Below are 142224 nucleotides of genomic sequence, written 5' to 3' on the forward strand. Positions count from 1 at the left end.
ATTGGAATAGGTATGGGCAAGAACAAGGTAAAAGAAAATTGTCTGTCAGAAGGATGGAGATATCTCCAGTGAAATGCTATTCACAAAAATGCAGTTTGTTAAATGTATGAGAAACAGAAATGAAGAGAGGCATCTAACAAAGACCTCTGGGGGACAGCCAGAGAAAGCCATTAGTTGTAGATGTATTTTACAAGTAAACATGAAATGAAACTACACTAAACACTGCTCAGCTTCATAATGCTTAGCTTGAGTAATGCACCTTATAGCTGTGAATCTGTAGATCGGCATGCTCTACATCCAAACACTCCACACTGAACACATCCAGAAGCATAGCTTAAGTGCTTGATTTGTGTCATGAAGGGGAGATACCAATACTCCTCAATTATCTAGCAGTAAAAGTTAGAAAGCTATTTTCGCTGTTAAAAAACAAAAGGATCAATAGGATATTCCTGTTCAAACTAAATATTTTTTCTTTTTCCCTTAAATTCAAGGTTACTATTTGGAAAAAGTAAATTTCCGGGGGGGGGTGGAGGGAGTGAGTTGGGGGAGGAGAAAAAAAAAGCATATCTCCTACCCAGCAAGCTGAAGAGTGAAAGACTTCGGTAAATTGTACCTCCTATGGGTAAAGGAGGAAGCAGAACAGTTGTTACAAGGGTTGAAAAGATCAAAAAGGGACCTCAGTTACGGCTTGATAAAAAAAATTGTTTTGTGAGCAGCTATGTACTATGGCAGCTTTGTACTCTGTCACACTTGTGCTATGTGATATTGTGATAAAAGGTCATATACTCTGTGTTCAGCAACATACAAATCTGAAAGGAGAGAATTGACTGTGCCATTGCCTGTAACAACACTGAACATTTTAAAAGCTATCAAAGTGCCTCCTTCTTACTTTTATTAATGCAAATACTTATTCCCGAATCAGAAATCACCTGAAATAAATTATTTCCTTCTAACCACATAACTCTTCACCTTCTTTTCAGTCTGGACAGGCTTACAATTGGTGTTAGTTTCTGGTGCCAAAAAACAGGACAGCCTAAGGACCTCCAGTTCAGTGCCTTGTTCCCAAAAGCAGCTGCTTAAAACACCTTTCTGATGGAGGCAATACGAAAAATCTTCCTCTGCAGAAAACTATCTGCTGCAGGCTGTTCCAAAAGCAGAGTGTTTTCAGTACTTCCCCACAGCAGCTTTGCTGGTCATGACATAGACGTTAAACATTTCTGCGCCCACCAATTTCTATGCAACAAGAAATATGGGGACTTCTGTCAATGTGAACACACTTATAAGATGAATTTATAGATTAAGCTGTCTCAAGACATTGTGGAATCGCATTATATCGCAAAAAGCATTCCTTTCCTTTCTTCTACCTCATCAGAAAAATCTTTGTTTTCCTGATTGCATCAACAAGTTGCATTAAGAGCAATGCAGATGTCATCTGTAGGATTACAAGCTGAACCACAAAAATCATAAAAGGTTATAGAAACAACTTTCTACTTAAATCCCTGCTGCCATTTACTGTGGGGCTTGAAAAGCTAAGCTATTTGTTTGGAATCTTATGTATGTGAAGTGGTACTATTGTTCTGTGCTCGATATTAAAAATGGACACAAAGAACCACGTGGATCAGATTATAACATAGCTAAAGAATGTAGAGAAAACTTTGAAGAAAAGTCACACAGATTCGCAGTGATTGGATTCCATTAGATCAGTGGGTCAGTTTGGAGCAGGAGGAAAAGAGCCAAGACAGTCAAATGAAAAGAGGTTCACCCTCAAACTGGCTTGAAAAAAAGTCACAGAAAGGAAAATATACATTTGAATGTTTTTCCATCTATGCACTTAGGATAGATTCTTATGCTTTTTGATAACTTTTTTCAAGAATGCACTGAAGCACTGCTTTCTAGCTAAAGTAGGCTTATATGCAATCTGTCATATATTGCTTAAGTTGCAGATCTTCCAAAAATAAGGAAAACATTATTAAAAGCTGAAAGAAAATATTTTAGGATTATATTTCAATAAGCTAAGAAAAGATACAAAGAGCCAAATTAGTCTCTGTTGCCATCACACTAACAACAACAGAACTGTGTTTGGGAAGGTCTGCATCGGTATTGCCAGACATACATCTGCAACTTACAAAACGAGAAACACAGTGAGCCGAATTGCTGCTGCTATCTGCATCCCTGCAGACTCATTTGCTTTCACAGCCACTCAGAGGGAGACTTAGTGAATAGGTCCAGTCAACCAGTCCTTACGGATAGAGACCTCATCTCTCTGCTTTGTTAGTGTGAAGATACGAGTTGAGACGTGTAACATTGCCAGTACTGTTATAAATTGCCCTGGTGAGTCAGACCCACGGTCTGTTTAGCTCAGTACTAATGTAGATCTAGCAGTGGTAAAGTGAACACTCTTTAGAGTATGACTTTGCAAGTCCTACTGTTTTAAGCCCTGTCTTTTGCCACCATCCAGAAAGATAGATGTCATTGAGTACAGCCCTATTTTTTCAGTACCCCTTTCTGCACATGCCTCTGTGACAGCTTTTTTCCAGCCTACCTTTACCACTCCTGAGGCAGAAGGCTCTAGATGTGCTTTTCTTTTTCTGTTTCAAACCTTTCCCTAATGCATATCACTAGTTTTTCCATGTCATCTACTACTCATGTTGTAGGACACAGATCAGAAATTGTTCATTTCAGTTATGCATTGCCTTCTAGATTTTCTTAATCAATCACAAACCTCCCCAGCCACTCCCCCACAGACTGGGGAGTTTCAGCTTTTTCTGGGGTATCACAAAGGTACAGTAACACCATGGATCAGTCTAATGCTGGCCTGTACTTCATAGCAAATTCCTTGTTTGTGGCCAAAAGAGCAGGAATTTCAATTCATTACAGTTAATAACAGTTCGGAATGAAATCAAGATGAAGAATAGTTAAGCATAAAAGTGAACTTTACTCATTACTTTGCTTTTTTATTATTTTTTTTTAATAATAGGACAAAAGCTCTTGGAATTATGGGTCTGTACTAAACACAACTTAAACACATGATTTCACTAAGTTTCACAGAAAGGGCAACAAAACTGGTGAGGGGTCTGGAGCACAAACTTTATGAGGAGCGGCTGAGGGAGCTGGGATTGTTCAGCCTGGAGAAGAGGAGGCTCAGGGGAGACCTCATTGCATTCTACAACTTCCTGAAGGGAGGCTGTGATGAGGAGGGGTTTGGCCTCTTCTCCCAGGCAATGAGCAGGACATGGGGCAATGGCCACAAGCTGTATCAGAGGAGGTTTAGGTTGGACATGAGGAAAAACTTTTTCTCTCAGAGAGTGGTCAGGAACTGCAATGGCTGCCCAGGGAGGTGGTGGAGTCGCCGTCCCTGGCAGTGCTCAAGAGGCGTCTGGATGACGTGCTGCGTGATGTGGTTTAGTGCTTGTGGGTTGGTGGCAATGGTGATGAGGAGAAGTTGGACTAGATGATCTTATATGTCATTTCCAACCTTGTGATTCTATGATTCTACGATTCTATGATTCTGGAAAACTTGTGATTACAAGCAGCTTGTGGGAATATCCACTCTGCTCAGATCTGCTGGGATTAGACTGTCCACTTGAAGCTGAGCTGTTCTGTCAAAAATCATAGAATTGTTAAAGTTGGAACAGACATCTAAGATCATCTTGTCCAACATCAGCCTGTCCTCACCATGCCAGCTAATTATGCCCCTTAGTGCCACATCTACAAATTTCTTAAACTAAAAGATCATAGAATCATAGAGTCATAAAATGGCCTGCGTTGAAAAGGACCACAATGATCTTCTAGTTACAAACCCCCTGCTATGTGCAGGGTCACCAACCACCAGACCAGGCTGTCCAGAGCTACAACCAGCCCGGCCTTGAATGCCTCCAGGGATGGGGCATCCACAGCCTCCTTGGGCAACCTGTTCCAATGCCTCACCACCCACTGTGTGAAGAACTTCTTCCTAATATCTAACCTAAACCTCCGCTGTCTCAGTTTAAAACCATTCCTACCCCTTGCCCTATCACTATTCACCCTTGTAGACAATCATTCCTCCTCTGGTTTACACACTCCCTTCAAGTACTGGAAGGCCACAGTGAGGTCTCCCTGGAGCCTTCTCTTCTCCAAGCTAAACAAGCCCAGTTCCCTCAATCTTTCCTCACAGGAGAGGTGCATTCAGCCCTCTGATCATCCTAGTGGTCCTCCTTTGGACCCACTCCAAGAGCTCCACGTCCTTCCTGCACTGGGGGCCCCAGGCCTGGATGCAGTCCTCCAGATGGGGCCTCACAAGAGCCGAGCAGAGGGGGACAATCATCTTCCTCTCCCTGCTGGCCACCCCTTTTTTAATGCAGCCCAGAACACAGTTGGCCTTCCGGGCTGCAAGCGCACACTGCTGGCTCATGCCCAGCTTCTCGTCCACCAGGACCCCCAAGTCCTTCTCTGCAGGGTTGCTCTCAAGGAGATCTTCCCCCAGTTTGTATAAATACCTGGGATTGCCCCATCTCAAGTGCAGCACCCTGTACTTGACCTTATTGAACCTTACTAGGTTTTCATGGGCCCACTTCACTGGGCTGTCCAGGTCCCTCTGGATGGCTTCTCTTCCCTCCAATGTATCAACTGCACCACTCAGCTTGGTGTCATCTGCAACTTGCTGAGGATTAACTTGATGCCATTGTCTGTCATTGATGAAGATGTTGAAGAGCACCGGTCCCAAGACCGACCCCTGAGGGACACCTCTTGTGGCCGGCCTTCACGTGACACAGAACCATTGATCACAACACTTTAGAGAGAAGGATGTGGTGAGGGACCACGTCAAAGACTCTGGGAAGTCCAGATAGATGACATCCACTCTCCTTCCCCCATCCACTGAAGCCATCATTCCATCATAGAAGGCCACCAGATTGGTCAGGCATGATCTGCTCTTGGTGAAGCCATGCTGGCAGTCTCAAATCACCTCTTCATCTCGTATGTACCTTAACAAAGCTTCTAGGAGGATTGCTCCATGATCTTCCTAGGCACAGAAGTGAGACTCACCGGCCTGTAGTTCCCCTGGTCTTCCTTTCTCCCTTTCTTAAAAATGGGGGTAACGTTTCCCTTTTTCCAGTCACCAGGGAATTCACCAGACAGCCATGATTTTTCAAACATGGTGGGGAGTGACTTGGCAACCACATCAGCCATCTCTTTCAGAACGCTAGGATGGATATCATTTGATCCCATGGACTTATATATGTTCAATTTCATGTGAAGGATTCATACTTGTTCAAACCATTACAGTGGGACAGAAACCACACCCCACTCCTCCTGCCTGTGTACCTGTAGAATCCCTTTTTGTTATCTTTCATAGAATCACAAGGTTGGAAATGACGTATAAGATCATCTAGTCCAACCATCCTCCCATTACCATTGCTACCACAAACTAAACCATATCTTGTAGCTCCTCATCAAGATGCCTCTTGAACACTGCCAGGGATGGTGACTCTACCACCTCCCTGGGCAGCCATTGCAGTGCCTGACCACTCTCTGAGAGAAAAAGTTTTTCCTCATGTGCAACCTAAACCTCCTCTGATACAACTTGTGGCCATTACCCCGTGTCCTGCTCATTGCCTGGGAGAAGAGGCCAGATCCCTCTTCACCACAACCTCCCTTCAGGAAGTTGTAGAATGCAATGAGGTCTCCCCTGAGCCTCCTCTTCTCCAGACTGAACAATCCCAGCTCTCTCAGCTGCTCCTCATAAGCCCTGTGCTCCAGACCCCTCACCAGTTTGGTGCCCTTCTCTGGACACGCTCCAGGATTTCAATGTCTTTCTTGTAGTGAGGAGCCCAAAACTGAACACAGTACTCAAAGTGCGGCCTCACCAGAGCTGAGTAGAGGGGGATGATCACCTCCCTGCTCCTGCTGGCCACACTATTTCTAATGCAGGCCAGGATGCTGTTGGCCCTCTTGGCCACCTGGGCACGCTGTCAGCTCATGTTCGGCCGAGCATCAACCAACACCCCCAGGTCCTTCTCTTCTTCACGCTCATCCAGCCACTCATCCCCAAGCCTGTAACGCTGTATGGGGTTATTGTGGCCAAATTGCAGGACCCGACACTTGGCCTTGTTGAACCTCATCCCATTCACCTCAGCCCAGCGATCCAGCTTATCTAGATCCCTCTGCAGGGCCTCCCTACCCTCAGGCAGATCAACACAGTTCTTGCCAAGTTCAGCTCCATCTGCTCTCAGTTTAAGCTGCAGGTCCTTGCACAGCCATGACAGACACCTACCTCCCCTGCTCAACTTCTGCTGGGATATGGAGAGCCTTTGCGCTGTCTGAAGGGTGTCCTTAAAGAGCTGCCAGCTCTGATCTGTGCCTATGCCTTTAAGGACAGTTTCCCAGGGGATCCCACTCAGCAGTTCCTTGAACAGCTGGAAATTTGCTTTCCTAAAGCACAAGGTCCTAGCTCTGCTTTTTGCCAGGTCTGCATTCTTCAAGATCACGAACTCCACCAAGGCATGGTCACTACAGCCCAGGCCGCTTCCAGTCTTAACCTCTCTAATGCTCTCCTCTGCATTAGTGAGCACCAGGTCCAGTAAGGCTTCACCTCATGTTGCTCCATCTATTACCTGGACCATGAAGTCAACTTGACAGACTCCAGAAATCTCCCAGATTGTCTACCACCTGCCATGCCACTATCCCAGCAGATATCCAGGTGATTGAAATCCCCCATCAGGACAAGGGCCCATAAGTGTGATACCTCCTGCAGCTGAAGCAAGAAGGCCTCATCAACAGCCTCCTACTGATCAGGCTGCCTGTGGCAGACCCCAACCACTAGATGCCCTTTACTGGACTAATCACTGATTTTTACCTACAAGCTCTCAATCTGATCGTGGCTGTTGCTGAGACACAACTCTTCGCAATCAATCCACTTCCTAACATAGAGGGCAACTCTGCCACCCCTCCTACACTGTCTATCCCTTCTGAAAAGCCTGTAGTCCTCAATCAAGGTATTCCAATCATGGGATTCATCCCACCATGTTTCCATGATAGCAATTAGGTCATACTTTCCCAATTGTGCCACGGTTTCTAGCTCCTCCTGTTTATTTCCCATGCTGCGTGCACTGGTATAGAGGCACTTCAGCTTAGCTATTGGTCTTGTTGCCTTCTCAGAGGACCCCTCCCTAGTACCTCCAGGATAAGTCTGGGGTTTTCCCTTACCATCTCCCAGGTGACAGTGTTCTCATGTGCTACTCTGTCACCTAGTACACTCCCTTTCCCATCATATCTGGTTTAAAGACCTGCTAACCAGCCCAGTCAGCTTTTTCCCAAGAATATTTGTGGCCCTTCTAGTCAGTAAGCTCCTGTCCGCTGTCATCATTCCCCCTTTCTCAAGGCTGGGTCCCAAGCCATAGTACCCAAAGCCCTGAGGATGACACTATTCTCAAAGCCATTCATTCAGTCTGCCCACCCTCCTCCTTTTGTGCAGATCCTCAGTGAGGAAAGAGGAGAACACAACTTGCACTCCGGATGCCTTCAGAAGTCCTGAAGTCCCTTTTGTTTGCCTGAGAATTTCTTTTGCCTCCCCCTTCATTTCCATGGAAATGAACTGGTGGAAAACCAATAGTGGATAATAATCAGAGGGCTTAACTAGGTGAGTAATGCTCTTAGCAACATCTCTCACTCGGAGAGTGGGTGATGGGAGATTTAGATTAGATGTCTGGGGGAAGTTTTTTACTTGGAAAGTGGTGAGGTGCAGGAACAGGCTGCCCAGAGAATCTATGGATGCCTCATCCTTGCAGGTATTTAAGGCCAAGTTGAAAGGGGCCATGGGCAATCTAATGTAGAATTTGATCTAGCAGTTGACAACCCTGCCAGTGGCAGGGGAATTGGAATGTGATGATCCTTGAGGTGCCTTCCAACCCAATTCATTCTATGATTCTTAAGCACTGCCAAGGGACACATTAGAAGGAAGGGACGCCATCCATGGGGATCTCAGCAAACTCAAAAGTTGGATCCATGTGAACTTACTGAGGTTGAACATATCCAAGTGCAAAGTTTTGCACTTGGGTCAGAAGAATCCCAGATACATATACCAGCTGGGAAAAAAAATTCCTTGAGAGTAGCCCTGCAGAGAAGGATCTGGGTTCTGGTGGATGAAAAACTGAACATGAGCCAGCAGTGTGTACTTGTAGCTCAGAAGGCAAATGGTACCCTGGGCTCCATCAGAAGAGGGGTGGCCAGCAGGGACAGGGAGGTGATTGTTCCTCTCTACTCTGCTCTCATGAGACCCCAGCAGAAGTACTGCATTCAGGTCTGCAGTCCCCGGAACAGAAAAGATGTAGAGCTGTTGGAGAGGGTCCAGAGGACAGCCACTAAGACAATCAAAGGACTGGAGCATCTCCTCTATGAAAACAGGCTGAGGAAGTTGGGTTTGTTCAGCCTGGAGAAGAAAAAGCTGTGAGAAGACCTCATTACAGCCTTTCAGTATTTAAAGGGAATTATAAAAAGAAGAGGAATCTACTTTTTACTCAGATAAATAGTGATAGGACAAAGGGGAATGGTTTTAAGGTCACCAAGGGAAGGTTTAGGTTGGAGGTCAGGAGGAAGTTCTTTACAGAGAGAGTGGTGAGGTGCTAGAACAGGCTGCCCAGAGAGGCTGTGGTGCTCCTTCCCTGGAGGCGTTCAGCCCAGGTTGGATGGGGCCCTGGGCATCCTGATCTAGTACCAGGTCTGGAGTTTGGTGGCCCTACCTGTGGCAGGGGGTTGGAGCTTGATGTTCGTTGGAGTCTCTTCCAATCCAAGCCATTCCATGATTCTATGACAGGCCCCAGTACTGACTCCATAGGATCACCACTCATGACTGGTTGCCAGCTGCATTTAATTCAATTCACCATCACCTTCAGACAGTTCTTTATCCAGCCAAAAGTGTACCTGTCCAAGCCATGAGCTGCCAGCTTCTCCAGGAGAATACTTTGGGAGACAGCGTCAAAGGCTTTACTGAAGTCTTAGCAAGTTATATCCATAGCCTTTCTTTCATCCACCAGGCAGGTCACTTGATCATAGAAGATCATGTTGGTCAAGCAGCGCCTGTCATGAACCCACGGTGGCTGGACCTGATCCACATGCACTGTGTGATCACACTCAAGATGATGCTCCATAACTTGCCCAGTTACCCACATACTCCTTGCCTTTAAGGATAACTGTCCTTACTGTTAACGACAGAAGCAAATCAGGCACTGAGTACCTCAGCCTTTTTTCTCATTCTTACTGGAAATCATAGTACTGCTGTGTCTCGAACCCTAGCCCTGACCTGTGAGCACTCAAATTTTAATTTCATCTCTTGGACTTCATGCTATCACTTTAACCCTTTGCAAGTGGGGCATAACGAGACAATCAGAACAGCCAATCTCTGCTGGGTGAAGCAATCATAATAAGACATAATGTATAAAGGTCATTAAAAGAAATTACCTGGTTGGAAATTTTCAAACACTCAAATACTCAAATATAAAGCAAGGTGGTTGCAAAGCAATTGGGTCAAAAACATTTCTAAAATACACTGCAAATATCTTGGCAGGATTCATGGCAAGGAATAAAATTTTAGCTAAGGTTAATTACAAAACTTCATGGTATTCTCCACAACAACCAGCTTTTCAAATATAAAATATTATTCTGTAAAACAAATGGGAAACCAAGTGATACTGTCTTTCCTTCCAGACTCCCTGCAAAGTTGTGTGTCTAAACCAATTGTGCTCACATTTCAGAAAACATCAGCCTCCCAGGCTGAACATTCATCTGCCAAATTGTAGTCTGAAAGGTATTTGGGACTAGGGGACGCAATACCGAATGTTTAATTCCACCAGGGGTTTTTAATGGAAGCACTGACAGCACAACATCGTAACTGCAACTCTATCTTCCTGGATGCTCTCTCTCTCAACTGCTGGTTTGCTTCTGATTCAAAACCACAAACTGCTGAGATGTATCATTTCCAGTTATTTCTTACATTACTTATACTAGGTGTAAACTCTTCCTGAGAACTCAGAGTCCCCCTTCCTGCAAGATGATGCATACAACCTTGCACAAACTCCCATTGTCTACAGCAAGGCTTTGTGTGAGTGTAAAAGTTTGATCAAATCAGTTTACAAATAAAAGCCTAAGAGACTACATTTGTGAGCATTTTTTTCTCTGACTCCTCTCCTCACTGCATCTGGGCCATAGTTATCTCTCCCCCTGAGACATACTTCCTTTTCAGCTCAGTGAGTCAAGGCTCTCATCCCATACTTCACAGCATTGTACTTCAGATTTCCATTCCATCCATTCCGATGCTCCTCATTTCTTACACAGCAGACAGAAATTTTTATTCATTTTTTTAGATTTTACCCCTGCAAAAACTCCAAACTCTCAGGCTCAGCTCCTCATAACCTTCACTTATGAACGAAGTTGAAGAATAGCCTACGTTTTCATGAAATAGAACATAGCCTCAGCACAGAAGAGACGTGGGAGTGCATTCAGAGAAGGATCACAGAAATGATCAGGATGGAGCAGCTCTCTACAAGGACAGGCTGAGAGAGCTGGGGCTGTGCAGCCTGGACAAGAGAAGGCTGAGGGAGACCTGAAGGAGGCCTGTCTCTGTCTAATGGGGGCTGTAAGAAAGACAGGGATAGACTATTCAGCAGTATCTGTAATGATAGGACAGGAAGTGGCTTCAAACTAACAGAGGGGAGATTTAAGATGTAGGGAAGAAATTTTTTACAATCAAAATGGTGAAGCACCAGAACAGGTTGCGCAGTGATGCGGTGGATGCCAGTACCAGGAGACATTCAAGGTCAGACTGGACTGATCTCTGAACAACTGATAAAGCTGTGGGTGTCCCTGTTCATTTCAGGGGAGTTGGACCAGATGACATTTAAGGGTCCTCTCCAACTCAAATGATTCTATGATTATACTTGATTCCCCAAGCAAGAATTTGGCTATTAGTGGTTTGTTGTTTTTTTTTTTTTACTTAAAGAGCTTCTTTGCACTAAGTTATTTAAAACGCATTTCTAAATAAAAATCTTTGCAGCAAACCAACAAAATAAGCATGGTGTAGCAGTTTTCATTTTGAAGCTCGGAAAACAACTGAATATATACTGAGGATCCTTGACTCTCCATGGTGCTTGAGCCTAGACAGCTTTGTTGTCCCAAAACCGTTGTTGGATTCTAAATATTTAGTAGAAATTAAGATCTGTTACATCTTCTGTAAAGGGTCTGTCTTGTCTCAGATTTCTGATCTACTACGCCCATATTTCACAGAGAAGATGAGGTTGAAAGGGACCTTTGAGATTATCTAGTTCAAACCTCCTCCTCAAAGGGGGCAATTACAGCAAGTGATCCGGGGCTGTGCCCTTGTGAGTTTTGAATATCTCCAAGGTTGGACACTCCACCAGCTCTCATGAGAATATATTGTAACTTTGGATCATCCTCAGAACAGAAAAAAATAGTTTTCTTACATTTAAATGGAGTTTTATATATTTCAAACTTGCAGCCACTGCCTCTAGTACTCTCATTGGTTTTGTTGTTTTTACTGCTCACCTCACCGGGCATAATAACACGTTGATAACTCCAACCAAATCTCTCCGTTTTCTAGGTGAAACAAACAGGTTCTCAATCTTTTCCCACAGGATGGATGTTCCAGTCCCTTTGCCATCTTCATTGAACACACTCCAGTATGCCCACATCACCGGCAAGACCAGTACTGAACCCAGCACTTCAGTGTCAACTAGAGGCGAAAGATGGCCTCCTTCAAAAATTTGCTATCAAAAATAGCCTCTTTTCAATCCAAGCAAAGCTATGCAACTGATCATCTCTTCTTACTTCAGCTTCCCACGATCCTAAAAACATAGGGCCACAACTAGTTCTGCTCTACAGATTTATTTGCTAACATATTTCTTAGACTGGGATACATGAGGCATTTATAATTTACCAGTTAATCCCAGATCTTGGTTCAATCCAGGGAAACTATACTGGCATGATGTAACACACAAGTGTGTGCAACATAAGTGTACACACCAAATCCAGAACAGGAAGTTAAGCACATTTCCACTCTGTTTTCCTCAGGTCTATTCACACTGCTTCCATTGCTGGACTTGCAGCTTTTTGTTTTCACAGACATCAGTAGCATTTCCTTTAGGATAAGGCTTAACTTCGTGTTAGGTTTTTTTTTAAAATAGGGACTTTTTTTTCAGAATAGTCATTCTGGAAGATATTCTTGGTTTAGAAATCTATAAAGACAGATCCAGTATTCCTTGATAATTCATACTGGATGCACTGTCTCTCTGAACTCTACAAGCTGGAAAGCACTACAGTCTTGCATTTTTATCATGAAGATAGACTGCTTTGGTTTTCACATTTCACTGTAGCTAGACAGTCACCTTTTCTCAGCCTAAAATCTCTGCTGATCGGTAAAGCCTTTAGCCCAGGTATCTTCTGCAATTTCTACTGCTGAAATTCTTAACTACATAGAACACTTGCTTGCTGAAATGCATTAAGTGTATCTTGGACATAATTCTGAGTAACTTAATGAGTGGTTAGATCTTGTTTCTAGATTTCCCTCTCACAGTAAAGAGCTTTTGCAACAGATTAATTGCAGAAGTACTTCTATTGTAGGGAATAGTTGTCTGACTTCCCCATAGTGTTTTACAATCAGTCTGTTTCCTGAAGATTTATGTAAATATAAAAGAGGTACATTCATTTAGATGGACTCTTTCAAGAAATCCAAACAAAATAATCTTTTGGTTTTCTTTTTGAACTGCCTTACATCCTGCAGAACTGAAGAATCACTGCAACTTCATTAAAAGAGTTATCAGAAACAAAATAGTAGTACTTCAATGCCCTACAGAGAGCATCTCCTGACTACAGCCCACCTGGAGAAAGGCCTCACCTAGGACACCCCAACAATCTTCTGTCTATCTACTCCTGCCAGACACCCTGTCCATGCACACCTATCACAAAAAATGGATCTGCCGCCTTACTCTGTACCTTAGGCCTTCAACATCTTCTTGCAACCCAGAAAGAGGTAATGGCATTATAAATTGTGATGCATATCTACTAGAAGGTATGGCACATTCAGTAGACAAAGGTGCTTTCAAATCATTGTGGTGTAAATTTCAGAGTAGTGTGGAGATTTTCAGCATGCACAATCCTCCCACCTTTTGAAAAAAGCTGAAGGGCTTCTACCCACAGGTCCACAAGTGTAGGAATTACACACATCCTATCTTCTGACATTTTTCCATCGTTTAACTGGTCAAAGTAGAACAAATTATAACACACACTTTGCCAGTGCTAATTTTTTGCTCTCCCTTCTTCTCCCAAAGCAACAACACATTTTTGGGGGGTTGGGGAGGAGGGAATCTATTTATTTTTTGTAATTACTTCTGGTCTCAGACCAAGTTTCCAAGTGAAAGCAAATTTCTATATCCAAGTTATAACCTCTGAAAACAGCATATAATGAGAATGCTGACACAATATTAAGTGGAGTGACATGAACGGCGCCAACATAATGTAGTCAAAACATGTGGGAAAGAGTATTTTGTTCCAGAAGGATATGAAATTCCCAACTCAAAATAAAGTATATGTCTGGTATTTACTGGATTCTACCAAACATAACAATTTTGAAAAACATATAAGGGCTTTGGGGAGTATAGAATTCAATAACACTTCAAAACCTCTTAATCTCAGATACACTTGAGACAAAGGGATCCAAAAGCCTCAGTAAGGGGTAACCTCTTTCCTTCCTCTGGAATAGCAAGAGGGGATTCACTCCAAGTGATTAATGCTGATAGACAAAATAGGAGTTCAGCAAAAGATTTGCGTAGGACAGGCATTCAAAAGCCCACATAAAATACAAAACATTATAAACCATTTAAAGTAGCATCTATGCTGCATAAGAGCTATAACACAACACCAGAAATTAATCCTTTGCAAACAGCAGAGGTAGTTTCAACACTGACACAAAGCTGAACGTTAGATGAACTATTATCGCATTGTTTTTTATTAGTTATTAAACACTGATGTTATATTTACTTCTTCACCAGAGGCCCTCGTCCTTAGGGAATTACAGTTGCAGGCCCTCTGTCACTTGCTCAAGCCAGTTTATAAAGCCTCTCAAACTCCAAATATCAAGATGAATAAAGAGATCCACCACCACAAGCCACATGGATCCTCACCACATCCTTCTCTCTAAATTGGAGATTTGAAGGATGGACCGTTCTGTGGATTAAGAATTGGTTGGATGCAGCTGAAGTGTTGCGATCAGTGGTTCTGTGTCACGTGAAGGCCGGCCACAAGCAGTGTCCCTCAGGGGTCGGTCTTGGGACCGGTGCTCTTCAACATCTTCATCAGTGACAGACAATGGCATCGAGTGCATCCTCAGCAAGTTGCAGATGACACCAAGCTGAGTGGTGCAGTTCATAGAATCATAGAATCATAGAATCACCAAGGTTGGAAAAGACCTAAAAGATCATCCAGACCAACCATTCACCTATTACCAATTGCTCCCAATAAACCATGTTCCTCATCACAACATCCAGTCTTTCCTTGAACACCCCCAGGGTTGGTGACTCCACCACCTCCCTGGGCAGTCCATTCAGTGCTGACCACCCTTTCTGAAAAGTAGTACTTCCTAATGTCCAGTTGATACATTGGAGGGAAGAGAAGCCATCCAGAGGGACCTGGACAGCCCAGTGAAGTGGGCCCATGAAAACCTAGTAAGGTTCAATAAGGTCAAGTACAGGGTGCTGCACTTGAGATGGGGCAATCCCAGGTATTTATACAAACTGGGGGAAGATCTCCTTGAGAGCAACCCTGCAGAGAAGGACTTGGGGGTCCCGGTGGACGAGAAGCTGGGCATGAGCCAGCAGTGTACGCTTGCAGCCCGGAAGGCCAACTGTGTTCTGGGCTGCATTAAAAAAGGGGTGGCCAGCAGGGAGAGGAAGACGATTGTCCCCCTCTGCTCGGCTCTTGTGAGGCCCCATCTGGAGGACTGCATCCAGGCCTGGGGCCCCCAGTGCAGGAAGGACGTGGAGCTCTTGGAGTGGGTCCAAAGGAGGACCACTAGGATGATCAGAGGGCTGAATGCACCTCTCTTGTGAGGAAAGGTTGAGGGAACTGGGCTTGTTTAGCTTGGAGAAGAGAAGGCTCCAGGGAGACCTCACTGTGGCCTTCCAGTACTTGAAGGGAGTGTGTAAACCAGAGGAGGAATGATTGTCTACAAGGGTGAATAGTGATAGGGCAAGGGGGAATGGTTTTAAACTGAGACAGCGGAGGTTTAGGTTAGATATTAGGAAGAAGTTCTTCACACAGTGGGTGGTGAGGCATTGGAACAGGTTGCCCAAGGAGGCTGTGGATGCCCCATCCCTGGAGGCATTCAAGGCCGGGCTGGTTGTAGCTCTGGACAGCCTGGTCTGGTGGTTGGTGACCCTGCACATAGCAGGGGGTTTGTAACTAGAAGATCATTGTGGTCCTTTTCAACGCAGGCCATTTTATGACTCTGTGAAACCTTGTGACTGCACCAAAAGCATAATAAAGAAACAGCATGAAGCACTAGGAAATACAGAAGGAGGTAATGACATTTTTATAAATCACTTACTGTGAGAAATACAAAAAAAAAGGAAATTGTTAAGAGTGATGAGAATGGTACGAGGTGGATTAGTGAAACAATGGAAGCAACAGAACTGACACAGAGCTGAAAGCTGCAGAAGACACTTTAAGAGCTCTACTCAGCATCTTTGATAAGGCATACATAGAAAGGAAGTAGAAACAGGAAAAGAGGTTCAAAATTAAGGCTTGTACAGGACAGGCTGATGTTGCATTGCTCAAGCAGGAATCATAGAAAAATGAGGAATCGCAGAGTTGTGGAGGTTGGAAGGGTTGCGTGAAGATCATCTAGTTCACTCCCTGCTAAAGCAGGTTCCCTAGTACAGGTTATGCGGGAAAACATAGGGGCAGGTCTTGAATATTGCCAGAGGAGACTCTGCTACCTCCCTGGGCAGCCTGTTCCAACAGTCCAACACCCTCAAAGGGTGAACATAACAACAAAGAATATAATTACATCTGTCAAAAAGAATTTCCCCTCTGCCTTCCTTCCCTTGCGCTCTGACTGCACACTTTCTCTTGGTGCTGGTTTGGACACTTGTCTGATCAGAGAGCTGTTGTCTCTCCAGAATAAAACTCCTCACTTGTTCCTGCTCTGTTACTTGATCTACCAAATAAGCAATGCTGAGAGCACCATCTTTTTGGTATCAGTGAGCTATTACATCTGTTTAGCCAACACTCTCCCTAAGATGCAACCCTTAGCTGTGCACAGCAAAGCTGAAGAGCTATGTGGTACAGAAGCATTTTGTGAGCATTTCACAAATACAACAGCCACTAGCCTACTGCACTAGTTATCAAGTGTCATATTAGGCATTACGAACCCACAAACATCTACTGACTCTAACCTTGAACGTACAGCATGACTCCTACTACTCACAGTCAAAAATGAACTTCACTCCAGCACAGCTTGAATAGGAATGAACAAGTGGCTCTGCAGTTGATACTTAAAATAATGCTGACATCTAGTGGCTGGATCGACTCACACACACCTTCTTCAAGTTGCTGCGTACATCTAGATTCATTTCTTAACCTTCAGTGACGAAAGGTTCCACCTGGCAGGGTAACACCTCTCCTTGTAATATACTGTTCAGTTCAGATGCATCTCAGTTGTGCAGAGGTCATAAATTTTTAATCATATAAAAAGGAGAGGGGAAAAAATGCTATGCATCCCCTCTTGGAAACTGAAATAATCACTAGTCCATAGGATAAAATAGATTTGAAAACAAAACCTGCTAGTTTTTGCAGTCATTGCAGGGAATTTGGACTAGATACCTTTAAAGGTTCCTTCCAACACTAAGGATTCTGTGATGGGGTTAAGTCTTCAGCCAGATAGAGCTGAATATATCTGAAGTAGAGTCCATCCTTACCTAAAATGAGGGACATGGTTTAGTGGGAGCTATTGGGAATAGGTGAATGGTTGGACTGGATGATCTTTTAGGTCTTTTCCAACCCTGGTGATTCTATGATTCTATGAAAATGTTAGGAGCCTGAAAATTGTCATATTGGATGAGCCGGAGCCAGGCACCCACTGACATTCATCAACACCTGCTGAATGTTTATGAAGACCAACTGGTGGATGTGAGCACAGTGAGGCAGCAGGAGGTGCCTTCCAGCAGTGGCAGTAGCAGGTCACCCTCTGCTAGGGCAAGTTTTTACAAGCACAGCACGAACGCTCTTGTTCATTGCTTGTGAAAATCACTGAATCACAGAATCATTCAGATTGGAATAGATCTAAGATATCTAGCCCAACCGTCAACCCATCCCCACCATGCCCACTAATCATGTTCCTTGAACACCTCCAGGGATGATGACTTCACCACTTCCCTGGGCAGCTGGTTTCAATACATCACCACTTTCCAAGATTAAATTTTTCCTTATAACCAGCCTGAACTTTTACATCACAACTTGAGGCCATCATCTTGCATCCTATCACTGTTAACCGGGAAAAGAGGCCAACCCCACCTCACCACTAACACCTTTCAGGTAATTGTAGAGAGCAATAAAGTCTTCCCTGAGCCTCCTCTTCTCCAGACTAAACAATCCTAGTTCTCCCAGCTGCTCCCCACAAGACCTGTGCTCCAGACTCTTCACAGCTTTGTTGCCCTTTTCTGGGCACTCTTAAGGGCTTCCCTGTAGTGAGGGGCCCAAAGCTGAACATTGTTCTGGAGGAGCAACCTCACCAGTATTGAGTAGATAATGCATAGCTAATGGTGGTGATTACGTTGAAGAATAGTGTTTTGTAGCTGAGAATTGGCTCTACCAAATAACATCATTGTGCTTGCCATAGCTATTTCCATTGAAATAAATAGGAGGCATTATTTTCAGTGACCTATGTGCGTTTTCCAGTGTAAACTAAACATGAGGCCTTCAAAGATCAGAAAAGCTATGCATATATTCATGTAATCACTGAAGTGCAAGATGGTTCTATTTCAGAGTTAAGCATGCTAATCTGAAATTCCCTCAGAACGGCATTAAAAGGGAATTCATTAACAGAAGACAAGCATATCCTGCATCATATCTATTGCGAGTATAAAATGCTCCAGAAGTCAGTAGCTGAACCTTACTTATGCCAGAAACGGAGCTTGTCCATTTTCAAGACAAAAAAGGCAAACCCTTCCTGGAAACGATTTAGTGAATTAGATACACATTTCCCATGTTTTTTTCTCCCTACCAAAAAGAGTCCAAAGAGGCTGTAGCTGTGCTTTGCCACAGTACCTTATCCCATTTCAGAGCAAGCTTTGGAGGAAGAAAGCTGTTCTTCCTCCAGGTGTACAGAGTGCTGGAGATAACAAGTTAATAGGTACTAAAGCAGACAGCAGGTAGAATGCCAATACTCCAGGATGAATGTCCATCCACAGAGAAGCTGCTTAAGGGAGAATTACATAAGTAGGGCCATAATAAGATTGCCAACCACAAAGGAAAGAGTTGTTTGTACTAAAGAGGTGAATTAATGCTTCATGTCATAAAGAAAACCAGCCTATTACAGCATCAGAAGAACAGTTAAGAGTAGAACTCATACACTGCGAAAGTACAAGCCAAGCTCACTTACAACAACCCATCCTTACACATTTTCCCAAGGAGCCTTCAAATTTATATTCACAGCAGTGAAAGCTCAGCAGTGCCTAAAACAATGAATCTGCTAAGGCAATAGACAATACTATTGTGGCCTGCATGATCTGTGGTTTTTCATATTGCTCGGTCAGCATTCCTGAAACACAATTCTTAGCAACTGAAAACACCTTATTGTAAGTATGCTACACAATGAACGCTGTCTTGTTTGAACATATTGCTCAAAGTACTTACATCAAGACAAAAATGTACGTGTAAAACATTGGTCAATTAAGTCATCGAATGGAACTGACACAGGAATGTCTTTCCTGAGGGCTGAAGACAACCGCTCCTAATATTCTCAATCCCATCATTAACATACTAACAGGAAGCTTCTTAAGACAGTGCTTCTAACTTCAACTCACGTTACTTAGAAAATGACTCAAATCCTTGTTCCATCAAAGACAAAGCATTGTGCACAGCTTTGTGTCGAGTAGTAAAAAGGACTCCCGCAAATGTTCAATTTCCAAACGCTGCAGCTGCCTGCACAGTTGGCAGCCAGCAGTACAGAACATACAAACAAGATTTATTCAAAATTCATCACAACCGCCAAGCTAGCCTCAGACCTCACTGTTTCCACAACAGAGCCCTCCATAAAGCAGGGGAGGATTTAACCCTTAAAGTCCAAGTAAGGGACAGAAAGTATTTTCATTCAGAAATACTTCAAGAGTTAATGGCTACTGTTTGGCACTACCTTAACACAGACTCCCATTCCAAATACCGTATAGATTATGCCTACAGTTCCACACCAGCAGTCTGACTCAAGCAGAAATGCAGCTAGATACAAACCAGAATTGGGAAGTTACTTAAGCCACATGCAAACTACAGAATTATAGATTTCTAGATTATGTGCTAGTCCCAACCCATTTGAGGACAACACAACACAAAGTTCAATGCTTTATTTAAAAAATAATAATAATAAATGTCCATCAAAATTTTTAGTAAATGCATCAAAAACTCTTAAAAAAAAAATAATCAGTGATGCCTTTCATTAACAAAGCAGACTGCTCATAGCACAGAGGCAATACTGATCTGAAATTAATCACTCTGGTCAAAACACCCAGCAGTGTTTCAGCACGTTTTAGCTGCATAATTCTCTCTTCTCCTTTTTGTAGGGGAAATCAAAGTGGTAACTTTTCAGTTCTGACAGATACTTGCACCTCTTTTCAGCAGGTGCTCAGATTGCACGGCAAATGGTCTTCATTAAGAAAACGACCTACGAATCTGAACCTGACATAAACTACTAGAAATGAAATGCATCCAAGCCTAAGTTTAATAAGTCTATTTTCAAAAGCTGTAACCAGAGCATGTTCAACAATAATATAAAGGAGTTGCAGAACTGTGGGGATCACTGAAAAAAAAAAAAAAAAAACCAACAAAACAACACACATTTATTTCCTGCAGAGCAGCAACACAAAGTTAAAATGCCATGAACAAATTCACAGCTATATAACTTATCTACAAAATTCTGCCCTAAAGCGTTATTCCCAAAAATTCTTAACAGATAAACCATTTTCCACAGCTCACTGCAAATTCTTATTATAGGTAAAATGCTGCTATTACCATGGAGCAGTAATGTCACAGATGTGCCAAAATCAGAAAAGACACCCGTGCATTCTCCCTCTAGCAGTTTCAGAGAGTGACACAATACACCAGGAGGAACAGCTCTATGCAACCAGGGCTACACAACATAAAAATCACAGACAAAACCAACATGCATTAAATAGAAAAAAAAATAAGAAAAAAAAAAAGAATGAAGGTGTAGGCATGCATTCCTATTTAGGGACAAGAGGGTAAGTCTTTATACTTTTGTTTTTTTTCCACTTGGCAGTTTAAGAATGTCTTTCAGGCTACAAAAGCAACTGTTTGCCTTCCATCAACCATTTGCAATTACAAATGCCCTTGTTTTGGCAACAGGCGAACGTCCAGGTAATAATTCATTTTTACTCAGGAACTGTCTCCTCATAGCATTTTTTCAAGTTGTTAGTATCTGCCTGCAGGGAAAAGCATAAGATAGAATGAAGAAAGTCTCCTTTGGGACACGTCAGCTGACTCAATTTTTCATACAGTCACCAGAGCTAGGATCAAAGATGGATCCTATCAATAAGGAGAAGACAGTAACAGGTAACAGATAGACACCCTTCTACCAACTCCAAATTGTGTTTCTTCCCTATGAACTACACTCTTTACTACTTCTGCAGCCATGAAATGCTGAAGTAATCAAAATTACTTTAAGAAATGTTTGGTTCAATCACAGAATCAGATAATCCCACCACAGTGAGTGCATGAAGAGACGTTTTTCCACACCAACCTAATTAGTGATTTAAAACAGTGGGTGAATAGCTACCAAGTCTACGGTGACATTTATTGTCAGATAAAAAAATTCCACTGGAAAGACAATTGCCTGATTTCTTAACAAAAGTGACTTTTCAAGCCCTTCCGCTCAGGGTTTGAAAACGTTTTCCTATCTGCTGCTTCCATATTTGCAAGATAATTGTTCTATTCAAAAAGAAAAAACTTCTATCCTTTTGGGCTACACAGCCAAACCACCTCCCACAAACACAGACCCAACACAACATTAAGTATTCTAAATCCCAAATTACAATAGATGCAAGAAACAATCAGCAATTTTCACAAGAAAAAAACAGTGCAGTTAAAAAATAACAGTATTTCAACAGAAGTCTTCATTTATTTCCAGGCGTTCAAATTCGTATTACACATTTGCCATTCAACTTTTTTATTTGAACATTAAAATTACAATTGGAGGGCTCGTATTTCCAGTGGTCTCTCTGCAGTAGAGATCACAGAACAAAACATAAAACATTCTACATGGTTAACAATATGACATTTAAGTCACCAGAATTACAGTTCCCAATTTTTTTTTTCCAACAGATCACATAAGAATCACATAACTGGGGCATTTCCTGTAACAGAAATATCAAACTTAGTGCTGCATTTTTAAATTTCAATATGAATATTTCTACATAAGAGCAACATCATAGATGACAGTTTGATTTAGCAAATGCACGGTACTTTGGCTGGTCTAACTGATGTATTTTTCCTCCTCTGATTAATTGTAATTAAATTCATAAAACACATTGCTAATATGCTAATATGCCCTGCATCAGTATCATGTAACAAATGCATCTTTCTTTAACAACTTCAGTGGGAAAAGGAGTAGTGTTTATTTTTACCTCACATTAGCCTTTTCATACATGCACAATTTTCTTCTACTTGTACCCTAAGTACTATTTCATCTGCAAGAAAATAATCTGTACTCAAAAATTGGAGTTTTCAAGTAAGAAGTGGTACAGCTGAAGACAACACACGACAAATCACAACCATTAATTTCAAAGTAACACTGAGTGTTTAAAATACAAGTCAACTAATTAGCCATCAGTCATTTGAGGTGGAAGGAATTTCCTCACAATTCATCTGAAAAACTGACAATTTAATTTAGCTACCCTTTTTGGTAGAACATCATGCAGATGTTAACATCAGCTCAAGTAAAATATATATATTTTAATCCATATTACAGGCAGAAATATAACTGTCAGATTGGAAAGCTATTTTTCAGTACACAAGCCAAGTAAAATCAAAGTGCCTCAAATTTTATCTACAAAATGGGCTAAGCAGCTCTGGTAGTTATCCCCACAAATACAGTAAGTGTTGTCTTGTAAGAACTGGGAGTAATTTATTTGAACATTTGCATCACAAGTTTCCACAAGAGAACTAATCACAATACTTTTTCACTTACTCTCTCCAAATGAATGAATTTAATTCTTCACCTTCCTGAACATAATTGTCTCATACTCTGATATACAACTGCCATCCAATTACTTACTACCACAGTAATCTAACTGAAGACAATGTTCCTTCCATTGTGATAATCATGCATGTCAAGGTACCCATACGAAGGTTTTAAGGTTACAAGATACAATCTAGTCACAGAACTTTTGTATTTAAAGGAAAAAAAAACTGCAAATACATACTGCAAATCAAAAAAAAAAAAAAAAAAAAAAAAAAAAAAAAAAAACCTAGAACTTCTCAGAGACCTAAAGCAATTTATTTCATGCACTGATGTTAACAGGTATTTCATTTTTGTCTATTTTGGTCCACATGTCCCTGCATGTCATTAGCAGTTGAAGAAAGTTGTGCCCAGAAACAGTGCAGCTACAGTAAGACACCTCTTCACTTTTTATTCACCCTCACTGTAGTTCCTAAATTCGTATTTCAGTAAGTTATAAAGCAGAATGACATACCTTACATAATATTCAAATTAAACAACACATATTTAATATCATTAAGTCACTTTCTCTCACCCTTCATAAAGCATGTGTATTGAATCATAAATTCTGCAGCACAAGAACAGTCTGCATATGGCACTTAGCAGAACAGGATGTCCATGCATGTCTTCAGTATAAACAACTGCATTTCGTTACTCCAGAATTAAGTACCAAATCTTGTTTACCTATATAAAATTTAAAAACACTTCTAAGTTTTCCATCAAGTGGAAAAATCATGGGAAGCAAAAAATTGTACATTCATTACATATTCTTGAAATGTCAATTCTCATGAAGTTGGTTCACCTTCTTTCTGTTAACTGCAGTCAAACAATGAATTCTTTTCCATTTCTGCTAATGTAAAGGTTCTTCTTCACTGTAGTTTTTCTGTCAGCTTTGATTCTTCAATGTGAATTTCTCTACTGGAGCGCCCATTATCTCTTCAGGTTTTATACAAACATCATATTCTCCCTTTTTCATTCTATAACCACAACACCTACAAAGATCTCCTTAGTTTGAGGCAACACCTAGTCTAACAGAATCCCCACTGGATAGAAGCTTCTCTTATCAGAATAGTACACTGGTGAATGATTGAAGTCAGCTAGAGTCATGGATTCACTATGTACCAGCGCTCCATTGTAAGCACTGTCTCTAAAAAGATAAAAGTTATGCACATGTAAGCTGCTCAAGGCAAGCCAAGTCAAATGATCTGGTCAGGCAGTGAGGGCAGGGCAAGGGCATGATAACCTGATCTTTTGGCTGTGTGACTGTTTAACCTGTGTTACAGCCTGGTTTAAGCAGTGTTGTTTACACAATACTCTCAAACAAACAGAACCAGATGTCTACAAAGACATATTAAATCTTGTTTTCTATAGAGTAAGTAATCAGTATGAGTTCAAGAATAAATTTAATGCAAAGTTTGAAAAGGGTACCTAAACTAATAACCAAGTCTGGAAGCATTTTAAATACTGTCTTACTCTGAGGTATATGTCTATTACTGTAAAAGTTTATGCATCGCATTCTAAGACCGAGAGGCCTTGAATAAAGTCTAATTGTATTTCTTAAGTCACGCAAGCTATACAAAAACTAGAACAGATGATGTGTGGATGGTGTTCCAGTGTTACTGTTCAGCATAACACTTCATGCAAATATGCAAGAAAGTCTACATACTCAGGACTGTTTACATCTGAATAAATAGGGTAAATTAGCAAATACAGTATTTAAAATTATCTACAAAAGTGTGTTTTACCAGGTATTCACTGTTTGTATCAAGTTTTAAAGCTGAAAGCTGAGGGAAACAGCAAAGGATATGAAACAAAACAAAAAAATTAAACAGACATTTTTCAAATCCCCTTAGAAAACAAAATCAGTAATTATTAACTAAATTTAAAAAGCCTACAATTAGTTGGTGGCCTTGTCAGCAAACATCTTTAAACAAAAGGCCACAAACAAACACAAAGAGCTTTACATATTACTTGACTTGTTTATTTTACACCATGAGGTGAAAGCAACACATTTCCTTTCAGTAAAGTATACACAATTAGCTTCACTCAGAATACATGTTTAATGCACATAAAAAAATTATTCATTTTACAAATTGTTTCGCAATCCAAATATACAATAGCTTGGAAAACAATATTTTAGAAAACAAAAGCCAATGTAAAAAGACTGCTTGAAACAACTAATGTGATAAAGATTTCTGTATGGCTCTGTCTTTACAATTTTCTTACTGCATCATCAATATCAGAAATCTGTTCCTTCAGCTGGTTCCACTGCTCTGGATTTAAAGAAATACCTGAAATGCATTAAAAACAAATATTTAGTACAAAAAAGAAAACCGTAGTTCAGTATCTTGTATACTTACAATCCAGACTGATTTCATACACAAAGCCTACATCACAATTATTAATGCTCCAGATACATCAAATTTAGTAACAGACTGAAACCACTTACTTGGAATACTTTAGAAATTGCCTATTTCTAGAGAAGTTTACCTTACAAAGAAAACAGGCAACAACATAAATTCATTCACACATGTTTCATAAATACAGGAAGAGAAACAGAGCTCTGGATCTGAAAGGAGGCAGCACAAAAGCCCTGCTGCCTGTAGGAAACCAACTGTATTTCTATTTGCTCCTAAAAGCCAACCTCTGTGGATGGAACTTCATATATTTATGATGTAACATGATTCTGGTTGGTTATTGTTTCTCCTTTTTTCTTAATGTACCATGAAGAATGAATCCTAGCACTCACAACTCAACATAGAACATCTTGCTTAGCTGCCTTTGTTCTTGATGTTCAATTTAAGATCACTACAAATGCTCATGACATTCAACTAATTAGCCCCCCTCAATCCATCTCCTCAGTTCTGAACATTTACTTGTTTGAGCTACAGACCACATTTCCATTGTGCTTTACCCTTCTCACTCTTTCCCTACAATCTCTATGCCAACTCTACCCAAGTAGAGACTCACATGCCTACCTCACTCTCTGCAGTGAGGCTCTTCTAATATTTACCCCCTCTCTATCCCTCAGTCAATTCATTGCCTTCTCCCTGTACATAGAGCAGGACCTGAAAACAGGTGAAACTGTTAATTCCACTTCTGGGGAGCATCTCTTTTTTTTTTTTTTTTAATTATTTTTTTATTATTTTCCCCCTTTCTTATTACCACCAGAGTTCCATCATAGAATCACAATTATTTTAAGCAGAAAATCATCTGCATGTCTCTGCTTTAAGCAGTTGTTCCAACAGTTCTTAGGGGAAAGGTTCTGAAAAGTTGGCCAGGCATTGCTAGGATAAAAAATACCATCAAGTTGGCCCAAAACAACATATCCTAAGGACTGTATGCAGGCATGTATTTCAAACCTGCTGGCTGAAACAGTCTGACATAAATTTCTAACAATCAGATTTCTTCTATTTTTATTACAAATTTACAATTGTATCCTTTTTTTAGGATTCCTACATAAGCAGCCTTTAAGTGTACCACTAGAATATCACTCAGATGCTATATCTGGTTAGCAATTTTATCCTAATTAAATCCAGACTTGTTTGATGCCACTACAAACATTTTCACCTGTATCACATAATTTTTGTGAATTTGCCTGTCCATTAAGAAACACTTTGGTTTCCCACTCAAGCTTTCAATTGATGTATCTTGAGGTAGAAATGAAAAGAACAATTTAGCCCTTCAAGCTTGGAGCAACCACTTTTGCTACCACTTTTGCAGTAAACCACAAACCACTTTTGCAGTAACACATTCAACAAAGACCTCCTTGTACAACCTGTTCACATAAACCTACAGTGGTTATTTAAGACACGCTGAAAACAATTCACAAGCTTTCCAAGTGTTTGTTCACTCTCTTGCTCCTGGACACACCAGGAAAATACAATAACCCTTATTCTGATTCTAGATTAAATGACTTCCATCTTCAGAACAGAACAATTCGTGCTAACCTGTTTCATTGGTACAATATGAAAAATAATATGTTTCTAAAGAAGCAACAAGACATTAAGAAAAGCACTACTACTGCAATGGTCAACCTATCCTTACTTCACAGATAGCAAAAGTCCTGAAAATGGTCCATTAAAATGATGCCATAAAAATCAGAGGGCAGTGGTAACTAAAGACTTATGTGCTGTGCTGCAGGTTAAACAGACACAGAAAGTGTTATATGAAATGTTTCTGTTATTTTAATCTGAAATTAAATAAAAACTGAAAAACACAATTGTTTTAAAAGACTTAATACATTATTCCAAATAAAATTAAACCTTTTCAGTCTATTTAGAAATAGAGATCGTATTGGAAAAAAGGTAAGAAATTGATTTAAGGAACAGAGGGGAAAAAAATTATGGTTGCTACAATAGATTTTAATTGATGCTGTATTTCCATAAATTGTGCAAGATCCACTTAGAAAAATGGACTCAGGCCAACTCTGCTTTTGTTGCTTTTATCTCCAGGTAAAACTAATCATTTTTTATAATTAAAAATATTATCCTAAAAATATCATGCAGTAACAAACTATATAGATCTGACACAGAATTTCCCAGTAAATTGAAAGCAATGTTTTGATACACAACAATGTAAAACAGAACAGTACCTTTTCTGCCAGGCTTCATTTCACCTTCTTGATCCATCCAATATTCTCTAATATCAATTAAAACTTTCCCTTTAAAGTCACGAACACTGACATACCTCATTTTGCCAATCTGTTAAAACACAGAAGACATTTTATGCATTTTACATATTACAGTATTCACTTTCCCAAACAGTATTAGGCTCAGATGTGTGACACGATCCACTGCAGCTTATTTTAGATACCTGAGAAACAACCAGCTCAAGAGCTTAATCCAGAGTAGTCAGTAGGTTAATAAGTAATGACAGTATAAATGGATGAAGGACTTAAAACCAGTTGAGCATTCAACACTTTTTTTTTTTTTTTTTTTTTGGCAAATCTCACTCTGTTGAAGTAAAAAGCCTACATCCTTAGCAAGTGGCATTCTTACAAGAGTATTCGGATTTTCTGATTTTTTTTTTTGTCTCTATTATAAACATCTTTGTTAACAGCAGTTGTAAACACAGAGGAAGAGAGAGAGCTCTACTCCAAAATACATATTTCAGTACTATCCCTATTGACAAAAAAAAAGCAAGTTAGATATACACACTAGTTGAGTACAATTTCTAGATAGGCCTTAATGTTATTGGTTGTTTTTTTGTTGTTGTGGTTTTCTTGGTTGTTTTTTTTTTTTTTTATAAACACAGCAGAAGAGATGAAAATGAAAGGAAGACATTAACTGTCCCACACTTGCTCCTCTTCCTCCAGGTATACTTAATTGAAACAGTGAGTAAAAAACTTTAAAAAACTTTGAACGTTTACCAACACATACCACAGCATGAAACTGGTTTTGTTAAAGTGATGCTTTTGGAATTTCATCATTTCAGTGTGTTTCTTTAATTTTTTCTTTTGAGAGGGTGGGGAACTACAGGAGGAACAACAGCAAACTGCATCACACTTTGGATCGCATTATATGTTTAGACTTTCTAAAGGTTTTCACACATTTAATGGAAGTATTAGTTCACACCAAATCAAACTACAATGGAAATTTGAAAATCAGAAATTAGATAATCAAAACACACAAAGACCATTACTTTAAGAAATGCATTTTGTATGCATTGCCTGGATAGACTTTACGAAGAAAGAACTCATTCCTAAATAAACAAATTTAAAATAGAATATTTGACCTGGATTGCTGAGCTGAGCCAATGGGATTAAGTTTAACAAGACCAAGTGCTGAATTCTGCACTTTGGCCACAACTACCTCAGGTAACTCTACAAGCTTGGGACACAAAAGCTTTTAGACAGTGCGGAAGAAACAGACCTGGGAATGTTGGTCAACACACTGCTGAACATGAGCTAGCAATGTGCCCAGGTGGCCAAGACCAATGGCATCCTGCATTCTATCAGAAATAGTGCTGACAGCAGGAGCAAGGAAGTGACCCTCAGCTTTGGTGAGGCCACACCTTGAGTACTGCATTCAATTTTAAGCTCCTCACTACAAGAAAGACATTGAGGCCCTGGAGTGTGTTCAGAGAAGGGCAACAAAGCTGGTGAGGGGTCTGGAGCACAGGCCTTACACAAGGAGCAGGTGAGGGAGCTGGGACTGTTCAGTCTGGAGAAGAGATGGGTCAGGGAGACCTTGCTGCTCTCTGGAACTCTCTGAAAGAAGTTGTGGTGGGGTGGGGGTCAGCTTCCTCTCCTGTAACTAGCAATGGGATTTGAGGAAATGGCCTCAAGTTGCACTATGGGAGATTCATGTTCCATGTTAGGAAGAACTTCTACATAAGAATGGTGAAGCACTGGAATGGGCTGTCCAGGGTGTGGTGATGTCACCATCCCTGGAGATGTTCAAGAAACATTTACATGTTGCACTAAAGGACCCGGTTTAGTGGAGAAATACTGGTGATTGGTGGACAATTGGACTGGATGATCTTGGAGGTCTTATCCAACTCTGGTGATTCTGTGCTTGATTACTTTCTAACAGAACTAATGCACATCTTCCACTGACAATTTAACAGAGGATCACGTATATCTTACTAGCATTATTCTTCACAAGGAGAGTGGTTAGGCCCTGGAACAGGCTGCCCAGGGAGGTTGTGGATGCCCCGTCCTTGGACGTGTTCAAGGCCAGGTTGGACGGGGTCCTGGGCAACCTGATCTGAATGTGTACGTTTGGTGGCCCTGCTAGGCAGGGGGGTTGGAACTACATGATCCTTGAGGTCCCTTCCAACCCGGGTGATTCTGTGATTCTGTGATTCTGTGATTAAGTCTGACCAGAAAACGTGAATTCTCAAATCAACAATCACCCACAGATGTTTAAGTCAGAAGCCATTACTTCACAAAATAGATACAAACATGTATGCTTTAAGTTCAGTTAAGGCCATTTCTTCTTATACAGATCATGTTGAATTAACTCCAAAATTTTAAAGCATTCTTAGATAGTATAAGCCTAAAACATGTTTTTCTTACTTCAAAGTATCCTTTTAAGTGAACAATAAATTTCAGTTTATATTATTTTGCAATTGATTTATTAAATACTTCCACAGCATTACAAATACAGCAGACAAAAATAAGGCATGATGTCAGATGAGCTGAGTTCTTTCAGACTTAACTTGGTATGGCCCGTAGGATTGGCCAAATCTGTCAGCACTGTTGGCAAAGAATATTACAAATAGCTTGCATAAAAAACATTTCATGGTTTTTCACTGCAATACTTCACCAGCTTCAAGTTATTAATACTTAAAGCAGCAGTACTCTGGAATTTCTATCAATTAACTATTAGAACATTACCAAATAATTTCAGCATTTTCTGAAATGGTCTGGTGGTTGGTGAGCCTGCCCATGGCAGGAGGGTTGAAACTAGATGATCATTATGGTCCTTTTCATCCCAGGCCATTCTATGATTCAACGATTTTCATATCGGACTATTTCTAGTTAACTTAGACTTGCTGACTATGTGATGTTTAGCTTAATGTTTTTCTTCTCCCCTCACCTTATTGTAGGTGAATTAATATAGGTGCTCTCAGATTCTAAGCCTTTCTACTGTATCTGCATCTCTAATCCACTGTGTTTTTATCAGATTTTATTTCTTAGAGCAAATCTGGGATTCTAAGTTACATTTAACGGTTCTGTCCACACATCATCTGAACGCTCACATTAAATAAATTTAATGTGACCATTAAGCTGAGCTTTATACAAAACAGTTGTCATTGCAAAAAGTTTTAACTCTCGTTTCTGAAGTAACTCTTATTAGCAATTAAAGTTACTAGAATTCCCCAAAATAGAGATTTACTCAAGAAAATTGATATTTTTTTTCTCTTTTTCTTTCAAGTTCAAATACCTTTCGTACTGGCATTAAGTCATCTCTGAACAACTTTCCAATGCAGCAGCTCATAGTACTAGAAAAACTTCCTTGGGCCCTGGGCTCAAGCACTTTGTTATCACTGTAATCACAGTAGCGTTCCAAAAGAGTATGATTTATAGCAGTGTAATTTATGATGTTCAACTTTCATGCACAAGTCCATATGCTTTTTATAAAATACCACAGTTTTTTAGACATACCACTCTACTAAATTAAGTACATCAGAAAACACAATTTCCAAGTTTTCATTTCTTAGAATACAACACACTGAACTGCATCTAGGTTCCTTTCGCAGCTATCCAACTGACTTCTTGTACGAGTTTCACCTTAATCGACATTTTCGTTCCCATTGCCAGTTTCCTCTAAACACACACACTGAAAGTAGAAACTGCAAAAAAGCAGCCATCTTTGTACTGTGAGGAGCACAGAAAGATAGTATAGACCCCTAGAATGCAGAGTCCTGTAAACAGCTGGGCTCTGCAACACACCAAATTGGTTTAGAACACTAATTCTGAAACTGATACGCAACATTACCTCTCAAACACCCTTCCAGATCATTGCAGACATCTATTTTTAGGATCTTACGATAGGTGAAGACATTGCGTTTGTGAAACCGATGAACGTTATTTCTGACAAGTCAAAAAACACGTACAACTTAACTCTCAGAAAGGAGGGAGTGGGGATTCTTTTCCAACACTAAGTAGTAACAAATTTTGTGAAACATCCTGGCTCCATTCTGGACAGTTACTAATAATGTATCCTGACAGTATTAACAAACCTTACCCAAATTAGGCATGAGTAGAAGACAGGATTTGTCAAACTACCCAGAGCACGTGATGCAAACCTTATATGAGCTGAAGCCACAGATGGGAATCTAATGCAAGAAGACTAAAACCTTCCACACAAATAACACTTGTCCTTAGGACGGCTAGTAACACATCATGCAAGGAGCAAATTAATTTTCTGGATCTCAATTTTGCCCAACCCAACTCCCTTCACCAAATTCCTAAGTATACAAAGCTACCTTTAAAGTCTATAAAGGCCAAGACACATAAGTAAATAGGTAAATAAATCTTCATACTGAAAACAATTTCCTACCACTTATAATAATTCTACACTTCATGAGCTTCAAGTATTAACATTCATTTTAAATAAAAACATTAAAACACAGGTCTTGCAAAAACTGATGTCATAATGAGCTCTACACTAAAAAGGAAGCTGCAATTCTTCCAGAATACAGCCTAAACATTTAGAACCTTAAGTCTCTATGTTTCACATCATATGTTGCCGCTCCCACACAAAAAATGGATATCACAAAACTGAATATCCTGTGAATGCTTCACATCCTGATTTATACCAGTTCAAGTAGGGTGTTAAGTCATACTGCAGTGCCAACCGCAAATCAGAGATCACTTTACTGCTACAAGGAACTAAAAAGGAGAGAAAGTTTTCTGTATTACTAACAGTTTCAGAACAAACAAAATTATACCTACAAATTTAAAGACTAGAACTTTAAGCATGATCTCCTGGGTAGAGCAAAGAGAGAGGAAGTAACTACAGACTCACAATGCTATTTCTACACCGAAACAGACGCATCTCAGTTAAGGCATATAAGCTGATGTAGCACTACAGTGCTTTCATAACAGAATAAGCAACCTAAGAAACATTTCTGTTAAGTAACTAAAAGGTAGGCAAATACCAAAGAACACTGATGGAAGAGTCCAGACATTAACATGTATTCAGTTGAAGTCCTCCCACCAACTATACCTGAGTAAAGACCAATAATTAGTAGCAACTGATCTGCATTACAACATCAGTTATGCAGATCTTTTGTCTGGAAAACAATTTTTTTGCTATATTATTTTGCACAGCAATAGCCCAAAGCGACTTATTTTGCCTTACCCAGAAATGGGATCATTCTATTAAATATCCTCCCCTGACTCCTTCAGAAGCTTAAGAATAAGAGTCTAAGTTTCTTCTCTACTCTCTGCTTTTATTAATCCAGCTAGTCACAGACATTTACTAATTCCAAGCTACATATATTCTTACACAGCTTGCAGTATACATTGCTACTGCCCCACCTAACCCTAAAAGTTAGTCTACCACTCTAAGCTCACAAATACATTGTGCTGAGGAAAAAAAAAATCTACATTCACACTATCTAAAACAAGAACATCAGAATGGCAGTCCTTCTGGATGTTTAGTGAGAAAAAGTTAACAGTAGTTAACAAAATACACAAGTTAGAGATGTAGTCAATGAAATATGTAAAGCGGGGTCTGTCAAGGTCACCAGGCGTAACCAGGCGTAATTTGAGTGGGCCCCTTGTGTGGTTAGCGAATACATGAAAGGGGGGCTGTGACAGTCATCAGGCTCTGTGGGGGCTCCTTGACTCATGAGAAACCATGATGAGACATGGCAAGACAAGACATGCCACACGTCTATTGGGCACAGATAACCGTAGCAAGGATGATTGGTAGCACTGTGAAATAAGGGACAACTATAAGAAGAGTGTGTTGCTTGCAATAAAGGCCATTTGCCGCTCACCACATTGGTGTCGTAAAAGCGTGTGATTTGGCCGTGGCTGTCTGAGCACTTCACAACGGGACATTAATCAGAGGTTGCCGAAGCAAAGGCAACACCTGCATCACAAAGAAACAAGCAAAACTTATTCCAGGGCACTTCCTTATAACACAGAAACCAAGTTGCCCTTGACCTAGTTAAATAGGAATTAAGAGACCCTATTTCACTTTCCAAGAACATTTCTTTTAAAACCTCTGATTAAAAGAAGCGTCCACGCAGAGGTCGTCCCAATTTAACATTTCCAGTGTATTTATGATAAGTGCTGTATTTGCAGACAAAATGACTACCCACAGAGTTACCATGGGCAAAATGCACGAAGGCTGGACCAATTGCCACAACTCAGTTTCTTTTATTTTACTAAGACCTGATGATTGTTTTCCTGAATACCTCACCTGCACTGCATCATTCACTGTAACCCCCCCCAAAAGGACACTTCAGGAGAGTAGGCACCATACAATAAAGACATCAACTCAAAATTTATATTGAGTATGACGTAACAGGCTGCCTTAAAAAAGTCATTAATTTTTACCTGAAACATATTCTCATCTCTGTTGCTGCTTTGTTTAGAAGAAGCGGCACCTTTTGAACTCTCACCCGTCTTTTGTTTCTTCACAGGCTTTTCCGGAACTGCTTGCTTTTTCCGCTTTGCCTTGGAGCAAGAATAAAACAAACACATGAACCACAACTCATTCTTACCAATTATAGAAAAGCTTACATTAGAGGCTGCAAACTACTATCATGCAGCACACACTATCACTTTCCTTTTGTGAAGGCAGGACTCCAGTGTCATACAATTTCAAAATTAGTCTCCAAATGAGTCTAACTCTGTTCTTTGTGAAATTTACCAGAATGCTTCAGCTTCAAAAATATTATACTATTTCACTCATTATTTTTAAGAGCCCACTCTTTTTGTAACAGCAATGCTGTTGGTCCACTAGTTTTAATTAAAAAAATAAAATCTGTTGAAAGTTTCACATTCCTTTCCAGTGAAAGCAACAAAAATGCATGACAGCTAATAACACTTCTGGAAAAAAAAGACAAAATAAGAGATAATGAAGAAAAGATCTGGAAGTCCCCTCTATCAGGGAAACATTTTTTCCGTTTTTTAATCAGAGTCCAATCTCTGTCCTTAGCAAGATAAATTAAACACGTTTTTAAAACATTCAGATCATATCACCTCTATATCACATTACTTGCAGTTGCTATAAAGTTACTACCTTTACCAATATTTATGCCAGTAATCATGCTCCTATAGCTCATCTTCTCTTCATCCTCCATTTCAAAGAAGTGATACAGATATCAAAAGTTATTCTCAACTGTCAGAACTACACTGTGGATAATTTATTTTAAAGAGGAATGGTTGCAACAGATGTAGGCAGTTGTGACAACAAAACCCACCACAGCAGACTGTTCAAGTTTAATTTGTCAGGAATGCATACCAGTTTTTGAGAGAATACTATACAAATACAAATCCATACCAGGATTTGAGAGAATGTCTGGTTTGTTTAGGGCAATTAAGTCACATTTTAATCAGTAGAGCAGCCTACGTTTTCTCAAGTACTGACTATAAGTCTGCATTAACACCTAGCATTAACTCCACTGTATGCTGGTTCTGTTAATAATGACTAGCATACTAGCAGAAATTCACAAATTAAATGATTACCAAAAATAACTGTGAACACTCAATTTACACATTTACAAATAGCTAAGAAATTAAAATTAATCAACTGAAAGACATCCAACTTGGCTGAGCATTTAAGTGAGGAAATAGCAGACAGAAGAAACAGATCATACTAAAAGTCAAAATCTGAAACAGAAGAAAAATATGTATAAACGAGAAAATCAATTGGCAGAGATGACAGGGCAGTTGGAGGTTTTCATTTTGAACCAGCAATAAAAAAAATAAAGAGGGGAGGTTGGGGTAGTCTTAAAATTAATCCATATTCTTGCCACAAGGGGCAGCTGATACCAAAATCTTTTCTTTCTTGACACAAGGCAAGAAGGAATTCCAGGAGGATAGAGTCTAGCTATACCACATGGAAAAACCTAAATAAAGCAAAATACAACCTAAGAAAAAAGTTCACTGCAAATCAAAAAGCATATTTTCTACACAAGCCTTAATAATATTTTTTCCAGGCATTTGATAAATGATATGGAATGACACGTATTTTGATACATAAATGTTAATACAATCAAAATGAACTACACATAATTTTCACCTTTTTGTCAACTTCACTATCTGAATCACTGGCAGATGAGCTTGAAGACACGAGTTCCTTTGACTTAGGCATTCTAGGATGAGAAACATAATATAAGAACACTACACAAGAAATAAATCACTTTACATCGAGAAGGCAAACTTGATACTGTTTACTGTCCTGAAGACTTTCCTGACTTTTCACACACTTTAAGGCACATTAGAATGCAATCTCATACACAGTTCCCTTTTATAGCTTTTTTTTTTTTTTTTTTTCCTCCCCTGCAACTGTCTTAAGTGTGGCATTTCAGTTTTCAAACAGTTTAAGGACAGTTTTCTGCTAGTTCCATTATGGTTTTTAAAAGAAAAAAGGAAAAAATACAATACAGTACATGACGATCCTCAGTTTGAATTCTCAATACTACATTAATACATTAATTTAACCTACAAAGACCACAGCATTATCCATATTCTTACACAGGCATTATGGCTAGTTGAATTTGCAAGCAAAAGCTATACAATAATCTTATAAGAAGCTAAGCTCCCCTATCAGTAATACAAGATCTGAAAAAACACATTAGTTACAATGAACTACAGTTCTGCTATTATTTCAACTGCAGCTTTAACAGATCAGTCACTAGAGTCTATTCATTTGCCAGACAAGTGGACATTCAAGACTTTCCTTGAATGCATGTTGCCAGATGTACTTCTGCATCTCTCCACTATGCAAACATGTGGTTAGATACAGCAGCAGAACATCCTGCCTGCTACTAGAAACTCTTTGTAATAAATAAATAGCTCATTTGTTCTTTCCTATTAACAAGCATGACAGAGAAACAAAGATAAGCTAAGGAAAGCTAAGAGAAGCAAGTCTTAGCAAAGGAAGAGGAACAGCATCGTTTTCAAGTCGGTGGTGAAATCACAGAGCACAAGTATAATGCTAGTAGCTCGATGTAGTTGAAAAGTGGGACAAGTTCTGTCGTCACAGCTCAGAGTACAATGCTGGGAACTGCAGCACTAAAATGAAACGGGGCACGGGGAAGCAGACCAGGACGGAGGCAGAGGGGATCTGGAAGAGGACAAGCACAACAAGGACGTGAAGGTGGGGCACAGAAAGAGGCTGATAAGAGGGGGCCAGGGGCCCACAAGCCTTTAAGCCTGCCTTGGAATGCGCGAATGGCGGCACGGAGGAAGGCAGGGGAGGAAACTGCAAAAAGGAGAAAGTGGGAGCGGAACGATCTGCTGGAAAGAGGCAGGCAGGCAGCGCGAGGAGACGGTGAAGCGCCGGGGGAGCGAGGGCGGAGTGAGACGGGCCACGCAAAGACGAGGCGAGGGAGAGGAGAAAGACAGGCCGGGAACAGCCGTAGGCGGATCCAAGCCGCCATCTTCCTCCCCTCCTTTCCACAGCTCCCGCAGCCCCCCGGGAAAGAGGGGCGAGGGGCCAGCGGGGCCAGGAGCACGGCCCGGGTCCTGCGGGCTGGGCGGAGCGAGGGGCCGCGGCTCAGCGCCGGCGGGAGGCAGGGAAAGCCGAACAAAAAGGAAGAAAGGAGGGAAGGAAAAAAAAGGGTCTGGGGTCGGCTGCGGGCAGGGCCTGATCCCGACGCGGGGGAAACGGAGCCGGGCGGTTCCCCGACGCCATTTTCTCCCTCCCTCCCTTAAATCCTCCTCGCCCCCCAACATGGCAGCGACTCCTCCCCGCCCCAGGCCCACCGCACAGCGGGGCATCCCCCCCGCGGGGCACAGCGGGCGCTCAAGGAAAGGAGGAAGGCTGCGCCGCACGGCTTTCTCCGCGCCTCCCCGAGGCTGGCCGGGAGACGCCGAGCTCTGGCGGCCAGCCTCAGGAGGGAGGGCGGAAGAAAACGGCGGGAAGCTGCGGGGGGCTCCGAGGAGACCCTGAGACTCACGTCCTGCTCCGCGCGCTGCCCCGCCGTACCAGGAGAGGAGCGGAAGTGACGCCAGCGGAGCTCCCGCCCCCGCGCCGCGCCACGTGACGGGGAGGAGTGCTTAAAGGGCGCGCATCCCTTTGTTGCTCGTTCCTGCTTCCCTCGTGCTGGCTGTGGGGATGCGGGCTGCAAAGCGCCGCTCATGAGGGAGCAGCGGGAAGCAGAGAGCGTAGGATGGCTCTCAGCGCCCTAGCGGGGCCCTCGGCTATATGAACTGCCGCTCTCAGTTCCTCGAGCTCCGGGGTGGGAGAGGAAGTGCAGTGGGAGTACGGCCGCTGCTTTGCATGCCGAGACCGCAGGCCCGGCAACACCTGAGGCCGCTCCGCAACGCGCCGCTTCCTCCTTGTCCTCTTCCGCCTTCCCTCCTTTATCCTTCCCCCCTTTCTCTTTGCCCGCTCTGCTGTCTCTCCAGGGCCTGGGGAGCAAAGTGGAAAAGCTGATGATGATGATAAGTCCCCCTAGTTTGTGCAGAACGACGCGGTGAAATAAATCAAACGACGCGGTGAAATAAATGAAAGGTGACTGTAAGCACCCTTGACAGGGCAGCTTGCTGACCTCTGTTGTGGTTTCACCCCAGAGCCTGCTGCACCAGAAGACCGGCGCTGATGGCGGCTGCACAGTGGTTTGGAAAAGAGAGGAGGCATGGCTGCTCTAAAGTGCTCCTCGGAGAAGCCAAAATAGCACCAATTTAGAAGGAAGGGAGTGAGGAGGAGATGGGAAGGAAGGCTTCTGCCAGTCTCGCACTCGTGCCATAGTTGAACAACCTCTTGGCTTGCCTGAGCTATATTGAGTGAAGAGGGATTGTCTTGTGCCGTGTATAAAATATAATTCATGTATATATGTAACAAAACTTTTTTTTTTTTTTTTTTTTTTTTTTTTTTTTTTTTTTCTAATTAAAACATAAAGAGGGCAACAAAACTGGGTTTGGGATGTTTGACCTTGTTTCTGTGAAACATGCACCACTGGTTCAGTGGCAGAGGTTGCCATTCTCAAGGAGCTTGTCATGAAATTTTACTCCTCCTGGACTTCACCCTGGAAAATGGTTGTTCATAAATATAAGTGCTACCAAAAACTGATGATGTGAATAAGGGGTGATGCAGAAGTAAGGGATATTTTTCTCTGATAAGAAGCCTCTTACAGAAGTCTGGTGAAGTGATTCAATTAGCCTTTTCTTTGAATAGATTGTCTGATTGTAACTCTGTATTTCTTTGTGCCAAGAGGAGGACACTGCAGATGTTATAGTTACTCTTACCCTCCCAAGAATAACAGTTAAAAATCCCCAAGCTGCATACCCTGTGTTTCATTTGCCATTTGTAGAAGTTACTGCATTCAGAAGTTTCACTGATTGGTTATTTTATAGCGATTTTATATCTGCTGCTCCTTTCCCAACTGTGAAGTAGAGTTTAGGTGAGAAGTTTTGAAATTATGCCTAATTTTGAAATATGTACTTATTTTTTCTTGTATTTTACTTTCATCTCTGTTTTAGATTTTATCATAAAATATTTAATGTTACTTTCATGAGGAAAAAAGGGGCTGCTAAATACACAATTTGGCAAATTTATAATTTTGGAGGAAAAGTGAATAAACTTAGGTATAATACAAGTTTAATAATTAAATCATAAAACTTGCAAGTCTCTTTCATAACATAAAACACATAACAAAAAAACATGTGTCTTCACAGGTACACACACATATATGTAGGCTGAAATATTATTATTTTCAGTCACTGCATTTTACCCACCAGGTGCACATGCACATGTAATGTGCAACTCATGGATCTTGATTCGACCGAGTGTTTGTGGTAGGCGTGAGTCGTGGAGCTGGCACTGCACCACGCACTCCTCTCTGCAGTGCTCTGTTGTCACCAATGCAGCCCACACTTGAGCTACTCACAATCTATTCCTGGAAAATATTGCTAAAAATCACACAGTAATGTTATAAGATTATTATAAGTTTACGTTAAAGGTTTTGGGATGCATTGCTGTCTGTCCTGGGGCACGTACAGTCTGTGGGCTACGGACATGCCTGACGTGTGCTGTTAGAGGATGAGTGTATTTCACAGGTAAAGCCAATGTGGTTGCAGAGGTTGTGTGTGGGTGAGCATCCTCTGTGGTTCCAAGAGCAGTTACCTCTTAATAAAAAGTTTAAAATCAAAAGTATTGGGTTTTTAAATTCCAAAGACTTCTGTTCATCAGACAGGATAATATCCAAAGTCAGCAAATGCTAAGCAGTCCTTCTAAATACTCAGGAAAAAGTAGGTTGGGGGTTGAAGCCGCTAGAGAAGACTCACGGAGTATGCATAGTTTTCACTGTGAAATGGCATATGTAGGCTCTCAGTGTGGCTTTTGACTTTATTAACAGAAAAGCAGGAAGTTAATATGAAAAATTAGAAGTATGCTCTAGTAACTAATTCTTGTAAATTCTCTGTTTCATAATGCTATTTCATATCTTGGAAGATAAAAAGAAAAAACACACTGTTCTTCATACAAACCTCTGGAAAATGCAATGTATGTTTAAGCACAATTGAAGCACAGTTATGTCACATGCATGTAAACAGTGCAAATGTCAAAATTGTCAAGCCATTTAATCTGGAAGATGAACAGATAATCCTTTAATATGTAATGGTAACAGTAAAGAAATTCAATATGAGATGGACTCCGTATATGTAACACTTAAGTGAAAAATACATATATATTCTCTGACTATGATGTGGTCTCAAAGCCTGTACCAACTTTTATATCAGAATAGAAACAGCAGTTCAGGCTGTAATTCCTGTCTGCATTGCGTACTTATATCCAATCAACACCTGGTACACAAAGAATGCAGAGGTTTTAGGAGTATCACATTCGAATTAACAATTCCTTATGCATTTTTAACCAACTCCCTCAGCATTGAAATAAATCAAAATGACTTCACAGGAAGAGATTTTTTTTTTCACCTGGAGCTTAATAAGTTAAGGTTTGAACCTCAATAAGTTAACATCTCCCTCCCACCTCTATCATTTCCTCTGAAGCTAGAACCAAGTTCATTTTTAAACAGCTGAGTTTTCAAACAGTGGGTTAGTGGTGAGGACGGAGTGTTTGCTATGACTAGAGATTTCATGTTATGCTCTTCTGTAATTACAAGTTTATTTGAGAATTACTCTGGTGTCAAGTTCAGCGGCCATTGGAGCTTTTTAGTAAATTACCCTTTCTGTATTTTATTCTATTAAAGACAAAAAGAAGAAGAAGAAGAAGAAGAAGAAGAAAGAAAAGATGCTGACTTTTGAAAAGTAATGGAAGAATCTTAATTTTTTCCAAGGTAAATTCCTCCTATTACCTTTAAAGTGAGTCATCTATCCACTCAGAGAGTACAGTTCCCTTTCAGAGTTCTTAGTTATTATTTTTTTTCATCTCTTCGTTCCTTCATCGGACACTTTCCTTTGGTAGTTGCCTTAAAAGGGCTTAAATTCTCCTAGTGACTGTCTGATTGCCTCATTTCGTATCACACATTTGAAAAGAATGTTGTAAGCATTAGCTTTTTCTTCAGATAGGATTTTTAGAATTCAGATTTGAACAGGAATGCTGAAAAATAGAAGGTAATACTTCTGATCTCATAGAAATTATTAATTTGTTCACTCCACTAGTTACAAATAATAGAGTTGGTAAGAGACAAGTTTTGGGGAGGCAAAATGAGGGACAGCTCATTTGGTGTTAAGTACTAAACAGTATAAAAAGTAGGTAAAGAATGTCGGATGAGGAGGGTTAGCTTACAATACAGATTTTTTTTAAATGTTGGGAAAGAGAGAGTAAAGGGATTTGTTAGGGAGTTTTTATTTTTGCATGTGTACTGCAAATAGTTCATTTCCCATGGAGGCTCAGTGTGCATTAGTACTTGAACAACTTTATACTTTATAATTGGTATTATAAACAATGATGACTTTCATGTATTATTAAAGAAATCCATTTATTTTATTACCATGTATGTTAATCTTGTCACTGTTCAGCTTCTAAACCCTGTCATTAAAAAGTAACTTTTTTTTTTTTACTTTAATCATTTAAAAAATTGTGGAAACGTTTGCTTTTTTGTCTTCACTGCTTAAAAAACATATTTTCATTTTATAAGTAACTCGATAATATTATGAATGTCTTACCTCTTTGTAGCTATCCTAAATAATTTCCAGGTGAGAATGGGACTCCTTATGCTGATACCAAAAACTCCTTTTATCTTGGGCTTTTACAAGGAGAACGCTAAATATCAGACCATCTTTTCAAGAAATGAAAGTGCTGCTTCTGTTAGCACGTTCGTTGCTCGCTGAAGGGAAAAGGTTTTACCTCCTGCTATATCTGCCCTGCCCTCTGGTGGTCACACAAGCCAGCTAAAGGTCTCGGTTTTGAGAGAACTGAGAGGCTGCCTCCAAGAAATCTTACCTCAATACACTACCACCAACAACAAGAAGTATATATTCTATGTTTTCCTCCCTCCCTCCCTCCCTCCCTTCCTCCCTCCCTCCCTCCCTTCCTCCCTTCCTCCCTTCCTCCCTCCCTCCCTCCCTCCCTCCCTCCCTCCCTTCCTTCCTTCCTTCCTTCCTTCCTTCCTTTTCTTAAGAGAAGGTACAAAACATTAAGAACATTTGCTTTCAACTGCAGTCTTGCAGTTCTATGGTAGCAGCATCTTAAAGTAGGATTCATGACACTGGTTGTTAAATTACAGAATTTCTTCCAAACATATTTTGAAGATTTCCTTTTATATAGATAAAATTAAGATCAAAGATTTGTTTTCCTAAACAATATATTGCTATTTCTACCTATGATATTCTTAGACTCCCTGAACTTTGGACAAATAGGATAAGTGTATACTTACTCCCAATTTGAAGTTTTGTGTTCCATTGTACGTTTTCATTCTGTAATCTTAATAAGAACAGAAATAGACTTTTTTTTCCTGTTTGATTTTAGGTAGATAGATAAACAGATAGATAATTTATATATAAATATGTTATATACATATATATATATATGTATACACACACACACATATATAATGTTTTACTAGAGCTTATTATGCTTTCTTCTCCTGCCACATGATCACAGAATCACAGAATCACAGAATTGTAGGGGTTGGAAGGGACCTCCAGAGATCATCGAGTGCAACCCCCCTGCCAAAGCAGGTTCCCTACAGCAGGTCGCACAGGTAGGCATCCAGGCAGGTCTGGAACATCTCCAGAGAAGGAGACTCTACCACCTCCCTGGGCAGCCTGTTCCAGTGCTCCGTCACCTCACTGTAAAGAAGTTCCTGCGCACATTTGTGCAGAACTTCCTATGCTGCAGTTTCCTTTTCCCTTGTCCTGTCTCCACTCACCACTGAAAACAGTCCGGCCTCGCCATTCTCGCCACCTCAGATATTTATAGACCTGGATCAGGTCCCCTCTCAGTCTCCTTTTCTCAAGGCTGAACAGACCCAGTTCACTCAGCCTTTCTTCATAGCAGAGATGCTCCAGGCCCTTCACCATCTTCGTGGCCCTCCGCTGGACTCTTTCCAAGAGATCCCTGTCTTTTTTGTACTGGGGAGCCCAGAACTGGACACAGTGCTCCAGATGAGGCCTTACCAGGGCAGAGTAGAGGGGGAGGATCACCTCCCTCGACCTGCTGGACACACTCTTTTTAATGCACCCCAGGATGCCATTGGCCTTTTTGGCCACAAGGGCACACTGCTGGCTCATGGCCAACCTGTCATCCACCAGGACACCCAGGTTCCTCTCCGCAGAGCTCCCCTCCAGCAGGTCATCCCCCAACCTGTACTGGTGCATGCAATTATTCCTCCCCAGATGCAAGACTCTACACTTGCTTTTGTTAAACCTCATCTGTTTTTTTTCTGCCCAGCTCTCCAGCCTGTCCAGGTCTTGCTGAATGGCAGCTCAGCCTTCAGGCGTGTCAGCCAATCCTCCCAACTTCGTACCATCAGCAAACTTGCTGAGGATGGCCATTATCCCCTCATCAAGGTCACTGATGAAGATGTTGAACAAGACCGGACCCAGCAGCGACCCCTGAGGAACACCGCTGCTTACAGGCCTCCAACCGGACTCTGCACCACCAACAACGACCCTCTGTGCTCTGCCAGTCAGCCAGTTCTCAACCCACCTCACTGTCCACTCATCTATCCCACACTTCCTCAGCTTTGTTATAAGGATGTCGTGGGGGACAGTATCAAATGCCTTGCTGAAATCAAGGTAGACTACATCCACTGCTCTCCCCCGATCCACCCAGCCAGAGACAACATCATAGAAGGCTACCAGGTTGGTCAAGCACGACCTCCCCCTTGTGAACCTGTCCTGACTACTCCTGATAACCTCCTCTTCTTCCAGTTGTCTGGAGATGACATCCAATACAAGCTGTTCCATCATCTTTCCAGGGACAGAGGTGAGGCTGACTGGCCTCTAGTTGCCTGGGTCTTCCTTCTTGCCTATTTTGAAGACCGGGGTGATGTTGGCTATCTTCCAGTCTTCAGGCACCTCCCCCGTCCTCCAAGACCTCTCAAAGATGACAGAAAGCGGTTCAGCAATCACCTCTGCCAGCTCCCTCAGCACCCGTGGATGAATCCCATCGGGTCCCATGGATTTGTGAACATTGGTGTTGCCTAGGCGCTCCTGAACCACATCTTCCCTGACAGAAGGGAGGTCTTCCATTCCCCAGATCCTCTCACTAACCTCCAGGGTCTCAGATTCCCGAGGGGGAGCTTTTTCACTGAAAACAGAAGCAAAGAAGGCATTCAGTATCTCCGCCTTCTCAGCATCCCCCGTTACCAGAACACCCCCGTCACTTAGCAGGGGAGCCACATTCTCCCTAGTCTTCCTTTTACTGTTAATGTACTTGAAAAAACCTTTTTTATTATCCTTTATCCCCTTTGCCAGATTTAATTCCAGGCAGGCTTTAGCCTTCCTTGTCGCATCCCTGCAGACCCTGACAACATTCCTGTATTCTTCCCAAGTAGTCAGACCCTTTTTCCACATTTCATGGGCCTTCTTCTTTCCTTTGAGTTTGTGCACGAGCTCCTTGCTCATCCACACAGGTCTCCTGCCACCCTTTCCCGATTTCTTCCTCACAGGGACGCACCGATCCTGAGCTTGGAAGAAGAGCTGCTTAAATGCCGACCAGCTCTCACAGGCCCCCTTGCCTTCGAACACCCTAGCCCATGAGACAGCTCCAAGTAGGTCCCGGAAGAGATCAAAGTTGGCTCGCCTAAAGTCCAGGATAGCAATCCTACTTTTTGCTTTACTTCTTCCACTCAGGATCTTGAACTCCACCATCTCGTGGTCACTACAACCCAAGCTGCCCCCGACCTTTACTTCCCTGACAAGCCCTTCTCTATTAGTGAGAATAAGGTCCAGCAGTACCCCTCTCCTCGTCGATTCCTCAACCACCTGCATCAGGAAGTTGTCTTCAACACATTGCAGGAACCGTCTGGACCGCGCATGCCTGGCCACATTGCTTTTCCAGCAAATATCTGGATAATTGAAGTCCCCCATAAGCACCAGCACCTGGGATCGTGACGCTGCTTCCAACTGTTTGTGGAAGGCCTCATCAACCTTCCATCCACCCTTCCAGCTGAGGATGGAGAAATAGGTAAAGTTCAGAATGCCCTAAAGGAGTTAATCTAAATTTATTACTGTTTCATCTTCCTGCAAATACGATACGCATCATAGAGAGATGCAATCTTGTTTTATAATCCACTGAGGTTTTTTAAGTACAGGCTATGAATCGGATCCTGGGAGCTCGCAGTAACATAAATGGATGTTATGTAATGGCTCACAAAGTCACCAAGAAGCATCAGGTTCTTATTAGGAAACTGCTTAGAGAAAAAGTTCCACAATGCCACTGTTTTTGGTGGTGTTTTTTTTTTCAAGAATATGGAAAATCTTGAACTTTTTTTCTGTTGCACTATAAGCACTGAAGATTTGATGAGCAAAATTTATCTGGAAAAGAAATCTGACCCTCCTGGTGAAATTGCAACTGAATCCAGCTGCCAAATGGAAGTTGATGCAAAACATACAGAAGGCTTAGGAAAAAAAAAGAAAAAGATGGAATATTTGAATTAGAGTATTACAAATGACTTGGACAAAACAAGCTATGAAACATAAGATGGAAATCTGCGTTGTGAATAAACAAGCTGTGTTGTTCCTCAGCTCTTGAAAGTGGATGTTTGAAAGAGTAAATATTCCATATTAACTTCATCAGCTTTGGGGGAAAAAAAGAAAAAAAAGAAAAAAAAGAAAAAAGAGCAGGACTTTCCACTCACAAAATATAACTTTAGTGATACAGTTTTAAATGGCATGCAAATGTCTATGCATGCATATAAACATTCATAGTTTTAATTAAATGTATCTTGTATACTCAATGTTTTTCATTATATTGAAAGGTTTGTAGCTGACGAAACTTGAAAGGCAGCGGAACAAAGAAAATTTTAATTTTAATTAATATAATTAATTTTATTTTAAATTTTAATGTCCAAGTAACATCAAATTGTGGTCCAATATATCTCAGTTCTGTGTCCTAATCCTGTTCAGAATCTAGTTATAGAGTTCATGTCCTATAAGTTCTTCTGTGAAAAGCTGTACAGAGACCTCTCCTGAAGTACACTTGTATTTAGGTTCTGGATTAGCAGTTTTATTTTTCTAAGCAATTGTAATTACATGTATTTACCAAATACCTGCTTTAGTCGCAGAAAATCACTTTGACGTAAGTGCACAACAGAAGTTGGAAATTCATTCCTTTTCCCATGCAGGTTCCTTTTCCTACTATACTCTAATTAGGATAAGAAGAAGAAATACGCTGCTATTTAGTTCCCTTGCAAAACTAGTAATACTAATAAGTGAATTATATTCAGTGAATAAGCAAACATATATGGCATTGTAAGTAGCTATACTTGATAATTACCTGCATATAAACTTCAGATGAGAAATTATTTTCCTCTTCTCATTTATTTTTATACATATATATATATATATATATACATATATATGTTATGTATCATAGAATCATGAATCATGCATGTTGAAGCCTTACCACTTGGGAAGACTGCATGAATTCCCGGATAAGGCAAACCCTGGTTTTGCAAGAACAGCAGGAATGTTTTGAATAAGAGCAACTTATGGAAAACAAATACTTGTGAAATGCTCACTTCCAGATTAATTCAGATTATTTTATGAGATTTAGTTTATCATAGTACATTTCTCATTGTACATCATAGTGCAAAGCTCACAAATAAGATGAAAGTATTTAAGCCACTTCTGACAAGACTTGTGCTCCAGACCGTTCATAGCCCCATTGCCCTTCTCTGGATGTGCTTCAGGGCCTCAACACCTTTGTTGTAGCAAGGGGCCCAAAACTGAATTCAAGTCTCTAGGTGCAGCCTTCTATTCACAGGGAACAGAATCATTGAAATGCACTTTTAGTCAACAGAAAGTTACTGCATGGCCTGCAATATACTGCCCACCGTCTGCTCTGGCATCTTAGGTACAGCTCAGATAATGGCTTTAGTTGGATGACAGCTTCCTTGCTCTTGTGTGTAGGTGTGTAGGTTTGGTGGTGCACACTGAGGCCTGGATGAACATGAAACTTGCTTGCTGCAAGTCCAGCCAAGTCCTGGATCAAGCCAAGAGCTTTTGCTATGCTGCCCTCTGATTGCATGGCCCTACGTGAGTTGTAATGAAGTGAATGCTGACAACACAATTGGTGGAAAAGACAATTAATGCTGATACATCTGGTACATGCATGGGACAAATATTGGTATGGGACAAGGACCTCTCTTTCACCTGGACTTCTGCAATTTGAGTTACCAACACTTGCACAGATGAGGTCACACCTCAAATACTGGACCCTGGACCCCTCATTACAGGCATAAAGGCCCTGGATCATGTCCAGAGAAGGATCTGGAGCACAAGTGCGAGGAGAAGCAGAGGAAACTGGGATTGTTCAGCTTGGAGAAGGGCAGGCTCAGGAGTGACCTTATCACACTCTAGAACACCCTGAAAGGAAGCTGTGGCGAGGTTGCGGTTGGTCTCTTCTCCCAGGTAACATGATAGGATAAAAAGTGACGGCCTCAAGTCGCACCAGGAGGGGTTCAACTTGGATATTTGGAAGAACATCTTCTCAGATAGAGTGGTGATGCACTGGGACAGGATGCCATGGGAAGTGGTGGTGGCTATGCCTGGAGGTGTTCAAGGAAGGTGTAGATCCGAGGGACATGGCTTAGCAGGGGGGAGATGGGGAGGATGGAACTAACAATTGGGCTAGATGATATTAATGCTCTTGTCCAATCTTAATAATTCTACGATTCTACAGACTGTGCTGCGCCATGTCAGTGCATGCAACAGCGAGAAAATCGGGCTTATATACGCAGCAGAAGTTTGTAGGTACGTCTGTGGTGTGATTACAAGCACAAAACACGGGATAACGAAGGGAAGAACGCGCCGGAGGAGGACTATGAACAACGCTCCCCGCGCCTCGGCCTCAAGAAAGGCCGCGCCTCAGCCTCAAGAACTACAGTTCCCAGGAGACGTTGCACATCCCGCGCATGCGCACCCTCAATAGGTGGCGGCGGCGGCCCCCCGGCGCTAGGCCCGCTCTGCGGCGGGCAGGAGGAGGAGGCGCGGCCGTGGCGAGGACTACAGCTCCCAGCGGCCCCTCGCACATCTCGCGCGTGCGCACGGCGCCGGCTCGGCCGCACTCTGCCGTTGTCGCCGTAGGTGGGTGGGAGGGGGGGAAGGGAGCGAGCGCGGCGGTGAGGAGGAGGAGGAGGAGGAGGTGGCGGTGGGAGGGGGGGGGTGAGAGTTGAGAGTTTAGACGCCGCCGTCGCTGCCGCCAGCTCGGACTCATGATTCCCATATGCCCGGTAGTTTCGTTCACCTATGGTAAGTAAACGCGCTCGGGGCGGGCAGGGGGCGGCTGTTGGGCAGGGGGCGGTTGAGGCGCGGCAGGGGGGCGGCGGGAGGCGGGGGGGGGGGGGGGCGGCGGTCCGGAGGCGCCCGTCTGACCAGGCGCTCTCTCTGTCCCCTGTCCGTGTGTCCGCGTCCCCTTCTTCGCCCCCACCCCCACTCCTCCCCTCCCCCGCCTCCTTCCCTCCTCCCGCCGGGCCTCCTGTCATGGCCCCGACCGCCGCCGCCTCCGCGTTGCCGCCGCCACAGTGCCCAGCCGGCTGGGAGAAGATGCCAAAATGGCCACCGGCAACTACTTTGGATTCACCCATAGCGGTGCTGCTGCTCAGTACAGGTAACCGCCGCGACCCCGCCCCGCTCCGCCCGGGCCCGCAGCCCGCGCTCGCGTCCCGCAGCGGGACCTCCTCCCCGCCCTGTGGGGCTGCGCGCCCGGCGCCGCACCTGGACGCTGCCCCGGGGCCCGCTCCGCTCCGGGCCCCTTCTCCGCACCGGGACCCTTCTGCCGCCGACCCGTCCGCGGGCGCGTGTGCTCTTTCGCGGCCGGCCCGGCCGTCCCCGCGTGTGAGGGCGGGAGGTCGGGCTGAGCGCCGAGGACGGAGGGAGCCGGGGGCGGCATCGTGTCCCGGGGCCTTAAAATGGCCACTTTCAGCCGGCACCGGCGTGTTCCGCCTGCGGCCCGGGCCCTTCGACTCTTTCGGCCGCGCTGAGGGCCGGGCTCGCTCCCCAGCTCTTTACCCCAAAGCTCTGTCGGCGTGGGAGGGTGCGGTCCTCGTTAATCTAGGTTAAAATTAAGCCAGCCTAACTTGTGGGGGAGTGGGTGGATAAGGGAAGAGCTGGAGGTCCAGAAAATACGGGGGGCTGTCTTATTTCCCTATGTTATTATGATATGAAGAATGTTCTGTCTAAGAAAATAGAGAAGGTACCTCAGGGCCTATCAGATTTCAAAAAGATTTCCTTTCTTGGTGTTATCTAAGACCAGGAGAGGTCTTACAGTGGAGCTCAGGGATCTGAAACTGTACCTGTTGTTCAGGGGCCCTCCCGTAAGTGTTGGTATTTTTGTTTGTTGAGGATTGTGTATCAGAGTGTAAAAAACAAAGTAGGAATTGGTAGCGCCTGTTATCTCTTCTTCTAATATCAACTTATTTAATTTGAGGGGGAAAAAAAGGGGGCTATAAGCAGAAACGTTTATGTTTTTGACTTGTATTGGAGTAGCAACCTAAAGCCTATGTTTAAATCCACGTTAGTTGTTACATAAATCTGTAATGAAGGCTTGCCTTGATTCTTGTTTAATAGGAAAACAAACAAAAGAGTAAAGCAGATACATGGGAAGTTATTAGAAACAAATGCAAGTGCGTATTAGTGGTAAGAAGCTGATCAAACTTGCATACCTGATGTAGGAAGAGTAAAGTTTTAGGGAGATCTTTGAATGACTCTCAAGATCATGCAGCTATTCTTTCCTTGAAGCAGACATAGTATGCTTTCATTTTTATTTACTTCCAGTATTGAATATTTAAAGGGAGAGATTAAATTCAGTGTATCTTCTAGTTCTTCTCAGATGGGGCACTTGCAACATGTTTGTGTGCTACTTGACGGTTATAGTGAAATTTGAAACTGAGTCCTCATGAAATGTGGAAGACTTTTTAAATACCGTAGAGGATTTTTTTTTTTTTTCGGATAAGAAAACAAATAATCTATAAGTGATCAATAAACTATGACATCTATATGACTGCAATTATGAAGTAGAGATGAAGTGCTAAAGTTGTTTTTCCTTTTATGGTGGAGCTGAGGTGTACAGGTTTAAGAACTTGAACAACTCATTTGAAATTTACTTTTGCACTGCGGCTTAAAAACATTATTAGAATAAAGTTCAATTTCAAAACTGTTTTCATTTAACTGTAAATGTGTTTTTGAGAAAATGGCAAAGGGAGATTTTTCCTTTCCTACCACAAGTATGGTAGACTGTTCCATTCCATGTTCCTTGTGTATCAGTAAAAGACTCCTATAAATGGTGTGTATGTCTACTGTCTTGGAAAGTAAAGAGACACAGCAGTCAGTGTTAAATATTTTGAGCAGAAAACACAGGAAGTGCTTAAAAGATTGGAAAGGGGAATTTATTATCAAAAAATAGATCTGTCAAATCATCAATAGCTGCTTTACTGAGTGCTAAAAAATGTATATTCCATTCCAGGGATATTGAGCAGAAGATGGTGGCTGGTAGGGAAAGATAATTGAAGATTTAAAATTGCAACAAACTCTCTCAGATGTCTTTTGTTGTGTTGAAAAACACTGCTTTTCATAAAGAACACTTGAAATCTTACCTCGCTTTGTATTTAATCAAAGGCAGCAAAAGAATGAACTGCTCTTTAAACCTATAAATAATGGATTAGAAGCATTCTTGTTCCTTTCAATGTTGTAACTGCATAAATTTCCCTGCTGCGCACTTCATTCAGAATTCTGTGAACTAGCCAGTAGTAATATCATGACTTAATGAGAGAATAATTAAAAGTATGCAAATACTGATCCTGGAAATTAATCTGAGTATTCAATTCATACTTTCTGCTGGAGGTGGTATTAGGATCTAAAGCTACAAACCTGTGTGCAGTGCGTAAATCATCTGCTACGTATTTCAGCAATAATATTCTGTTTATTTGCAGTTTGAAATAAATGTGTAATTTGGCCACACCAGTCCTCTTTTGTGTGAATATGTGCACATTGTAATTCATTTGAGCTGCTGAGTTTATTCAGTTTGAGATGAAGATCTTAATGTTGACTTGCATTCTGTGTGTAAGAAATATTCAGTGTGTTGTTATGCTTTCATTTTAAAGTTGTCTGATTGGCATACAGGGATACTGATGGGGAGATAAGGGCATTGAGAATTTAGATAGAGAAGTGGGCTTTTCTTTGCTTGCAACTGCAGTGGTCTTATCTAATGAACTTTGTGTTGAGATTTTTGGTTTTTGTAAAGGAGAGTAGCTCTCTGAGTTTCATTTAGTGATGTCCCTGCAGTAACGAGATAGGTCATAAGGTGGGAAATCCTTGGGTACTTCGCAGTGATTTATGAACTTTAATTTGCCCGCAAGTTGTGCAAGTATTACCAATTCACTATTGTGAGCCATAACAGATAAGGGAAACTGTAGCAGATCACAGCGTGTGTAAGTTTCAGTTAAGATGCAGTCTTCTGTGCAGCAAAAAAAAAAACAGGAATATGTGTACGATGCAGTTTTACAGGACATTCAGAACTGGTGTAGAGCAGAAAAGGGAAGGGAAATGCCGTGAGTAGATAAGTTTGTTATTGAGAAATTTGGGGGAGCGTGGGTGTGTGTTATTTTTTTTCATGTTTGATAGTACTTAATTTCACTTTTATTTCAGCAATGTCTGTTTTTCAATCAGATGCATATTCCAGAAGCATTTAGTGTCAAAACTGTAATCCACATAGGCCTGCTAGCCCAACCTTAGAGCATCACCACGCATAATTGAAGCTTATAGTGGTGGACAACAGAATAGACAATAATGTGTAGGAGTTACAGCTTATTCTGAAGTGAAAATGCATTGTTGAAAAAGTTAATGTTTATTAACCTTAGGTAGCATTAAGCACACCCAACTCTTAAACACGGGCAACAAAAGTAATAGTAAGAGGGCTGCTCCAAAAATGATGCCTCCTATTTTATTATGCTGTTCCACAGTGTTAGGGGCAGATGTTGGTGCTATGGCAGTAGAGGATGAACCTTCCCACCAGTCTTCTGTTGCATTTTGTTGCTGTGTGACAGAGAACAGCAGAGGGGCAATTTGACAGAATGGTGTCTGGCACAGAAGTGCATTTTAAAGGTGTGTAAAAATGGCACCCATTGATATTCACTATTTCTTGCTGAATATGGAAACCAAACAGTTGTGAGCACAGTGAGGTGTTGGATGGTGCATTTCAGCAGTGGCAACAAGTGACAGCAGATCACCTTTGCTGGTGCATATTTTAATGAGTATTGCGTGCAAATGCTTTTTCATTGCCGGCAGAAATGGATTGTGGCTGAAAAACGGTGTTCTGTAACTGAGAATTTTCTTTATTAAAGACTGCTACTGTGCTCTTTGTATCTGTTAGCATTTCTGTGGAAATGAATAGGAAGTATTCCTTTTGGAACAACTTATGTAATTTTATTTCGTGATGAATGTACCTACATCGCAGAGTAAAAACTCCCAACTCTGCTTTTTGTGACAGTGCTTTGAGTTGTGTCACATCTTGAAAAGAATCTGCTTGTTTTCTTTTTTTTTTTTTTTTTAGCAGAAGTGACTTTTTGGTATGATCGACCTGCACAGTACTGATTATCCTTTGCTCAGTCTATGCTAGTCTTAAGTGCTATCCTACATGTGCCATTTTAGTTGATGAAATATACATGATATACCTCTAATAAGCTACTGCTGTTGATACAAAGGAGTGACGTGCCGCTCTCAGGTGAGATACGCCAACATTAAGGAGGCAATAAAAAGCTGTGGGTTTGATAATGTGGATCGTATAATGGTAGTGACAGGGAGTCAGAGGAGGTGCTGGTAAACTGTGGAGGGCAAGGTGCCTCAGTAATCAGAGGAGCCTTTGTTGTTTCTGAAAGGGAAGTCTGCCAACTTGTTTAAATTTGCAGCAGGATCATGTGTATAAGAAAGTTTTCTGTTATTGATATATTTAAGTCCTTTGTAGTTGCAGTCTCAGAATGGTTTGATGGTTTAGGCTTAATGCTGGAACGTTATATGATAAGTGAAATTTTGTCCACAGATTAAATACAAAAATGGTTTAATGTAATTGCGTTGCTGGTACTTAGAAAAGCATAGCAGTGGCTAAAGGAAATAAAGAATGTCTGAAGAACTGAATTCAATTTTCCATGCTAGTGAAGTTTCTTTGCGCTAATACAGAACTTGCCCATTTTAGCTTTTTTTTTTTTTTTATGACAGAGAAGATGTTACTGATTAGTAGTTTTTTAGGCAGATGTTGCATCTCAATTTGTTCTTTTTGTTTTCTGCTATCATTGTGAATGTGGCTTCAAGAAGACTCTTGAAAAAAAGCAGCGTTTTGATAATATAAGAGTCTGTATAGGCAATGAGCAGTCCATTGTGTGCAACACAGTACAGGGTGGTAGATAAAGAGTTTGTATTTCATCGCTGGTTTAGACACTTCAGTTATGGTGTGGTGTGAAGTGAAGAGAGCTGGCAAATTTGATTGGTTTTAAAACAAGTAGTGAGAACAAATGTGAAGATTAATTAAACAGGAAGAGTATGTTGAGAACATAAGCATCTTTGAGATGAGTTACTGATAGTCTATTACTTAGCTATTTAGTAGCAGTCAGTACAGTTGGAATGCAGTGGAATAATAGAAGGATGATTTTAGAAACAGGAAGAGGAAGGGAAAATAACAGTTGCTTTAAGGAACTGTATTTTTCAGATGAGATGTAATTAGATTGTTGAATGCTTTACCAAGAGCTGCTAATAAAACTGGATTTGAGAGCATTGTATATGTGCATAGCTTAAGGTCTCCCTTTGGGTTCATAGTGAATTGCGTTACAATCAATATTCTGTTCACAGAATTATTATAATAGGAAGTAATATTTTCCATTACTGTTCTAAATAATTTTATTCAGACCATAAAAATTGTATGGTTATTCAGTGGCAGACTTTTAGAAAATATCTTACTGGAATAACTTAGTTCACCAAATTGTGATGTCTATTGTTAATTGCGTTCAGGAGAAATGAATCTTATTATTATTACTAATGTTGTTGTGATTATTATTTCAGCCCAAACTTCATTCACAGATCTGCAACTTCATCTGAGCAGTTACTTATTAGTGCCTCCATATCTGTTTCTGTAAAGAAGCAGTAGGTTGTAATGCTTATATCAGTTTTTGTAGATTTAGGTCATACTTATTTCAGTCTTACAGTCTCTAAAAGAAAAAATGCAGAACTATATTTTTAAACAGAGTTTTGCTATCCTGCTAGTAACACAACAGTCTATCAAACTTTGAGAAAGTCTGCAATTAGATCTCAATAAATATGAGTTCCTTAATTCTAAAATACTCATAGAAGTTAGAGTTCAAGAAACAAAGCTTAATTGTTTTATTTAAAGATATTTGTAGTTTAAAAATTATGCTTATGAGTAGCGTAACTGTTATGTTAAGCTATCTTGAAAAATGTATTCTTTGTATGAAAAAAATTTCCTAGAAGTGTTATTTAGAAGTTGGCATTTCTGGGAAAATTTATAATTTGGGTAGAGGCAGAATTGGGTTTAGCTATGGTCTTTAATCTGTATCAGAATGGTGCTCTTTAGAAGGCTGAAACTGAAAATGTAGGGATGTCCTTTAGTAAGAAGAGAGTTCTCAGTGTTTGGTGCTCTAAAATAGGCCAGTCCACGGGCCGTCTGCACCCCCGGCAGCCAGTAGCTCAGCCCCACATAACCGTAAACTTCTACATCATTGTGATTTTTAGCGATATCTGTCATGAAATGATTGCACATAGCTTCAGTGTAAACTGCAGAGGTAGCAACAGAACAGCGGAGCGGAGGCTGCAGCGCAGTGCTGGCTCCATCTCTCATCCCACCGCACACGCTCCATCCAACTGGTGTGCATGTATGATGCTACGTGGGGCTGTGCCACTTGGCAAGTAAAATGCAGTGATTGCTGCTGATAGTCTTTCAGCCTATCTGCAGCTGTGTGTGCCTGTGAAGATGCATGTTGTTTTCTACCCAGCAGACATGTAAGTTTTCTTATTTAATATTAAATTGGGTTGATTTTGCATTTTTCGTGGACATGACTGCTCATTTAAATGAATCAAACGTGTCTTCAAGATGAAAATCAACCTGTCTGTGCTATGTTTTAAAATACAGCTGTTGAAAATGAAACTTAAATTATGACAGGATGAAGTTATGGGTGCTAATTTGATGCATTTTTGATACATAGGCTAAACACACTTCTTTGAACACTAAAAAGTTTGCAGTGTTACTTTCTGTTTTGATAAAGGAGTTTGAGAATAGGCTCCAGGATTTCAAGAAAAAACATTGATTTTTTTTTTGTATATTTGAAATTTCATCTTTAGTTGACATAAATACATTACCTGCAGATTTTCAATCGAAATGCACAGGGTTGCAGTCAGACATTCATGTTTAAGAAAGAACTGATTGTGTCTCTTTACCAGACTCTTCCTAGACCTCTTACTGGTGAAAAATATCCTTTGCTTCACAGTTGACCTTATTCATGCAGTTACTTTTTGGCAGTATGTGCATTTGTGACCATTTTTAAGGATGAAGCACAGGACCAGTAAGATTTCATCAAAAAGTCTCTGAAGAGCACCTTGAGAGTTCGCTAAGAATTGCAGCTGCTGCCATCACACCAGGCATTGATACATTTGCAAAAAGATCAAATGTTCCCTTCTGGTTTTGTTGCCCTCTTTTTAATGTTAACAAAAATTGTTTCTTATATACATGAACAGTTAGGTATTTTATACGTGGTTCAAGATAATTCCTCTGCACTCAGGTGCAGCCCAGGCAAGCCAAGATAATGGACATCTGTATTCTGAACAAAGCTGGAATAGCAACAGCTTTACAGTGTGTATGTTTGTTGTTAGTTTTTTAATAGATGACTTAACTCCACAAATATCCTTCTGTGGAAAATAAAATCTCCTCACATTTAAATCACTTGAAGCTTTATTACTTGGCAAAATAGGCAGTATTACATCAAAGTGTAACATTCTCTTGATATTGTTGATGTGCAATAAATAAAGCTTTCTACCTTTTTTTTTTCCTTTGGAGCAAAGAAAGCCTCAAATCTTTGTTACATGATAAGGTCAGTGTCTGGAATAGGATAAAAGCAAAATGTTCTCTGGATAAGAATTCAGTTTTTCCTACTTAAATGCTTGTAATTCTGTGTGATTCTTGGGCTGATAAATCACAGGAAATTCAGTCTTCCTATCAGTATTAATCTTTATAAGTAGTTAATAAGGGCTGTTCTGTATTAGATCTAAGAGTTTTAATACTTGTCTAAGCTCGTTTTTGTGGAGGCGTATTACTTGCTTGCAAACTTTTATTATGTAGCTATTTAAATTAAACAAACCTGTTTTTTGGAAATGATGATAATGTTTTACTAAGTGAACACTGGTACTTCATTAATTTTTTTTATCAGCATATGCGTTGTAGCCATTTTCTGACTTAAAATTTAAAGCATTCTACTAGCATATGGAAAAAAGACTTTCAATATGAAAAACACCCTAGAAGTCTATATTTCTCTCTTTTATTTCAAAAATACTACTGCCGTTTCTTAGTGCAGATCTTTCTTTAGCTCAGATGAGGTTTTTCTAATTCATCTTAGCCAAATGTAAGTGTTCAGGCAGGAATTTTGCAAACTAAATATCTACATGGAAACACACTTTTTTTGACCAATACTGTAGCTTAATTGATTTTGCAGGGTAGAATTGGGCTGAGAGATGTTTGTAATTCTTTCCTCTGTGTTTGGAATTGCACCAGCCTTGGTAATACAGAATTATAGAATCACCAAGGTTGGAAAAGACCTCCCAGGTTATCCAGTTCAACTGTACACCTACCACTAGTATTTCCCCACTAGCCTGTGTCCCCTAGTTGTATGGGAACTGCTGAGTCGCGGCCTGAACCTCTAATTGATCACCTGAGGCAAGTGGCAGTGAGCACAGATTGGAACACAGGTTTCCTCTGGGCATCAGGAATCGCATATGTAACATGTGGATAGTGGAGCAGTGGTACATGTGGCCCAGAAAGGTGTGGAATCTCCTGCTTGGAGATCTTCAAAAACTGCCTGGATCTGAGACACCTGCTCTCGGTGGGCCTGCTTGAGTAGGGGTTGTCCAGAGGTCTTTTTCATCTAAATCTAAATCTAAACCATTCTGTGACTTTGAATAGGAAGAAAGACAGAGCTGTTAGAGAGAGTCCAGAGGAGAGCCAAAAAGATGATCAGGAGCACCTCCCCTACGAAGACAGGCTGAGGGAGCTGGGCTGTTCAGCCTGGAGAAAAGAAGGCTGCGGGGTGACCTCATTGCAGCCTTTCAGTACCTAAAGGGAGCCTGCGAACAGGAGGGGAATCAACTCTTTGAAAGGGTAGATAACCATTTTCTTTCCTTTGATCAAAAGAATTATATACACCAGACAACTATGTGGGCAAGGCTAATTTCTGTGGCAGCCTCTACTCTGGGATGAATTCTGCAAGATTACAAGCCAGTGCATCCCTTCACTGTCCAGAAAATCAGATTGATGTATTTTTGGAGATTAGTATGGCAAAAGACATGCAGTCACAGCCTCATTGCAGTCATTACTGTCTAGGGGGTTTACTATCGTAATGGTATTTCATAATATGTGGCACTTCAATATTAATGCGTTAGAAAGATCTGATTAGTATTTGTTAGTAGAAATTAGTATCTTATTAGTTCTTTGAAGTTTGAGCCAAATACATTAGACAAAAGACACTGCTCACATGTGATGTTGTCCAATAATTGTGAACAAAGAGTTCATTCTATCAGTCTACAGATTCCTTTAGAAGGTCATTGAAAATGAGAGTAAACTAAGTATAGGTTTAAAACTTTTGAAAAGAAACAAGTTTATCTGGGAGCAAGAAGCAAAGAACATGGGGAAATAGAAATATATATGGTAACATTTTAGGGCAGGTAGGGAAAGAGTAAATCAGGTAAGATGTTGAAAATGAACTTCAGTTGTCTGAAATGTGTACAGAACACTAGGTAGAATAATTCAGTGCAACGTTTAAACTGAAAACTGGACGTGGCTGGGATAGTGAGAATGAAGTGAAATAGAGATCTGAACTAGAGGATGGGTGTTGAAGAACATGTTCCTGGAGAAGAGAAACTGAAGTGAGCTTGGGGGAATAGCTCTGTTGGTTTGTGAGCATCTGCAAAATAAGTGTGAACAAAATACATAACTTTCAAATTAAAATCTTTGGTAGAGGAGTTACTCGGGTAATACAGCAGGGGTATAATTTGAAGCTGCCAAGTCCTTCCCTAGTAATTTAGGTCACAGGATGGCTTTTATTTCGATTTTCTTCTGATAGTAAGATCATAGAATATAACAGTTTTAGTATGAAATACCTTGAATTGAGCAGTCACTAGATGGGTTTATTTTGACTAGGTGTTGGCCTAGAACTCTTTTGTTTTTTAGACTGAAACTTTAATAAACTGAGGAAAATAATCTTCACACTGAGGGTGCTCAGATTCTGAAACAAATTGTTTAGTGTAGCCTTGCAATCTCCATTCTTGGAGATAATCAGGATATGACAGCACAAAGCCCTGAAAAACGTAATTTAACTTCAAGGTTAGCTGTTCTTTGAGCATAGGATTAGAGCAGATCACTTCAAGAGGTTTGTCTCAGGCTCATTTATTCTGTGATTTTTAAGCTTTACCTAGTTAGTAAGGACAGGTGGCCTGAGGAGCTTGTCGTATGAAGAGACCTGGAGCTCTAAATTCAAAGATACTTATAAAAACACTAGAATTTATTTGGGGGAAAGGAAGAATTAACCTACAGAAGAACTTGGGTAATTTACCAGAACACTGAGTTCATGTTGTGTGTGCTACAATAATTGTGTGTTCTTAGCCCATAGAACATGGAGTAATTTTATGCCAACTGTGTTGAATGATTAAGCAAATTGAATTACTTTCTCTGTTATGGTGAAGAGCATGCATGTTTTCTTACAGTAGCTCAGCTGACATATTCGTCATTACCTTAACAACTTGTACACCAATCAAGTCTTTTGGAGTGTAAAATATTGGGACTAAGTTGAAATACTCTGTGTGGTGCAGTGTGGAACATTATTATGTAAGGTATAGATTAATAAAAGATTTAGAGTAGTAGAGAAGTCAGTAGAAAAATGTTATCACGTAGGAATAATTATACTGAAGTTATGCGAGGACTGATCTTGATTATTATTTAGCATTTACATTAGTATAGCGTGTCGTGATATATGATGCAAAGGAAATTTGTCCATTCTTAGGTGACTTCACAAGAAGCTGTTCTTAGGAAAGTAGAGTATCTGGAGGCTTCATTTGAATTGATGAATATGCTTTTTGCCATCCATGGTCAAAAAAGTAGATAACACTAGTATAGGTACAAAGATGAGCTGTAGAATCTGGAGGAAAATCAGTGCAACATGGGATCTGGCAAAAAAGTCTGGGAGGAAGTAAGTTGATCTCAGCAAGTGCGGTGATGCATTTGTATCTGAACAAGGATAAAAATCTCTGCTAAGTTGAAGGACAAACAGCTCAAAAATCCTTTGGCAGAAATTAATTATGTAGAAGTGTCTGGTCAACTTAATATTAAAAGATTTTTAGAAGGAACTCCAAGAGAAAAAGAAGCCTCATAAATTTGGAAAAGAAGATGCCATATATTGCAATGAGTAGTTCTTTTAAAAAAGCAGTACTAGTCTGTTCTTGAATATTTTTTCTTCTGATCTTGCAAACTCGATCACTAGCTCTGCATGATGTTGCAGAAGCAAGGGGAACAGGTTTGCTACAGTAAACATGGTAATAGAACTGTATTAGCCTTAGAAATCAAATTATTGGGGCTGTTAATTCTATACCATGATAAGGAAGTTTGTTACAAAAATAGCAGAGAAGTGGAGCTAGGCAGAATGTTAATGCTTCTGTTCAGAGCAATCATGACCTCTTCACAGTATTGAGTACTGAAAATTCAGGAAGCTTTGGTAATATATATTCTGAGAATAAAAGCATTTTCTCTTATAAACTGTCTGATAATGTTACCTTGCAGTGTGTTGTAAGCACCTTAATGTATTTTGTAATAGTAAACTGAGCATGGTTTCATGAAATGTGAAGAGTTAATACTTTGGTAACGGGCTTCTCTTCTTTCTCTTTTTTCTACATTTTTTTTCCCTGCTTCCATATGTATACCTCGTGTTCTGGCAGGCATACTGTTCTCTGATCTCCAATGTTTCTGACAGTTCTACTGTGTTAAAAAATGAGTCCAGAAAAAAAAAAATCTGATCGTGTTCTGCGAGATGAATGCAGTAAATCAGTGACTTGACAAGTGGCAGAACTAACACAAGGGATGGAATAAGATGGCAGGGCTGGGATTGAGGATAGAGTGAAACAAGGCTTTTCCTTGTTGACACTGTTGGATTGCTGAAGAGTTCAGTTGCAGTACAGGTTGTATAAGTCCGCCTGCACTGTCAGTGTTGTATGTCTTTATTATAGAATTTATTGCTACACTGTCATGTGACACTGTGAATTATCTTAACACATTCACTGTTCTTTGCTGTTAAATAAATGGATAATGCTGCCTAATTTTATAGATTATCATTCACTTTTACCACCATAAAATAGTCTTTCTGAGTTTTCTGGTGGAGTCTTATTACTGAACCTGAACTGACAAAGACACTACCTCTGTATGAATTGGCATGTTAGGCAGTGTTAGGAGCCACACCTAAGTGGGTGAGGGAGGTGATTTGTCCCTCTCCACTCTGCCCTCCTGAGGCCCCAGCTGGAGTACAGCATCCATGTCTGTGGTCCATAACGCAGGGGTGATGTGGAGCTGTTGGAGGGGTCCAGAGGAGGGCCACGCAAATGCTCAGATAGCTAGAGTACTTCTCCTGTGAAAAAGGTCTGAGGTAGATGGTCTTCTTCAGTCTGGAGAAGAGTGCTGGGTGACCTTATTGCAGCTTTCCAGTATTTAAAGGGAGATTATAAACAAGAGAAAAAGCAAGTTTTTGTGCAGATAGATAATGACTGGACAAGAGGAAGTGGTTTTAAACTAAAAGAGAGGTTTAGATCAGTTGTTGGGGAAGCTTTTCACTGGGAGGGCGGTGTGGTGCTGGCATTGATGCTCAGAGAGCTGTGGTCATCCCATCCCTGGAGGTGCTCAGGGCCAATTTGCGGCCCTGGGCAACATGATTTGGTGCTTGATCTAGCACTTGGCAACCATGCCTGCAGCCAGGCGGCTGGACCTTGATGATCTTTGAGGTTCCTTCCAACTCAGTCCATTCTGTGATTCTGTTATTCAGATCTTTTCATTCCACTGCTAAGCTCAGAAGCTGAAAATGAGATGAAGTATGCTTGTGAGTTTAGTTTGGACAGAATGTAGTTGATGTTTCGAGCAATGAAGTATTAAGGGCCTGTGGTGGAAAGAGGTAGAGTCTGGATAGGAAACCCAGTAGTAACAGTTTTTTTTTCCTGTGTGTTTCTGCAGTAAGAATGGCTTTCTAATATGCTAATTTGTTCTGCTGTAATTAAATTACAATTTTATTTCTTTTTAGTTACTAAATTCAAGGGAGTTATGGAAATGCCTTTAGCAAAAATTGTATCTACAGCAAAAAGATACTTTATTTCTGGTAGTTACATTAGAGAGAATATTGTAGGCTTGTGGAAAAAATACTGTGACTTTTTGTTCCTTTTGGTTTTGAGCAGAACCACACTGCAGTTCCAACTTGCCAAGTATGTTCCAAGTGAGATAGCATATTTCTGCTTACTTTAAAACAGGGGATACTATCTCTTGATAGACATGAAATGGGGTTTTCATTATCTTTCAGTAGTTCTATGGAGATCTGAAATCCTGTCGTGATTCTTAAGTCATGATAGTTGAACCGCAGTGTAGAAATGCGAAAACAAGAATCGGAGTAATCACTGAATTTCCATTTTATGTCAAAGTTGCAGACAGTGTTATTTTGCCCAGTTTGCTGTATTTGTTATAAATCAAAGTAACTGTTCTAAGCTTTGATTGTAATGCGTGGTTACAGATTGAAATAGGACAGTAACATCATTTTTTCTTCAAATGATTAAATTTCAGAGGCCGTAACTTTCTATTTGGATCGGTAGTGCTTACTCATTCTTTATAAATAGGCACATATTAGTATCCTACCTGCAAATTTTAGAGGCAGATTAGGCTCAGCATGTGCTTGGAAGATTGCCAGAGCCCTGATGGCGGTCTTCTTGCTTGATCTGCCTGTCCTTTGTTGATGATTCATATGATTCATATTGTGAGGCTGTGGACTGCTATGCAAGCAAGGCCAGTATTTAATAATTCTAATTTTTCTGTGGGAAAATGGTATTAGAGGAATGTTTTTAAATGTTCCTGTTTTAATTTCGAGGGCTTGTAGAAGTTGGTAAAGCTCATAACTTTAATGCATTTTACGAGAAAACATCATGCAAGTGAAAGTCAATAATGAGCTGTCACAGGAAAGTAGTTATTTTAATTCAGTAGATAGTTTTATTGAAGAGCTAATAAAGCACTTAAAATTTTGTCGGACATGGAAAGATAGCTTATGTATAGCATACCTAGGGCTTACATATTGTTTTGAATGAAAGACTTCTTTGATTGAAAGAATTTTACTGCTACAGGATAAAAACAATCACAAAACCAGCCCAAAAACCCTCTATAAGAAAAATTCATCAGCCACTCAATTTTCTGTATTTATGGAAACTTTGAAGTGATATAGATGTTTTTTCATGGAGGAGGAAGAGAGGTAATAGAAACCATTGAAATACGTTCATAAGTGGATAGCTGTTCCTCGGTGACTTGTAGAACAGCCAAGTATTAATCAAATCCAAGATGCTGAAATGTCTAGGTATTAGCTTAGTATGTTGAATTAATTTGGTTATTTACTTACTGTCTTTTTCCCATATAGCCAGCAGCCAGCTTCGGGTGTAGCGTATTCCCATCCTACTACAGTGGCTAGCTACACTGTCCACCAGGCACCAGTTGCTGCGCACACAGTTACTGCAGCCTACGCACCAGCAGCAGCTACAGTTGCAGTAGCCAGGCCTGCTCCAGTGGCTGTTGCAGCTGCTGCGACAGCTGCTGCGTATGGAGGCTATCCTACAGCGCACACAGCTACAGATTATGGTTATACTCAGAGGCAACAAGAAGCTCCGCCACCACCACCTCCTGTCACTACGCAGAATTACCAGGTGTGTTAAACAAATTTAAAAAATCACTGCTGAATTACTGTGATCTTTTTGTGTTGGAATGTTTAAGGCCAGCGTAGGATGATGGTGAGGACTTACCTCAAGTACTGTGTTCAGTTTTGGGCACCTACCTCAGTACAGAAAGGACATTGAGGTACTGAAGCAGGTCCAGAGAAAGGCAACCAGGCTGGTAAAGGACTTGGAGAACATGCCCTACGAGGAGAGACTGGGAGAAGGAGCTGGGGCTGTTTAGTCTGGGGAAGAGAATGCTGAGGGGAGACGTTATTGTTCTCTTCCAATATCTGAAGGGTGCTTACAGTGAGAGCGGGGTTGGTCTCTTCTCTGGTGAGAGATGACAGGATAAGGGGAAATGGCCTCAAGTTGCACCAGGAGAGGTTTAGGTTGGATATTGGGAAAGACTTCTTTACAGAAAGGGTTGTTAAGCACTGGAATAGGCTCCCCAGGGGGGAGATTGAATCACCATTTGGATTTGATGTTTAAAACCATTTGGATGTGATGCTCAGGGATACGGTTTAGCAGAGGGTTGTTAGGGTAGTATGGTTAGGTTATGGTCGAACTTGATGATCTTTAAGGTCTTTTCAAACCTGAGCAATTCTGTGATTCTGTGACGTTTGTAAACTTGTGACTTCAGATTTTGTCAAAATTGTTTGTTCTTACATATTTTGTAGAAATATGATACAGTCATATGAAAAGCTAAAGCGAGTTACTTTTCTAGTTACAAAAGTAGTTTGTGAAGGAGAGTAATTTAAAAGCATTTGGTGAATTTTTTATTAAATCTGGCAAGGTCTGTCAGGTTTTTCTTCAGGTTTAATTTCTTTAACTTAATGAATTTTTTAAAAATTTTAATTATTTAATCTATCTATATACAATGCCTCAGTAAATATTTTTTTTTTAAATCTTCTTCAGTGTATGTTAGAAGGAAATGTTATTGGATTTTTTTCCTCCACTAATAACCTTTTCTCCAGATGCATATTTTATGGATATGTTCACTGTTTTTTTCTATTTAAATGTTTAGGATTCCTATTCCTATGTTCGATCTACTGCCCCAGCTGTAGCTTATGACAGCAAGCAATATTATCAGCAGCCAACAGCAACTGCTGCAGCTGTGGCTGCTGCTGCTCAGCCTCAACCTTCAGTGGCTGAGTCGTACTACCAGACAGGTGGGTTGTATGCTCCAAACTCCTGTCATTATAGAATGTAGGCACTGCTTTAATACCTTAAAATATATTTATGCCGTAAACATATTTCTAGACAAACCTTTTGCTGATTTGTCTTGGAAGTTTGCTGAACTATGTCAACATGTTGACATATTAACATATTAACATTAATTAGTTAATCTGTGTAGTTCTTTAATTATTAGTATCATGACTGCTACAAAGCATAATTACTTTTTTTACATTAATAAGAAATGCTGTGAAAATTTTTAAGTACTTCAGTTCAGCATATACTCCAATAAAACTATTGAATAAGAGGGCTGGTTTGTCAGCACTTTTAAAGAAAAAAAGAATCAGTAACTAATTCTTAGTAATATAACCTGAGATATCATTATTCAGTGTTGAGTTACACAGTTACACAGAACGTAACTATGACTTCAAAAATAAATAAATTAAAAGGAACCAACCAGAAAAGCTACCTCCACTTGTTAGATTTGTTCCCCAGAATATAATCAAATAATCAGTATATATTACTTAACATGGTTGGCGCTTCAATCAACTAAAGCCTGTCTGTGTTTGTGCACTGATGTCTTCCATCTTAATTAGCTCCGAAAGCAGGATATAGCCAAGGGGCAACTCAATATACTCAAGCCCAGCAAACACGACAAGTAACAGCTATAAAACCTGCAACCCCGAGTCCAGCAACGACTACGTTTTCTATATATCCAGTATCCTCTACTGTGCAGCCAGTAGCAGCTGCAGCTACTGTTGTTCCATCCTATACTCAGAGTGCAACATACAGTACAACAGCGGTTACTTACTCTGGTAAGAATTTTACAGATTATGCTACTGAGATCTTTGCAGTTATTACAGAAGGATTTAAATGCTCAGAATTTTAGCATTTTGTGTTCAAATATATCAGTCTACTGTGAAGTATCAACCACTTACATAAAAATATTTTGCCAGTATAATGATCTATCTTTAAAAGAGATTTGATGCTTAAATATGCCTATTTTGTTCCATACGAAAATATACAGGATACTGCCAGTGTGTTGAGACTTACTGAAGATTTAGAGAAAAGATGAGGGGAAATAAGAATAGAGAAGGAGACACAACAAATCCACACAAATATTTACCCAGGGAAATTGGTAGGAAGCCTGATGCGATGAAACAACAGTTGTAGTGGCAACTGGTAGGGAAGAACGATCGGTTACAGATCTTAAAAGTCTGAGTTGTATTGAACCAAATCAGAAGACTAATCGGTGCTTTGGAAGAAAAGCAAACAAACAAAAACAGGAAAAAAAAAACCAACCATCTTTCCTTCAGTAATTAGAAACCCAGAACTGGCGGGCAAGCTGGCATATTATAGCTAGTTTAAATATTTTTATTTTCTTTTCTGTTATGAAAGGGATTTTATAGGGACTCTCTTGAAACAGAGGATTAAAATAGTTGAACCAGTAGATGTAGAAGGTTTATGGGAATACTGTCTCCAAGGTATAAAAGCCCAGTTTCCCTGACTTATTCAACTTCAGTAGTAGCAATCAAGGAGTGCATACCTAGTATGTACTGCACAGGTTTTAGCAGGCCAGCAGCTTTGCACTAGAACAATTTAAATCTCTTGAGGTAGAATGTGATAACACAGTGTTACATTTTTTATATTCTTTTTTTTTTCCCTTACTCTACGTAATCTGTCTTCCTTTTCATGGAAGGAAATTTAGTTTTGAACTGTAAATCCGGTTCAGGAAAACTGTTACTTCAACTGGCTTTGATGAATATTTTATTCTTGTTACACCATGAGACCTGCAAGATGTACCAGGAATTCTCACATATTCTTTAGGGATGGTAGTTATATCCAACAACATAACTGTGCGTTGCAGAGATGTGTCAAAAATCAAATATGCTTCTGATAAAAGTTATATATTATGTACTTGTGTGTTGTGAAACATTAAGAAAAACCAGGATTGCTTAACAAGATCTCAGTACATTGCTTGTATTCTGCCCTGTTCCCTCAACTTTTATTACAACGCATGCTTGTAATTTGTGTGTTATGTAATTGATACATGATCTACAGTGATGTAACATTTATTTGTTTTGATCTTTGAGGTACCTCTTATTCTGGCTATGAAGCTGCAGTGTATTCAGCTGCATCGTCCTATTATCAGCAGCAGCAGCAGCAACAGAAACAGGCAGCGGCTGCTGCTGCTGCTGCTGCAGCAACGGCTGCTTGGACAGGGACCACCTTTACTAAAAAGGCACCATTCCAAAATAAGCAAATGAAACCAAAACAACCTCCCAAACCACCCCAGATCCACTACTGCGATGTTTGTAAGATCAGCTGTGCTGGACCACAGGTACCTGTATTATGTAATATTCTGCTATACATTTTTGTTACAACTTCTCCAGCTATAAAGGTGTCAAAAATATTTGTTAACTTTTAAGGATCTGTTAAGGACTCTGTAATTTTTCTAATGGGATAAATAATCAAAATGTGTGCTGTTACAGAATAACAATGAGAAAACAGGTGCATTCTGTTAGCTTGCACAGAGAAGCTGTAACTGTATTTCAGACTCAGAAGTATTCTGAAAGTTGAAGGTGATTTGCTTTTTTTTAGGATACCAAACTTCACAGAATATACTTTCATCAAAACTCCTGAATCATATAAATGTTGTGAATGGTAAACCTGAAAATTTATTCTTTGTATTCCATAATCCCAGTTTAGTTTCACAGTGGACACAAGTGTATAACAAGTAGATAACAATTAATGCTGTGTTTGTGTGTGATAGGCTATACAGTAATTTAAGTGAATCTGCCGTTATCTCCCAGGTTGCCAGTGTCAGCACAGGAGCTAATCTCAACTTCTGCGTTTCATTTTCAGCACAGCTTTGTGTGCTACCTTTATTTGAATCCAGTTTTTTGGTTCTGTCATCATACAAGTTGATGAAAAATTCAAAACTGAGAATTATTCTGTGCAATGCAGGAAACTGCGACTGAGATAAACTTCTGTGATGGTATCAAGTTTTCCATAGCAGTATCTTTTGAAAAGTACTTCATTGAGGAATCGAGGAGGTGTTGGAGAGGAATACTCAGACAGTATTACCTCTAAAAATGGACTTCTTTTGGAAGAGAAGAAAATGTTCTAATCTTACAAGTGGTCTACTTACGCCTTAGAGTTTGTCATATGAAAGAAATGCTCAGCATACTGACTTTCTTACGTAAAGCATGTATTTTATGCTACATTCTATACTATGTGTGGTTGCACAAATGATGGACAAACAATACAAAGACAGCTTAGTGTATGTGTATAATTTGTTTAAACAGACTTACAAAGAACACTTAGAAGGTCAGAAACACAAGAAGAAAGAAGCAGCGTTAAAAGCATCCCAGAACACCAGTAACAACAGTACTTCTGCTCGTGGAACTCAGAATCAGTTGCGCTGTGAGCTTTGTGATGTGTCTTGTACAGGAGCAGATGCATATGCTGCCCATATCCGTGGAGCCAAGCATCAGAAAGTAAGAACTTTCTTTTGTTCTTGTCACTTGTATATTTTCCTGCTCATCTTAGAGGGGAGAAAATGAACAGAAACAGTACAATTTGAATAATTTTGTTTAAAAATATTTTGTTCTGTGTTTTGTTTCAAGCGTATATTTAATCTCACTATTAGAAGGGCATTGTTGGGAGAAGGGGGGAAAAATATTGCCACTGCATCAGTGGGAAAAGGAGGTTTTGGAAAATTTGAGAATCATAGGATGAAGATGTTGATTGAGGTGGAGAAGAGAGTGAGTGAGGATATGTCCCTCCTAACTCTTTTCAAGACTATTTTCTGTAACTGTGTTTGTCATCGTTCCTTGGCATTTCTTGCAAAGAAAACATACGGGAGCAAGAGCAGCACCCTGTAGTAGACTTTATAATGAGTATTTGGAAATATTTGGTAGGTGTGCACTTAAGTAGGAATTCGGGATTACAGAATACAGGCTGCACTGTGAACCCTTGTGACCTGTGTTTGAATTTGGCCGTACAGTAGTAGCTGGAATGTTGGAGTGAGTCCAGAGGAGGCCACAGGGATACTCGGGGAGCTGGAGCACTTCTGTGAGGAAAGGCTGACTGAGTTGGGCTTGTTGAGCCTGGAGAAGATACTCTGGGGATATCTCATTATGGCCTTTGCAGTATTTAAAGTCAGCTTAGAAACAGCAGGGAGACCAGTCTTTTTTTACACTGTCTGATAATAGTAGGACAAGGAGGAATGGTTTAAAACTGAAAGAGAGGAGATTTAGATTAAATCTTTGTGGGAAACTTTTAATGCAGAGTGACTGAATCACACTGGGACAGGCTGCCCTAAGAAGCTCTGAACGCCCCGTCCCTGGAGATGTTCAAGGCCAGGTTGGATGGGGCCCTGGGCTGCCTGATCTGGTGCGTGTATCAACCTGTATCAGAGAGGTTGGAGCTTTAAGGTCCATTCCAACCTAAGCTATTTTATGCTCCTCTGTTTCTGTGGTTTAAAAGTTTTCTAAATACAGGGTTTTTTGTTAGTCCAGTTGTTGGTAGAATTTAAATTGACTTATCTAGTATTCTTTCTTTTATAAATACATTGAGATGTTAAATTTTTGGGTTATCCTCAATAACCACATGAGTACATGAGGTGTAGTACTTACTGTCCTCATACATTTGGATGTAGCTTTCTCTTCTTTGTAGTTAGTCACTAGCCACTACTTATTTAGATCTCCACCTGTGCAAAACTGAAATCTTAATCTATTACTTCGGTACACTCTGAAGAATCTTATTCATTCTGCTGCAGACAGTCATTTGAAATGTTGCTTAAACTTTACTGCTACCTGACAATGTGTCTGTATTCTGCCTGAGATTATGATTTACTTAAAAAATAAGAACAAAAAGAAAAAAGAAGTGTATGTATGCTATTGTATACATGTTATCACTGTCTACAGGTTTAGATAAAAGCAGAGTTTTCTTGCTGTTTTCAAATCTTTCTTCAACTTTAGCTTTCATTGTGTGTATTTGGTTTTTATGAAACCCCTGTATTACTCTCTCCAGTGGTGATCAGCTGCCTGTAAAAGGAACTGCTACTCTGCCTGAAGCATTAATTTCAAGAATAAGCATTGTGCCTCTTTGCTTTCTATGAACTTTAAGGAGCTCTGAAATACTCCTCTCACGTCCTCCTTAATCATCTCTGCAGATCTGTATTTTAAAAAAATAGAAAAAACAAACAACCTTTCCCTAACTAATCTCTTCAAATTTGCTAGATAATTTGGCAGTTCTTTCAATATTCTTAAAAGATAGTGATCAAAAGATACGATATTCCTGAATTTGAATTAAATAACTTCGATTTGTAAGCAATTTGGAACCAAAATAGCTTAATGAACTGTGCTTTTTGAAGAGAAGAAAAAGCAACCAGGCAGCAGAGCAGTGACGTAGAAATAGTTTGAGCAAAACACTTCCTTCTGTTTTATTGCCTTGTCAGCTTATTGATTTTCTGTTCTCATGCACATAGCTGTTGGAATAAATTTATGAATTTGTGATGAAAATAAGCAATCTGAGATGATGATTAAATATTTTCTAGTTTCAGATGACAGAAACTTCTACATCTTCGTCCTTTTTATCCCAAGATCACTTTCTGTTAAGAAGCAGTAGCTAACTTTTTAGTTACTGATTTTTTTCTTTGGTGTTACATTCATGTTTGTGTTACAGCTTCCATAAGCTTTAAGTTCATTTTTTCTAGTTTTTCCAGGCAGGTGATATGAATTTCTTTGTATTCTTACAGGTAGTAAAATTGCACACAAAACTTGGCAAACCCATTCCTTCGACTGAACCAAATGTAGTTACCCAGGCTACTTCTTCAACATCCACGTCTGCTTCTAAACCAGCTGCCTCTGCTTCAAGCATAGCAACTAGCAGCAGTACTGTGAACTCCTCTGTTGCATCTTCTGCAGTGAAAATTCTTACTCCCACGGCAAACACACCACTTAACACAGCGTCCAACAACAAAACATCTTCAACTGCTGCTAACATAGCAGTAAAGAAAATATCTACACCGAAAATAAACTTTGTTGGCAAGTACAGAAGTCAGTCTTTATTTTGAAACCTAACCTATTCCATAGTTTTTTTTTAAGATCTTTCTGTAGCAAATACAAATGTATTTAGTTAATTATGCATGAATAACTGTTGTAATTAAGAGAATTACTGATAGGTGAAAATAAAGATGTGTATAAAAGTTTTGCTTCACAATTTATGATGTTTTCTGTCCTGTTATCTCTGCCTTTCCTGGAAGTTTCTTCATACTTGATAAGAGTGTAGTAGCTTCTGGAGTACAGCAGTCTATATTCCAGCTGGCCCTAATTTCAGCTTATAGCCTGGGCTGTTAAAGTACATTGATAGTTGGTAACTGGGCAATTGGGACGTCCTTGTAGTAGTGGAAATGTAGCATGGAAACTTCTGTAATGAGGATGACAGACTTTCAGAGATGAGAAGCAGATGTTCCAAAATAAGCTTATCCTGCTCTTGAACGAAAGACTCCATGCAGTTGCAACAGCAAGAGCATAGTACCTTTGCTAACACAAGCATATGGTTTTAATTACCTTTTTTCATCCATTTACAAAAATAATATCTGATGATGAAAAGAGATCATTAGAATATCTTTGCTAAACTGTTCCCTCTAATTTCTGTCACTTTTAGAAAAGCATGAAAATGATTAAAATTAGTTACGTAACTTCTATTACATAAGTTGCATTTGTGCAATAAAGTTTTTCATGCTAAAATAGAAAAGCTAATACTAAGTGTTCAAGTAGCTTAGATGTTTTTAAGTATATATTTATTCAAAACAAAACCCTGTTTAATTGTAATTTCAGCATATTTAAGTTTTAATTAGTTTTAAAAGGCTTCTTATGCTTTGCCCGGGACATTGATACTTGCAAATGAAATCATCAGTGTGCATATCACATGTAATCATAATCTCATTTGATGGAAGCTAAAAATTGAAAAATTTTGATTTCTAGGTGGCAATAAGCTTCAGACAACAGGAAGTAAACTGGAAGAAATGAAATCAGCTGAAAGTGTTAAAGCAGCTCCCACTACCACGGTACAAACACAGGAAGTGAAACCAGACACTGCAGCTGAATCAGTGCCTCCTACAACTCTTGCTGCCTTGCAAAGTGATGTCCAGCCAGTGGGACATGACTATGTGGAGGAGGTATTAATATGACAATTTGTGGTGATTTTTTTTTAGATGTTTTGGTGAAAAATTGTTCAGAATGAAACAAACAAACATTGAACCTGAAAAGGCTTGTTTATATGCTTACATTATTGTATTGTGTATTTTTGTTTTGAGTTTAGTGAGACACTGTTCATGTTGGTGAGATGAACTGTATATAGGATCAGAATTTGATGTCAGTTTTTCATATTTTGCAGATTTGCAATTACTGACTTCAGCTCAGTGTGTTCATGTTCAGGTTTTAAGCTGCCTGTTCTTTTGAATGGAAGATCTCTTTTCAGAAGCAAGCACGCTGGTGTCTCTGATAGAACTGAAAGATCTAGTTTTTCTTATTTCAAAACAAGTATTTTAATGTGTGTTGTAATCAAACAGTATCCAATATAACTGAGTTAAATTAATTTTTGCATCGGTTTTGGGTTTAAAAATCAAAACCCATAGAAACATGTATTATAATTTTATTTTCCAGGTAAGAAATGATGAAGGAAAGGTGATCCGCTTTCACTGCAAACTTTGTGAATGCAGTTTTAATGACCCTAATGCCAAGGAGATGCACTTAAAAGGAAGGAGGCACAGACTCCAATATAAGGTTAGTAGAAATCCTTGTGCTTCTGTCTGAAAATCTACCAGATGTCAGCTGACTAATTGAATGGTCTGACATTACGGATTACGAGATTAAGTGTTCTGAGTAAACAGCACATGAAAAGGTAGAGAAATATATTCACCTTCTAGTTATTTTCTTTATAGTTTTTAAATAAGTTAAGCAGATTGGAAATGCATTTTTATTTTTTATTTTTTATTTTTTTTTTTTAATTTTGAACACTATATTTGGGAACGTTTGCAATGTTAAAATATGGTACAACATATGCAAGCAGATCAGGGTTCTTCTGTGTTGTTTACCATTAATTTCAAACACTGTAAAAGTGTTTCTGGATAGCTTTATTTTCATGTGTATTGATTATATAATATACTTTTTGTTGTTGTTGTTGTTATATTAATTACAGATATATAATTATTATATAATTATATATAGTGTTACGTTTTTCATATATATTAATTACACATTATATATAAATATAATTATACTAATTATATTAATATTTTCTGAAAAATTTTGTTTGGGTAGACAACATAAACCCTCTGTGGAGACATGAGAAACAAACGTGGGCCATTTTTTTCAGTCATGAATGCAGAGAGATTGATGTACAGTGTGCATTTTGGTTATTATGAAATTATGTAAGAACAATCTGCTGTGGTTACTGGAAATGTAATGGGCCTGCATAATCTTGAAAAGGATGAAAGAGAATTACTAGAAAAATATTTTCAGTAATTTGTGAAAATGTTCTTTCAGGAACAGGATATCAGGAAGCACACAATATTAAGGAGAAAATTTTTTTTTCTAGCTACAGATTAGTCACCAGCTACAGAACGAACAGTAAATTATTAGGTATTATGTGAAGCATTTTCATCTTAAATTGCTTGGTTCTTGAGGCAAGTGAAAAAGGAATTTATGCTATGTGTAATACATTAATTCTTCAAATTAGTGGAAACATTTTTCTTGAACTACTCTATGTAGTTCTAAGACTATAATTTATTCCTCCTGATGTTAGTGTGCAAAAGTAGTGTGTGTTAAACATTCCAGAAAAACTGTTTTAACAGAGATGAGAGGAAAACAGTTTATTTTATTTTATTTTATTTTTTAACTAGAAAAAAGTAAACCCAGATCTACAAGTAGAAGTGAAGCCCAGCATTCGAGCAAGAAAAATTCAAGAAGAAAAGATGAGGAAACAGATGCAGAAAGAAGAATACTGGAGAAGACGAGAAGAGGAAGAACGCTGGAGGATGGAAATGAGGTAAATGCATTTATACCAGTGAGACAAGGCTGCAGTGAAATTCACATAAAGCTAGTTGGTGCTTTTGAATGTTATGGCAGCTCTATACTAACTTGTTCTGAATTAAATAGTTGTTAACCCTCTAGGATTTTTTGTTTATTAGTGTTGACCTCTTCTGAGAAATGTAGACTTAATAGAACTACTTTGGTATAAAGAGACTGACTTTCAAAAACCATTCATTTTTATTTACCTTCTGGAGTTTCCTGGTATCTGTAGATGACTACTAGAAATGGGTTAGAGAGGACACTGAAGAATTCATTACAGTGTTTGGAAGTTCAAATGGCTGTTTAAAGAGAATGCTTTGTTTGATGCACTTCAGGCGGTACGAAGAGGACATGTACTGGAGGAGAATGGAGGAAGAGCAGCATCATTGGGATGACCGTCGTAGAATACCAGATGGAGGATATCCTCATGGACCTCCAGGACCTCTTGGCCTGCTGGGAGTGAGACCAGGAATGCCTCCTCAGCCACAAGGACCAGCTGTGAGTTTCTTAACTTAAGGGGGGAAATCTTACTTACCAGGAGGCACAGTTAAGGACCAAAATTACTCAGTGCTGCATTTTCTCCGGTATTTCTTAGTTAAGTATTTGGATGATAAACAAAAAATTATATGTGAACCTGTCTTCCAACATAAGTCCATCTAAGAAAGCATGCCTCAAAGACAAATACTGATTCTTATGAAATACATGTGATTATGGATTTCTGTATTACTGCATTATAGAACATTATTTTCTTGATCTCTAAAGATTATTTCCAACCCAGAACATTTTATGACTGTGGACAGATGTATGAGTAAGAAGTGGCTAGTTCATTAGTCCCAAAGGAGGGTTAGAATCACCATAGAATCATAGAACAGTTGGGTTGGAATTGGATCCAGTTCCAATGCAAATTCTGTGGGCAGGGTTGCTACCCACCAGATCGGACTCCATCCCAGGGCTCCATCCAAAAGGGGTGGCCAGCAGGGAGAGGGAGATGATTGTCTCCCTCTACTTGGCTCTTGCGAGGCCCCATCTGGAGGACTGCGTCCAGGCCTGGAGTTCCCAGTACAGGAAGGATGTGGAGTTCAAGGAGAGCCACTAAGATGATCAGAGGGTTGGATGCATATTTCCTATGAGGAAAGATTGAGGGAATTGGGTTTGTTTAGCTTAGAGGAGAGAAGGCTCCAGGGAGACCTCACTGTGGCCTTCCAGTACTTGAAGGGAGTGTATAAACTGGAGGAGGAATGACTGTTTACAAGGGCTGATAGTGATAGGACAAGAAAGAATGGTCTTAAACTAAGACAGGGGAGGATTAGGTTAATATTAGGAAGAAGTTTTTCACACAGAGGGTGGTGAGACACTGGAACAGGTTGCCCAAGGAAGCTGTGGATGCCCCATCCCTGGAGGCATTCAAGGCCAGGCTGGATGTAGCTCTGGGCAGCCTGGTCTGGTGGTTGGTGACCCTGCACATAACAGTGTGTTAGAAACTGGATGATCACTGATCCTTTTCAACCCAGCCCATTCTATGATTCTATTATTCTATGGTTACTAAATTCACTATATAAGTTTATCTTGAGACTTGTCATGTTAATACCTTACCAGTCATCTGAAAGTCATGGACTGAGTGCATGCTCAGCAGGACCACAGCTTGTTTGTGAGGAGTGTTAGTTGGGGACATAGTTTGTGTTTTATTGCATTTAAGTGATTTGAGGGTTGAATATTCCGTGAACTTTGAAATATGCACACATTTCAGAAATACTCTTTTTTCCTCTATTTAGCCTCTGCGTCGCCCTGACTCCTCTGATGACCGCTATGTGATGACCAAACATGCAGCAATATATCCAACAGAGGAGGAACTTCAGGCAGTCCAAAAAATTGTTTCTATTACTGAGCGTGCTTTGAAACTTGTTTCTGACAACATGACTGACAATGAAAAAAACAAGAGCAAAGAGGGAGATGATAAAAAAGATGGCAGTAAAGACAGGTATTTTTCTTTTTTGAGAAATTAATCTTTTGTTCTAAAAGGCATTTTATATTTTTTCTCAGACTGTTCTCAGTGCTTGCAGGGATCCTGTTCTTGTGAGGTTTTGATATAGCGATTTTTAATACTGACTCTGTCCTCAAGTGGATGAGGAATAGTCCTGTTTTATTTCATTTTTCTATCTTCAGGATTAATTGTAAGGTTATAATTCTACTTTGAATGCAGCTTTTAACTATAATTTACTTCGCAGAGCTTTGAAAGGAGTTTTACGGGTAGGCGTTTTGGCTAAAGGCTTGCTGCTCCGTGGGGATAGAAACGTTAATCTTGTTTTGTTATGTGCTGAGAAGCCTTCAAAGACATTACTCTGCCGTATTGCTGAGAATCTTCCCAAACAACTTGCAGTGAGTAGAATTGAGATTTTTTTATTTGATTTTTATGTGATACTGTTTTTTTAAAAAAATCATTTCATAGAATATGTCGTGTTCTTTAAGCTGATTGCTGCATTTCCTAGCTCAGGTTCAGTTTCTTCTGATTTTCTGAGTGTTTCCATCTGAATTCAATGACCATGCTGTATGTTTTACTTCTTCCGTCTTGTGGGTTTACAGGTTTCTAGATGCTTATGCTAGTAATGTAGTATCAATCATCATTTAATATATTCCATTTAGCTGTCAAATAAAAATGAGCCAAGGAAGAATTTCTGTTACTGCAGTGTTAAAAAGAAAGCTTGTTGCCTGCAGGTCAAAGTTCTGAATTAAGGCCTGTTTCTTTTCAGTGTTTATGCTTTGAGGTTCCACAAGGAAGTTAATAAAATAAGTCTTGTAGCTTTTTAATTACAAAAAAATTCCCAAATCAAACATGCAGTTTTAGTTGCATGTTGAGTGGAATTCATATAAAACATTTGCAATACTTCCATAAGTAATGAATACGTAAAGTCTGTAGCTCCATTGCTCCCTACTGAAACCAAGTCTGCCCGCCGTCATTATAGAAGTCTTGCCGTAGCATCAGTCTTTCAGTACAACTCAGTGAATTGCATGGCATAATCAGTAGCACAGTAGAAGTGTTAGCAGGATCAGATTAATTCGAAAATAATATTGGGTCCTGCTCAAAGTAACAAAACAAGAAGAATTAAAAATTGTACGCCTTGATCTGTCTATGCAAACAAATCACCTCTAGTTTGTGGAAGGAGATGACTGATAGGCCTGTTGCTTCTTGAAGTAGAACTATTAAATATAGTAGCAAGAAACAATTTAGAATACCCGTTTTGTTATTGTAACATTTTCCCTGGGTGTCTGTCTTGCCCTTTGTTCCTATCTGAGGATGCTGTGACAGCATCCTTATTACTCAGAACAGTACTCAGCCTGTAAAAATGAGAGCTGGAGAGAGGAACTGCTGCAGCTTTGTAGCTGCTGTATTCAAATGGGAGACATACATGGTTCACATTTCAAGTGGCTGTGAGGATTTCTTCTAAATGCTGTGAAGATTCATGTTAAATAACTTATTTTGCATGTGAATTCTCTTTATGAGTAGTGCTTTTTCTTTTGCGTGCTTGTTGACAGCAGATTTGGTAACAGTAAATCCATATCTATATATATCTCTATGTTTATAGGTTTCTTTTTAATTGGATATGCTGTGACTTCCTTGAAAATACATGTATCTGCGTTGTATAATTATTACTGCATTTCTGTCCTTCCGTTAAAAAGATGTGTTGAAATCCATTTTCTTCCCCATACTTGCCTTGGCTATCTGCTAATAGAAATCTCTGTTTCCCAATGTTTAGGTTATAAGTCCTGAGAAATACGATATCAAGTGTGCAGTCCCAGAAGCAGCGATAATTTTAAATTCGTGTGTGGAACCCAAAATGCAAGTTACTATCACACTGACATCTCCAGTCATTCGGGAGGAGAACATGAGGGAAGGAGGTTGGGAAGTTGTTAAAGATATTACCTTTCTCCTATGTATTTTGATATGTTTATCTATTCTGCTTAAGATGGCATTAAGGTCCTGGAAGGTAACATGCTGGCACAACACTAATTGAAACCTTGTTTTTCAACAACCAGTCTTGGTAGACAACAGTTGGTTAAAATAAATACTTACATGATGCATTTATTTAATTTTTTAAAATTCTAACTTTATGTCCAACCTCAGCTTTCTGGAAAAGGTACAAACTTTGATTATTTTTTTCCCTCGTCATTTTGATTAAGTGAAGAACTAAGCATTCAGTTGCAAGTGGCTATAAACTGCATTCTAGAGCAGTCTTGCTTTGAAAGAAAGATTGTATCCTTTTAGAAAACCAAATCACATGGTTTTGGATTTAAACTGGATCAGTATTACCATCACTTACACATTCCAATTAGCATTGGCACTTAAAATGCTCTTGTGTAATACTTTTGATGGTAATAGCACTTCTGACTTTAAAAGTGCAATTTTTTCCAGCTCTCTGAGGTTGTTTTTTTGGTTTTTTTGGGGGGGGGTCTGTAGTGCTTTTTGAGTACATTTTAGGTTTTTGGTATTATAATAAGTCTCATATCCAACTGGCAAACCCAGACTAGTATAGTAAGAAACAGCTTGTCACTGAGCTGAAGGAGAAGGTGGTGTTCATAAATCAATTTATGTTTCTGAAGTCCACAGTTTCTCTGGTGCCAGCAGTGTTGCTTTAGGGTCTATTCTGTAACACTTTCAAAGCTTGAAAAGCTTTTAAGCCAACAAGCATGATTAATGTCTGCAGTACATTGGTTCTTTTTGTCTCCGGGTCAGATAAAACTAACGTTTGTTTCCTTTTAATCCTGTACTTTCATAGTTGAAAGACATCATGGCAAACACGGCTCTGGTGTTTGACAGTGAACCTACAAATAGGAGGCCTGAGATTATTTTAATGCTTCTCATGCAGGTTGAGAAAATTGTACACATTTATGTATATGTGTGCTTCTGTATGTACATATTTATATAAGCTACAGTTGTTTTTTTATTTTATCTCATCATTACATGTCCTCTAAAATATTTGAGGTTTTTATACTGCATTAGTTATGTTCTGTGACTGTGACTAGTGCACCATAAGCAAACTCAGTTAACAAAGTCATCCTGTGTAATCAGAGAGAATTCCAGATGTCTCATGTAGTTCGGATGTCTTCTGAAGAGCAGTTAAGAGTACTTTGTACGTGATTGTTAAGCTGATGCCTATTACACCTACCTATAAATGCTTTGTACATAGACTGTCACATCCAGTCAGTAGTACTCAGGATTTGGCAATCTCAGGTGTGACATGACTCTTGGTTGGTCTGTGTTCAATCTGACTTTGCATATTGCTTAAGTTTATAGAGAATACTTTCATTTAATGTCAGATAATCGTTAAAAGAATTTAATCTTAAACACCATGCTAATGTGCTATGCAAAAACTGCAGTATTGATTTTGCCACACTATTCAATTGCAGTTAAATTGCTTGTGGTCTAAAATTACATTATACAAGCCAAAAATAAAAACAAGATGCCTACAATTAATTCCACAATTTATGCCTCCAAAAGGAAACAAATTTGTATTTTTGTCTGACCCACTCTTGAGTTAAAATGATCACTGTGAGTTTATTCACTGCTGAATGCAGTTCTGCCTCTGGGCAAGCAAAATCAAGTTAGATTTCTCTCCAAGACACTGAGCAGTATGAAATAGATGTTCAGTAAAGTTCACTCTTGAAACGAGAAAATAGAAGACTGAATTGCAAATTGTTGCAGCAAAGAAGGCCTTATTATGAAGACTGCTGCTTATTTGCTGCAGAGTTATAACAGTGCGTGTTTTGTGTTCTTTTTCTTACTGCAGCTTCTCATGCTCTGTGTCTTAACAATGGTTACAAGTTTTCTTTTTTTAGCTCGCTTGGGGAGCTAGTTCAGGTGATAAGGAAGGCTTTACCGGAAGAACCAGTTTGAGTAAAGACGAGACTGAGACTTACACACAGAGAAGAATTACGTTCGATGTATAATGATCTATTACATGATAAAAAATACGGTGTGATATAAAATTGTTAACCGCATAGCTACTGTTCTTTACAGTGTTCTGCGTTTGACAGTTTCCAAATCTGATATAATTGTTCTAACCCCTGCTGTGGAATCTTTCCTTCAGCAAGCAAAGTGTACATATCTATACATGTGTGCGCGTGGTTTTTTTTATCCTTAGCTAACAGCCCCGGTCCAAAGCCTTCTAGCAAAGAGACTTGATTCCTGTCAGGGGTTGCCGCCAAGACATCGGAAGGATTTTTGACCAAGGTTTTCAAAAGCTCACTGTCACACCTGCCATACTTTACAAAGAAAGGGGGTTTGGATGCATCGTCCTAGCATCTATTGTTACTTTGTGTTTATTTTTTTGTTTGTTTGTTTCGTTTTTCTTTTTGTCCTTGTCTCTCTCCTAGAATTCAGCAGTGTTCACACTAGTTTTGAAACAGTTGACTGAGTAATATATATTTCGCATAATAATGCTACGAAATTGATATACCTGTTAACTTTTAATGAAGAAGTAGTGTGGACACAGCATGTCTAACTCAAGATTAACCCCTTATGCTTAGACTAGTTATAAATATGTTACATAGGGTGAGAATTCACGATTGAGTTTTGTAAATTAACTCAACTCTGTGCCTTAGTGTAACAGGGTGGTAGGTTGGGGTCTGGATTCAGTTAAATAGTCATTAAGGGGTTAATCCTACAACGTGAAACAGATGCAAAAATCCACAGATTAAATATTACAAGAGTTTCCTTTTTTTTTTTTTTTTTTTTTTTTTTTTCCAATCAGTATTTTCTCAACACGAGAGGTGCCTTGGCAACTTCTGACTTTTACAGTCTTTTTAAGTTTCCAGGGTATTCTGTTCATACATTCTTCCTATACTGGTAGCACATTTTAGATTTACGTTTCTGGCATTGAATAGGATTCTCTTCTATGCACTTAGTAGTGTAATACTTTTTTGTAAAATTATTTTCCAACTTTGGAGTTTTTGAGAGCTAGAAGTCAAGTAAGAGGAGTATAAAATAATGTAGTGAATTGTGCTGAAAATTTGCAATGTCACCTCATTGCATATTAATTTTAGAAGAATGTAAATAATGAATAATTAGGCCCACCAAAACCATACTTCTGCTCTAAATTTCTCAACTTTACTTTGCCACTCTTTTCTTCTGTAGGATTTCTCTTCGTGTACCTCTTGTCTCTATTATCCAAGTTGTGCTCACTTTGTCAGCTATCTTACCTGGCACCTCTCTTGCATAGGTTTGGGGTTTAGTTTCATTTTGTTTTGTTTGTGTTTGGTTATTTTTTGTTTTGTTTTAACATTTAAATACCTCTTTAAATGTGTTCATTTGCTTCGTAAATGCTTTTTTAGTTCCTTCTTTCCACTTTAACATATGGTCCCTATGTTTGAGTATTTTTGTGAGAAGATAACGGTATTCTTCTCAATCTGGTTCTTATTTTGAAATACTTTTTTACTTAATTCTGTTCAGAGCAATAAGACTATCATATGAAGATGCCTAAATCTAAATGCAGTGCTTCAGCTTAAATTTAACTGTAGTATCGGAAATTTGTAGCACTATACTTATTTACAGCTTCTTGTACTCGGGAAGGTATCCAACTATTTATTCTGCTTTTCTAGTAAACTAAATGGCAGCTTCAGAGCTGTCTTTCTGCAGCATCACTACAAGTGACTTACCTAAATTTACGTCTTGCTGCCACAAACTATATTCTTTCATATAGCCACCTCCTGTGAAACATGTGCCATCAAGAGAAGGCTTTTTGTTTCTTCCTATGTTACATTACCAGTTATGCTACCAATATTCCTTATTGCTAGTCCCAGTGGCCAATTTCATAATTAATACATTAATTTTTAAAGTTGATTGCTACAGTGTAGCCTTACAACTGAAAATAACCTGAAGATACAATTTCACTCTATTCAGTGGTTCCTGTTGATAAAACCACTTCCAAAATGGCATTGTGATCTCTTCCATTTAGGTAACAAAGCAGTCAGCTTGTCAGTTAATTTTCTGAATATTTAATAAATGGGATCTTCTGAATTCTCTTTATCTTTCAGACGTTATGCTTTGTTTTTTAAACTATTCCTTGCTTTGCTTTTTTTCCGCTAAGTCTTAAGGAGTCCCCTTTCTTTGCATTTTAAGTTATTTTGGAGCACATATGTCATGGATTGAGGTGTTAATTTGTCTGAATAACAGAGGGTACTTAGAAAGCAGTGTAACTCTGTAACATTGAAGAGCATTTCCAGTTCTTACAGTCAGCTTTTAAAGCAAAATCATTATGTTCTCATGAAGTATAATAGTAATATTGCTACAAAACATCTAGGTTTTTTTGAGATGTTTCAATACTTTTCTTTTGAGGTCTAGATCCCAAAAAACAGGAGACAGTTAAAGTGTACAAGAAGCCTAAGTTTGAATGTTTCTACTTGGTTAAAGTGGATTTTTGTGTTCCTTCTGTCTTGTGTTCTCTGTGCTGGTGCACTGTGTCCAACCATCCTTCCTTCAGTATTTTAGGGGATACGTATTTTTCTAGTGGCAGCTTAAACAAAGAAGCACTGGGCGTTGCATGATCTGCAATGCATTTGGAAGTAACCAAAAAGATAATTATGCTCTTGATCTTCACGTTTGGTTAATGCCCTAGTCCTAATTGAATACCTTTCATGGAACGCTTACACTCATTCAAGGGTTTAAAATTCAAATGGCATGTGTGACATTGAAGCTACTTTAAGGAAGTGTCTTGCTCACCTGGTCAAACACCCATTCCTCACTGCATTTTGCCAATTCAATCCATTTTAGATGTAACCTCGGGTATGGTGAAAGACCCACCGGACGTCTTGGACAGGCAAAAATGCCTTGACGCTCTGGCTGCTCTACGCCACGCTAAGTGGTTCCAGGTTCGGAACATCATTTTACTTTCTTCTTGTAGCCTTATGAGAGATTAAGTTCAGTTGCATTATAAGTGTTTAATTGTCTGAAAACACTCAGCGTTGTTCATGCTAATAATACTTAATATTTTTCTGGTCCCTAAATTTAAATGTAGAAGGTTGAGTATGGAGGAGCTGCTTTATGCAGTTATGGCTCATTTGACATGATTTTTTTTTTCTGCTCTTTGAGAAGGCGATGTTGAAAGTTTGACTCGCTTGGGGTGATCATATATTGTATATTTGTTATATATTCCATAAGGCTGCAGAGTAACTTTGCTTTAAATAATGGAATATGTGTTTAAAGCTTTGTGTTTAGATTTAAGACTTTTTTTCCTATTTCTTTAAGTGCACTGAGTGTAGGGAATGAAAGGTGAGAAGCAACTGTTTGGTTTAGTGACTTTGCATTCTGGCAAAGGCACAATAAAGAAACCAAACAGATTCCCTTGACCTTTCAGTCTCTATACCTACTTCTTAGACCTTTACTTTATCCTTTTTATTTCTAATATAGAAAGATACTGTATTCATTGTTACAAGTGAACATGGGTCAAAGTGTACAGGGGATCAAGAAATGTTATTCTTGTATAACCTGGGCACTTTGACTTCTACCACCTTAAATTACTAACCCTTTATAAAATACTGCTGTAAATGGCAGCTCATGGAGGAAACTTGTAAAATGATTTGTTTCAGTCTTGGATCTGAGCTTCCATTGAACAGTGGTGTTTTAGTCTTTCAACAAGTCATATTTGCTGTTGGTGCTGGGATTGATTAATTTGATTTTGTATTGCCCTCAAGGCTAGAGCTAATGGTCTGCAGTCCTGTGTGATTATCATTCGTATTCTTCGTGATCTCTGTCAGCGTGTTCCAACTTGGTCTGATTTTCCAAGCTGGGTGAGTAATGTTCCTTTGAATGAGTCTTGTTGAAATTCGTACACAGGCACTGGAAAAGGTTACCGCCATTAAATGTAGACTTTTCATGCAGTAGTATTTTTTGTTGTTGTTTTTGTATTTAGAGGGAATCTATGTAGTCCCTCTAGAAACTTAATTTTCTAAGATTTAGCCATGCGGAGATGGAATTTTTTTTTCCAAAGGAATTGTCTTGTTCATATGAATTTTTTATTGGTACAATCCTTATTATAGATGTTTGTTTTAACTGTATATAAAGAAATTAATCTTTTCTAGCCACCTACTGGTGGTTGGTTAGAAATTGTCTAACTTTATTAAATGAGATTTAACAGTTGTCTGTGCCCAGGTAACTCTGTGATAACAGAAAGGCTACTTTAAAGAACAAATGAAAAAATCATAGTAATTCCTGTGATTGTTAATACAACCCTTCTGCAATATGAAATACGACAGTTCTGGTCAGTGGATGTGTCAAAATTCGCATCTTGATCAGTGCCACTTAAGAATGGGTTTCTAGGTTGAGTTCATTTACTTCTCATAGTTTCTCCAGATGGATCGTGGAGAATTCCTTTTGCATTGAGTGTGTTAAAAGATGCTCTCCAGGAATGCAATCTGTTTTACAATTTGTTGACCAGAGAAGATTAGTATGAAAAAAAACTCTCAAAAATATGTCTATTATGCAGGTAAACTGACTGGTTTGTTTCACAGACCAAACCCTGTTGCAGTGTGCTGCTTCCCACTATAAACTCCTCACTTTTGGTAGAAAGAGAGCTAGCATTGTCAAGGCAGTTTCAATGGTTGTCATTATTTTAATGAACAGTGTTTTACAGCTGCATTAGGCTTGCAGACAATTTTATTAAAGTACTTCTGATAACATTGATTGTTCCTGGAAAAATATAAAAAGGGTTCTGTTTAAGTTTTTATAGTAATGTACAAATATCCTGCTCATTACTGTGCTACATTTCTGAAAGTTACACTGTACAAATATAGCTTAAAAAAACTAGAAAAATATTTAACTAACCTCTGTTATTACCACGATACTGAACTGCCAAAAAATAACCCCAGGTTTATTTGTAGAAAGGCATCCTTATAAGTATCACAAAACAGAGAAGACACATGTATGGAGAACGAGGGATGTTGTTTCCTCGTTGCCACATTGTTCTGAGGCACATCCTGAAGGGAACAAAGATTTGTGGCAGGCATGGCTGTGTTCTCTGCAAGAAGGCTCACTGATTTGCTTCTGGCACAGGATGACAGAACAGGCTGTGTTAGTGAGTGACGTGGACCAACACTGAAATCTGTGCAGTCACTTTCTTCTGGACTGTTCTCAAAGTCTTCCTGACAAAAGAAACAGCAGAGTGACAAATGGTGATTTTTAAACTTATGTGATTTCTGCAAGGCACAGCTGGAATTTAATAGATCTGGATACAGAACTTTTCCTGACATGTATGCTAGTGGCCTGTAACAAGTGAAAGACCTTTTCAAAAAGATCTCAACTATTTTTCATAACACAAGATCTTCAGAAGATTAAACACAGAAAATATTAGTAGCCTCCTTATACACCTAAAAAAACCCTAAACTTAAAGAATTTTGTCAATGTCCTACGAATCATTCGAGATTATTCAAGGTTAGTTTTCCAGTCATGTAATCTAGCCTCTAATGCACACAGGCACCAGGGAATTGTAATTCACATTGTCCTGTTCTGAAGTCAGAAAAAATAGATTTGAGTAAGTGCAAAAAGACGTTATTCCTTTTTTTTTTTTTTTTTTTTTTTTCTCTCTTTACTGCTACATTTTGCTTCATGCTTGAAAACAGCTGTTACTGTTGATAGAAGTGAGAAGCTTGGTCCAAAGTAATATGGTGGGACCATGGTAATGTGATGTTCAAGAAGTGAAAATTAACAGTTAAATCAAGCCGAAAATAGGAAGGAATGAGGAATTGTAGTCAACATTGCCAACAGCAAATTGTATGAATTTATTCCTAGAAAGTGAAAATAGAAGGTAACATTTGAAAAACTGCAAACTAAGAGGAAAAAAAAAGATGTTTGCAAATTAAGTAGCATTGATATCCATTTAATGCTGAAAAAGCTAAGGAAAGCTATTCCTTAGTACTGCAAATATCTTCTACAGTTTTTGGGGTTTTTTAATAGTATCTAAGAAAAGCAAAAAAAAAAAAAAGGAAATAGGCTCAGAGAGAAAAAGGTAGTATGTAAGATGCTGCTAGTCATTTAAACCCTTTTAGATTTGTTAATTTTTGAAAGTCTGCTGATCATTAAATGTGGGGTTTTTTTCATATTTGTTGAATATCTGAGTTACTGTTAGTTTATATCCAGGAAAAACATGGACTGTAACCTTCAGTTTTGTTAAACTGAGGACCTAGTAACCACTTAGATTAAACTTCAAAAGACCATTATGTTTTTGATTGAGTTTGTGTTCTTCTAGCAAAATATGTTGTCATAGTCTGTTAATCTCATTAGGTGTACTGTGCATTTTTCATTCGTATGGCTGCCAGATTCAGATAACTCACCTTTTTTTCATGCAAACTCAAAAAAATCTTGGACAAGTTGGCTGTCTTAATAGGTAGGGTAGCACTGTACAAACTTATAAAAAACTTTTAGGCTACCTATGAAAAGAGAGATATCAAGACTGATACTTACACCAGCTTTCTTCGTAACAGCCTTTTTTTTTTTTCCCATTTAACTGAAATGCTTCTATGTTGTACAGTGTTCTTCAAAATCTCTATATGGAAAGCTCTGGACTGGACAACAGTGCCAGCATTCTTCTGTTTCAGACAGTCTTCTAAATTAACCAGGCTTTATTACTCTTACAGGCTATGGAGTTGCTTGTGGAAAAAGCAATCAGCAGTGCTACTGGGCCGCAGAGCCCTGGGGATGCCCTTAGAAGAGTTTTTGAGTGTATATCTTCAGGAATCATCCTTAAAGGCAAGTTGAATTTGATCATTGTATCTATACTTATGCTGAAGTAACATAAAAATCTCCAATCTTAATCAAGGTAAAGATATGCTACTAATTAGCATAACCATTCTAGGTGGTCCTGGCCTTCTGGACCCTTGTGAAAAGGATCCTTTTGATACACTTGCTGTAATGACAGATCAGCAACGAGAGGATATTACTTCAAGTGCACAGGTAAGGTGAAGTATGTTTAAAGCAAATAAATTTGGATGACATGATAGCTGTCTCAGTCCGCTCTCTTCTTTCCAGAAATAAAGTCAACACAGTCATATGTGCATGTAGAATTTGCTGTATGAATTTCACATTTGCAGATTCAGTATAATATGTTTTAGCTGCTGGACTTGCACTGACACAGTAAATGTGACATGCACATATTATGTTAACCTTGTTGTAGAAAGGAAGAACGTAGATAGCAGGAGGTGAGAGGGATATTAACTTACACCATTTAATCATTGTTTGACGAATTATTCAAAATTAATGTTTGTTTCTAACTGAAATATCTTCTTTCTGCCCTTTTTGTAGTTTGCACTGAGACTCCTTGCATTCCGTCAAATTCACAAAGTTTTAGGAATGGATCCATTGCCACAGATGAATCAACGCTTCAACATCCATAACAATCGTAAAAGGAGAAGGGACAGTGATGGAGTTGACGGATTTGAAGCAGAAGGAAAAAAAGACAAAAAAGATTATGATAACTTTTAAAAAAAGTTTATCTTTTATGCTGAGATTGAAGGTGATAAAATATCCATTTGTTGCCTTGTTTTTACTCCATGCATAATAATGCCTGTTTAAAACATCCAAAACCAACTCAGAAATTAGATTTGGAAGAGAATGATCTTGCTCTTCTGTGAGATTCTGAACATTGTAATGGATGTGCTGTATCAGACATATTATGGATGGAAAGACTACAAATGGAAACTGTCATAGGAAAAAAATTGTTCTGAGTTTTTTTCCCTTATAGCATTTTCTTTAAAAGTATTGCTAACTTCAGTAACTCTTGTTATTTTTTTGTCCTTTTTTTTAATGAACAAGTGTGTTGTCTTATCTTCACTGTATTTAATGCAGTATTTGTGCTTTTGTTGCGATGTGTATTTTGACATTTTATTTAGAAGGTTTTTTGTTTGCTCTTGACACTAGTGTAAGTTACCTTGTGTTCGATAGTATAAACTGTTCCCCCCCCAGTTAATATTTTACAAACCTTTTTTTTTTTTGTAAAGTGAGACTGCAGGATTGTGGTTTTTTCTAAACACAAAGGGGTTACGACACAATTAGCCTGCTGTTTGAGTGCTCAGTTAAATGTTTTTGCCAATCTTGTGGCATTTGTCTTAGTGTGATATAATGTAATTAAGACAAATTTGTGTTAATCTAAGCAAATTTGCTGTTAGTTGTGCATTAGCAGTATAAAAGCTAATATATACAGTATGATCTTGCAACAGTTGAAGCAGCCGCATAACTGATTAAAGTTTTGCATGATGTTTGTTTTTAATAGAAGGGCTTTAAAAACTATTATTTTAGGTTAAATGCGTAGTTCTTTGTATGATTGACTTTGTGACATAGCAAGGCCAAAAAATAACTTTCTGACTTTCTTTTCTGAACATATAAGTAGAAGCAGGCATTTCCCGTTTGGACAAAGTTAATCATTCTTTTCCATCAACTTTTGGCAACATGATATTAATGCCTCTCAATCCTTAAAAAATAAATGTTTGTCATATCGCTGCCTGTGAGGTTATTCCTTATAGATATAAAACTTCTGTGATTTTTTTTCAATAATACAAATTTTAGAAGTGAAGGATTAATAAGTGGAGGTTATCAATCAAAAAACCCAGAAAATTGCTTGGTGTGGCCATAGCGTATGCTTACGTCTCTTTTGAAAAGCTAAAATGTAGCAGTGGTGTAAGTTACATCATAGCATTGACGTGCGGTCTGATACACAGGCGTGATTTGTTGTCACAGCACTGCAGTGGAAACACGCAAATAAAAACCAAGATTTATTAAATGACTAAAATTCATTACACACTGGAAACTGAAGTATCACTTACTCTGTTCAACGTTTATTACACTTAATTTGCAAACTATAAAACACAGATTAACACAGACTAACATTCCGGTAACTACTTTATCAGTGGCTGATGAGAGTATCAGATGTCACAAAGATAATTCATCATTTCTGATACTATTCATTAAGAAGGCCTCCTGCTGCAGTTTGTGGTTGAATTTATCTTTGACCTTTTTAATTAAATAAATCTTAGAATAGGACAGTACTTCTCCTTTGCAACACTCACTGCTGACAGGATGAATCTGGGGAATACAAATAAGATATCTCAGAAAGTGGAGGGAATCTTAGAGAAAAATGTAACGCAGTATTGTTAAGCATCAGAGTGTAATTTTAAGAGGACTGTGTGTGAGTGATTAGTAAATAAGGAAAGCTTTCTCATGGTAGGAAACATTTCTTAAGTAATTTCAGTGTAACAAAAAAACAGTAATTAGCATGTGCTTTAAAATTACTTTAGAAAAAGATTAGGCTTGTTTCTGTAGTCCAGCTTTGAGATGTAGCTTCCAAGCATGTGCTTGTTCTTGGTCCTTGTTTTGTTTTTTTGAAGGGGATGTCTTGCTGCTACAGCATCTAGGTAGCCATTACTATTTATTTTGAAAGCTACAGGTGCTGTTTATGTGGCAAGTTCAACTAAATACCAAAGTTTAGTTCGCATAAAGCTAAAAACTTGTCTCCTCAGACATGTGACTCTAAACTTCAGGATTAATAAGGTCAAGATGTATTTCGGATTTCCTGTGTTTTTGTTCTGCTGGCTTTCCTTTTTTTAACTAGTTTCTGAGTCTTTTGAAATATTGTATACTTAAAATGATTCCACATTAAATATGAAGCTGTGACTGTGATTTTTACTTGTGTGGTGAAGAGTCAATTACACTTTGTTGCTTTTTTCCTGCCCATTTTTATAGGCTTGTTTTAACTAGTTAACTCCTGTATCTGGCAAAGCTAAGAAGGATGGAAAAGCTAGATTTAAAAAGTACAGAGCTACTTTTGACTTCAAATATTAAATAGTGTGCTTGGGAAGACAAAGCTAAGACCATTTGATCATTTTAAAAACAAGTAATTACTGTAAAGTGCTTTGATAGTCCTAGCGGTTTACAAATAAGAAGAATTTGCCTTTTTCATTCATCAGTGCTATGTGAAATCTCAAAATGCTCTACATCATGATCATAATACGCAAAAAAGTGCTTACCTTTGAGGTACAATTTGTGAGAATGGAAGCTCCTGTTTTGAAGCTTCTTATTCAGACTTTGACTTGTCTGCCTAGTTTTCGAGTGCGTCCTGTCCACGTACAGCACATCCACGGTAGGATCCTACTGAGCAGCATGGTTTCAAATGGTGTGTTTATAGAGGCATTGCCAGAGATGAAATCTGTTGGATACTGTCCGTCAGCTTTTTGACGTGTTGTGAAATTCTGTGTGCACTGCTGATCTTATAGAACTGTTAACATGGTGTGTTGATTTGCTTCTATTTTGAGACTTTCTTCACTACTCAGAAGTGGTTTAGTAGTACTTATTGCACCTGGCAACACTAAGTTTGAATCACCTTTAGATATTCCTACTATGATTTTAAGCATATTTGATGTTCTCATAGTTTGTTGAATATCAGCTGATGATTGATCTATTAAGTATTCACACAATGCCAAATTCATTTCCTTAATAAACGATGAGGACTTCTTTGGGACTGCCCCAATGCATTTTACCAGCATACCAACAATAAGGGGGTAGGGGAAATTCAGATGATCAATTTTTTTTCCCATTTGCAGTAGACTAACAGGGACAATGAATGATTTATTTCAGGATAATTTAAAGCCTGACAGCCTAGCTTAAATACTTTCAAATATATTTCTACATCAATCCACTTTTGTGTTGATATTTTAAATCCAGAGATACATGAAAGGTATCAAGAAACATCTATTTTTGAAGTTTCCTACATTTGGCAGTATGAGTTTTCAAAACGGAATGGCTGACCAACAGAAAGTACTTCATTTGTTCTACACTAAAAGATTATCATAAAAAGGAGATGAAAAGTCTCATTTCTACATGAGTGACAACCTTGCTCCTTATATAAACCTTGTTTTCTTCTGCATCCTGCATCATGTTCACAGCAAGTGTATGCATGTATGAGCAGAAGAGTAGTAGGACATTCTCTCCAGAATATGTGAGATACCTTTATCACAGACTTATCTCCAGGAATATATTTAGATTTGTCAGTAACTTGCTGGTTATACAAGCGAACAGTTTGCTCTTAAAACAGTCAGCTGACCTGTATTGCTACCAATGCAAGTAACAACAATATAGGTGTGATTAAGGAGCCTGAACACATGGATTTAATGCCATTTTATTTGCATCTAGAGAATGTGGAGCTCCAAGAGGGGACATATTCCACAGAGCCGTGGGACCGTGTCTACCAGCCCTGTAAGGATACTGCAGTGTGCCTGGTGACATCTAATGTGGCGTTGCTTAGAAACTACCGTGTATTTATAGGCAGGAGAGAAAGCTGGTGGTATTTCATCTCTTCAGAATTTGTGCTGGTGGGGTCTAGAATACTGCTAGTATAGTCACATGAAACTATCGCTACAAGGTGGGGTAACCAATAGGAAAGCAGTGCAGTGTTAAAAATCTATGCATACCACAGCAGGAGGGGAAGTTCAGATACCTATGATAATTAAGTGGCATCCCAGTTTCTCCTAGTAAAGTTGATAGTTTACTTAGTGTCTGTTTTGCAATTTACACCTACGCAAGCTGTTGAGAGTTAGTACAGTGCCTCACAGGCAGCGGAGGGCAGCGCTGAGCTCTGCTCTGTGTGACAGCATTCAAGGAGCATTTGGACACTGCCCTCAGACATAGGGTTTGGATTTTGGGTGGTCCTGTGGAGCCAGGGGTTGGATTTGATGGTCTTTGTTGATCCCTTCCAGCTTGGGATATTCTCTGGTTCTGTGAGTAATTGGCATAACATTTTTCTCTTCCAAACAGTAACTTTTACTGTACAGTGACTAACTTAGATTACATCCTTACTGCTGTGTAAGAAATCTGCTCAGCCTGCACGAGGGACTAATCATTCCTGGTAGCTTACTAAATACATTTATTAATGCTATAAATATTTAACCCATTCAAATGTACACATGAATTTCTCCATTTTTCACATTGATCAGTGAACTTTTTCTAGCTTTATATATCACACCTGGCCATTTTTTTTTCCATGCCCAATCGCATTGTTTCTGATAATGTGTTCTGTTTCAAGTATATTATGGTTTTGATGCCTTTTTTCAGAGCTGAGGACATAAACAAGTTAGCAGAAAAACATTTTAGCAGGATAACCAGTCACCTCGGTAGTTGCATTTTCCCTATGAAAAGAAGTAGTCTGATCAAATTTTATGATTTTGAGAAAAGAGAAGAAAGGGTAGAACTGAGAAAAACAGTATCAGAAAGAATAGAATTGGTTGAATGGGTGCAACTGCAGAGATAAAGTGAGGAAGACTCTTTGATAGAGATCTGCAAATAAAAGCTAAATGAAAAACAGAAAAAAAGATATTTCCCATAGTATAACAGCCAAAAGGGAAAAACAAATAGTGGAGGAGCAATAAGAGAAGAGCTCTGTTTCATGCAGAGAGAAGAGCCAGTGTAGTGTGTGATTTGCCATCCATGGAGCAATTGCAGTGCTCCACCATAACAGAAGAAAACAGAAGTGCCAGCTGATACAGGATGTCAAGTTTGAAGTGGGTACTAATAAGGAAATGTTAGGAGATATTGTGCTGGAGGGGATGGGGAAGACAGAGAGAAGGAACTGACCTTTACTGTGTCTGTCTTACTTGCCAGGTAAAGCTGTGTATCTGGCATTTGTGCCTCGCTGTTACATTTGAATGAATAGTGAGTGACTCCAAGTGCAAAATCAAAATCTTGCACAGACAAAAAGAAAAAAATTGTGGTTTTAGGCAGGAAATCACCCAGATTAGCTGGGGTGGTACTTGAAAGGTGTCTGTATGCCTGAGCAGCAGAGAGCGCTCTGTCATCATCAGCTGCTGCTGTTCGGAAAGGCTGAGGTAATTCTCACATCACTGTGATGAGTACAGTGCAAAAACTGTGGTGTTCCAGCTGTTCCTGATTATTTCCAAAGGCACACTCAGCAATAAATGAATGAAATAAAACACAAATATGATGCAGCAGAGTTGCCATTGCAGCAAAACCCAGTATAAAATCAGTGTTGGTGCATAACTCGAGAGCAGTGGTTGGAAGCCCAAGCATCAGAATCACAGAATCACAGAATCACAGAATGGCTTGTGTTGAAAAGGACCACAGTGATCATCGAGTTTCACCCCCCCCTGCTATGTGCAGGGTCACCAACCAGCAGACCAGGCTGCGCAGAGCCACATGCAGCCTGGCCTTGAATGCCTCCAGGGATGGGGCATCCACAGCCTCCTTGGGAAACCTGAAAAGCTTCCTCCTAATATCTCACCTCAACCTCCCCTCTCTTATTTTAAGAGCATTTTGTCTTGTCCTATCACTATCAACCCATGTAAACAGTCATTCCTCCTCTGATTTATACACTCCCTTCAAGTACCAGAATGGACTCTTGCAAGCAAAGAGTACTTATTCTTACAAGTAAATCAGAAGTAAATATCTTCTGGAGTGAAACATGAAATGTTCTGGCAAGCAAGTACAGGGGAAAATAGAAGAGAGATTCAGTACATTCAGAGGCAGTGTGGGCTGCAGAGAAGAAATGAGCTGAAGAAGTTTTCTCAGATAAAGATTTGTGCTGAGGAATGCAGCCTAAGAAAGAAGTTACAAATGAAGACTTAAGAAAACGTGTGTCAGAAGAGTCTGTCATTGGGAACAGGAGGAGAGACATTTCAGATGTGATTCCTGTATGAAGAAACAGGCTTTTTTGGCATTCCATTTCTTAAGAAATGCCTTGCAGCTGTTCTGTCTGCCTCTCACGCTGTCAGGAGTGATTTCAGGGTAATGGATTCAGGATAAGCGTTCCTCACTTTTCAGTGGTAATTCATGAACAGAGATTCTGGATGCTTTCACTAAAGTCCCCAGCATGTTCTCCAGTGTATACAAAGGCACGCCAGCTTACAAGATGCATGACCAATTCAGAGCTTGCATTACGGGACACGCCAGGGCAAAATCGTTTCCCAAGAAGCAACAAAGCAAAGTGAAAGAAAAGCAGCGTGAGTGCCAAGGGCTCTACTGTTTTTCACACTCTCCTTGAGGAACAGTCCCTCCACAGATGTCATGCACACATCAGGATGGAATAGAAGAATAACTAATTTCCCTGGAAAAAATGTTCTGGAGTTCTGGAAGCACAGGTGAGTGCTAGAGAACAGACTGTTTTTCTAACACCCATCTGACATTCAGGTGAACTAAACCCAGTGTACACATCACCATTAATGTGTTTAAAGCCTAGAAAGTGTGGTCAAAAGAAAGTTTTTCCACATGCTTAGAAAACCACAGCAATTCTAGTGAATATTGTTTTAGCAAATGGCAGACAATTGCTAATGTGGAATATATGATTTCAGCGGGTTTCTTTTTCAATATCTGCTACTTTTACAAGGTTTGCTCCTTCAAATATTCATTTGCTGTATTAAAATGAAAGTTTGACTTGCTCAGACTAAAGTCTTTTGATTCAGGGATAAAAAGTGGAAGCTAAAGCCAGCCTCAGCCATTTGTGTTTTACCATTAGCCTCCTCTGAAGACCACATCATTCTTAATGGGCCTGTTTGCCATTTCAGAATGCCTGTTTCTTAAACTATCCAAGCCAGGATTTTCAGTTACAGCAACTGAAGGGGAACTGAGGATGACAAAAGAAGTACTGAGCTGGATGGCTTCTGTCAGTACCTAAGCTACATGATTACTGTGAGTCACACGTGTATTTTTCATTAGCAGAGAATACAAGGGCTTAGTATGCAAATTGAAACAAACATTTTACTTAAGTCACATGCTGGATACAATAGTCACTTCCAAAAGAGAAAACAGATGACATGGGATATTGCTAACAAAAGTCTGATCGTGCTTTACAAAGAGAAGAGGCTCTGCCGAGGACTGACACGGGTTGCCCCACTGGTACGCTGTCTGCCCTGCCCAATCTGACTCAGATGCTGGGTGGTTCTCTCTGGCTTACTCCAGAGAAGGACCACTTATCCAGCAGGAGGAGTCCAACAAGAAACACCTATTACCTAGTGGACTGCATTCTCAGCTGATGATGGATAGCCAGAAATCTTCCCCGGGGACTTCTGATCCACATTGCAGAAGGAATCTGGGCTGCCTGGTAATTCCAGCAAGAACTCTTTGGAAGCTTTCTCCACCATCTAGCTCAGGGACAGGCATCTAAACTGGAAGCTGAGTGTGTCCTTACCTACTTTCTTTCCAAGGCAGAAGAGTCGGCTCAAACAATATGTACATTTATCTTTCTTAGTCTTCTGAGAGCTCATGATGCTCAGCATTTGACTGCAGGTTCAGAAGAACTGAGGCTGGGAGGCAAGCCTTATGTCACCCTGCCTCACACTCAGCTCTGGCACCGGCCTAAGTGCTGATGCGGACAGGCTTTGGCTCCACCTTCAGGTATGAGTGATGAGAATTCCTCAGCTGAGGTAATTTGGATTCAGAGCCTTTGGGGAGTGAAATAAAGAGGTTTACCACACAACAAAGAACACTGTGCACCCATGCATAAATAACTGTCTGCTTGAAAAAGAGCTGAAAAAAGGTGGGGTACATCCCTAGCTTCTGTGTTCTTTTTTATTTCTGGTGCATGTGTTTCCTCAGGTGATGAGAGATACTATTTATTCCCTCTTCTTCTACATAAAGCTAAGAAAGGAAGAATGGTGGTTTTGTTATTAGCAGTGACATGCTTTCTTCCTTCAATTTTCACTGCTTTCATTGCAATACAATGTTTTCCATTCTCACCTTTAAAATATGTAATCCCCAAGAACATCTCAATCACTGAAGTAAACGCCCATCTCCAGTGTGTGCTCTTAGCAATCAACGCCTCCATCCTGCTCTTCTTTGTGTTGTCACTAATAAAGTCTTGCAGTCATGTTTTGGCAGGCCGTTGGTGTGATGCCCTCACAGCATCTCTCAATGCTCTTCCATTATCTGGGTTATTGCTTGACCAGGGCTTAAAAACCTCGATTTCCTCATTAGCTCTGCAAAGCCTTTGTAAAACAAAAGCAGTACGAAAGTACAGACACAAAATTGCCATTGCTTACATGGCTGGGGCTGAAGGAACGGCGGATTGCTGCCTGAGCCATCATGACAGCACTAAAAGCACTGTCTTATTCATCTGCTTCTAGTTTTCTATAGAATTGGCTCAATGTAGACAAGCTAAGACTTTTAATAAGAAATTGTTTTAACCTGTTTACAGCAGAGATATAGCTGGTTGTTTATGGGCAGACTGATTTGCTGACCCTTACCTGTAAGTCATCAGTACATTTCTTGTTTCCAATTTTTAGTTCTGATTGTTTCCAGTAATCTGACATCAAGTTTAGTCTCAAGCCTTCCACATTTCTTGCACACTCATTTCAGTAATGTGGTCTTATGCTGTTTAATATAGCAATCCCTGAGTTATTTATTTGAGCAATACAAAAAGGAAGTGTCAGGTCCAGCAAGCCTGACTGATCTCTGGGTTCACAATGTAAATCCATCGTTCCTGGGATCTACGTCCAATGCATGCATGCCCATCTGTTATGCTCTGGGAGTATCAACCTAATTGTTCTGTGGAAATGTCTAGATTTCTGCACGTATGGACTGTTCTTCTGGTAATGCTCAAACAAGAGTAAAACAAGAAAAATCTTCCAATTGTCTCAGGGTAGCTTTTCAGCAGAAAAGCTGCAATGTAGCAGAAAGACACAGTTGGTGATCTTTGCCAACTGCACTCCAGCCTTATGTGGGGAATGGCATGGGATCCATAGTATCAAGGGAACACTGATGAGGAAGGATGACTGCCTCTTGTCATTTCTTGTACTCTTGTTTCCCTTCCTCAGCTGCTCCACCAAGCCCCGGGGCACAGCTGAGAATTTGGCCAAAGGAGTTACTCAAATTCATGGCATGTAAGTTTTTTAAACAAAGCAACCTCCATTCATAGAAAGAGCAGAGCTGGTCTGTGCATTCTCCACCTGCAGACAGCTTTAGGGGTAAATACCATGATTATATTTTTAGAAGGAAAACAAAATATCAGGAGCAGTTTTTTTAAAAAGCCTATGATAAAGCAAGGGCTGTGAAATGCTGAATGTTCTTTACCACCACAAACGTGCTAGAATATGACTTTTTATAAAGTTTTCCTCTCCACCATTTGCATAACTGTCACTGACACGCATCTGAAAGTGAAATGACAGGATTTGATATGCTCACTTTCATTTTAAAATGGACAGAGAGTTGTTGGAAGCACAGAGCCAGACTTGCTGAAACGACACGGGAAGAGAGGCAGCATTAATACACCACCCAGGAGCTGCTTTTGATTTCTGGGAATGCTCCTCACAGATACTCCAGACTGAAAGAGAGAAAAGGGAAAGACAGCACAGAGGGCTTTTTGGGGAAGTGAAAGGCAGCAGAGCCCCGGTACCCTGCAGTTTGTTGAGGCACAGTGACTTCGGGTTGCAGCTGTTCTTTTCAGATGCAAATGTGCTTTTCCGACGTAAGTTACTTTGCATATGTAATAGCTTTGTTTCTTCCATTCTAAAAATATGACGACACTGACCAATGTTATGAGGCTCCAAATTCAGCCCTCTCAGGCTTCAGATCTCTGCAGTGGGCTGAACCCCGCGCACCCTGCTTCCCCACCTGCCTTGTGCTCCACAGTGGCCCTGATTGCTGCTGGGAGCGGAGCATGGGGCTGTGGAGGTGTTCTGTTTTTTGCTGTTACTGCAAATCAATGGTTACATTTGGCTTCTTGGATGTAGGGCTCTTTTGATGAGAAGTTAAAGAATGAGTTCCCGTGTTACCTCTGTACTCTCCACTGGAGTTAAGATTCTCTGGCACAATATAAAAACATACCTTTCCTTTCCATACGCACAATGCCATCAAATTCAAAATCAGCCATCAGCTGATTTTTGACTTGGTCAGCTGTTAACACCAGAGTAAACTTGGGGATAATACTCTTAGTGGTCCTCCTTTGGACGGATGCTTTGACATCTTTATCAGTGACGCAGACGGTGGGACTGAGTGAACCTTCAACAAGTTTGCAGATGTCACCAAGCTGAGGGGTGCACACAACAGAAGGAAGAAATGCCATCCAGGGGGATCTGGACAGGCTTGAAAAGTGAGCCCGTAAGGACTGAATGAGATTGAACAAGGCCAAATGCAAGGTGTTTCTCTTGGTTCAGGGCAATCCTAGCTGCATGCACATATTAGGAGAAAATATCCTTGAGAGCAGCCCCGCAGAGAAGGACTTAGGGGTTCTGGCAGACAAAAAGCTGCATGTGAGGCAGCAGTGAGCGCTTGCAGCCCAGAAGGCCAACGGTATCCTGGACTGCATTAACAGAGGGGTGGCAGCAGAGACAGGGAGGGGGCTGTCCCCCTCTGTTCTGCCCTCCCAAGACCTCATCCGCAGTATCATGTCCAGGCCAGGGGCCCCCAGGAAGGACATTTGTGCTGTTGAGGTGGGTTCAGAGGAGGGTTGTGAAGACAGTCAGGGGATGGAGTGTCTCTCCCACAAAGACAAGTTGAAGGAGCTGGCCTTGTTCAGCCCAGAGAAGAGAAAGCTCCAGGGACACATCAGCCTTCCAGTACTTGAAGGAACTCATGAGCAGGAGGAGTAAGGACTTTTTATGCAGTCTGATAGCTATAGGAGAAGGGGAAATGGCTTTAAACCAAAAGAGGAGAGAATTAGGTCAGACGTTACAGGGAAATTCTTCCCTCAGAGGGTGGTGAGGCGCTGGCACTGCTGCCCAGAGCTGTGGTGCTCCGTCCCTGGAGGTGCTCAAGGCCAGCTTGGAACGGGGCCCTGGGCAGCCTGAACTGGTGGGGGCAACCAGCCCACGGCAGGATTTGGAACTGTAAGAACTTCAAAACCTCTCTTAGCTCATCTATTCCATCAGTGTTTTACAAGCGTGGCAGCTCTCGCCGCCCTGCCCACCCGCTCAGCAGCCACCACTCGGTGTTAATGAACGGCGCTAATTGCCGCCCAGCAGCGAGCCACTGACACGGTGCTTCCTCGGCACTCCCGCCCCACGGCCGCCAGCCAATAGAAGGAGGGCGCTCTCATGACGGACAGCCGCTCTGTCCAGTGAGCGGGGCGGGGCGGGGCAGAGTGACGCGGCGGTCGTGTTCCGTGCGCCGGATGCCGCGGCCGGGGCCTCGCCGAGGAGGAGTGCCGTGAAGCGGCAGCGGTGCCGCTGGTCGCTGGGGCGGACGGGAGGCGGCCGGAGCCATGTTGGGCAGCGGAGCCAAGGCGGCTAAGCCGTCCTTCGTGTCCTACATCAGCCCAGAGGTGCGGGGCGCGGCCGGGCGGGAGGGCTGGCGGGGCGGCGGGGCTCCGAGGCGGGTTGTCCCGCTCCCCGCTCCCGTTCTCCCGCTGGGTTTCCGTGCGGTGCGGAGGGCGGACGCTTGGCTGTTCCTTCGCTTGTCGGCGGGGCGCGGTGCTGGCGGCCAGGCTGGAGCGGCCGTTGGGCACGTGGCGTTGGTTCACTGCCCTTCAGCTCGTTCGGGCTGCCGACCGCTGCGTTCCGGGAAGGTTGATCTTGGAAAGGAGTCCTTTGTGCTTGTTGTCTTCCTCGATTCCCTGTAGTCTGCGTCAAAATAACGCTTTATCTCCCGTTCTCATGATAGCTTCTGCGGGAAAATGTTTTCTTATCTTGTTAATTAGTACTGAGCAGATTGCTGAAAGGACCTTGGAGAACCCTCTGTTTTGCTTGTCCCTGACGCTGAGATACCAGCGCAGAGTTACCGTGGCCTCTTTAAGTCAACTGTGCTGTACAAAGCCTATTTCCTTATTTGTGGCAGCAACTCTGTTTTTGTAGGTTTTTCAGCCTTGGTGATGTGCAGTTTTAGCACTTCAAAGCTTCCTTATACTCCCCAGTGAAAGGATACAAGCAGCAGGTACCAAGACTTCTTGGGTCTGCAAGTACATCCACGTGTGAGTTGTTCTTTCACCTTAGGAAAGTGGTCCCATTCTACAAATGAAGCCCCTGGAATCGAGGTAGGAGCTTCGCTTGTTAGGCTTCTAAAAGGTAGTTCACCCTTTAAGAGAGCGTGCTGGGTGATTGTATTTCTCAGGGGAAAAAAAAGGCTGTTGGGAAAAGGTGTAAGCTGCATACATGCAGTGCGCCAAGCCACCAAACCATGGAGCATAGTTAACCTGGTTAGAACTACTGCTATGGAACACTGCAGCTCCTGGTGGCTGCAGGAAGGATGATGAGAGCACTTAATATTGAAAGATGAAGTTCTTAATTAATGTACCAGACCTTGGTCATTTGTTTTTTATTTGTTCACGCTGCTTTCCTCGTGTGCTTAAATTTCATGGGCCCTTGCAGCTGAAGCTTTGAAATATGTAGAGGCTGACTGCTGCCACAAAGCTGCTGTCCTTCTGTTGTTTCAGGAGCTCAATGAAACAGAGGTCAGATGCTGGCAGCAGGTAAAGCAAGTCTAACTCTTTGCTCTGTGAAGTATTGCTGTCTTTCTGACAACCTATAATTGCCCCACGGCGTGATTGCACGGGAAGCTGGAAGACTTGAATGTTTTTTAGTAGTATTAAAAATACAACTCCAGATATCTAATGAAACCCATGAAACCTGTGGAATTGTTTGGAGATCTAGAAAACCATGTTAGGTAGACTAAAAATAAGCAGAAGTGAGTATCTGTCAAGGAACTGTATTCTATATGCATGTGGAAATGGCAACCTTCAGGACACATTTTCTGTACATGTTAACTTCCATGTAGCTGTGTATTGAAACAGGCTGTGCTGGTAAAACAGTGGAAATGTTCCAGGCCCTTTTCTGTGGGACGTAATTTGGTGAACTGGAAACTCTCATTTCATCAAGATTATGCAATTTCCATACTAGGATAGGCTGGAGGCTGTTGGTTTCATTAGCAGTTAATCGCCTGGAAAAGCACATAGATGTAAGTCACGTTTAGTGTCCTCCTCTGGTAGACTCTTCCACAAAGTGGGAAACAGCTGCACAGGGGCTTTGTGAGCTTAAGGCTACATCTAGATGGCGTTTGATCTGACGATGGAGATCAAGCTTGCTTTAAGCTGCTTTTGTTTTTTTTTTTTTGTTGAAGAAGTGAGAATTCTACCCATGATAGTAGTACTGCATGGCACGGTACAAGTAAGGTGTGAACAGAAGATGCTATTTGTTAAGGAATGGAAGTGGCTTCCGTTGTGTTTCACAGAACGTCTGGAAAAGTGGGGTTTCTGACATCTGGCTAAATATAACCTAGTTATGCTCTGCTATATGGAGCCACAGATCAATTAGTGGTCTGTTAAGAGTGAGCCCATAGGATGTTGATATTAATGACACACTTCCCCTCAGGACAGACTTGGCTACCCTGCAGGAAATGGAGTGAACACCAGGGTGTAAAAGTCAGTGTTTTGACATGCCTGGTCGTAGGCTAGGAATATTTTTCTATGGGGACACAGAAAACAGAAGCGATGAATTACTTCACACTTCCTAGCTTTAAAACTTAGAAACTGTAAACTTATACAAGATTAACATGCTGAATCACGTCTTCCATAAAACCTCAGTTTGAATAAAAGTTGTGCTGTCAGCCTTATTAGAAGCTTGCTCTTTATTTTGTGTATGTGCTTTGAAGTTAAAATTCTCATGTTAATTCTTGTAAGAGATTAGTTCTTGTATTAACTCGTGGTATGTTCTTTCTCTAACATATGTAAGTATCAACTGAAAACTCAGTGATTCTGTTCCATGCAGTTTCAGAGCAGCAGTAGTGGTGCCTGGTTGTTGCTTTGCCCCATCGGAACTCTGAGTGAGTGTGGAGTCAAAACAAGATCAGAAAGGAGGGGGTGACTATTGGTTACTCAGTAGATGCAGAGTGTGCCCTGCGGAATGTGAGTGGGTCTTAAGCAGCCCGTAACTACTACAAACACTTGTTCCTGGTAGATCATGATATCTCACTGTGTGTTCTGTACTGATGGCTGTCCTGATTAGAGTGATGGGAGCGATGGGTGGTGTAAGGATTAAAAGTCTCCTAAGTAGGCAGCTGGGCTGCAAGCTGACGTGGGGGAAACCGGGCACTGAAGTCAGAGGAGATGAACAGAACAATGTGAGGAAGGAGGAAAGGATAAAAGATGAAACAAATGTGGAAAACATGTGCAGTGATCTAATGGGTACTTGGATAATGGAGCTGTGAAAGGAAGGAAAACAGGCATTTAGAGATTATTTTCAGTACTGTTATTTTGATTAAAATGTGGTATCTCTTCTGTTTTATTTGGAATACAGGATGGGGTTAGACTTGATCAGAAAATAGTCTTTAACAGGAGGCTGAGTGTAGTGAAGTATAGCTAAATTAAAAAAAAAAAAAAAAGTCCACAGCATGCTTCAGTATGACGTGGAGCTTCCCTGCAGGCTATTTAAGAAAGCCATTTAACAACATTAGGCAACACCTGGCTATTGAAGCAAAAAGTCCGTGGGGAGCGTGGTGACTGCAGGGCGGTCGCAGTGCAGTCAGCTGAGGTTGGCTTGGATCAGTGAGAAGGATGATGCTGAACAAATTGCTATATGGTGTGCCGTGTCAGACTGCAGTTCTGTGTACTCTGAAGTTACCAATCATAACAGCATCAAACGTTGGTGTGTAGCCTCTCACCGTTTACTCAGATAACCTGGAAAAAGGCATGCAGAGTATGATATACATGTACATGGAGAACGTTTGTACGATGTTCAGTAGAGTGGAGGTCTTTGTTTCCCCCATTTCTAAGGCGAACCAAACTTCCTGCGTAGTGTCCTCTACGTGTCTTTTATATATCATTCCTAATAGGACTTTTTGTGTTGTATCTTGAGTAAGACGTGTGAAGATGCTGCTTCAGGCACTCAGAATGAGGACACTGCAGGTGAAGAAGCACCAGCACAGAGATGGGGGGAGCTTTCAGTGGTCGTATACATAAAATGCTTGCATGTTTAACTTCTACAAATGGTTGAAGAGTGAAGCTTCCTGTGGTCTGAGCGGATTTTATAGTTTGTTGAAAAGGATAGACCTGCTTCTGCTGCTTTCTTTGCTTTTGGTTCTGTGCTCATTTGTCCTGTTCGTGAACTGGTTCAGCTATCATTAGGCAGTAACAACAAAGCCAAGCACATGTAGAGGCTTCCTATCTGGTCTTACAAACTGTGAATTACCTCACTATGTAGTCACACAAACCTGGGTATAAGAGAGCATAAACTGTACGGCTGTGATTGAACAGGCGTTGAGGGGTGTGCCTTGTCGTGGCTATAGGCACTGGTCAGTCCTAGGATCTGATTGTCCCAAACTGGAACATTCTAGAAACTTTGAGTTGGTAAAGAAGAAAGAGTAGCTAAACTGAGTTCAGTACAGCTTGTACTGTCCTGTGGTTAGTTAACGACTTTTCCTCAGATCTTTGCCTTGTCTCTTAAAAAGAGCAGCATGAAGTGGCATTAATAGAATTCAATGTTTAAATGCCCTTCTTTGGGAAACAAGTGCAGCAGAATGGATTCTTCGGCAGTGTTCAGCTGTTCATTGCTTGCATATGAATGAAAACCATCTTCACAGGATTGCTTTTGTGAGGGAATGCAAGTGTTGACTCTCATAGATCCCTTGTTTGTGGAGTTTCAGCAGTGGTAAGCTGTTACATAGGAATTCTGCTTGTAGTTAGTACATCATTCTGTTTCCTGTTAACTGGCGGTGGAGTCGCATTTTTTAAAAGCTGTCTATGTTTGACTGAAGTCTCTGATTTGCTGTGGCGCTATCTAAGTAAAATTCCTGCTGTTTTCAAAAGTCAACTAATTTATCCTTTAACTGCTGGTGTCATGGGGACAAACTATTTTGAACCTGTTATAAAAAGCTTTGTTACATTTTAATGGATAGATGCTAGCTCAGAGGAATCCTTTGGAGTCTTTTTTCCTGTAATTTTCTGGCAGCACTGAAAAAAATGGTAGATGTAGTGTGAAGGTTAAGTGATTTATGTATATGCACTGTAGTTATTACATTCTTTGTAATCTCTTTGAGGCTAATAGGAGAATGCCAAGTCAATATACTTCTTATTGTTCAATAGCAGTGATTGTTGGTGCACAGTTTCTAAGTGAACTGTGCTGTGCTTAGGTACATGTAGTGATATAGGATGCATAACTGTAAAGGCACTGGAAAACACATTGCAGAGCTGCCAATGGTGAAGACCCAACATTAGAAAACCTCATTTCTTCTCTGAACATGACAATGTTTGACCTGTGCTGTATTTGTATAATAGCTTGTAACTTCCATTAGAACTGCTTGTGCAAGAGCCTGTCTTGGAAGTCAGAGCCAGCAAACTGAGTTCTGTTTTCTCTGTCAGCTGCCAACTGATCTTTTTCCTTCATAACACCGCTGCTTTTTTAGAACCTTTACCTCTGTCAGCCTGCCTTGAAAGCCTGCTGCTCTCATAGTTTCCTGGTATTTTTAGTTTTACTGTGCAGCTGTAAAACTCTTTTGAGCCTTGAGAGCAAATGTTTATATGCATGGTAAGTGGAGATTATTTTTGTGCTCTCAGAGCCTTTTTTTCCTGTTGCTTATGTCTCCTCTCCATTGCTTGTCTTGATTTGAAAAATCTGACTTTGGATGCTGTCAGAAGCTAAAATTAGTGTGCTTACTGCTGTGGCCCTGGGGGCGGTTTCCAGTTAACTAATAGTTTTCCACAAAAACTTGAGTGCATGCAAAGTGACTCTGACTGCAGGAGGAAGTCTGATCCGTCTGAGCAGGAAGGGTGCAGTGTGTCCTATTTAATACTCCTTCAGCTGGAGATTTTTAGCCAACTATCAGCACCTCAAGGCTAGAATAAGAAATATTGAGGGTTGAATAGGTTTGTTTCACGCATTTTGAGTCAAAACTGAAGTCCAAATATCTTCTGACTTGTGTTTCCCCTTGCTCTGGGATTCTGAAGTCTGTTTCACTATAATCTTAGTGCTGTTGAGTGACTTGCAAAAATACACATAAGAAAAGTGAAAACAGCTAACAAAGGATGAGGAATTAAAAACTACCAAGGGAGCATTATAAGCAAATAATAGTTATGTGGAAGAGTTTCCAGTGAACTCTCGGAGGCAATGTAACACTGTGTTTACACTCATCCATTTATTTTTACTGAAGAAAATTATGCTATTAGTAATGCTTATTTTTTGTCTGTTCCTAATCAAAGCAGTTTCATTTTTGAAGTTTTCAACATTGTGAAACTATCTAAAGGCCAGCTGTCTATTAGATAGATCACTAAGTGGAAAAAGTGTACTGCAAACTTTCTCTTTACCTTAAGAGAGGAAGTACTCTCCCCAGCTTTAATTTTCCTGTTAGCTAGAATGTGAGTGCAGTCGTGTACAGTGTATGTTAAAGATATGATTTCTGCAAAGAAGTAATTATTCTTCTTCTCTCTAGGAAATACATATAAAGGAACCTATTGAAAAGGAAGTAAATCCTCGTTTACTACCAGGTAACTGTGCTTAGAATTAAATAATAAAATAATTATATGAGTTATTATACGTACACTCATTTGTGTACCATAATTACCCAAGTTACATCCAAGTTGAGGATGGTAAAATACTTTTTTGTGGATTACCTTCATGCAGGTTGAATATTTTAAGTATCTATCTGTGTGGATTATTGAGAATTTATAAAAAGTTGATGTATATTTTGTAGAGAACAGTACCTTCAACTGAGATGCATGTAGAAAATAGTCCAAACTTCCATTTTGTCCTGTTTCTTTAAGGTGGTTTAGGTTTGGTTTTTTTACCTTCAAACTGAAGGCCTTGTAGATACTAGTGAATCAAGTAGATACTTAACTTCTATATGCTCTCTTTCCACTTTTGAGCTACTTTGGCCTTTCCCTATCTCATTCATTCTATAAGTCTTCTAAAATTTACATTTGTTTGAAAATACAATCAGTGTTTTCCACGGTTAGGAAAGACGAGAATGCTAAGACAGAACACAAGTGAAAGCTTAATGTAGTATTGTTCTGTCACATTTTCTTTCTAGAAAAGAGTAGTCTAAATGTCTGTACTTATTAAAACCTGCTTTGATTTTAAACTTAAAGTTGTGTACCTGCTAACTTGGAGATTAAAACTTCACTAAACATTTTTGTAACTTGTTTGAGAACTTTAAAATAGTGTGGGATGTGTAAAATAAAAATTTCCAGTAAAGGCTGTGGAAAACTAGCTGTGAGAATGCTGTAATAATTAACTCAGATTTTTTCAGCGTTATTGAAGTTTAGTGGTGTGGAAAACTGGGAGTTTTCAGTTAGCTCATTGACTGTATTAACTGCTCTTTACTGGGGTTTGGGTTTTGTTTTTCAAATATACAAATGTGTAGTGGCTCTTTATTCTTCAGCTACTGGGCCATGGTCAAGATGCTTCTCATTACAAAATATGCTGTGTTCAGCTGAACCACATTTGGTTCATCTTCAGTTGTGTTAGTAACCTGAGAGACTCTCTGAGTACTGATTGCAAGAGCTTCCTATTATTCTTTCTGTAAGTACTTAAATATCTTCAGGCATTCAGTTACAAGAAGCTGCAAAGGAAGTAAATGCTAATTTTAAGATGTACTGAAATAATGGTACATATCAGTTGTTACAAGTTAATGTTTGTTTTATACAGGTGAACAGCTGCTTTGTGAGGCAAGCACAGTATATAAGTACATACAAGAAGATGGATCAAATCGTGGCACTTACGGAAAACTTGTGTGCACAAACTTCAAGATTGCTTTCCTTGATGACGATTCTACTTCAGATGATAATGTAGGAAGACAAGTCTTCTTATTATGACCAAACAGACTCTGAAGAAGTATAGTCTCTTTGACTAAATAAATTTACTTTTCCTTTATATAAGAATGAATATATATTTATATGAAGTTTTAATGGTGCTAGACTTGTGTTAATCAGTCTGCATCTATTTGATCCATACATATCCTGCCTCAAGCTCAGACTACTTCAGTGAAAGTATTTGAAGTTTGTATATGGATATTTATAACTAGATGTAGCTTAAGTTTTTATTTTGTGAATCAGTAATTATGTTTAAGCTTAAGTTAAAAGAACAGAATGGTTTGAAAGCTAAATCTACGATTAGTTTAAATCTTACTGCTTGGGAAGTAGCAACTGCAGAAGTGTCAACATCAAACATATTTCTTTCTAATGCTGTGTAACATTGGGCTTGAATTTGGGTTGCATCTACAGAACCATTTTGCAGTTCCAAAAGACTGGGTAGGCCAAAATACAGTGGAAATGCTCAAAATAACTGCTGTATGGCTCAGTAAAGCTCTGCGTTATTCCACTCATGGACAAATGTCAGCTACAAAGATTTCAAGCTGACAAATGTTTTAAAAGCTAAAACATTCCCAGTTCTTAGAAATAACTTGTTTAGTTTCCTTTTCTTTGGTATTCAGATTGAGTCCTCAAAGAGGGGTATTAGTGCAGCACTTCTTCAGGTATGCTGGGGCATGTGAACCTGGTCCATTTAGGTGTTGCAAGTGTAGGAAGAACTAATATGTGGCTCTTAGGAGTCCCAGATCAACTTGAAAGTGAGTGAGATGTGTTGATTGCAGTCAGATATTTGGGGAACAAAGTTTCAGGGAATTTAATATTGAAAACTAAGGCTTCTAAAGCAAAATACGAGGTTTTTCAAACCTTCTCAAAGGAATTTTGACAAAGCTGGACAGCCATTCCCACAGATCCCATGAGATATATTCTAAACATGGCAGTGACCTTGCTAATTTCTGTTCTGTTCTCAGCTTGTTAAATCCTGGATTTATAACAAGCTGAGTCAGCAAGTATTTCTCAGTGTAAGTTTATTGTTAGTCACTTATTCCAGAGTAGTGCAGACCTGGAAATAGTTTGAATGAGCTGACTTTGTTCGCAGCTATATGTTATTTGCTCATGTAGTGTACACAAGTCTTCTGGCACTAGTATTTTGTGGCATCACTCAAGTTCTTTTTGAATCCTCTGAATTTGTGGAAGGTGAAGGGAGCCTGACAAAATTGGCTTGTGTGATTTTATTTTGCCTAGTGATAAGTCCAATTCTTATGTTGGAATAAGTGTCTTGAGAATACTTGGGATATGCATTCTTTTAAGACACTTTCTGTTTCCTGCCAGTTTCCCACAGCAAGGAAACTTTTCATAAAAGAGCTTGGATTACATAAAGTTCGTGTATTTCCTGTTTACGGCAGTGATTCTGGTTTAGAATGCGACCTTCAGTAGAAATGTGTGCTTCAAAGTTACTTGGAAAGTAAGAATGATTGTAGACATGGTAGAAACTTAAACATGATCTTCAGCTTATATACCATGCCTGTGTAACTTATGTCTATCTGTATTTAAGAGCTGTTTCGTGTTTTGTCTTACACAGCTTACAAAAATAAGACTGAAACTGGTATTGCAGTCTGTGCCAACTACACACTTCACTTGTGAGAAGTGCTAGTTCTTAGTAGTGCTGATTTCTGAGATTTTTTTCTTGTGTTCTAGGAGCCACAACTTAAGAATAAGATCATTGGAGAAAATGACATAACTCTGCAATGTGTAGATCAAATCTATGGAGGTAGGTCAGCTCTTGATTTAATGCGTGTAAATGCTTTCTAATTCTTGTTCTGTACATATCGTTTTTAGAAGATGGAGTTCCTACTTTCAAGACTAGGTTGGGTAATCTGGTTTATTTTAATGATGAAATGACAGATAGAAAATCTGCAAGATCCAGTTCCATCCCTCATGCTTGTCTGCCCTAAACAAAATGTAGATTAATCAGTTTCTTCAAAATGCGTTTATTTGTGGTGAAAAATGTACAAAGTCTCTGATTAAAATTGTACAAATATCTTATTCTATGTGTCAACTATTTCCCATAAATATGAAGTTAGAAATTGATTTAAGCAATTGCATTATAGAGTAGTACAGGTCCGTAATTCCTGAATGCCTTTTGTTTGTACCTAAGGGAACTCTGTTGAGACTCTTTATTTCTTCAAAATGTCAAAAGTGTTAAAAAATGAGCTTTTACTTTACGAGTCAAAGTGATGTTTTGCAGCAGAGCTTATAGGTATGTCTATGTCACTTAAAAAAAAAAAAAAAAAAAATAGTAGGCATGAGACTAGTAATTTGTAAGCAGACTCTACTGAGCAGCCTGATTTTGGATTAGTGTTCAGAGTATTTACAGACAGTGTGTGGAATGGTGAAGGAGTAGATGAGGGAGAATATTGGTGCGTTGTTATTAAAGCGTTTGGTTTTATTTCCAGTGGCCTTGCTGATAGTACTTGAATCATAGAATCACTAAGATTGGAAAAGACCCCCAGGATCATCCAGTCCAACCATCCACCTATCACCAGCAGTACTCACTAGACCATATCTCTCAACATAAAGTCCAATCGTTCCTGGAATACCTTCAGGGTCAGTGACTCTGCTACCTCCCTGAGCAGCCCATTCCACTGCCTGACCGCTCTTTCAGACAAGTAGTATTTCCTGACACCCAGCCTAAATCTCCCCTGGTGCAGCTTGAAGCCATTCCCTCCAGTTCTATCACCAGTTTCATGAGAGAAGAGCCTGACCCCCAGCTCACTACAACCTCCCTTCAGGTAGTCATAGAGAGCAGTGAGGTCTCCTCTGAGCCTCCTCTTCTCCAGGCTGAACAATCCCAGCTTCTTCAGCTGCTCCTCATAAGCCCTGCGCTCCAGCCCCCTCACCAGCTCTGTTGCCTTTCTTTGAACCTGCTCCAGGGCCTCAATGTCTGTCTTGCAGTGAGGGGCCCAAAACTGGACACAGTACTGGAGGTGCTGAGTACTGGCTGGCAAACCTGCTGGCAACACCATTTCTGATGCAAGCCAGGATGCCATTGGCCTTCTTGGCCACCTGGGCACACTGCTGGCTCCGGTTCAGCCCAGCATCAATCGATAGCCCCAGGTCCTTTTCCTCTATACAGTCTTCAGCTGCTCCACCCCAAGCCTGCAGTGTTGCCTGGGGTTGTTGTAGCCAAAGTGCAGGACGTGGCATTTGGCCTTGCTGAACCTCATCACGTTGGCTTCAGCCCAGCTCTCCAGCCTGTCCAGATCCCTCTGCAGGGCCTCACTACCCCCAGGCCGATTGACACTTCCTGCAACTTGGTGTCATCCGCATGCTTACTGAGGGCGCACTCAGTGCCGTCATCCAGGTCACCAATAAAGACATGGAAGAGCACAGGCCCCAGCACCGACCTGGGGCACACCACTCATTACAGGTCGCCAGCTGGATTCAGCTCCATTCACTCTCTGGGCCCGGCCTTCCAGCCAGTTCCTTACCCAGGAAGCCAGGAGCGTACCTGTCCAAACCACGGGCTGCCAGCTTCTGCAGGAGGGAGTGCCTTCTGTGGGAGGCAGTGTCAAAGGCCTTGCAGAAGTCGAGGTAGACTACATCAGCAGCCTTTCCCTCGTCTACCAGACGGGTCACTCGATCATAGAAGGAGATCAGGTTGGTCAAACAGGACCTGCCCTTCTGAGCCCAGGCTGGCTAGGTCTGATCCCCCGGTTGTCCCGCACATGCCGTGTGATCTCCCTCAAGACAAACTGCTCCATAACCTTCCCTGGCACACAGGTCATGGTAACAGGCCTGTAGTTCCCCAGATCCTCCTTACAACCCTTCTTGTAGATGGGAGTCACACTGGCAAGCCTCCAGTCTTCTGGGACCTCACCAGTCAACAAGGAGCGCTGATAGATAATGGCAAGCGGCTCGGCTCTCACCTCCGCCAGTTCCCTCAGCTCTCTGGGTGAATCCCATCCGGCCCCTGGACTTGTGACAGTGCAGCTGGAGTAGTAGGTCTGTGACTGCGTCCTCCCGAATTGCAGGCAGTTCTGTCTGCACCCCAGCCGAGACTACCAGGTCAGAGAGTGGAGCACCCTGAGGATAACTGGTGTGACCTTTAAAGACAGACGTAAAGAAGGCATTCACAACCTCTGCCTTTTCCTTGCCCTTAGTGGTCACATTCCCAGCCTCATCCAGTGAAGAATGGAGATTCTCCTTAGTCCTTCTCTTACTGTTGGTGTATTTGTAAAAGAGCTTCTTGTTCCTTTTTACCACAGTGGCCAGGTTGAGTTCAAGCTGGGCTTTTGCCTTTCTGATTTTGTCTCTGCACATCTTAACAACTTTGTATTCTTTCTGAGCTGCCCATCCCTTCTTCCACAGGAGGTAGATTCTCTTTCTTTCCTGGAACTCAAGAATAGCTCTATTCTTGAGGCTCCAGGAGAAAAAGAGAGTTGAAGATGCAAAAATACGTATTCACAAAAGGAAGTGAACAAAGGGCTGTCTTGAGGGATTTGTTATGGTTTAAAATAAACAATTTTAAAATAAGGTTAACTAACACAGTTGTTTAACTCTCAAGCAAAACTACTAAATTATTCTTCATGTATTTCAAAATTGAACCTATGCTGTCAGAATGAACAAAAATAAACGCTGAGCAGATGGTTTGGCTGTAAGTCCAGTTCCTACCTTGTAGCAAGTAATGTGAGTGGGCTTATGTTAAAGCTGATGAGTGCATCAACTCACAGCTTTCAGTGTTGTTGTAGCTTGCTTGTTTCAAATTGCTGAAACGTGGGGTTGAATTAGTTTCTCAGATTTTGCATGGGCAAGTAGGGATAATGTTATTAATTCATGGTACTGTTCTTTTTGATTTTTTTTTTTTTTTTAAATCTTGTTGATTTTGCAGTTTATGACGAGAAAAAGAAACTTCTAACTGGACAACTGAGAAAATACCCAGAGAAGCTAATTATCTACTGCAAGGACCTGAGAGTATTTAACTTCTGCCTCAGATACACAAAAGAAGAGGAAGTAAAAAGAGTAAGTACAGGAACTTCATTTGTTCCATTAACTATTTAAGCATGGTTTAGGTACTAGTTTCTTTGTTGGGGATTAGGGAAGGATGAATTTAATTCTAAGAAATCCATTTAAGTTGAAGTGTTTTGTGAGCATTGCCAGTTGAGAGAGACTTCTTTAAGCCAGCCTTATTCATTAAACATTTTTACATACAGCAGTTAAAAAAATAAAATGTAGTTGCGCATGAGGATAAATGGAGCTTGAGAGTGGTATGTATAATTAGCTTCAGATCCAACAAACTTGTAAAGCTATTCTGTGCTTATGTGATACTATTTTACAACACTGTGCACTTCAGTCTTGCTAATAGTAAAGCAGTTAGTTTCCTGATAATTTGAAGTTTTTTTAAATGCAAAACTAAATGAGTCAATCTATAAATTGAACATGTACAATGCTTCTCAGGGAGACAGGTAAGCATATTGTCCTGAACACAAGGGAAGCCTTTCCAGAAATTACTCTTCAGCTGCTGTAGACAGAACCCATTGAGCAGTTTTGTTTTAAACCTGGGAGAGGGGATTCAAAAGTGATGTTATTTACACTAACTGTTTAATTAGTCTGGGTGTTAATTTTTGGTCCTTTCCTAGATTGTCAGTGGCATAATTCATCATAGCCAGACTCCTAAGCTGCTTAAACGCTTGTTTTTGTTTTCTTATGCATCAGCTGCCCCGAACAACACAGGTAAATGTTCTTGTATTTTTAGATGGTATCTGTTGCATGCTGTTAGTTCCTAAAGCAGTTTGGGATGCTTAGTAGCTGAGTTTGTACTTGGTTTATGACTCTACCTGATTAGTAATCTGCCTCTGAAGATTCGTTTGTCATGCATTTTCACTTTGTCCTAAAAATCTCAAAATCATCTACAGTTGGTCTTTGTGAATGTCCATGAAGTTGTGCAGAATTTTTGCAAGCAAGATAACATCTTTGGATTGAAAACTGTTATCAGTATTTTCAAATGCTTTTCATATACATTTCTCCAGGGTGCTCTCATCTGGAACATATTTTGCTTATTTTATTACTCTTTTGTGTAGCATTGCAGCGAACCAAACTTCCTGTTCTTAATTTTTTAAATTATTACAGTTGCAATGGCCACTGACAGAGAATTTCCCCTTTCTCTCTTATTTGCAAGCATTCTACTTTTCCCAGGCAACTACAAAAAAACCCATAGGTTCATTTACTGAGGTTCCAGTAATTATCTGACTTCCTTTTTGCTGATTTATTACATACCTTTCCCGCTTGATCAAACTTTGCTGAAAAATATAGTAATATTCAAAACTTCAGATAAAATGTTATCAGTGCACTTCTTAGTATTCAGTGGTTTTATCTTCAATTGAAGCAGTAGCGTTGTTTTAAGTTAACCTGATTCTTGGTGCACCAAAAATACATGCTGCTTTTCCAGAAGAAAATTTTCCTTGTACCCAAGATGTTAAATGGATACTTATCGAAGTATTTCATGCAATTACAAAATCATTGGATCAGGTGAAACCTTTGGATATCAAGCAGTCATATGCCTTTCCATCTGCACCACTCAGAGTAGGCTCAACTACAGCAAATTCCTCAGAGTTGCATCCAGTTGAGTTTTGAATATCTCTAAGGACAGAATCCACAATTCTGGGGCAACCTATTTCATTATTTGACTGCCCTCATTGTTATTCTTATGTTATGGAATTTGCTGCATTCCAACTTGTGCATGCTGCCATATATCATCTCACTGGATACCTCTGAGAGTCTAGCAACAAATTCTTAATTCCTGCTTCTCCCATCTTCCTCATCAGGAGTTTATATGTGTTGAGATCCCATGGAGTTTTCTATTCTCCAAGCTGAATAATTCCAGCATTTAAGCTCTTATCTCTTGTTTCAACAAACCCTGAGTGGATCTTCAGCTGATTTGTACAGTTCCTGTCTTGTACTGAGGACCGCAGTGCTGGATACGTTGTTCCAGCAGTGGCCTCCCCAGTTGTGAATTGAGAGGAATTTCATTCAGTTTGTGGGAAGTGGTTTAATTAATGCAGACAAAAAATACATTGGCTTCCTTTGGTGCAAGGGCACTTTGTTGGCTTAGGTAATTCATCTGTAGATGCTATTCAGTTTCAACTACAAACATCAGAAAAAGAGGTTTCTCCAGAAAGAGGCTAAGTAAATGTGGAAGAAACTAGTCTTTATTAGCACTGCAGTTGTATCTTCCATGGAAGCTCCAGCACCACTTACCGTTTCAGTTTTGCAGGATGTTTAATTATGACCACAGTCCAGAACAATTGACATTACTCCGTAAATTATGTGTCTGTTGAATTAGAGTTGTGGCTAAATTGGACTGCTGTTGTAACTGTTGCTGAGGTGCCTAAGTGGAAGCATGGGAAAAGTCTTAGTTGAAATGATTATGGCCAACTGCCGTAATCAATTTCCCATTCTTACTAAATTCCTCAGATGCTGTATTCAGTGTAAAACTCATAGCTGTGATGAAAGAATGAGCATTAAATGAAATGCGAAATCTGAATTAACATAATTTGTCTGATAGATGGAAGAAACCAAACTGTGATGTTTGATACTCTTGAAGACTGGCGTGATGAGTTGGAGCGAACAAAGGGGAATGTGCAATACAAAGCAGTATCTACCAATGAAGGCTACAAAGTCTCTGAAAAGTAAGCTTGCCATGTCTAATAATGAAATTTAGAAATACATCTCATTTGTGCAGAAAATTAATGCTTGGCATCATAAGGTAGTATTATGCCTGATTTTTAGCATCTGATTTGTATTTTGTGTTATAGTATGCTTTGACCTGGGAGGTTGTTTTATGCAATCCTTGCTCAAGCAGAATTAACTTCCAAATTAAGTTTAATCAGAATAGTTCTGATTATCTCCAAGGATGAAGAGCACCACGTTAAAGTGGAATTGAAATAATGTGGGTCTAGTATCTGTACTTTATCACACTTAACCAGCCAGCATGACACTTGTTAAAAACTCAAATCACATGTAGTTAAGTGTTTTGGTTTTTTTTAAAATTTTTGGGTGGAAAAAAAGTAACTGGTTTAAAGTATATCAGCGAGTGTGCTGGTGGAAATCAAATTATTGCTCCAATAGTGGAAGGTTAGAGATGTATATGCATTCCAGTTTAGCTAAGAAGTATGTTTGAGATCTGTACAATACATTGTATACTACTGTTCAACAGTCAAATCCTGTAAAGTTTCATAGATCTTGGAAAGAAAGTCCGATTTTCAAAGTAGAGCTAAATCTTACTCATTCTGGATCTGCTTTGAGACTCAAGATAAGGTTAAATACTTATCATGGCTTGTGTGGGCCTTAAACATAAGTCATATCTTACTGGAATAATATCTACATTGGAAACTCATGATATATTAAATGACATCCTTGAATTGTGACTCGCATGGCTTACAAGATGAAGAAATCGAATTAGTTATCTAATATTACATGGATATGGTTGAAACAGCTAGTAGTGTGAGAACAAAGACTGCCTTAATGATAATTCTTGGATGTTACAATTGAATGTGGGATTTAATTGCAGCCTTAGGAAGCCAGGGTAGTGTTTCAGTGAAAATGAACAGTTCAGGATTGGAAAAAAATATTAACAAGCTGAAAATTTTATTGAGGACAGAATTGTCTAGTTGGAAAGATTTTTGTTGCTCTACTACTGAATACATAATTAGCATGTGGGCTAAAGCACACACCAGCATTAAAGGAGTTTGGAGATTGTTCTGTTCCCAACTGCATGAAACTTTTTTTTTGTTATCTTAGGTTGCCTTTGTATTTTGTTGTTCCCATATGCGTTTCTGAAGAGAGTATTTTGAAGTATGAAGGCAGAGGCATTCCTGTAAGTATATATGCATGTGTAGCTAAGGTCAATAATCATATTGAGATGATAAAATTCAGCTAATACTCTGGATGTTAATGCATTCATCTTCAAAACGTGTTTCTAACAGTTCACATTTAGTTTACGTAGCCTATAGTAAAGGAAATAGATTTTGGAAAGAGAGGTGCATGAAGTGTTCTGTATTCCCTTGAATGGTGTGAAACAAAGAATGTAATCTGCTGATTCACAGACCTGTTTACTTATATCAAATATCTAACATCCTATACTCTGTGCGTACTGTTCACTTGTGTTTCCATCAGCCCGTGTCTCATGAGACTGAGTGCTGACTATTACCCAGCTGGGGCAGGATGTAGGGCTGGAAATGCATTTTGGATATAGAGGTGAAGACCTGCATGTGCAGGTATAGTTGAACAGCACAGTTAGCCAGTTTGAGTACTGGTAAATAGTATGTCTGTAACAGTGCAGCATTTCTACAAGGCCAGTAGGGGGAAAGAAAAATCAAGTAATTCTACCAGTCTCAACAGAAAATGAAACTATATATAAATATAAATTATATTCTACTACCGTATTCTACTACTGTAGCTGGATTTGGTTTCCTGGCTTGCACCACTCTTGAAGAACTGGTAATACAGAATACAGACAAGAAGAAAGTAACCTCACTAAGGATATGTGACCTTAGTTGCTGAGTGTCTATCAAATTTGCCAATTAAAAACATGTATACTTATACTCTTAATCAGTTCATGAAAATAGTTCTGTTCTGTCCTGTCTAATCTTTACTTTCTGATGGTGAAGATCAAAATAATTTAAATTACTTGCCTTCGTTTGACCAGACAATATAAAGAAGCTTTTTTTTGCACTTTGCATTGGTTAGAAGCTTAGTAGAATTCTTCTTATTATTTCAAATCCTCTATGGGAAGTTTGTGTTCAAAATATCTTGGCTATATCTACTCTGATGGGACTCGAGAAGGTGCATAGGGAAGTGAGAAGCTTTGAGGACTGACCTCTTGTAAAGAATACTTGTAACAGTGCAGTTTGTTTTATGAGGGCTGCTCCAAAAGTAATGCCTCCTATTTGATTCTGTCTGCCCACAGTGTCAGAAACAGTTGTTGAGAGTATGACTGTAGAGACTGAGCCTTCCCAGCTAATATTGCTTTATGTCTTGTTGCCATGCCACTGATGGCAGCGAAGGTCAGATGCCATTTTGTCAGGCTGCCAGTGGAAGTGCATATGAAGCAAAGGTGTGTCATCGAATTCCTCCATGTGGGGAGAAATTGCAGCCATCGATGTTCATTTGCACTCGCTGAACGTTTGTGGACACCAAACGTTGGATGACAGCGCAGTGAAGCCGCAGTGGTGCCTTTTAGCAATGGTGACAGCGCAGTGGGTCACTCCCCTGGTGCAGAGTTTTAAATGTGACATGCATGCTTTTATTCATCACCTGTGAAATGCATAGCTAATGGTGGTGACTACATAAAAAAATGTGTTTTGTAGCTGAAAATTTGTTCTATTAATTAGTGTTATTGTGCTCTTTGTAACTTGCAATTCCTGTGAAAATAAGTAGGCATCACTTTTCTGTGTGCTGCACAACCTGTGTAGCTGTGGAGCACATGTTTAATGTTTCATGGGCTTAGTTACTCTTTATGTACAGTTCATGTGGAAAACCATGAGAGTGTATATATTGTGAGTTATTTTGTGGCTTAACTACTAGAAAAATACTACTATTCCTGATGACTGTTGAGTTATTTACAAGCGCCATCTTTAGCAGATCTTCCAGTGTAACTAGCATACTGAGGCATGTAATTGGGATGCAAATAGAGAATAACTTTGCTATTACTGAATTGTGAATACATAAAACATTCAACAAAGCACAGCGTAAAGAAATTTCCTGTAATGACTCAGTCAGCTACTTTGTATGAAATGGTTTATCAACTTCTATCACAGTAAATGTCTTTCTGCAGATTTGGTGTTGGTCTTGCCATAATGGTGCTGCTCTTCTCAAAATGTCTGCATTTCCCAAAGAACAGGATGACAGCACTTCACAAATGCAAAAAGCCTTCTTGGATGGGTCAGTAATAGCTATTCTGTCCACAACACTTTGCTTGGTATGGACCTTGCTTCTCTTTTTCCATATATGCCATATCTTTAAGCTTGCACGCATCAGAGCTAGAACTAAAAGTAGTTTACTGTAGTGAAATGGGTTTAAGTCCTTGGTCTAATAGCATCCCTGGTCAGTTGTGCAGGACTGTAATGTCATTACAGACTTACTTGCAGAAATATATAATACCAGACTAATCTCAGTACAAACCATCCTTCTTAAGTAAAGCAGTGCCAACTCTGTAGTTCTTAACTACAGTAGTAGTATCATTAATTAATGTTTGCAAGTGAATGAGTCCAAACTCTTCATCTCTAAACACGAATTTTTTTAGTTGAGGTTAATCTTTGTAAAATCAGCTGTCTTCTCAGCTGGTTTGTAGTAGTTCACTACAAATGTGTTGGTAAGACTTTTTTTTTTTAAGCTGAATTAGCGAGTTGGTGCAGCTCAGCAGTTTGAAAAATGTGAAAGCTGAGATAAAGAGAAGAACACAGATGCCTGCTGATGACTTGCTGCTTCCCTACACCTGCTTTTTTTTTTTTTTTTTTTTAACTTATTTGGTGTCCTGGAGAGAACTTATCTAATAATTTGCTCCTAAGAGGTGAAGTCAAGTCAGTGTGTATTATCTGCTTCACCACTAGCCACTTGTTTGCCATAGATGGGAGCCTGTTAATCAGAGAACTAACAGATAGTAACTTAATTTGGCTCTTTATTTTTAAATACAAGAAGTTCTTAATTATATTTCCATGAGAGAGGCTTCTGACTCTTCCTACAGATTCTCAAGCATTTCCTTCTGAAATGGGGAAGTTTGTGTGTTGTGGCTCTTAATGCTGTTTCATATTGTGGAAGTAAAGCTAACAGTAAGCACTAATAAAGTATCTACTGATATTCTGATCCTTATCTGTGGATTCTGAACTTGTGGGCAGTATTGGTGTTCATGTATTTTTGCTATGGAATGGAGTACTGGTAGTTTACCACTAATATTTCAAAATACAGGTGCAGGATGTCGATAAGGATGTGTTAACGTGTCACTGTGATGGGAATCTTAACTAAGTCACGCAGCAGATGTATATAATTTATAGCATATTTTATTGGAAAGCTTTTAGAGCCGAATATCCTGCCACTAATCGTTTATTTCAGTTTGGAAGAATTGTCATAATTGACAAGTTAATGCTTTTGCTTGATGCTCTTCTGGTCTGATGCATCCTCTAGTAGATCTGGTGACCTACATTTCTCAAAGGTACTCCTGTAATTCTTATTTAAAGCAGTCTTCTGTTTTACAACAACCAGGAAACAAAATACTGTCCTGTGCTGACTAATTGCCTACAACTTCTGAATTATAAGCTGCAGTAGCTTTTGCAAAACCTTTACAACAAAAAGTCAGTGTAACAATAGCTATTTACAAAGTCGATGCTTAGTATCTTACTCATACACAAATACACAACCTCTGGAGCATGAGTGAGAGGGTCCTCTCTGGTTCAAACCAAAGCTTACCTGGCCTAACATTTTTCTCCCCTCCTAGAGAGGGAGATGCATGTGTATAGAGAAGTACAAGGGAGGGATATACTGTCTTGTTTAAGTTGAAGTAGTTTCTTCTTTTACTCTCATGTCTCATGAACAGATTTGGTAGCTAAGTGCCAGAATGTAACTTGGTAGAAGTAAGGGAAAATTGTGTCTGCTGGGAAATGTGGGTGTTTCTATCCATCCACTTTCTGGATTTGCCTGTAAATAGTCTTCTATTAAAGTAATTTTGGCATCTGTTGGGAAGACAGTGCCTACTAAGGAAGCAGTAGTAAAAATCAAGCAGTCTTTGTAATATTCATAAAGTGCACAAATATGTATGGGCATTACTCTTCTCAGCGTGAGAGGTCAGACCCCACTAGCTTTTGGGGATCTCTGTCTCTTAGTCTTATAGTGATTTCCCAAACTTACTCATATTAACTTTGTATTTAGTTGGTGCATTATTTGACCTGTGAAGCAGAAGGCTTTAATCTCTTGGTGATTTGATATAGAATCTATAGGACAATTAGAAAACCTCCCTATGAACTCCTGAAGACAGACGACTTATCGAGCAGCCTTCCATCTCTGCAAGAAATCCAGACTGCGTACACAAGATTTAAGCAGCTGTTTCTGATAGGTACGTTGACCTTCAGAGTAGTCCTGTCTCTGAAATCAGTGAACGAATGATAGCGCTGTTCTGTGTCTAATAAAGGTAGCCCTTCTCTTATTTTCTGATTATTTTCTTTTGCCTTATTTTCTGATACTGTTTAAATGCAGACTTATCAGTATGTAGCTAAGGACTGTGCCCATGGCTGGCAGGCTAATGGATATCTGTAGTTGTTAGACTTGCCTCTCGCTGAGCAGTCACGGTATTTGAAAATCTCCTTAGAAGAGCAGCTTTTACCGAAGTTTAAATGTTCAGTAGTATACATTAAGTGGATTGCAATTGTGACAGACTTCAACTTTCTCTGATACACTGAAATTGAATGTTTGATGTTAAGATTTTTTTAATCCTTTGGGTTGTATCGAGTACTAGTTTAAATGCTAACTTTTCCCATAGACTACTGTTGTTGGACATAAGAAGCTGACAATCATAGAGGCACTGTATATTTGCAGCATAGCTTTAATACATGATAGCTCTAATGCCTTTTGGTTTTATATGTAGAATGTAGTGGAAATTGATTGCAAATTAGTATGGATAATTTCTGGTAAATTTTCTGGAAAGGTTTTTGATACCAAAGAGGAAGGTAGGATATGAGAACTCATCAGAGGTTCATGGTGAATATTTCTTTTTCCTAGAATGTGCTCTCAAAATCCTTCATACTACTTAAGAGCTAAAAACAATGGGTTATAATTTAATGTAGTTACTACTGTCTTACACGCCTATGAGAAAAAGACCAGCTTAAGTTTAAGACATGTGTCAGGAAATACTGTATGCCTTTTAATCAGAAAGATGTAGGCTTGAAAGAAGCTGAACAAAGCAATAGCTCCCCTTCTTCTTTGCATTTAGCCTAAAGCTTTTGCACTCTTGATCCCAAACTTGACGGCACTGCAGCCTTGTTATCTGCAGACGTGAATGAGCCGTTCAGCTTGTCGTTCTTGTCTGAGGTACTTCAATCAATATGAACTACTGATTGTCAGAATCCTAGCAGCATCAAGCCACAAAACTGGAAAACCAAGAGCAAACCCAAAGTAAATTATTTCTGAGAGTAGTTCCACACTGCGTGTTTGAAAAGTTCTGGATTTTTGGTTCTGAAACACTTACCTGAAAGACTTTCTAGCGAAACAGCTGACATATCATACTCAGTCTTCAGAGAAGCCAGAGCAATGCTCTTAAGTGTCTCCACATTCTTATACTTTGTGTAACTTGTGATAAACAGGAACTGAACTCAAACTCTAAATACATGATATTTCAATGGATTACTCACGGAAATTAGAAAAATTCTTTTAATCAAGAAAAAAGCACAGATTTTACTGTTCCTTCATAGCTAGCCTGTCATCTTTTAAATGATGCAGTATTCTTTTGAAATTCAAGTTTGAGACAACAAACATGTACAGGAAGCTCAGTAGTGATAAAATGTATAGTCAATTCTTGCTGGGAGAGCTAAGATAACAGTGTTTGTTATATTCTTCATGGAAAAATATGCATAAAATTAATATTCAAATTCATAACAAAATGCAGAAGTGCAATATTAAACAGTATTTAGCTACAACTTCTGGTCGATCTGCCTGGTTTTCAAATCTAAGTTAATCACTTTTCAATTGAACACACAATCTTCTATGTGTAGCAGCTGCACAGAAAAAGAAACATTCAACAATTGAAGTATTGAATAAATATCATTGGGCAACACTGTTTAGGCTGCTAGTTGATCTTCTGAATGCATTTCACTCTTCTGGAGTGTTCACCATGCATTCTGCACCTGCAAACCAGTACTTAACTGCAAGACCACTACACCAGTAGTGGTGTACATTGGTGATAATAGCTGAGTGAACTTGATTCTGGAAGGATCTGCCTTTGAGTTTGCATTATAAAATATGCTCTAACTTCCATCTGGGCTCTCACCTCAAAGTAATGCTGCCTGATTTCAGTAGCACTGTCTCCAGGCAATGCGTATAGTTCACCAGTGAAGTAATTCCTGCTGCCCTTTGTTGACAGCTTTGCACTAACAGATGTCCTTTTTGGAGTTGATGCACCACTGTCTTTTTTTTCTTTCCCTTCCACTTCTTTTTTTGCCTTTGCCTTCAGTAGGTTCCTATTCAACATCAGGATCTTCATCTTTCAAGGTCAGATGAGATGAAGTGCTGTAAATTGAACATAAATGCCTAGTTTCCAGAGTTATAGGATCTAAGTATTCTCCTGCCACAACTTTGCAAACTCATACTCAAATTTTCATATACTTGGCTTCTGATCTTATAATGTATGTTCTGAAGCTTTAGTATAGTCCATCACCATTCATTTCCATGGCATTACTACTCTAGAGCAAGCCAAATAACATTGGCTTTTCTTTATGCTATTGCTTTATCAACTTTGCTGTTTTCTTTGATTGTTCTCCAGTGTTATGCAGTGTCAAAGCTCTGGCCTGGCTCGTCCTGGTTCCATGACTGATGGGATGGAGGGACCCACAGACCCATGCCTTAGGAGAGGGGGAAGAGGGGTAGGGGAAAGGTAGGGAGATGGGCCTAAAAACAGAACAGTGGCAACGATCTAAGGGAGAAAACTAACTCACTAAATACAATAGCAGAATGCAAGATAACACAATATAGTACAAAATAATTGGAATTGAAGCTAATAAATAAAGTGAGAGAGAGAGTGTCCAAAACCTAGGGCCCTGATGTAATGCTGAAGGCGAGACAGCCAGGGAGCACACAGTGCAGAGGTGAGCAGTGACAGAAGGGGCAGTCTCGTGACTCGTGAGCAGTTTCATCTTTCTCTCTGAATGTAAAATGGAAACGTAACAGTTGTGGGATTTGTAGTTCTTCTCTTCTGAGAAAAGCATACCCAGAACCACTGACAATCCACAGACGTGGAGCATTAACTCTTTAACTCCCAGTGCCATACATGATGTTACCATGTGGAATACCAGTCACAAAAATCATAAAACCATGATGTGATTATCAACAACTGGACACGCTGCCAAGTCTATCTCTGAATCTTTTATGCATTGGCAAAAGCTTTGCAGCTTGGAATACATGCCTTATCTGGGAGAAGCCCACTATTAAACAAATAATATTATCACTTACTCCTGATTTCAGCGCTGTGCAATGCTGAAAACGTTGTGAATTTATTTGTCTGACAACCTGTGAGAATTTGACAGTCCCTTTTATGTCCAGTGACTGTGCATCAAGTCTCAGCAACTCCTCAGAACACTCCAGGGCATTTCTGCATTGGCTAAGCTGATTCTGCAGAACTTTAAGTTCGTGAGCTGCTTGCTGCTGAATTGGCTGTGTTCTCCTCCATCTCATCCATTGCAGGCTAGAGTCTGTCATATTCTTCATCCAACTGGCTGTGCTCAATTAATGATTGCACCAATGATTTTGGAGGCTTTTCCAACCTAGAAAGAGTTGTCAGCTGTTGGATCGGACTGCCCAGGGAGGAGGTGGAGTCACCGTCCCTGGAGGTGCTCATGAGATATTGAGATGTTGTTCCAAGGGGGACATGGTTTAGTGGAGAAACATTGGTGGCAGTTGGATGGTTGGACTGCAGGATCTTGGAGGTCTTTTCCAACTTGGTGGTTCTGTGGCCATATAGGCCTAGAGAGAGCCTTTCAGTTTCTGAATATTGATTATGCAAAAAATAAAAGCAGTAGAAATTTAGATTGTGTTTAACCAGCTACAAACATTTTAGTGAGGTTCATAGGAATTATGACTTCCTGATATGACACCGGCCTCTGGTTGATCCTAGCTATTCTCTTTTTTTTATGTGCTTTAATGCTGCTTTTTTTTCCTTTTTTTTTTTCTGTCTGTTAACAGTTCCAGTGAACTGTTTACAACTTTTCCTGATATTTTTCCATCTCATAAATTTTTCTAGCCACCTTTTTACAACCCATTTGTATTTCTGGTTTCAGTGTTAGTCACTTTCAAAGTCCTACCTTCTTATGTTAAGATTTACATAGATCATACTTTAAAGTCAAGACACCTGAAATTCAAATCAGAAGTAATACTTTGTCTCATCTTATTAAACTTTTCCCATATTGTCAACAAGTTTCTTTCCTTGGTTTGGTTACTGTGCAAGTCTTCTAAAAGTCTTCTTGCTACAAAGCTTTACTGGTATTTGCAAGACTGCTTTACTTCCTTGTTTAGTTATAAATCAAGTGTCAGCTTTAACAGTAGCTATGATTTACTGACTCAGCATTAGTTGTTGTGTAATCCTTTGTAACTGAGAAGTAATATAACAGATGCCTATTACTTAGTGCTACTTATGAGTAAACTGCTTTTCTTGTTTTGTTCAGATAACAGTACAGACTTCTGGGCAACTGATGTGAAATGGTTTTCATTGTTGGAGAGCACAAACTGGCTAGAGATCATCAGGTTTGCTATACCTATAACTCTTGTTTTCAGATTGCTGCTAATTGAATTTCTAATTGAATTTGAATTTTGAGGGTTTTCAAAAATTTTCTTTCCTACTGGAAAGGTGAAGAACATCTTCATATTTCAGGAAACTAAGGCAATACTACGGTCCTATTTATCTAATTTCTACAATGTAGTTCACCATTTCAACAATGCAGAATTGTGTGAAGCACCTCACTTTTAAAAGATTGGGAGAAGCAGCAGATCATTCCAATTACAGTTCTTTGAGGAAATCTCTTAAAACTATATATCTGTAAATTTCCTTCTTGTATTTAGCTTCTTTCCAAACTGAAGTATTCTTTCTTTCTTGCTTGAAACCTGTTCCATGTCTCTGACTTGCCTTGCCATTCTCTGTACTCTCTACTTCTGTAATATCCTTTAGGATGGGATGAACTGCAGTATTCAAGATGTTAGCCCTCCACAGATTAATAAAATGACAGTTGTTCTCAGTTTTGTCCCCTTCCTCTCCTGATTGTTCCTCAAGTTCTTTTTCTTCTCTCAGCAGTCCACAGTGAGTAAGTCTTGGAATGGTGTTGGCTGGCATAAGGCTTGGTGTAGTGGAATGTTGAGGTTTTTTTATTTGTTTTCAGTGTTATTTTGTGTTGTCTGAATTATCTGTTGGCTTATTCTGTGATCAGCTTGTTATCATGAAGTACTTCTTCAGCTTTTTTGCAGTGAGCTTAACTTCATTCTGTGCGGAATAATAATCAACAAATACTGACACTGATTGAATGAGAGGTTCTAGTGAAGGTCATATATTGGGAAATCTGTTGACATAACTCATAATTTAGCTGAAGTACATACCAGCCCAAGTTCCTATCCTTAGACTGCTTTTGAGACTGTTCAGTTCTATACTTGGATGCAGTTACTTTCTGAGCCTATTCTTGGCTCTTGGAGTCAGTAGGAATGCCTTCTCAAGTACACCGAAGAATCTGACAGCTTTACAATTAGAGACTAAACTGTTAGCTTCTGTTAGTGGCCTAATCAGTTGCAAGAATCCTCATGTGCATGCAAACATTTTCAGAAAATGCCAACTTCATGAAGAGTTAGGACTAGAAACCAGTAGAGTAAGTCTATTTTTACATGATCTTTAACTCCATTCGGTCATCTGTGTTTAATGATAATCTCTGAGTAAGCACTGTCTGCATGCTTACAACATCTGATTGCTGGTCTTCCCCTCTGTTGCTCAAACAGAGGTTGTGGGAGAAACATACCATATAGTAGGTTGGAAAATAAGTGAGGCAGTGTACTGGGATAAAGATTTGGATCTTAGCAATAGAAATCTTCAATGTACATAATGATTTGTACAGATTCAGAATCAAGTACTGTATATGAGGTATGTACAGAGCTAACAGTGGAAACACACGATTGATTGTGAAATAAGGATATCTCCTGGAAGCTTGATGTTGAAATTAAATGCTTCATCTGTAGAAGATGAGTGAAGTTTTATATTACAAGAATAAGCAAGTTTCAATAGTATATTTTAACTACTTTTTAGGAGGCTACTTTAAAACAAAAAAGTAAACATCTTAATAGCTAACTAGCTAACATCTTAATAGTTAAACTAAACTTTTCTATACCACAATAGGCGAGTCTTGAAGAAAGCTATAGAAGTTGTTGAGTGTCTGGAGAGGCAGCATACAAATGTCCTCCTTATCGGTAAGAAATTGATGAGATTGTCCTATTTTATATTATTTTAAATTTCAATAAACTATCTTATTTATAGAAATAGTTCTGATTTTTCTTTTTGAAGTTCTTTAAATGTAGCTTAAGCTGTCAGTTCTTAATTATGGTAGAAGTTGGTACAATTGATAAGTGTCTGCTACTTTAAGAATGCTGAAGATCACACATTCCTGGAAATACTTTCAGTAGTCTAAAAACAAAACAAGCAATAGGACAAACAAACAGGAAAAAAACAGAAGGAAACATTTAATAAGCATAGTTCAAAGCTAAGAGGAATACACTGCGAATGAGAAAGCTGTTCATAAACTTTCATGCAAGTCATATTGTCTGTTGTTTATGTTCTCATTTACTAACTTATTTTTATGGTCTTCTGCTGTATTTTGAGATTGAAGAGAGGAGATGAGCTTCACACAAAACATTGAGAATAAGAACTTTGTAAAGCATTATTTTTGCTCTAGATGCACACTAATATATATAAATAAATAAATAATTATATATATATAATTATATATTATATAATTATAATTATATATATATATAATTATAAATAAATAATATATATAAATTAAAAAAAAATCACTTTACTAAAGTGTATGCTTACTGTGCACATCTTGAGCAGTGCGTTTGCCCAGACTGATGAAAGTACTCACATGAAAAACCAAACATAATGTTAACCAACACACTTTTTCTATTAAGAGTTAAGGGATTTTTCACCACATTACCATTTGAGAAACCTAGCTCTGGAAGATGTTTCTCAAAGGCATGTGAATGGCAGAGGATGGATATTGCACAAGGGGCCAATTTCAGCACTGTTGTACACTCCTTACCCTATGTCTCTTGTGTGCATTTAGGGATACTTTAAGTCACAGCCCCTCCTTGTGAAAAGATGCATGCAGAACAAAGGGGTGAGGATTGAGTAGCAGGCCTAATAGTTGAAGGCAGAAGGAGGCAGTGTGTGCACTGTGGAAGACTAAAAGGAGTAGGGATCTAAATTAGAGTATTGAAAGTTTCCTTTCTATTTTGTCTTGCATATGTGTCCAAAAACCTTTGTTTTCAGGAGGAAAAAGACAATCAGTATTAGAAATACAGATTTAATGTCTCTGTTATATAACTTGTGAGGAATTTTGTGCTTCTGTGTTTTGAAATACAGTTTTGTTTAGTAACGTGCAGTTAGTAATTCTTTGCTTTGTTATCCAAAGCTTAAGGAATGGTATAGACAATACAGATTTGTCTTCTCTTTTGTAGAAGAGAGTGCTACTGATCTGTGCTGTGTAATCTCCAGTCTGGTTCAAGTGATGATGGATTCATACAGCAGAACAAAATTGGGATTTCAGAGCCTTATTCAGAAGGAGTGGGTAATTGGAGGACATGGCTTTTTGGATCGTTGTAATCATTTACATAGAAGTGACAAAGAAGAGGTATGATATTTATTTTTCTTTAATTTTCCTTACCTGATATTTAAAATTCTAGTCAGCATAAGGAGGGGCTTGGCTATCCATCCAGAAGCTCTTTTGTTTTTTTTTCTGCTTCACGGGTCAATACTTTGTACAGTGTTAGTGTTTCTGCTATTTAAAGTTCAGCAACGTCTTTATAACTAAAGAATAAACATGAAATTTAACTTCAGTCTTTGAGCCTTTCAAAAAAGATTCGCATCTTATATCCTTTTAAACTGTTAAATGGTTAACATCTGTAGAAATAACTCAAGTGACTTATGAATTTTTGTCACAGCTTCATATGTTTGTATTTTGGGAATGAATCAGATTGCTGTAAAGAATGGAAATCATAGGTGTAAACTGCTCAATTCTAATTAACAGTTGTTACTAACTAGTTTTGCAACTTTGAAAGCGGCTCCCTTACAGCCTTCTATAGTGAGCTAATATGTACAAATTCAGCTTAGAAAGTGTTGCTCCCTTCTTCAAATAGATGGCTTGGGGCCACTCAGATGATGCTGCAGAGTTCAGCCAAAGTTGTATACAGCAATTCTGTAATTCACCAGGTTGCGTTCTTTGATTTGTAGATGCTGAATACTGAAAAATAAATGGTCTGCTTGATAGAACGTACTTTATTTTTGTGAAACTGATACAATATTTTCTTTTAGGCTCCTGTGTTTCTGCTCTTGCTGAACTGTGTCTGGCAGTTGTTACAACAGTATCCTCCAGCATTTGAGTTCACAGAAACTTACTTGACTGTCTTGTCGGACAGCCTCTATGTGCCTATATTCAGCACTTTCTTCTTCAACTCACAACATCAAAAAGACACTACTACGGTAAGGGTTTGTTTTGTGTATGCTATGTGCTGGCTAACAAGTTTGTCTGATAGACAAGGAATATATATAAAAAAAAATCACTAGTAGGATATTTTTCCTTATTTAATTGAAGAATGATGCCTTGGAGGTGAGTCAGTTCAACTTTGGGTCTAGAGAGTCATGTTCAGTACTTCGGAGTGTGTGATGACAAGATGAAAATAACTCAGAAATCTGTAACTTCTAGTGTGGAGCTGTAGTTCCATGTTCGTTACTCTCCAGTGAAAATTGAGCTCCTTAACCTAAGCTGTCCTGCATAAATTATCTACAAAATTCTCCTGTTACGTACTCTGCTTTGTTCTAAAATCAGTGTTTTTTGGTTGTGGATTTATATTCGGTTAATGCTTTTCCCTAGCATAAGGAGGTGGAAGTAGGCAGTAAAGAGCCTAAGAAATTGAAGATCACTGTTTAGCATATGAAGTGTTGAGCATAAAATTTAAATTGGTATCACTGCGTGACTGCAGTGAAATACAGAGAGGTTTATTCCATACTCCTGACATGCCCTCTGTGTTTGAGTTCATCTCCTGCCCAGCTTCCGGAATGTTACTAAACTTCACCTTAACTTGGTCAGAAATCCTTTCTAACTGTCTTAATGCTTTGGCAGACTGGTGAAATCCTGAAGGCACAAAGCAGTCCTTTCAGATTTCTTACTGTGTGGGACTGGTCTGTGCAATTTGATCTCAAGGCCCAGGCTTTTCTGAACAACCCTCTTTATGCAGAGAAACCAAAACCAGAAAAAAACCAACGGAAAACTGCACGATTCAAAGTAAGATTTTCTTTTTTTTTTGCTTAACCTGTTCTTTCTATCATTTACGAATAAGAAAAGAAGTACAACTCAGTCATACTTCTAACATGCTTACATTAGTGTCAACTTTTAACTGACAAAATATATGTGCAACTCAGACTCATCTAGGTCTTGAGTGCTGCTCGCATCTCTCAGCTTTTCAATCAATCTTCCATGGTTTCTGTGCACAGCACAGTTTTTCTTACTACTGTACTTGCATGCAACTATTAACTTCTTCCTGGGACTTAATGTCCAGGTGAGTTGTAATGATTTTAAGTTATTTTATTGTTTTATTTCACTGAGTACTTAATTGAAGCGCATAACAGGCTTGTAATTGACTTCTTGATTTTTGCCCGGAGTATAATGGGAGTGTGTGCATGTATTTAAAAACAAACAAACAAACAAAACCCAGTGAAACCCAGGAACAAACAACATCTGTTAAGGATATGCAGTATTGAGTAGGTCACCTCATTACTAGCAAATAACATAAATTCAGAAGAAACAACTTATTTGGGGTGGCTGTTCTGTAGTTTCCCTCTTGTCTAAAGTCTCTTCTGCACTAAAGCATTCTCAGGTGTGGCACCGTTATGGTATACAGCATAATATGCTTCTGTAAAGTGGCAAGTAATGAGGAAATATAGAATTAAAAACTTCTAAGTCAAATGCTCTTTGATTTATATGGCCATCTTAAATTAAACTTGGAAATCTGTAATGCTTGTATGAAGGGCATTTTCCTGTTTCAAGGAATGCTTTATTCAGTGTTACTTCACTGCTATAGTTGCAGGGAAAGTAGATGCAAATACAGAATGCTGTATGAGTTATTTGATGCATTAGCCATGAGGAGTAGCAGTTTCAGACACCATAGCAAAGACAAGGCTGTGTTTAAGTCACTTCATCGATTTTTACTTGTTTTATGAACACAGTTTCAATGTTTTTCTTCTGCTGAAGATTTTTAAAGTCTCATCAATATTTATCTTTGTATATTTTTATTTTCTTTTTCCCCTTCAAGCATCAGCGGCAGCTTTCTTTGCCACTGACACAAACAAAATCTTCCCCAAAGAGAGGATTTTTCAGGGAGGAAACAGATCATCTAATTAAAAACATTCTGGGTAAAAGAATTGGCAAGTTCATTAATTCTTCAGATGAACCTCCAAATAGCTTCAGGGAGTTTTATGATAGCTGGCATAGTAAGCCTGTTGATTATCACGGTCTTCTGTTGCCTCGCATCGATGGACCTGAAATCAAAGTCTGGGCGCAACGCTATTTACGATGGATTCCTGAAGCACAGCTTCATGGCGGTGGTACAATAGCCACAGCTGCCAAGATTTTGGACTTGATGGAGGAAGTGCAAAACTTGCAGGTGAAAATGGATGAAGAACATAGTCAGGCTGTTTCTGGAGACATACATGGTGTTCCAACGCTGAGAAATTCTGCCCGTTTGTCGTCTTTGTTTCCTTTTGCTTTACTTCAGAGACAGTCTGTCAAACCAGCTTTACCCACTAGCACCTGGAAAGACTTGGAAGATGAGGATGACTTGGTCAAGAGAGATGATGAATTTGTTGATCTAAGTAGTGATATGTTATAAAGTGTATATACATTTAAGTATGTATGTGATTAAGCTGAGTTTAAGATGTTTTGCTGTATCCTAATCTAAAGAACTCGAGTATCTACAGCCTGCTGAGTGGGTCTGTAGGGTAAAGGAAACTTGGCTGAGTATATTTTGAACTTCCATTTCACTCTGACAGTATTTATTGCAGAAACACATTTTTAGTATATGTGTAAAAGAAAAACAAGTGTAGCAGCACCACGTGGCTGCTTTATGCAAAAAAAAAAAAAAAAATAATTATGATTCAGAGGTAGAATACTAAATGCATACTGCAGCAGTTGTGAGGAATCTGCAGACTTGCTTAACATTAAACATTGTTCCTTTTGTGCTAAAAGCTAACAGGAATTATTAATAAATACATCTGCAGTTGTCCATCATGTGAAATAAAGAAGGCAAGGTGAAACTAAACGTGCTTTCCAACATAAGCTTTTACAGCTGAGAATAGAACTTGGGGATTTCTGTCTGATGTGGCATCAAATGAAGTCATGTGCTTGTCAGCCTCATCCTTTCTGACAGTGTTTATCATTGGCTTGCAGAACTTCACCTTGTGTAGTGGTATAATAGCAGCTTGGCTTTCCTAAGGCTCTGCTTGCACTTAGCTTAAAGATCAGGTGCAAGAGCTAAACTAAACATTTCAAGACCTGTTGTGTCTGCTGTCATACTCCCTTGCTGCCTTGGAAAATTAAGTCCCAAGTGCTTGCTGTTGATTGTAGGAAACGACCTGACAGAGATTCTAGTTTATTATGGATATTCTTTTCCTCTCCTTTAGATGTGAAAATTTTTTTACTCTAATTTCTCTGCATATGCCAGTTGCCTTTGCGGCTTTCTGAAGCTTTGCACTGAGACCTCTACACGGAAGGGAAGGCAGTCTTGAATTTGCAGTCTGTTGCCACTTGACATGAGTTAGTGGTACAGATTATGAATGTGGCTTTCATACCCTACAAACATATGCATCCTGTTACTGGATGTTCTAACAGTACCTCAGTGAAAAAAGCCATAAAGAAAAGCCTGTTGATTTTTTGATCTACTGTGTGTATGTTTATATAAAAAGTATTTTTGCTGCAAGTAACTGTCCTTTGTAAAGTTGAGTGCTATCTGACTGTCAAATCTATTTTGAGCCCTTAAATGGTAGAGTACCCCAAGAATAAATGCAAATCATAGTATCAGTTAATTTGAGATGGTGGATGTTGAATATTCTCTGTATGATTTAGAAATCCATGCTGGAAAATTTAAATAGTAAAACTAACACTTTAAAATTTGAGCAGCTCAATGTAATCAGGGTTATTAATCAGAGTTACACATCAGTCACTTCACAGTGAATTGTACTTCATACGTGTAATAAAAGATCATCTGCAGCTCTTTCAAAATATTAATGTTAAAAGAAATGTATAAGTGGGGGGAGGGAGAGATCTTGCTGCAACTCTATGCCAAATTGAAGCTTTTCAACTGCTGATTGCCTTAATCTTAGTAGCCTGAATTTGTAGCAGTTTGTTTAAAAATATGCTAGTACTTTTCCTTTCTGCTTTGACATATATCTCGTTGCTGTTTGTACAGCTGGCGTTTATTGGAATGGGCTGCCCAGCACATGTCATTCTGACCTTAGTGTAGCTCAAGCGATCCATTTATCCAATGATTTTGTGTGTTTGAGCAATGCATTTTTGTAGAGAAGAAATATACGTCATTCTAAGGTCATTCGGATTCAGGGGGTTTTTAAACACTGTCATTAGAAAAAAAATCTATTACATGAAATTTTCTGTACTTTTGATCAAACTATTACTGTGGCTGAGTCCTAAAGATTACATATTTATATTACAGATGTTGGACATCTGATTTGTACATAAGTTATCAGAAATCTATATAGAGGCAGAAGCATATATGTGGAATTGAACATAGGAACACTTCTAATGTAGAGTAAATACCATTGTTGTTGGTTTTCTGCACTGCAGGATTGGAAACGTACTTAATATTTTCACTCAACTTCTGTTTATACCTCCAAGTTTTTACACTGAATGCGATCTAGAAATTGTATAGTTGGCTTAAAAAAATAAATGCAACTCTTTTTCCTCTTTAGTGGGCAGTGTGGAGAGTGTCAATAAAATATACTTTGTCATATTTATCTTGAAATGACAATGTATGTTTAAGCTCTGTTTTGCAAAATGACACTTTAAATTGTAGTGAACTTGACAATCGCAGTGTCAAGGCTTGTTGAGTTGTACACAGGGTATTTGCAGACTTAAGGAGAGGATGCTGTACAGTTTTGACCTGGCTATGCTGTAGGACGAGTGTATCAGTTCAGAAAAGATCAAAAGTCAGTGCAATGCCATAGGATGACTATGGTAAGCTGCTGAACTGATCTAGAGCGTGTCTGCCGAATGGCATTTTTTGGGGATCTATTAAAATACTGCAATCTTAACTGTTTTGGGGATCTATTAAATTTTTTCATTCACAATGGTGTGCTTGTCTTTCATTGAGTTGTTTCCCCATTTCAAAGAGGAGCATTGTTCTTAGTGTGTTAGCACAGGAACTTCCTGAAATTACAGTGGCTGTGTATTCCTCAAACTGAACGTGTTCTGAGTCCAGGTCGGGTGCTGGTCATGGTAAACTATAGAGTACAAAAGAAAAACGTAATTTATTTTTTCCAGAGGTGACATATTACTAGTTTCTGCCCTGCGTGAGCACGAATCACTCAAAAATAATTTCTTAAAGAGAACATATAAAATTGCTGTGAGGTTTAAGAAGAATTTGCTGTTGGAACAGGCACAGCAGCAGGGTGCTGGGTTGCATTGTAACACAAGGTGTGCCACAGCCTCACCCACATCTCAGATCCCTGTGTGTACTTTGACCACTTGGCTTTGAGATGGCATTCACTGTAGTGAATGTGCTCAGCTATGCTGCATGCCTTTCTGGAATCCGAGTGCTTTATAAAGGTACTTACATCCGGTCATCCTCCTGTTCTCTTCCTGCAATTAAAGCTTTTTCATTCCTTGTTCAAAGCACATAAGCATAACCATTTCAGGAGTTAGTATGACAGTCTAGTGCGTGTCTTGCCAATATGTTTGGCCAATGGGTCACACAGAGGTTTCCTTTCTTCAAGTCTTGAGCTGGAAGCTTTGTATACAGTGCTTACTGCCTGATACTCATGTTTTGCATGAAACTTGGTTTATAAATTACCTGAGGTGTTTCTTCTTCTGTGACAAAGAAGAGGTGGAGTAATGAAATATTTTGAATCTTCAAAAGCATTTCCTATTCAGAACTCCTTTGGCTCTTCCATGTTGTAGTTAGTGACTGAAAGGGGTGTGAGGTAAGATCCTTCTGATGGGGCCATGTTCTTTTCCTTTATTTATAGTAAAACTACCCTGTGAGAAATGCTTTTTGCCAGGCTTTGCAGAACACTGAACCTGGTGTATCCCAGAAGGCAGTGAGCACAAAAGATGAACACAGCTGCTGTTTGAATTTGAGAAATAGCTGTTTCAAAACAAGCAGTATTTCCCCTATTGCTTTGCCTGGCTGTTTGAAACAGGCTCATTATGTTTACCTAGGAAAGCATTTGATCAATAGCTTTGTAAAAAGCAGAACCGTGGAAAGTGCTTTCCCACAGTGATGACTTGTCCGGCTGTGCTGCTGTTCCTTGAAATTCCCCATCCCTTCTGGCATGTCCCAGCCCTGCTCACACCATGACACCTTCGATCTCCGCTCTCTTCATCTCCTCTGTTCTGAAGTGAGATGCAGTGTTTGCAGTTAGTCTGTCATTGCTAGTAACTTGCTGAAAAGCCAACTTCAGTAACTCTGTTCCTGGGGGACTGAATATATGGGCTTGTGGTGGCTTGGCCAGGCCAGGTGGTCTGCAGCCTGCTTCTTAGTATCTACTAACTTGAAATCTATTTCTGTTAAGCATGATCAGAACTACCAGCTGATTGCCAAAGCTCTGGTACAGGTAGGTGGAGAGGAAGTGTGAGCAGTCCTCTGTGGTCACTAGGGAGAACGAGTGAGAAACCCCATGCATGTGGTGTTCATACAAAAATGAATGCAACTTTCAGATAGGAAAGTCCGCTCATTTACAGTCAGATCAAATATCACGTGTTATGCCACAAAATTTTTATTTGTCTTGGTTAATGTCTGTTTCTGTGTTCTGAAATACTTCTTTCATTTTATTGTAGGAGCCCAAATTCAGTCTTGGGAACCTTTTGATTTTCCTGGGAATCAGATGGCATTTTTATGGCTTCTGAAAGACACTTAAAATCCTTGTTAATAGTATTCCCATTCTGGAAAGAAAAAAAAAAAGAAGAAAAAAGAGAAATCAGTAACAGTTAACGGAGCTAGAATTAATGTACAGTTTTGATAATTAAGTGTAAATCTTCACATATTTTGTAAACAGTGCCAAGCCTGTGGGCTGGTAGCTCGCTCAATTTCAGTGAGTAGGATTCACTTCTTCTTTCTGTTTCTACAAACATTGTTTTAAAGAATGTTTATGGACGTGATGACAGATAAAAAGACTTTATACGGAGAGCTCATTTCTTGCATCACCACAAAAACATGAAGCACAGCTTTCACCGTGACCTCAATGTACAAAACAGAATTCCTCTTACCAAGTTCCTCATACACAGATAAATACTATCTGTTTCTAACAAAGTCACTTCCTCCACTTTATATTTTCCCAGCTCAAGCTTTCTACTGTGAGTTCACTCTTAAACAACTCTTTCTTGACACGCTCTCATGAAAGCTCTTCGATGAAGTTTGAAAAAGATTGAGTTTACACATGCTGTGGTTTTTCCTTCTGCATTCTGAAATGGTAAGAACACGTGAAAGCCAGGTAAGGGAGTGCTGCAGATGTCCTAACTCATGACAATTAATGTGCAGGTTTTCAGATTGCAAGATCCCTCACTTCTGTGTCAGTATGGAGCATGGCAGCTCTAGTAGTTGTCCTGTAATTAAGAGTAAATATTTAGAATAAATAAAATCCTGTTGTGTGTTATTTTTCCTAGATGGAAACTGCATAAAGAAAACACAGGCTGGTAATCCCAAACCATGTTTTCTAATGCAACGTGGCTTCTGGAAACTTTCAGTACTTTGCAGGGTTGATGTCTGCCTCGAGGAATCCTGGGTGCCTGACTGCCTGGGTTTGGGTTGCATCTGATGTGGGGCATCTGCTGCTTGAGGGACTCCTGCTGAGCGCTACCCAGCAGTGTGCTCCTGCTGCCCAGCTGTTAGTTTGGCTGCCACATGATTGTATAGAAATAAATATTTTGCTGTTGTAGATTAGTTTTCTATTACATCAGCTTGCTGATGTATCACACCATGGTTGTGCAAGGGAAACATCTATGGCAGATTGCTTGAGGGTGACTTTCCCAACAGGCAACTGTTAATTACAGCAGGAGGGGAAGGTGGAATCACAACTGCAGTAGAGATGGCTCTGGAGCTGCTATGTTGTTGAAAAAGAGAAACTTTGGGAACCAGACCTAATGTGTATTTATTTGAAAGGTCATAAATGGCACACATAGCTGTTTAACTCTTCTGAGAAGAAAACACAGGAAGCACAAAACCACTACCGAAAGTAGACAAAATAAGCCACCAACCAAACAAAAGAAGCTTTGGTTTTGGGTTGCCTGAAAAGCCTTCCAGGGTGATCAGATCTGCGCTGGATCTGAGCTGGTTGTTACAGGAAGAAGCTACGGTAGGCAGAATAAGCCAGCCTGATCCGCAGTCATCAGGCACATTCCTCAGGCTGTGCTTTGGTTTGGACTTGGGCATGTTTTAAATATCATCATTCTGCCTGGGTTGTGATTTAGCAGTGATTGTGGCTGCTGAAAAGCAAAAATCATGTTTTGACTTGTAATGTGAAAACAATCATCACTCTGAAAGTGACTTTGGATTCCTGATGCATTTCTGCTTTTCTCATTTAAGCTTCTTGTTATACATAACTGAGGGGTTACTCTTCGTTTTCAGCATATTTTACTCACTCACATCTTGTTTCTTGTTAGTTTTAATGTGTTTGACGTGCTTTGTCCATATGCAGCCCATTGTCCATCCCAGGGGCAGCATGCAAGTCTCTCCCTTCTGACCAAGACCCTAATTTTCCAAGGCTATTCATCCACCCAGTGCTTTTCCACAGGTAGTGGCCCATTTTTATTATTCAAATTGCAGTTGAATAGCTATCTGGCAGAGATGATGATAAAAAGGGCTAGTTACTGAAATGAAATGAAGTGAAATGAAATGAAGTACATTAATAGTAAAATCATTATTCAATGTATCGGTATTAAATAGAAGCTCCATGAATACACAAGGCCTCTGCAGGTAACAGAAAGAGCTGAGATATAATTACCAGGGACCTGGACTCAGGCAACAGGAAATGATCGAACATAAATGATTCTTCATAATCTTTGTACCTTATTAAAGCATTAGTAGCCCTATTGGTGCTGGCTGCTAACATTATTATTCTGTCTAGACTGGCAGACATCCTTTCCCTTTTGAAGCCAGCGAGGACTTCCCCCACAAAGCAAATGATTCTCCAGTTGAAACACATTGATGTCTTTATCAGAATAACATTGTGTACAGCTGCTCTTGCCACCAAGAAATTTACTTTATATTCTTAGAATTTAAGTGTGGTTTTGGTTGGAAGAGGCCTCAAAAATCACTTATTTCCATCCTCCTGCCATGGGCTAGTTGCCAGCTCAGGCTGCACAGGGCCCTATCCAACACAGCTGTGAACACCTCCAGGGATGGGGCACCACAGCTCTCTGGGCAGCAGTGCCAGTGCCTCACCATCACCACCTTTCAGTCAAAAATTTTCCCCAACATTTAATCTAAATCTCCCCTTTTTTAGTTTAAAACTGTTCCCCTTTGTTCTGTCACTAGCAGGACATGTAAAAAGTTGTTTCTCTCCTCTTTATAAGCTCCCTTTAAGTACTGGAAGCCTGCAATGAGGTGTCCCCTGAGCCTTCTCCAGGATGAACAAGCCCAGCTCCTTCAACCTGTCTTTGTAGGAGAGGCGCCTCAGCTCTCCAAGCTTCTGTTGTGACTCCAAGTCCTTCTCCACAGGACTGCTCTCAAGCTCTTCTCCCAGTCTGTAAACATACCTGGGATTTCCCTGGCTTAAGCACAACACCTTGCGCTTGGCTTTGTTCAACCTCATTAGGCCCCAAGACAGATCCCTGGGGAACACCACTTGTGACCAGCCTCTACGTTCATGGGACATAGAGCCTCTGAACATATCCCTCTGGATGCAGCCATCCAACCAATTCTTGATCCTGCAAATATTCCACCTTTCAAATGTCTCCAATTTAGAGACAAGGATGTGGTGCAGGACCATGTCAAAGACCTTGCGCAGTCTAGGTAGATGACATCTAGGTAGATGACATAAAGGGCAGTTGCCTGCCCTTTATCTACAGATGCCACCACTCCATCACTGAACCAGATGCGTCAGGCACAATCTGCCTTTGGTAAAGCCGAGTTGGCTGTTTCAGATCACCTGTTTGTCCCTCACGTGCCATTTTTTCTGTGTGAGAACTGGAGTTTAAAGAGTAAACTTAATCACAGGGCTGACCAGCAATTCTTTAATAGAGCTGAACTCTTTTAAGTGAGGAAGTAGTAGTACCTCTTCTTTCAATGCAGGGGATAAGAGGCTCTGGAGGGATTAAAACCTTTTAACAGCATTTGCTCAGCTGGGGTGACTATGGAAAGGTTTTTTTTTTTGATGGATTCAGTCCCTAGTGAAATTTTCTTAAGATGTTTTCTTAAGATCTTAAGAATGCTAACGTACAGAAAATGTATTTAATTCATCTATCTTAGCTTTTGTTCAATTTGCATAGCTGTTGACTCGCCAGTAGGTGCTACACTGACAACTAGACTGGCAGCAGGATCTTTTCCAGATAAAACTATAGAATCACAGGATCATGAAGGTTGGAAAAGACATGTAAGACCATCTAGTCCAAACACTGACTCATCCCCACCGCTCCCACTAACCATACTCCTCAGTGACTCATCTCATTTCTCGAACACCTCTGGTGATGGTGACTACACCAGCTCCATGGGCAACCTGTGCCAATGCCTCACCACTTCTTTGGAGAAGGAAGTTTTCTTAATATCCAACCTGAACTTCTCTTGGTGCAGGCTAAATCTGTTACTTCTCATCTTAAATCACACACTGATGCTGATTTCCTATCTCTCCTGGATGTCTGCTTGGGTCAGCTTTAGGGAGGTTTGCTTTGCGTTAATAAGCAAGTAATCTCCACCTGGTCATCACCAAACCCTCAGTGCTGAGCTATGGGAACACGTCTGTGTTGAGGTAGGCAATTGCAGCATAAGTGCACGTGGGCAGCTTTGGTGTGTCAGGTCAGACTTTGAGGTGTATGTGATAGCGGTGAAGAGCACAAGATGTATCGCTCCCTGCAGAACTGGTGGGAGAAGCCTCACAGAGGGGCTTTGAGGTCGGGGTTCTGGCTGATGGAGCTATGTTTAAAGAAGCTGTCTCCAGCTGTTTGATTTAAGCCACGCTCAAAGAAGCAGGGCTGTGTATTTTTGTAAATAAGCCAAATGGTATCAAAGGTGCTTTATTCCTAACTGGAGTAACCTGTAGGACTCTATAAGCTGGCCAGTTGCCCAGATCAAGAAAGATCTCTTCCTGCAAAAGGAAAGTTGGCAGATGGAGCATAATCAGGAATTTATATATATATATATATATAAATATATATATATATAATTTTTGTCAGATGTGCTGAAGAGACATATTAAAACTTTGAAGTTTTTATCCATGTATTTTCAAAACTGAACATGATTTGTGTGTGACAGTATATTTTCAGAATGCACTTGGAAACAGTGGTAAAAAAGGCATTTTCTTACTGCAACAGTTGTGGTCCTCCCTCATTTCCATGCCCTATTTATTGACGTTAGCATCAAAACTAAGTCCCTGATACTGTCAGCACTCCAGGGAAGGGAGGAGAGCTCAGAGTACACCTTAGTAAAAGGCATTTGCTGAGGTGTGCGGTTCAACTGCAATTGCGTACCCAAGAGCAATGTGTCTGTATCACACTTCAGATATAGCTCCTGTCAGAAAACAGGATGCTAGAGATGCTTTAGCACTTTGTATTAACCCTGGTTTTACGTGTACCATTGAACACGTGTTCAAAGATGATGTCCATATCTGAGGGCATGTCATGTTCTGTGCAGATGCAAATTGTGCTTTTATTTTGGCCACAGGACATTCATCACCAATGGCAAAGTGCCAGCTTGGTTCTCCAGTTCCACGTTGAGTTTGCAGTTAGGAAAACAGAACCCATTTGAGGCAAAAAAAGAGAGCCTCCTAAAGTTCTCTTTTAGAGCCAGTCTTCAGAGTGGGACCATGCATCCAGGATGGGGAGTGCTTTCAGCACTTTGGGGTACGCCTAGAGCTGCTCACCCACTCTGAGGGATCTTGAGGGATGGCAGCCACAGGAGCAGTCAGCAAAGGCTAAAATGTATTCTTCTTGTGTGTTTGTTCTGCAGGAACACAAGGGTTGCATTTGCTGTTGTGTGATGCAGAATATGAACAGTGAGGGTAATTTTGGTCTTGGGGGATTTTTAAAGGTTGTTTTAATTTCTCTCTGAAGGACTTACTGTGCAGTAAATAGCTGTTAAATCATTACTTTATCCTTTGGCAGACAGAATTAAGCAACTGCCTAAGAAAACATTAGTGAAAACATTTAGTAAAAAAAGATCATACATGCCAAAGTAGGACACCTTGACCAGGATGGCTGACTCATCAATTCGACATATTCTGCGTTAAATATGGAAAGCTCATATGTCATCTCTCAGCAAGAGCAAAAAGAAATGTATTTTATCTTTGGAAGATGACTTACAAATCAGATGGGATCTCAGCTAAATCTCTATGCAGGTGAAATACTGATGTGCAGCATGTCTCATTCTCTGTACAGCCATGTAGATGCATTGGTGCTGTTGAGAGGATCCTGGCCACAACCTCACACTGCTGGATGTATTTCTTTTTCTAGTCATCAGCTGGGTTTCTCCACTGAATCTGTGTTTCTAACCTTCATCGAAAATTGTGAATGGTGATAATTTAGATGCTTATTTCTTTTTCTCTCTCCTCCCCATGGAAGTCACTGGAGTCTTGAAGGCCTGTCTGATGCTGACTTCAGTGACCCTTGGGAGCATGAGAGCCAGCCTGAGGCTTGGCAGCCAACAGACTCAAATGGGAGCATTCACTAAACAAGCAAGGGAAGCACTTTTACACAGGCCTTCCAGGTGTCCCTAAAAACTGGATGAAATCATTAAGAATAAATCAAACATCACTTTCATCTTTCCAGATATATCAGTTATTTCTGGTGCTGTTTCAGCTCTGTTCATCTCCAAAAACAAAGCCCCAAATCCTCTCTCTTTTTTCCCAATCTAGTTCTCAGTTGGAAAAAAATACAACAATCCACTCCAAGGCAGAAGCCTGAGCAGGAAACACAAGGCGTTACATAATTGCTTTGCCATCCAGGCTCCTGATTACTCAGTCAAGCTTCTTCTCTGTTTGAATCCATGGTGATTGCTAAAAATACTAATATTTTTAAAATGGAGACATTGTTATCACACTCTCTAAAGACTCATGCTTGAATATTATACATCATCTTATTTAGCCATGTGCAGGTTGTCTTGTGCCCAGTACTGCACAAGCGCACAGCAGAAGTTCTTATGCATCTGCTGCTCTTCAATCAATATTATGCAGGTAGCGGCACAATAGAGTTGTCTCTGTCCCACCATTTTGAATGATTACTTTAGTTTAAGCTAAAGATGTGGTCTGTAGAGTTGATTTCATTCAAAAATTTCTTGCAAATCCCTTATGAAGAGATTTGTAGAGACAGCAGCTTTTTAGTATCAAATATATTAATCAGGGTTTGCATTGATGGTAAAGTGTTAGCTGGTGAGAAGCTCTTTTTAAAAGCCATTGCACAGAAATGATCCAGTGAAAATGTTATGACACTGAAGATAGATGGTGTTGCACAGACATAATCCAGTGCAGGATTTACCCAAAGAAAATCAATCCACATTTGGCTCGCATTAACCCTGTGGGAAAACATTTGCAGGTGATTTTCTCAGCCTTCTCCTTCACAGTCGAGGGAGGCACTTCAAATTCAGGTCAAAATGGAAAAAGCTGTCAGTGCCTGGCGGTGTGCTGTGCTGCTGCACTCCTCCCCTCAGTGCAGATCAAGCACATCCACAGCGAGAAGGTGCGATAGAGTGCTCCATAATGCTTGACTAGCACGAGACTTTGTGTTTTCAGAGTCAACTTTCAGCATAACAAATCCAGCTAATCAGATGCGCTTCCACTCTGTTTTGAGTCCTGAATGAGTCAGGGAGAAGCATAACCCAGAGATGTCTGCGTCTTCCACCAATGAACGCCTATCGCATGCTTTGGTAGATGGCATTACTGGAAGTACTACCACTGGTGCTACTTCAAAACCCTCTGTGTGCTGTGATCACAGCCTGGCTGCTGTCAGGAGTGAAACCATCCTGCACAAAGCAGGTGTGGAACAGACCGTGTGATGTGCTTGGCTGAGCCCTCAGGAACAACCCAACTCCCTTCCTCTCCTTCACCTCTCTGCACAGAGGCTTTTAAATTACAACTCCATGGAAACATTTTCTGTGCACCATCTGGCTTTATGTATTTTTCAACGAGTTGATAAGTATTTACACACCCTAGAGAGAACAGATAGTTACTGATTTGTTACATGGGAAGGGAAACAAAGCTTTTTCAAAACTGATTTTATATACAAGCCATTGGGTTAAGTGCTTTAAATTTTGCCAGGATCCCAATGACCATTGTGGTGTTGGTTTCACAAAATTTCCGCCCTATTTTTCTCACTGAACTTGCTAAGATAGCTACACATTTTTCCTAGTGATAACAGTTGGATTGAATCACTGTGTAGAAATGAAAACACATATTCCTTACAAACTGCACTTTCACAGATGCTTTGTCTTCATTATTTCAGTACTATAATTGCAGTATTAAAATAATTAGTACAGATTCTTGCTACTGAGCAGCACTGCTCACACACAGGGAGAAGATGCCGTTAAAATGCAAAGATTTCAGGAATTAGCAATTGTCTGAACTCCACAGGTGAGGAGAAAATGAGAGGACCTAGAAATACATGAAACGAAGAGATCTTTTGGGAAAGTTAACGCCTTTCTGCGTCTGCCTTTGGTCTCACAAATCATCTGTCAATCAGCCTGCAAGAAAAAAGACTATTGGTTTTGTTTTTAAAAATATTAAAGGCATTACTAAATTTTTAATTCAAAGCACTGTGAATCTAAGATGAATCATTTTACTGACTTAGTGGCTACGCCAGATTTTATATGAGCTAGGTATTAATGCCTGGCACTATGCCACTGGATGTAATTTGTGAGTTCATCATAACCTGATCCAGTCTATGTCAA

The 142224-nt window shown here is 39.8% G+C and overlaps 3 protein-coding genes and 1 non-coding gene across 7 annotated transcripts; 3 read left to right on the forward strand and 1 right to left on the reverse strand.

Moving 5' to 3' along the window:
* Positions 1–21368: 21368 nt before the first annotated feature.
* Positions 21369–37182, reverse strand: SUB1 (SUB1 regulator of transcription). Its single transcript, XM_052670605.1, has 5 exons — positions 37082–37182; positions 35200–35272; positions 33510–33629; positions 27081–27189; positions 21369–24777 (listed from the first exon to the last, which is right to left on the reverse strand). The coding sequence occupies exons 2-5, from the start codon at positions 35269–35271 to the stop codon at positions 24698–24700; spliced, it is 381 nt and encodes a 126-aa protein (XP_052526565.1). The 5' UTR covers position 35272; positions 37082–37182; the 3' UTR covers positions 21369–24697.
* A 10729-nt stretch (positions 37183–47911) lies between these two features.
* On the forward strand, positions 47912–89693 carry ZFR (zinc finger RNA binding protein). Of its 4 annotated transcripts, none has more exons than XM_052670576.1 (20): positions 47912–48005; positions 48279–48363; positions 62660–62942; positions 63976–64120; positions 64721–64939; positions 66218–66465; positions 67433–67624; positions 69889–70189; positions 71120–71313; positions 71801–71920; positions 73039–73184; positions 73543–73705; positions 74980–75185; positions 75433–75583; positions 76960–77101; positions 81972–82069; positions 82892–82987; positions 85829–85940; positions 86047–86144; positions 86493–89693. In XM_052670576.1, the coding sequence occupies exons 1-20, from the start codon at positions 47969–47971 to the stop codon at positions 86670–86672; spliced, it is 3216 nt and encodes a 1071-aa protein (XP_052526536.1). In that variant the 5' UTR covers positions 47912–47968; the 3' UTR covers positions 86673–89693. The 4 variants fall into 4 exon arrangements, with proteins under 4 accessions (XP_052526536.1, XP_052526537.1, XP_052526538.1 ...); XM_052670577.1 differs by having other exon boundaries at positions 69889–70177; XM_052670578.1 differs by lacking the exon at positions 67433–67624.
* On the forward strand, positions 59476–59612 carry LOC128074689 (small nucleolar RNA SNORA66). Its single transcript, XR_008203275.1, has one exon. It is a non-coding gene; the product is annotated as a small nucleolar RNA SNORA66 (small nucleolar RNA).
* Positions 89694–98276: 8583 nt separating the features above from the next.
* On the forward strand, positions 98277–132265 carry MTMR12 (myotubularin related protein 12). Its single transcript, XM_052670582.1, has 16 exons — positions 98277–98442; positions 104535–104589; positions 105749–105888; positions 107605–107677; positions 110798–110928; positions 111546–111639; positions 113471–113594; positions 114706–114781; positions 116741–116847; positions 118887–119011; positions 123324–123402; positions 125030–125100; positions 126370–126542; positions 127223–127390; positions 128031–128192; positions 129220–132265. The coding sequence occupies exons 1-16, from the start codon at positions 98383–98385 to the stop codon at positions 129793–129795; spliced, it is 2214 nt and encodes a 737-aa protein (XP_052526542.1). The 5' UTR covers positions 98277–98382; the 3' UTR covers positions 129796–132265.
* Positions 132266–142224: the final 9959 nt, after the last annotated feature.

This window comes from Tympanuchus pallidicinctus, unplaced genomic scaffold, assembly GCF_026119805.1.
Source record: "Tympanuchus pallidicinctus isolate F22 unplaced genomic scaffold, pur_lepc_1.0 scaffold9, whole genome shotgun sequence".
Lineage (NCBI taxonomy): Eukaryota > Metazoa > Chordata > Aves > Galliformes > Phasianidae > Tympanuchus > Tympanuchus pallidicinctus.

What these genes read in the sequence shown, in the direction of transcription:
- MTMR12 (XM_052670582.1), top strand. Translation starts at nt 98,383, where the DNA reads ATGTTGGGCAGCGGAGCCAAGGCGGCTAAGCCGTCCTTCGTGTCCTAC. An exon ending in GGCTACAAAGTCTCTGAAAA is followed by an intron (nt 113,595 to 114,705) that starts GTAAGCTTGCCA and finishes TTGTTATCTTAG; the next exon opens with GTTGCCTTTGTATTTTGTTG. An exon ending in ATGAAGGCAGAGGCATTCCT is followed by an intron (nt 114,782 to 116,740) that starts GTAAGTATATAT and finishes GTCTTTCTGCAG; the next exon opens with ATTTGGTGTTGGTCTTGCCA.
- ZFR (XM_052670576.1), top strand. Translation starts at nt 47,969, where the DNA reads ATGATTCCCATATGCCCGGTAGTTTCGTTCACCTATG. An exon ending in TCACTACGCAGAATTACCAG is followed by an intron (nt 62,943 to 63,975) that starts GTGTGTTAAACA and finishes TTAAATGTTTAG; the next exon opens with GATTCCTATTCCTATGTTCG. An exon ending in GGTCTGATTTTCCAAGCTGG is followed by an intron (nt 82,988 to 85,828) that starts GTGAGTAATGTT and finishes TTACTCTTACAG; the next exon opens with GCTATGGAGTTGCTTGTGGA.
- SUB1 (XM_052670605.1), bottom strand. Translation starts at nt 35,271, where the DNA reads ATGCCTAAGTCAAAGGAACTCGTGTCTTCAAGCTCATCTGCCAGTGAT. An exon ending in ATAGTGAAGTTGACAAAAAG is followed by an intron (nt 33,630 to 35,199) that starts GTGAAAATTATG and finishes TCTTGCTCCAAG; the next exon opens with GCAAAGCGGAAAAAGCAAGC. An exon ending in GAGATGAGAATATGTTTCAG is followed by an intron (nt 27,190 to 33,509) that starts GTAAAAATTAAT and finishes GTGTTTTAACAG; the next exon opens with ATTGGCAAAATGAGGTATGT.